At 38.2% G+C, this 129,817-nt stretch overlaps 2 protein-coding genes across 3 annotated transcripts in view; both read right to left on the bottom strand.

The window, feature by feature from the left end:
* rai1 (retinoic acid induced 1) overlaps positions 1-6,359 on the bottom strand; it is a 36,056-nt gene extending 29,697 nt beyond the window's left edge. For both annotated transcript variants that reach the window (XR_014537591.1, XM_083566614.1), the window contains exon 1: positions 5,872-6,359. The gene's annotated coding sequence lies outside the window, so the exon portion shown is untranslated. The remainder of the gene's footprint in view (positions 1-5,871) is intronic.
* A 9,013-nt stretch (positions 6,360-15,372) lies between these two features.
* Positions 15,373-68,600, bottom strand: fam20ca (FAM20C golgi associated secretory pathway kinase a). The gene is made up of 10 exons (XM_083566137.1): positions 66,918-68,600; positions 64,491-64,669; positions 59,906-59,984; positions 27,434-27,526; positions 23,414-23,529; positions 22,758-22,938; positions 22,034-22,143; positions 21,776-21,857; positions 18,981-19,040; positions 15,373-18,800 (listed from the first exon to the last, which is right to left on the bottom strand). Exons 1-10 carry the CDS (start codon positions 67,502-67,504, stop codon positions 18,554-18,556), a joined length of 1,734 nt encoding a protein of 577 aa, XP_083422263.1. The 5' UTR covers positions 67,505-68,600; the 3' UTR covers positions 15,373-18,553.
* Between the last annotated feature and the right edge of the window lie 61,217 nt (positions 68,601-129,817).

Below are 129,817 nucleotides of genomic sequence, written 5' to 3'. Positions count from 1 at the left end.
CACTCACACACTTCTACATATAAAGAGCACTACTTCACTTTTAGTAGCCTTCTGATGGGTTGCCATGGAGGATAATGCACTACGCAGCCCTATTTATTCCTTCTCTTACTATCGTTATGTTTTTGTGTTGTGCTCGCTTTCTCACTCTGTTCTGTGTTTTCCGTTGTGTACTGACTCTTTGACATTTTGTTTTGAATGGTAAAATTGTAATCCGTACACGAGATAGATGCTGGCCCTGCTGAAGCAGAAACCTAGAGGAATCAAATCACCTAAGTTAAAGGAATACTCATTTTACATGCGAGGTGATATCCACCTGGAACTGGAGCTTATGCATGTGTGTCCATACCATGGACAAGACTTTTGGTGTAAACAAAAACAAAATTAGTTAGTACTCACTTTTAATAGACGTCTGTGGTTATTTTTGAAGAGTGGTTTATTATTTTGGCTGAATAAAAGCATAATTAATAGTAATATTATTTACTAAAGCTTACAAGTTTTATTTAGTCATGCACCAGCTCTTACCTACCACAAAGGTTATCAGCTCAAAAAACATGTTGGCTAACACATGCTCCCTCAGAGACAGGGGAAATCATCCAGGTGCTACAACACAGGTCCATGCAATATGCTCAGAGGAAAATGCTCTCACATATGCGAGCTCACCGATCCCCGTGATCGGATAATGTTCCTGTGATGGACAGGTAAGCAATAGTTTGGCACTCTTCTCACCCAGGCAACACGGCCAATTTCGCTCTCTGGGACGGTTTGGCTGTCAGAATTCGAATTTACAATCTTGACGGTGAATCCTTTTCTGTCAAGTCAGTTTGGAGTAAACGGGTTTTCCCTTCACTGTCAAAGTTGTTGTCTTTTGTAATCACACGTATGCTAAATTTATGGCGGGTTTAGGGGGATTTGGCTAAAAACTGTGGGTGTATTGCTTCACTGGGACTTGGCACTGATAGAGCATGGCAGCAATAAACGCATGAGAAGTGATGTAGAGTGTTGTGTCCTTTCTGAGGCAGCGAAGGGCTCATCTGGACACAGCCAGAGGGCTGTTGTCATGGCCCACTTTAGTGCGCTGTGGAAGCTAGCAGCTACGTGCGGTCCCCAGAGAGAATGCTTCTGTCCTCCCCCTCACAAAGCCCAGTAACCCCATCAAATGCTTGCACACCACACACACACCACACACACACATGCCCACTTGCAAACTCAACCTAATCTCTCGATCATACTTGGAGAAATGCAGACGGAATACAGACGCAAAAAATACGGATGCACACATATGCACTCGCACGCCCTGCCCCCACCAAAAGGCTATTTGATGCAGCGCTTCTTAGAGTCAACCAATCATGGCCGGACTGCAGAGAGAGCCAGAGCTCCATCATTCTCACTGAGACAAGACACCCAGGCTTACCTAATCTCTCCCTCTCTTTCTCACCCTCGCTCTCACTCTATCTTTCTCTCACACACAGACACACATGTTTAGTCACAATGCACCCAGATCCACACTGCATGCCGGGGATGTCTTAGTCAGTGGCGCTCTTTATAGTGTCAGCTCATATTAGTCTCAGAGTCTCTCCGCTTTGGGGTGTTTAAAGGGTTAATGACCTGCTCCTTTTTTTAAAGCTCATCTTGAAAATCTCTACAGCACCTGTTAAGTGAGAGCGGGTCTCATTACGGAGGTGGGTTTGATGCTTTTCACAGGGCAAGCGCCCACTCCCCTTCTTGTCGTTCATGGCGTAATTCAAACAGGCGTTTGAAGCTGGAAGAAAACTTTTCTACTCTGATCAGAAGGCAGGAGAAAGAATCAGCGAGAACTCGCGAAAGGATGAGAAAGAGAGAGAGCGATAGAGAGAGAGAGAGAGAGAGAGAGAAAGAGAGAGAGAGCGAGAGAGAACGAAAGGGAGAGAGGCTTGCCACACACATTTACAGTCAAGTTCTCTTCTCATCTACTGTCTGTCTGTGCTCTGATGAAGGCTGCATGCCCCCGCACTGCCTCATCTCTCCTCCTTTCAACTAAACAAGGGGTTTTCAACTACTATGCCCTCAAAAGTAGTGCGCTCTAGTGGGACCTGCCGGGTGTTTGCTAAATAGGGCTGTGCTGCTGTGCGCTCTCTGGGGAGGTTATATGGATAATATAGGGCTGAGTAACTGCTGCTAGAAATGGGACACAAATAAATCATGCCTATATGGAGCCTCCGAGCAGCACTACAAACACCCTATCCTGTAACTTAAAGCAATGTTACACATAAAAGTGAGTTCCTCTAGCTTGGAAGCAGTATCAAAGGCTAAGGTCCTTAGGACCTTAATGTGAGTCATTGGTGAATTTGCAGTGATGGGACTGATTGATGGTGTATGCTAGACAACAGCTTAAGCAAATCTCTTTAAAAAAAAAAGTTTGACAGACCCATACTGACACTGGCGTCTTTAAATGTTTTTTGAAAAAAACAGAAGGAAAAGGATTTGAAGAGGCTGCGGTCTCTCTCTCTCTCACGCGCGCGTGTGTGTGTGTGCTCACGTGCGTGTGCCTGTGCGTGTGGTTTTGCAGGGCAGCAGGCGTTCTGGGCCAATGAGCCGGTAAATACAGCAGGCTACAGAGAGGAAATGAAGGCTGGATCTATTTGGAGGAGCTGCCGATGACCTTCCACTGAGCTGGATGACATCCAAGTGATTTCACCGTGCTCTGCGCCACCACTGACGGCATGCACCAGCATGCTAAACATGCACTCACACACACACACACACACACACACACACACACACACACACACACACACACACACACACACACACACACACACACAGCACCAGCATACAGACATGCAATCTCTGATGCACACATGGAAAAGGTGATATATAGCACAGGTGTTAAAGGGATATAAATACACAGAAGATGGAGAAAATGAAATGAAGCATCAGGTAGAGAAACTAATAACAAATGATTTAAATTTATTTGGTTTTTAAAATTTCAGAATCATGTTTTATATGCATTTTTATATAGAGGATTGGAGAATTTTCTATCTTGTTTACGTGCCTGGCTTTGACATGACTGAGCAGAAACATAGTGTTTTTCTCCTTCATCCCTCGTGTAATGTTTCCAGGTTGCTTTGCCCTTGCTTTGTTGAGAGCGGATCTGTTTTCTGTTCTCAGCATTTGCGTTATGGACGTGGAGTCTCGGTTAGTTCCATACAGATTTTTTTTTTGTACAAATGAAATGTGAACTGCATATGCAGTGTGTGATTGGGTTCATACGGAGGCTAATGTGTTCTTTTTGAAGCTCTGTGTTCCTGTATTAGTACTTAAAAACTACAAGTGGTTAAAGTTAAATTGTTTCATTGACCAACCCTTTAAAAGAATTCATCTCAGTCCATTTGTCGAGTGAAATTCCTGTCCGTTTGGCAGTGTGAATAAGCAGCGACCATTAATGAAGGCAGTCAGTACAAACCCCCCTGCTGTGCTGCTTTGCCTCTCTTCGTTCCCTTGTTTCTGTGTTCCACAGCGTGATTAGTGAGCGTTGAGGGAGCAGCATCTGGACAAAAATCATCCCTCTGGCCCTTCCTCCTCTTTTCTGCTCTCCCATCATTTCCTTTCTTTCCTTTCCTTTCCTTTTCTTTCCTTTCCTTTCCTTTCCTTTCCTTTCCTTTCCTTTCCTTTCCTTTAATTTCCTCTGGTTTTCTCTTCTCTCCACTGCTTTCTCTGCCTTATTTTCTCTGCGTTTTTCTCATCTCCTTTGTTTCCTTTCTTTTCCTTTCCTTTCCTTTCCTTTCCTTTCCTTTCCTTTCCTTTCCTTTCCTTTCCTTTCCTTTCCTTTCCTTTCCTTTCCTCTGGTTTCCCTTTCTCTTCTCTGTTTTCCTCTCCTCTCCTTTGCTCTCATTTCCTCTCCTCTGCTTTTCTGTACTCCACTCTCCTGTCTTTTATGTTTCTCCGCTTTCCTCTCTTCTCCTTTTTCTCATTTTCTCTTCGCTCCTATTTTCTTATGTCCTTTCCTTTCCTCTCTGCTTTGCCCTGTCCTGACCTTATGGATCTGTTTAAAGCAGTGCGTCACCATGCGTGTGCTCACCGGACACAGAGATAAACAACATCCTCTCTCTCTCTCTCTCTCTCTCTCTCTCTCTCTCTCTCTCTCTCTCTCTCTCTCTTTCCTGTCATCTTATGTTACCGCTCTCCATCCATTCCTCTCACCTTGCCTTGTGTTCTAATCTTGACTCTTTTTCCTGTCATTCTGCAATGTCCTCTAAACTCTTCATCCACCTCTCTCGAGTTCTCCATTCTCTTTCTGCCCCGATACTGACCCTCAGGTGGCAGTTTCATTTTGTTGCATCAGCCCTCATCCCCACCACTACTTAGATGTATAAACTGTATAAGCAGTCACTAAACATTCAGGGGTTTTTGTGTGCATGAGGTGTTGTGTGTTCTATGTGTTATGTATAGCGTGGACCTGTTTAAGATGGAAACTTTGTCTTTTTGGTGCCTATAATTTTTATTGTTGACATATTCAGCGTGGTTGTGGCCGCTGCAAATATCAGCCTCTGCACTGGCTCTAATTCACTCATGCATCGATTCTGCCGTTCCTCCCTCCCTTCCTACTTCTCTCTCTTTTGCTCTTTCTCTCCCACTCACCCGCCTCCTTCTGCCTCACACCTCTCTGTTCTCCCACCTCCAGATCCCTCTATTTCACACACAAACATACACAAACACACACACCACACGCATACACACACACACACACACACACACACACACACACACACACACACACACACACACACACACACACATGCACGCATGTACATGAAATTGCTTCCCTTTCTCCTGAAACGCAGTCTTGCGAAGCAGGAGGCTGTCAGGAGCATCAATATCACTCAGCTGTGACACTGCAGTCTCAGTGCAGCGTTTTATAGGTTAGGGCTGTCGTAGTCTCGCACGTCTCCCCCATCAAGGGCACAGTATGTGCATGTGCCACACACACACACACACACACACACACACACACACACACACACACACACACACATATACACACATACACACACACCTACTTATATTACAATCTAAATGGCTCGCAGTGAGGTGGATTATAACTTTAATCTCAGTTAATATAATCTTTCTGCTATCTAGTCTCTCCTCAAAGATCAGCCAAAGGTCTTCATTACATCATTATTGCATGTCAGTATGTGATCATTATCTATTTCCAATGAGGAAAAAAAATACACACTATTAAAACCTTTCACAACAATATTCTCCACAAACACCTAAACATAATGCCAGAATGCAACCTTGCAATAACACATCACACACTACATCCTAGGTTGATGTTTACGCTTCTATGAATCACACCCCTCGCACCCTACAGGTTATGTATGGTCTATGTAAACAAAAGTCTTGAACTCGAGATGCAAGTTATGTGTCAGCCTTATATCACAAGAACGCTGGCTGTTCTCTAGAAAAAAATAAACTTAAATATAGCTCTTGTCACATTGTGCATTTTTCTATGTCAAGCCAGCAGCCTCCCGGGACAGCAAGGCTGATACAAAAACAGATACCAGAGATCGTCATCAAAACAGACACACATCCAGCATGCTGCTTTTGGCTTGAACCTTAAGTCTGCACATGAAAGACATTGAAAAGAGAAAAATAAATACGATTCTCTGTGCACAGGCGAGCGGGTGTGGATATGATGCTTTCTTTAACATTGAACAACATAGTAATGAAAAAAAAAAGCTGATCGTGGACCAGCCTCCAGACGAATGCATGCTCTGTCCTCCAACACGCCCCCCTGTATCAAGCGCATTTTGCCCATCGTCCCTGAATTCCCAGCATTCATTTTGCTCATGAGGCTCAGACTGGAATGATGAGGAAGTAAAGGGTGCCTACCTGCTATAGTACTCTGCCCAGATCCTGCTCCTGCAAGCGCCTCCTGCAAGGCGAAAAATGGCAGCAGATATTCCCTGTCAACGGCAGACTCCTCTCTCTCTCCTTCTCTCTATCTCTCTCTTTCCCTCGTTCACCCTCTCTCTCTCTCTCTCTCTCTCTCTCTCTCTCTCTCTCTCTCTCTCTCTCTCACACACATACACACACTTTCGCTCTATCTATCTCGCTTTCCTGCTTGCTGTCACTGCCATGTTCAGAGCGGGGCGGGTGGAGGGGGTGTGTAGGATGGGGGACTGGGGGTGCTGTTGTGGGGAGTGAAGAGGGCAGAGAGGGATAGATGAGAGAGAGAGAGAGGAGATGGAGAGAAAGAGGTGGGGGGCTCTGGGGATAAGAAAGCAATTAGAAAGCAGCCCTTACTTCCACACCGAATGTATAATGGAATTAGCTTGGAGGGGGGGGCTGCCTCTGCTAGTAAGTCTCTCAGGCTGTGCAACCAATGTGAAGAGAAGCAGAGAACGAGAGAGAGAGAGAGAGACATAGATGAGCATGAATGTGTATGGTTGTGATAGCGAGAAGAGGAAGGGGCGTCAGTCAACACAGACGGCCACCCACTCCAACTCTGTCAAGTAGGGAGAGAGAGAGAGAGAGAGAGAGAGAGAGAGAGAGAGAGAGAGAGAGAGAGAAAGAGATGGATGGATGCCTGTTTCAAGCTGCTCAGGTTAGGTTCAGCGAGAGGGTGCTATAAGTTTTTTATGTGTACGTGAGGGTGCATGTGGGAACTTGCATTTACTGATGATCCAGCCTCTGTTGCTTTAAGGATTACAACATTTTTAGCAGGCTGCCAGTAAGGAAAAGTGTGAAAAAACCGCAAGAGCAATCACAGTATAGTGTGTTTGCGTGTGTCCTTGATTGTGCCATGAATGAAAATAAGGAGGCGGAGAACAGAATCCTTTAATCTGTCCTTCCCTTACCTCAACAGCAAGCCTATATGATCAGCAGTGCTTTTTCCCATCACTCCAGCTGCAAAAAAAACCTCTGCGCATTTTTCCCCTGCAGAAGAAAGAGAAAGCTTTATTTCTCCTGTGAAAGGTGTATATCTTGTGATAGCACATTCTACATACGGCACATAATAGCTGCGTTATATCAGCTTTTGTGTGTGTGTGTGGTGTGTGCAATACTTGCTCTATTCAATAGTTATTTTCACAGCTATTCTGACACAAAGCCCTATTTTGCATCAAAGGCTCTGGCCAGCAGGTCATGGGAACTCATTTGGGATTTCTCCCGTCTCCATGCTCTTTTTTTTTATGCAAGACGACATGTAATCATCCAACCTTGACAGACGCAATCGCACACCAGGGGACCAGAGATTGGCTGCTTGGATGTACCCAGCTAGCCCCAGCGGTCAAACAGTATAAAATACAATATATCAGCAAAAAGCTTGTTTCTCCCTAGATGTCTATCTACAAGACAGATACAACATTTATTTATTACAGTAATTCTTTTGCCTTTGTTTTTGTGCTTTTCAGTCACGTGGCTTTTAGTTACGTCGTAAGGTATGTGAAGCAGGATGTATATATATAGTACCATTTACTCCATGTTTACATGACTAAGCTGAGATTCATTCGTGTTACTTGTAGTTCTCCCTTGTAGCAACTGTGTATATATGTATATGAATTCGAGTTTGAAACTAATGTGAGTGGAAAACCAGGGAAACCTTGAACCACATCTGATCTGATAATTGGTGCATATCAAATAAAAATTTTTTTATGATAATGCTGTAAACACAATTGGTGTCATTTCTAGTGCTTACTATTATCCTAGTTTCCCTAAATATCAATAAGCCTACCTTGATGAATGCAAAAAATATTTTCTAAATCTATCAACATCTACTCTATATCTAAGTTTTTTTTATAGCTGTTTCAGAATTGTTAAGCATTTTGTTTACACAGTGAAATCCCCTGTGCTGAATCAACACCCAGTCAGAACCAAAATTAAGAATATCATAAGTTCATACAGTATTATAGATGTTAATTTAGTGCTGGGCTCAGTGTTTATAATAATTAACACTAGCCATCACAACCTAAACTCAATTAAAGCACAATTCTCAAGGTGCAAACGTGTTCGCACATCAATCAAACCCTTAGAATGAATAAAAAGAATCACAGGTAAGTTTCTATGCATTAGGAAAAACGAATAAGGCCTGTAGACAGCACAGAACGGTAGAAAAAAGGGAATGGATACTTGCTTTAGTTTTCTTAGCATTTCCTTTGGGTCGAATATTTGATTAATGATATATGTAAAGTGTTTAATCGTAGGAGTTTAATACTGATATAATACCACCTAGTTCTAAAGCATTCCTACATTTGAAAATGAAAGAATTTGGACCAATATTTCAGAGAGAAATATGACTTTGATATATGATAATGATGATCTTGTTCATATTTGTGCATAATTTTATCACACAAACAAGAGTGTAAGAGCGTTAAATGTCTACACTGACTTAAAATAAAATATGGACAAAAGTATTTGCACACTTGACATCTCCATATGTGGTTCTTCTGTCATAGGATGCACAAACAGAATTTTCCCCTCACGTCAACTAGGAGACGCAAATCTGTTCTGCACACTTGAGTGGCCTGCTATAGATCTCTGACCTCAACCCTATTGTTCACTTTTGGGATGAATTGGAATGCTGACTGCACCCCAGGCCTCCTCACCCTACATTAGTATCCAATGCTCTTGTGGCTGAATGAGCACACGTTTACACATGCACACTCCAAAAACTAGTGAAACATTTACCCAGAATATTGAAAGTTTTTATAAAAGCAGATGGGGAAAACATTTGGAATGTGATGTTTAAAAATGTTATAGTTAGGAGTCCACACACTTTAGTCTGTTTAGAGTATCATGTTATGTATCCTGTAAATTCAGGTAAATTGAAGTATGTTTTCTGCAGAGCTCATAGTCAGTAAGCATGTGCATTCTCATCCAGGCATACCAGGCTAGAGATTGCAATCTGGACCTGTGGTGGTGAAAAAAACCTAAGCCTGAAAAATAGATCTGTCTGGCCAAGTAAATATATGAAAAGATTGTAAAGACCCCAGCGTCACATTTTTAATGGTGGTTTATGAGAAATTATTTAACAATGCCTGATGCTGCAGTTCCACAAGTCACCAGCAGGCATTGGCTTCAATTAACCAGCCAAGTTCTGGCCTCCTGTGGCTGTGACGTGATCATGAGCAACAGAAAGCAAAAATGTGTGTATATGCTCATGCAGGATGCTCAGTGTTGCTATAGAGATGAGCATGGACATTGGTCAGCATACAGACAACCAGCTAATAAAGTGCTGGCAAAGGTTACAGGCATTAGTGGTGTTCACAAGCAAATAAGTCAGCCAATGTCATTCATACTAATTGCAAATGCCTGAGAATTATTCATGTAAAATTTTTAAACTGGATCTGATGGTGCATGGTTTTAATTGCTGTCTAATTAGTACCAGATATTACCAGAGGTTTTATTTTTTGGATGAACAAAAACATAGCTTTCAATAACCTGTCGCTTAAATAAGCCATGCCCCAGTGATGTCATAGCCCATGACCTGGACAAAGTCACAGTTTTTACATTTTAATAATTTACATTTTAATAATTTTTGTGCTAACAGCAAATACACAATATGAACAAGTTTGTGGACACCTGGCCGTAAGATATGTACGTGCTTGCTGAACATCCCATTTCACATTTAGTCCTCATTTGCTGAAATAATAACCTCCACTCTTCTGATAAATTGTTTCATTAGATTTCGGAGTATGCTTGTGGAGATTTGTGCTGATTCGGCCATGATGGCATTTGTAAAGCAAGGGTACTGATGTAGGGTGAGGAGGCCTGGGGTGCAGTCAGTGTTCTAATTCAATCCAGATGCATTGAGTAGGGTTGAGGTCAGAGCTCTATAGCAGGCCACTCAAAATCTTCTATGTAAAACATGTAAAACAATGTAAAAAAACTTCATAGAGCTCGCTTTGTGCACATTGTCATTCTGGAACAGGTTTGGTTCTTTGATTTAATTGACAAGAAAATGTAATGCGAGTGTATCCAAAAACAAGCAATAAAATTGTGTACCTCCAACAGTGTATTTACAATACATTTTACTTCAGCTCATTACTAGTTAAGCTAAAAGGCTATGTGGACTTGAAGATAAGTGACAGAATCATAATAATGAAGTACAACCACTGTAATTCTAGGTAAAATGTAACCAGTGTGACAGCACAAATGCTGTACAGTATATGGGAAATACAATTCTGGGTTGAGCTGATCCATCACAACCCTGACCAGGTTACTGAAGACGATGAAAGAATACATCACAACGTTTTCATTACAAGCTTGACAAGCCGATTGCTGCTGAGTCATTGCTGCTGCTTCCTGACTCCATTTTGTGTTCGTAGGTTCTCAGGTGGTATAATGGGTAATGAGAAAGGGTGATCTGAGAAAAAAAGCTCGCTTTTTTGCATGATTTTGTTTGTGAATAGGCCTACAGGCTGATCAGATATTTAATGCCTCACTAAGCACACTTAAATAACACAGTAACTACGCCATCTAGTGTATGAAATGGGTGGTGCTGACTCGAGAGTCTTACATCTCGCATATTCATTCTGTTTAATTTCTGCCTTATTCACACATAACTGACTGCAACCTGGGGACATCTATTATCCAACATATATTCTATATGCTGTATCTTCATCCACAATACTAAGTATTACCCCTTCTTATAGTACACTAGTGTTCTATTCCAACAACAAATGGAAATCGACATATCAACTTTTTCGATCTGTATTAACCAAACATTATTGTATCACCTTCCATAAGTCTGTTATAAGATTAGCTTGGACACTGTTTTCTGTATGTAGAGTATCATGACTGTGTGTAGCTGCTGGTGAGAGAAAAATAGAGGGGTGTGAGCCTCCTACTGTGCAAACAAGTCACACCTCTTCACAATAACAAAACAACACAAAATGTTTACTTTTTTTAATGAGGCATTTAACCCCCACCGTGGAGTGTGTCAAATACAAAGACATTTAATGTATTTTTTATTTTTTATTTTGTTGAAAAGAGTTCTGCAACATCCAGCCTTCAGCCTAGAGTGCTCATCTTGCTAATGGGACAGCCATTTAAATTTCACATTTTGTTTAGATATTTTCTTGCTATTTCTGTAGGTCTTTTTATTCCTTTTTTCATTCCTTCCCCCATAGACCAGCTCTATACCTACTTCATACTTATCACTACTCTGTCTGTTTAGTTTATTACTGTTTATTTTCTATACCTGAAGCTCCTACAGGATTTTAGTTTGTTTGCTGTTCCTCTAGTCTATTCCTTGCAGAAGATTCTGTATACAATCCCTGCCATGATTCTTTTCTCTTTCCTATCCCTCCAATTTCTAAACGTCTGGCTGTTGTTGGGACATTTCGTGGAGGACATTTCATGTCTCCTGGTTACCATGGGCTATAATTTTATATCAGCATCGTTTAATAAGAACATATTCAGATTCCATTAGTTTATATTTCTGGGTGCATTATTCGTCAAATGTGATTTCACAGAATCCCAATGAGTTTGCAGTGCCATCTTGTGGAAAAATATTCTCCTCTCATTCACCAAAATGTAAATCCTATGCTGCCCCCTAGCCGAAATTATGGGACACAGTTCTAAAAATTTTGGCACTGGAGCATACAGTTTCCATTCATCCCATTTTTAAAATCATTCCTACTCATTATCTGTAATGTTAGAACAAAAATGACAACTTTATTAATGGATATATTATAAATCTCATAAATGTAATCATAAACCTTTAGAATTAGTTGATAGATTGGTTTATAGATATCCTGACGGCTACAGTTGATAGTGAACTAGTAGTGTATGGTTTGAATGTGTCTTTATTAATTCTAGTTTCTCATATTTTCCGCATCTATTAACAGATTTTACAGTTAGTTAAAACACACAACATAGACTTACAACCGGAAGCTTGGCTTTTGGAGTGCTGACTCAACATTTCTAATCCAAAACTAATTTTCACCACTGTCAGTGACAAACCATACCATACCATACCATACCATACCATACCATACCATACCATACCATACCATACCATTCTATACCATATCATACTATTTTATACAATACCATACCATACCATACCATACCATACCATACCATTCTATACCATATCATACTATTTTATACAATACCATACCATACCATACCATACCATACCATACCACACCATGCCATACCATACCATACCATACCATACCATACCATACCATACCATACCATACCATACTAATCTATACCATATCATACTATTTTATACAATACCATACCACACCATGCCATACCATACCATACCATACCATACCATACCATACCATACCATACCATACCATACCATACCATATAATATCATACCATACCATACCATACTATTCCATACCATACCATACCATACCATACCATACCATACCATACCATACCATACCATACTATTCTATACCATATCATACTATTTTATACAATACCATACCACACCATGCCATACCATGCCATACCATACCATACCATACCATACCATACCATACCATACCATACTATTCCATACCATACCATACCATACCATACCATACCATACCATACCATACCATACCATACTATTCTATACCATACTATTTTATACAATACCATACCACACCACACCATGCCATACCATACCATACCATACCATACCATACCATACTATAATATCATACCATATCAAATGCCCAACACATGCTGTACATATGCAAAAGTGTCTGGAGTTTTTGGCTATTTCTGCAAACTGTACATGCTGTACAAATTACAGCAGTCTTCCAGGCTGCTTATACCCTTTCACCATCTGTAGGTGCTGGTGTTCATGAGCGCACAGCTTGTTCACATGTAAATAGTCCTCATAAATAGTATTAATCAGAAACTACTGAATCACGCCGCATGTTTCCCTTCATTAATATTCATAACATATTTATGACTTCATTTAGCATTGTTGCAGCACACACTTCCTCATAGAGAGAAAAAAGCTGTAAAATTAAAGCAGCTGATGTGACAGCTTACATAGGTGTTGATCATGTATTGCAGTTCAGCCCTTTTGCTTAATAATTAACAGTGAATGGCAAAGTGAATGCATATATAATGAGGAAATGGGGAGAAAAAAAATCAGCGCACTTGTGAGGTATCTCGAGTTCTTAGTGTTGTATTTTAAGTTGCTGTTGTTTCACAGGGGGACACCAATAGCACAGTTTTGATAGAATATTGACACAGATATACATATAGAGGGGAATTTAGCAATCTAGGATGGTGTTGATGATGGTATTAAGTTGGTGATTTGTAACCTAAACTGTGTTAACAGAATGCACAGGTGATGAGCAGAAAGAGAAGATTGAAACGCTGCTGCGTTATTCTTTTTAGGTAGAGCTTAAACAAGGGTGAATGCTGCATATGACTTACACTGAAAGTACAAAGGTGGCAAATTATAGTCAAGAGGCTTTTATTGTATTTATATATACACTACATGGACAAAAGTATTGGGACACCTGACTTTTCCAGTCACATATGATTCTTCCTCGAACTGTTTTCACATATTCGGAGGCAATCATTTATAGAATGCCTTTGGATGTGGTAGCATTTCATTTTACTTCACTAGAACTAGGAGACCCAAACCTCTTCCAGCATGACAATGCCTCTGTGCTTAAATCAACCTCAATGAAGATTTTAAATAAAGAACTTTACAGGTTTTGGAGTGGAAGATCTTGAATAGCCTACTATAGAACGCTGACTTCATCCATAACATAAAAAACTTTTGTTTTGAATTAGACTGCACCCCATGCATCTTTACCCTACATCAGTTCCTGACTTTACTACTGCCCTTGTGGTGGAATGAGCACAAAATACTACAAGCACATGCCAACATCTGGTGGAACATTTTCCAAGAAGAGTGGAGGTATTATAACAGAAAATGCGGACTATATTTGGAATGGGATGTTCAGAAAGCACATATAAATCTAACCTAATAAGTCTATAGGTTGACTGCTCTAAAGAACATACTTGTCTATACAGCAAATGATAAAGAATTGCTACTATGTTAACTGTTGGTGCAATAAGCAGCCATGTTGATTTGATGTCACTTGCTATGTTCTGGCTTATGGGGACCAAGTTTACAAGAAGAAATTAATTTATTAAAGGAATGCTTTCTTTGGTTTTATTTGTAGTCTTTAGGTAAAAGTATCAGATTTTTAGTCAAATGCTGCATACCTCCAACTGGAATCACAGGGAGCAGAATAGCATTGTGGGTGAAGTCAGGATTGTTAATGGAAGTGAAAAAACTCAAAAATGTTACAGTACACATTTGATTCAATAAAAATGTTAATGGTGATTTTAAGGTTTAATATACAAATCATTTAGACACCCTTAGTGAAAAAAACTACAAAATACAAGCCTGCAGCTTATTTAGGAACTAAATACCTCACCTGTCACTGCTTTGTTTACAGCCAGCCCTGGCTTCCCCCAGCCAGGTGTCTGTTGCCAGGAGACTGTTGATAATAATCTTTATAGTCTGTTTTTGAATAAGCTAGGACTTGTATGATGCAGAGCTTTCACTTACAGGAAAGTCTCTCTTCAATTCAGCTTGAAACATGAAACATGAAACACCTAAGGAACTATATGCTTTTATGTGCCTTACACATGAACAATGCATAGAGCAAGTTGCCACATATTGCACACAACTGTCGAGAACAGTATTTAGCCACCTGGTGGTCAAAATGAAGTATTGCATGTATTCATGAATATTTATTATTTACTTTAGAATGCAGCCAGTGTAAGTACTTTTGAGTACTTCATAAACACACTGTCCTACTTTGGACATCAGTCATATATTTTTCCAGTCACTCAATGGAAGACAAATTCGGTTCTGAGTACAACATTTTAGAGAGTTTAGAGAACTGACCTCTTGCCGATTTTATATATACACTAAAAGTCTTGAGTTCAGCCTTGAGGCAGTGATAATCTTGAATGAGTTAATGGAATATTCAAATATTTTCTAACCTAATCTTGATCTACTAGCGGTGTAGTGTATTTGGTATTTCCATGGACAAGAATTTCAACACATTTCATTGTACAGAGAAAGAGACAGAGAGTAACTCCATCAATAAACAACAGCAAGTGTTACTGCGCATTACATTTAGATACACTTAATGATACACTTTAATTAAAAAAAGTAATCAAACACACTTTCTTGTCTACATGCCTGTTATGTTTCAGTACACAAGTAACCCCCAATAAGGTTTGAATTTCAGAGATTAAGAGGCACAATTCATGTTTGAATGAAGGTTTCATTAAAGCATGGTTTTGCATAAATGTTTAATGATAGTCCACAAACCTGCATTATAATGGGGGCCTGAGTAAGCAAGTTTTTTGTCGATGCACAGCACAGCACAGGGTAAAGCACAATTTATTGTATTATTTTAAAGAGCACAAACAGTACAATTAAGCCAAACAGAAATATTATGGCCGCATTCATTTGGCCATGTACATATTTTTAAAGTGATAGCTCAGCGGTCAAGATGTAGGATTCCTTTTTGTAAGGTTGTGAGTTCAAATCCCAGCTTCACCAAGCTTCAGTGCAGGGCCCTTGAGCAAGGCCCTTACTTCTAATGTGCTCGCTCTAGATAAGGGTGTCTGCCAAACACTTTCATTGAGGTGGTTTTTAAGACATTGGCCAAAGAGACATGATTTATTTTGATTTCTAACTGCATTTAGTATCGCACCCCACACAACCATTCAACATCTTAATTTTTTATTGCACACCATTATCTTTTGCAAACAAGTCTTCACAGTAACAATGCGTTAAGAGAGAAGGAAAAAATAACCCAGAAGCATTTTGGCTGTTGAATGCAGCCTTGGGTTCAGTGTAGAGTATTAATAGATATTTACACATACACAATGAAATCATAGGGAGTTATTCCAGCTTACTCAGCTCATCTGAAATCTCACCTCCTCCCTTATGAGAAATGCACAATCCCCTCAGGTTGCCAGTCTGAGTCCAGAGCTCAGGGTTTGTAGGTCCAGTTGTGATGAATCCCGACACATTCAAGTAACTCTATCATTGCACAGGCACTGAGTTTACATGGAAACACACAAATGCATTGATTTTTCATTCATATTTTTGTAGGTTGGTGTTTAAATTATAGCATTTTTTCATACTGTCTCAATGTTAATTTCAAATGAGAAACAAAATCATTTTTAGATATGAAAATAAAAAAACACAAGTGCACCTAAGGCCATATTTAGAGTCGCCAAATTAAATCCAAGTGGGGAAATTTAAGCTTATGCTTATATAAAATTTTTTGCTGTCCAATTCAGTTAAGGCAAATTACCTGCATGTAGTCAATGCCTTGGAGGTTGCCAGATTTTTCTTGAATAAAAGTGTCTGAGACTGGATCTGCAATATTTTCAACACCACCACCAATAGTAAACAAAAGCACTAGCCTAGTAATAGAATTGTGGAATGAAAACATTTCTTTAGTTAAAAGAATTACAAATGAAAACTAAATAAAAAAAATACTATTGTGATATCAAATAAAAAAACTGTAATTTTGCCTTAATTTAACAAAATGCTTCCAGTAGCTTATAAAATAGCACTTGATTTAGCACATCCTAATTTATATTCTGTCCTTTCTTCGTCTCTCCTTGGCAAGTGTATGAGATGCCACACCTAATTCATTATGAATAATACTTTGATACAAAATTGAGTTCAGGTTATCACACATAAAATGTATTGGATCAATGATATAATCTATAACACCAAGCTCTTTCTAGTTTGTGTTCAATAATAAATAAATATTGCCAATGTTTTGCCAAATTCTTTGCACCCGCTGATAAGAAAGAACACACCCAAGTTCAATCTTAAATTAATTTTAAACTCTGAATATGGCCGACAGTGTCATAGTTTTAAAATAAAATGAACAAGAAATCTTACTTTTCTTACTTTCAGTATGAGGAATGATAAAGGCACTCTCTTGCCTTTTGGCCATAGTTTCAGAAACAATTCAGAACTGGTGATTTCAGTCAAAATGAAAAGCCGTACTGTATATCTGGTGACACTTAACTGTCAAAAAGAAATAAAAAGTGACTGAAACATTTGCAGTGACTATGATATAGCCATAAGTCAGAGAAATGTCTAGTAACAAACTTAGCATACAGATAATTTGTTTTATTATACAAAAACATGAATGCATTATATACACTGATGCAGAGCTGTTAATTCTGCTTACTAATTCATTTGTGGCAAAAAACAACAACAAAAAACCCCAAAAGTGCAGCCAGTAAGAAAGGATCTCTTTGCACATGTGGAGCAGAGAAAAAGGACACAGAATTAACAAGCAGTGGCAGCGTTGCATCTGTAGTAGCAGAACTCCCCATGCCAGGGGGAACCAGGTGCATTCAGCATGGTGTCGCTGACTGGAGTCAATGCCAACACAAAAAACCCCAATTAGAGTCATTCTGCACTCTTCCACAAAGTTCCTACCAAGAGTGCACTTTTGAATAACCCATAATGTCACACTCACTCCAGCGCTGAATAACTCTAATGAGAGAGGAAGGGAGTTCACAACATGGAGGAAAAAAACAAAAACAAAAAAAAAACATAACACTGGATTGCACTGGATTTAGTCCGATTTACAGATGTGTCCGTGTAAGCTTTGGAAAATGATTAGGAAAACCAAATCAGGTCACACACAGAGAGGAGACAAGTTGTATATGGGCCCTCACGGGAGGAGCGCTGCACTGCAGCACTACTCTTAAAGCTTAAAAGGATCTTTAGGCAAAATATCTCACACACCGTTGGCTGCGTAGAAAAGAATTCGGCAACCATAAATATATCTATAATCCTATGCTAACTGTAGTAAATAAAGTTCACCTCCTCTACCAGTCTCATGTTGCCTAATACGGTAATCATCAGCCCTGCTCCTTGAACAAAATTCAGTCTGAAACCTTATCTAACACACCTGCTCCGGAAACCAGGCCATTTTCACCGGATCAAGGAACAGGCTTTTAAAGGCAGGTAAATCTCAAGCAACAAAGCAGGTGATCACTGTATTCCTGGTCAACAGTCTCTATGTGCTTCTACTTTACATCTTTGTACAGCTCTCATTTCATTAATATTCTGAACTGATGAAAATATTCTGCAATAATTAATAAATTAGTTTTGCACAACCAACAGTGTAATAAAAAGAAGGGTGTAACAAAACAACATGTGCTGCAGCTTTCACCACTGGCTACAATGCAAGCCTTGGACTTCAAAAGTAAAAAGAACGAAATGTAATGAACATAAAATACAATCCCCTGTGCTTGTGGGTAGCATCAAAAGGAAAGAAAATGGACCTCTTTTCCGTAATGCCTCTGGTCTAAAGTACGTGGGGAGCATGTCTACACATAACGAGCAAAAGTTCTGTATCTGTAACTTCTGCAGACATCTGTAGACATACCAAACATATATTTTCCATATGCAGAATGGCAATTCAGAGGCATTGGTGGTGAGTCTCTTGGAATTCACTGAATTCAAACACGCGTCTCAAGCACGACATGCACGAGGCTCATGGTGTAGGTCCTGTCTCCACTACCTTGTCCGAGAGGTCTGACGGTGCTCCATGTCATCCTCAACTACAGCGCTGTAGCCCTCCTTTTCCACACATTCGGTCAGCACATTTAGCGCTAGGCGCAGGCGCCGGTCTAGAGCCTGCAGGTGCGGTCTAATGAGGATAGGAGAAAGGCGGTCACGCAAAAGAGACTCCTCCATCAGCAAACTTAGCTGGTATTCCTCCTTAGCCAGCAGCTGAAGCCGTAGATAGGTGGACCTCCTTACCCTAGGTCAAATCAAGCAGCATGAAAGAGGGAGAGAAATTCAGAGGTAGAGAAGACCAAAAAGGGGTTGAAGGTTAATGCAAGAAAAACAAAGCAAAAACCCCACAAGAAAACAAAGGGATTTAAAAAAAGATTAATGATTCTTATTCAATACCCTGTGACATGCAAACAAATACGCTTACCTGCAGCACTGACTTAAGGGCACCAAGATTGACATTTCATCATGTGAGTGTTTTCCGAATCTGTTGACATTTTTGCAAAAACATTTTTTAATTAAATTAATTAAATCAATAAGTAAATTTCAATATTCCCTACAATTCTTAAACAGACTAAACTCAGACCACTTTATTTCCCTTTAAACAGCTTTTAAAAACAGCAACAACTTCAAGCGAATGATTAAGCATGCTTCTGCCTAGGTTTGAAACAGCACAAGAGTACAAAACTGATAAAAAAAAAGGCATTTGCTTATATTGACATGCAAAATGTCGCTTACTTTGTTGTGAAAGCTTTTAACAATTGAAAAACTATTCCTAACAAAGTGCTTTTGAATTTGTGTTCTGATGGTACTCAAAATCTATACAAATGTGTTAGTTCTAAAAAATATAGTTTCTATAGTAACAACTTGCATTATGGGTAATACATAAACTTCATAAACATAAACTACAAAAACATATTAAAAAAAAAAAAGGTTTGAAATGTAGAGGTTTTTTATAAAGAGACTCCAGTATCAGTGCATTGTAACAGTCAGGGGTAAAGAGTTTCTCTTTATGGGCTTTGTGGTTTCTTGGTAACAATACATTATGCCTTTTCATGTGTGTTATTATGTTCAAGAGAAAAAAAGTGGCTGCTAAAGGGAAGCTGCTGTAATGTGAGTGATAACACTATAATGTTAAATGTTAACCACATATAGGCAAAACATACCACATTCCATTCTTGAATTAAAAAAAAAGATTGGTTACTGTCAGATTGCTCTGTTAAGGGGAATAAAAAAGTTCAGGATGTGCTGAGTGTCTTCTTCTTCTTCTTCTTCTTCTTCTTCTTCTTCTTCTTCTTCTTCTTCTTTTTTTGGCTGCTCACATTAGGGGTCACCAAAGCAAATCATCCATCTCCATACCCCTCTGTCCTCTACATCTGCCTCTTTCAAACCAACTACCTGCATGTCTTCCCTCACCACATCTATAAACCTCCTCCTTTGTCTTCCTATTTTTCTCCTTCCTGGCGGCTCCATCCTCATCATTCTCCACCCTGCCTGCACTCTTTTCTTCACTTCTCTAACACACTCTCTATTACTTTGCACTGTTGACCCCAGGTACCTGAACTCCTCCACCTTCACCACCTCTTCTCCCTGCAACTACACCACTCCACTGCCCTCTCTCTCATTTACACACATGTACTCTGTCTTACTCCTACTGACTTTCATTCCCCTTCTCTCCAGCGCATACCTCTACCACTACATGCTCTTCTCAACCTGCTCCCTACTCTCACCACAAATCACAATATCACCCGCAAACATTATAGTCCACGGAGACTCCTGTCTGACCTCTTCTGTCAATCTGTCCATTAACACTGCAAACAAGAAAGGGCTCGAGGCTGATCCTTGAGGCAGTCCAACTTCCACCTTGAACCAGTCTGTTGCTTCTACTGCACACTTCACTGCTGTCACACTGTCCTCATACGTGTCCTGCACCACCCTCACATACCTCTCTGGCACACCTGACTTCCTCATACAATACTATAATTCCTCTCTTGGCACCCTGTCGTATGCTTTTTCTAAATCCACAAACACACAATGAAACTCCTTCTGACCTTCCCTATACTTCTCCATCAACATTTTCAAAGAAAATAATGCGTCTGTGGTGCTCTTCCTCGGCATGAAACCTCGGCATGTTGCTCACAGATGGTCACCCCTTCTCTCAGCCTGGCTTCCACTACTCTTTCCCATAACTTCATGGTGTGACTGATCAACTTTATTTATATTATATTTATTTATATAGTTTATATATTTCAACTATATTTGACTTAGCACATGTTTTACGCTGGATGCCCTTCCTAACGCAACCCTCCCCATTTATCCGGGCTTGGGACCGGCACTAAGAGTGCACTGGCTTGTGCAACCCTAATGGCTGGGTTGACAGGATGTGCTGAGTGTACTTAAAGTTAAAATATACTAAAATATACTTTGGCTGCTAACCGCAACCCACCTCCAACTGCACATCTTGTGCTTTATTACTTATTTAAGGAACACTCTATTGTAGGTCTGCATAATTAATATAAATTATTAGTGGATGGTGTCAGGGTAAAATGCCTTATAGTTAGATTAGCAGCCATATATATTATCATTTCAGAATAAAATTTAACTAAACTGTATTTTTTAAATGAAATGCCTAAACAAATTATTTCTACACTACTGACTCCTTATATCTGGTGTTAGGCAATAAACTGTATTGTAGAAACTCAGAGGTAACATTGTTATCTTCTTTCTTTTCAGTAATACTGTTTTGAGAAACCCCAAGATGCTCTAGGAGCATGATAAAGTGGTCTATTCTTATCCATACCAAATGTTCTTAAAAAGCAGCAGCATCAGCAAAAAATGAATTCAATGAATAAACACAGAACTATTTATTGCCATAAGGTATTCAGCTACATAATACACAAGAAAAGTTTCACACTCACTCAGTAGAGCCTTACAGCATTTTCATTAACACTGTACATTTACACACTACTTATTTTACCTTTATCTTTTTTTGCAAATAGCTTTCAGCAGTACATATATTACTGACTCTGATAGACCTGATACTTGAGCTTGATCTCACTTTTAATTAAGTACGTTTTCAATTATATCCCCAGTTTCCATGGTGTCAAATGACTGATAGAGTGATGCTGAGTGGAAGAATGTGTGGTATTTGCTTTCTTGCTTGCCTGCTTTGAGAAGCCTAATCACATATAACGGTGTGAAAGGGTGCTGAAGGTGACTCACCCTCTGCCGTTGTCCAGATGGATGATGAATGTCTCATTGCCAAACTTCTCAAAAGTCTCATAATGGTGACGATCCATGTTTCCTGACAAAAACAAAATGTCACATACTTAAGTTTTTGCTTCTTTAAAGACTAAATTGTGCCTGTCAGAATTGATAAGAAAATAAAAGTAAGGCAGATCAAGCAAAACATTTTAATGTAATGCTCGTGCATAATAATGAGAATGTTTTGTTTGCATTAGTTTTTGGATAGAAATTCACCCATTAGGAAGTCAAAGATGGTCATGTCCATGATATCCAGCAGACGAGTGCCATGGTGGTAGGGTGGAGTCTGCTTTACTTCATCACAGTAATCTGGATCCACTTCCCACCTGAAGAAAATGAACAGAACGGTGACTTTTATTCACTGCATCGTTTTTACTTATTGTAGGTTGCAACAACTGACTGCAAGTGTTCATAAATATAACTAATGAAAAGAATATGCAACACTATGACACATTACTTTCTCTGTACTTTATATACTGAATGCACAATATACTGATAATCCAAGAGGCACTTATGATGCATGGTGCAACCCCAGGCTGGCTGCTCTGGATTAATGCAGAGGCTATGAAAGAACCGAGAGAGTGAACAGAGCCTGTCTCATTTACACTGAATTGTGGAAGAAGGTTGTGCATATAACAAGAAAAAGATGTCTTAGGCTTCCTTGCTTTTGTCTCACAGTATGAACAGTAAAAGCAGATGGAATGGTGGGACCTGTTCTGTTGATTCAGGCAGTAGATTTGCATTATGTTGAGTTTAAAAATGCTGTGGACCATCTGACTAAAATTGTCTTTCCAGAATGGACAGCCTATTGTCCTGGGGCAGCTGTGCAAGGCGACGATTTTTTGCTGATAAAGGCAGTTTGTGAGTTTAATGAACTTGCAGGGTGGTATATGGTGACCTGAGATAAAGTGAATGAAAAAGTAAAGAGAAGAAGCCTTACTCAGCTTTCTTGCGCTTATGGTATGAGCGGCGCCAGGGGTTCCTCCAGGTCTTGCGCTTGGCAAGGGCTAGATCAGGCAGAAAGGCAGCCAATGAGCCCTCAATCTGGTCAGGTTTGCCACATAGGGCATGTTCAGTCGAGCAATAGTATGAGCATTCACCATAAAAACAAATGTTGTTGGCTGCGGGAAAGAAAAGGAGAAAGAATGTGTTACTATACATGGTAAGTTATATCCTGATTCTACGTGGGGTGAATGTTGGAGTTTATAACATCATGAAATCTCAAACTTATAATTTCAAAATATAGAAATTAGAGTTAATCAGGGGTGTAGCACAATTACTGTAGTATATATCTGTATACAGCATACATTCAGATATAAACCCAAAGTGGGTCTGCAAGCCCCCCCCCCCACACCCTTTTATTTTATTTTATTTTACTTTTTTACTAGTCACAATTGATACCATGTGAACATATGAACATTTGTGCTTCAGGGAAACAAATTCCATATATGTTGGACAATATCTAAGATATTAACAGTGAAACAGAAAATTAGTTTTTACATGCTAGAATGTAAAACAACAAGATCCACTATACACTAAAAGTCATGTAAGTAATGCATCACTGTAAATAAAGGTGGGTATGCTGCATGCTGGTACCTGGAGAGATAAAGAATGTCCGCCAGAGCTTCTTGTCCCGGGTCACGTCTCGAATCTCCCGCGTCATATTTACTAGTCTGCCAGCCACTGGTGGAACCCGTCGAAAATCCAGAATTCTAAACGTTCAAAACAAATAATAATCAATCTAACAAACTGATCAAAATGACTAAGTCCATATCATATTGCATATTCATAAAATGTTGGAAGAGTAACTACATTTGCATAAATTACATTGCTATTTGCCACATAATATTTGTTGATTGTCCTATTAATGCTGTATTCCCACTTTATTGGACTTGTTTCAGAACCATTCAATACTGACCAGGATATTGCGGTAACTTAAAAAGATTTCAAGCATAATAATGCAACTGTACAAACTCTTTGGAGTGCTGCAGGTTTATGAAAAGAATGAGCAATTTCTCAAAGTGACTCTATGATGATTTCATCATTCTTCTTTCTCTGACAGCAGCTGACTCTGCCCTGTCTTAGCCTGGGAGGCCCTTCATTACTCATCCGCTTTATGATGTGTCTTTGACTGCTACTTATTGGCCTTTTAAAGGTTGACTTTTTCTTTTTTACTTCTACATCCGGGCCACACTCCACTACCATCTACTGAGACTGTATGTATGTAAGGTGGGGTGTCTCTCTGAGTGCTTCTTGTAGCCATTGTAAACTCACTTTCCAGAGGTGCCTGGATCCCAGAGCCCAGGGGGACAGAAACCCAAGCTTGGTATACAAAGCCTCTCAAAGACTACAAAAGTGCAAAGTCACTCTAGATGTGAGTGACAAAGAACCCAGTGTGGAGTCATGGTTCCTTGTGAGCAGAAGTCTGTCAGCCATATGGGATTAGTGGTGCAATTAGAACATATAGAAGAGGAAAGGTGCATGGCAAAAGAAAGAGAAAAAAGTAGACCAGCTCTTGGGATACAGTGCTCCATTCCATATTAAGGCAACAATCTTTCCATGGGTTACATGGTACCATGCAGAGATAGTATATCCTTAAACTTAAACACAGGTAATTTTTTCAATTTGTTTTGCAATTGCGACACCTTACAAAAACCAATAAATGTCCTAATAATAAAATCTGATTTCATCTTTGGGTATCAAATATTCCACTGGCTGTGTGGTCAGCTATATATGAAATTCAAGTATAATTTCTTAGTTATGTAGCCTACCGCAGCGTATATCAAAGGAGTAAAGTATCAACAGGTTTACAGGTGCCAAAGTGCAAGACAAAGCCTGCTGGTGTTATGCTCACTGTTCAAAAGAAAAAAAAATCAGAGTGGATAAAATAAAGTGGGTCTCAACAAGCTGAATCAACAATCACCCAGCACAAAGACTCTTTCTCTATGAGCTTCCTTGTTAAAGTCAGCGGGGAGCATCTCCCAACTTTTGATTGCTCTCATATGCACCTTGTTATCCGCACAGCCCACTTCATGGGGAGTTGGATCGAATCAATCCTGCTAAGTGCTTTTCAGGCTGCTGGCCAGGGGCGAGTGACGGGGTCTGAGAAATGTATGTAGAATCAGAGCTGGTTGGATTTGAGATGTGAAAAAGGGGTCCAAGCTGCTTTTTGGGTTTTGTGAAGCCTAATTCTACGTAAAACTGATACTTGTGTAAGCATCAATGCACCTGGTTTTCCTACACCTATACACATGAACTTATGGCCAGAGGGTGGAAGAGAGCAGTGTACCATTTTGTCTAATAATGAGAGTGATTCGTATGGTATTGCTGGTTATAGACTTAAAGAAAGACTTTGGGAGCTAATAGGGAGCTAAAGTGTTTTTTTTTTTTTTTAAAGTGAAAATAGCATGTTTTCCTGATGAAAACAAACATTTGGGTCTAAAACCAGCATAATCTGAAATACAAAGATAAGGATTTTGGTTCAGATTGAGTTGAGTCATCTACTTTCATGCTTCAGATCAAAGCCCAGATCTTCTATGGAAGGAGCAGAAAGGGCAGAAAGTGAAACTACAAAAACAGTCTTTATTATAGCTTCCAGCTACCTGCTATTACCATGAGAACATTTCAACGAGCACTCACTGAATGTGGGATTTTAATGGCACATAAATTCAGAATACATAATTATTATTTTTATCCCATGAGTCAATAAATTTTTATTGCTTACTTATTGAAATATGGTTAATATTCTATGGTTACTATACTGGATTGTACAGAAATTGTGGTGGTAGGGCCATATGGACATTATGCATACGTTCAAATTTAAATTGGTGATTAGGAGAATTTCATTTAAGTCTTATAGTTTCCTCTCATATATATATATATATATATATATATATATATATATATATATATATATATATATATATATATATATATATATATATATATATATATATATAAAATATTATATTATATTTTTTTATATTTAACAAATATTTTTTCTTATCTTTTTGTGGCTCAGGGTATATATTTGGAAGGTATACTGGTGTGTAGGTTAATTCTGCTCTAATGCAGTGCAAGCAAAAACAGCATAAACACCACAGCAAACTTACTAACACTTGCTTTCCATAAATAAGTGTTAGAAAATGGTACCAACAGTCGAGGACTTTATTTTTGGCTTAGTCTGGTTCGTGCCTTGCATTTTGTACAATGACTCCATTGAAGTAAAGTCCAATTTATACTCAAAGCATCAACTCATGCACACTAGGTTTGGAGCACACATTTCTGTTTTTATATGCACTGGTTTCATAAATATAATTTTTAAACATTTGTATGTAAAGATAGGTCTTGTTAAACATACATCTCTATTGTATATAAATACACAAAGCTCATTAATTTAATGTGATTTTCACTTATTCACCCAGTTTGGGTCTCAACTAACACCTGCGTGCATTTGTTACAGGACGCTAAACAGCTACCCATGTGATGTATAGAATACAAACTGCAAGATATAATATAAAAAATATTGTGCTGATTTTTAGCTAGAAAAATAAGCCCAATTTAAAGTTAATTATATAACACATTAAATACTACATTACTACTATATACTACTATACCTATATTATTAATTAATATAATTATGTGTAATTATTACAATTTTGTAACATTTTAAAACTTTTTATATTGTTGTTGGAACATCAGGATAATAAAAACAAATTGCGATATAAATTTAAGACCAAATTAACAAACTACAATATCTAAAATTAAACCTTGGATGACACCAATATGTGGCTTATCGCTTATTCCAAACTCTCGGAAAATTCCTAACTGCACCGATGTTAAATTGCACCATTTGACTTATTCTTTCTGATATTCTGATAATTAATTCTAAATAAGTTTTCCGTTTGCTTACAAATGGCTTTAGTATCATACATTATGCATTACAGCTTTACATTCATCTGAGCTTTTCCTCATGGAATAGCACAATAATTTGGGCTAATGTTGTGGATTTGAAAAGGTAATCCATGGTTGGTCTGGGAAATGTGCATTACATTCAATATAATAGGTGTAATTCCATTTCAAGTCACTAATGGTTCCTCAAACTGCATCACTTTTATTTTTTTTGGAGTTTTGTTTGTTTCAGACAAAGCTTACTTGGAATAAGTATGAGAATGGCTTTTGATTAGAAAGACTGTTTGGAATATTACACTTACTTATGCGCCTACTGATTCATTAGCTAAAAGCCACATAATATATGATACATGATATATTCATCTTTAGTATATCACTAAAAGTGGATAGATAGTATTTTAACAAGGCAGTTCTTTGAGATAGTCTTGTTTCAGATTAAATTAATAGATGCTTGCAACATTTATTTGATGAGAGTACCAGAGCCTGGGTTGGGTGTGACATTCCCATGGTGACTCATGGCCTCCCATTCAGCACTAATAGGTGTCAGTAGGAGTGCCATGTGCACAATATTACACAAATGGCATGGACATGCACTGTCAGATCTCGTTTGATTGAGAATAAGGATGTGTGAGCATACATCGCCAGTAGAATTTCAGTAGGATTCTATTTTCCTCTAAGAAGGTGTTATCAAGCAGCCAGGCCTACCTGTCAAGATGAAATGCTGCAATCTCAGCGTTGTGCCTCTCAAAGTCAGAGAAGTAGAAAAAGTCTGGGGGAGTCTCTTGCTCTCTGGTTTGCCTGGAGAACAAACAGAAAGAGGAAGACCGGTACAGTGAGGAGTTAAGATCAGCATCCGATCGTTAGGTGAAGTGTTGCCGGTGGTAATAAAGGCAATGAAGAGATTTTGCAGAGATTTGTGTGCCTAAACATCAACTTAATATGTGCTTGCAAAACAAGTCTTAAGCACAAACAAAATTTGCTCTGGAGTTCATGATATAATTTGAAAAGATTGGGCAGATGTGTTGACGCAGAAAACGCAGCATTGTAAAAAATATTACTTGTCATCAACCCTGCGATGTTAAAATAGTCCATGTTCCAGATCTCAGCAGGAGGAATGGGAGAAAGAGAGAAAAAGAGAGCGAGAGAGAGAGAGAGAGAAAGAGAGAGAGAGAGAGAGAGAGAGAGAGAGAGAGAGAGAGAGAGAGAATATAAAGAGAGAGCAAGAGAGATGCCACTATGGAGAGAGGGATAAAGAGAAAATAAAAAAAGGGACTTCCCTTTTTTAGGATGCTATGGAGTTACAGACTTGAGCTTGTATAGTCAGACAGCTGAGTTGGATGAATAGGATAAGAAATTTGGCAGTGGTCTATATTGTCTGACTCCTTTCAAGGTGGAGACAGACCGAGACAGATGCACCATGATTGTGTACTCTTGCCTAGCAAGTCACATAGCGTATTCAATGATGGGTATGGTATTTTACCTTGGAGAAAAATACCACAGGTGATTTTACAGTAGACTGCACCACTCATAAATTCAGCAGAGAAAGAGAGGGGAAAAGAAAGACAGACAGACGTGCACAAGGATAGCTAAGTGTATCTTGGCTGTCTGGTATTTTATCTGCAGAATGTGCACAGGAGGTGTTTCGCACAACTTGATCTAAACCGAGGGTTGTTTTTCTGGAACTACTGTTGCATGATGGGCCGATCTATCCAAGGCTGTCACAGCTGAGGCAGATCGGGGAGATTTTAGTGAGACCCAGGTGTGCGCTACGGCTTCCCAACAGCCTGCCTCAAACATTATTACAGTCATCGCTCTCTCTCCTTTCCTGTGCAGCTCTACCTGCAGATGAAACCTGTCATATAATCCCATTTAAGTGAGTGCCTGCTCTTTTTCTGAACATACCCTTTTCACACGTGCCATTAAACCTTACTGACCACCCTTCCTTTCTACCACTGCTAATAAACTGCAAATGAATTAAAGACTTTTTATTTTTTTGATAAGATCATCCTTTTCCTCTTCAAACACCTGTTATGATATGCCAAATTTTTATATATATATATTTTTATACATACAGTGAACTAATAGCTTTTTACTTGCAAGGTGAGAGCTGAGATTTAACAATGATTTAGGAATGAAAAGCCTGAGCAGCTCCCCGGAGAGGAAAGTCTGTCTACCTTTTGACCCAGAATTCAATGAGATACTCAGGGGTGGAGTAGGTAGAGTCTAATTCGACACCGTTGGTACACATTGTAGCTCTTAAACTGTGACCACTAGGGAGGTGTTCTCCTGAAAATAGTCTTTATTCGTATAAAAAAATAAAAGAACAGTATATTACAATGTAAGTATCTTTGCTGTATCCAATAAATTATAATAACGCTAAAAAGCTACTGAATCTATTGAGATGTTTTAGCACGGATAATGTCCAAGCACTTTCTCTCTCTCGCACACTTCTCTGCTCATCACTGTGTTCCAGATCTCGCTAATTTGCACCACGATCTCCTGCTGGGTTGTGACTGACAGTCCTGTTGCACCGATCACCATGTTCCTGTCTGTTATTTCCTGTAGGGGAGGAAGCCCTGGTCAGCCACTGTATTTTAGACAACTTGTAATGTGACAGTCCAGCGCACATGAAAGAACCTTGGTCACAGAGATATGAGCCGGTGTAATTACCTCTGTATGAATCAGAATCAAAAAGCAATAGAAATGTCACATGGAATGTTTATTGGCCGTAGAAAGACAAGTATCAGGATGAATCCTCGTCCAACAGGGTAAAGAAAGGTGACTTGTACTTGGACTAACTATTGGCTGTAACTATTGGCACCCTTTATAAAAAAAAAGCAAAAATGGCACATCAAAATTTTTAATAAAATTACCTTACCTTTATATTTTTCAACCATGATATATGCAGTTACAGTATTTTTTTTTTTGTAATACATTTGATTAGGTAGGTAGCTCTCTTGAAATTCTGCACTACTAAATGTAAGGAATAAACATGATGAACCATGCTGTTTTAGGAAAATTAACCCACTCAGAGGTGGTGTGATACAGCCTGGCATGAAGCTCCTTTTGTCTATAACAGCATGTCCTGAAATGCGTTTTTTTTTTAAATAATCAATTTATTAATAACATATCAAAATTCTTTTTAAAACCATTTATAGATATCATTATTTATCACTTACATTATAGAAGCTATAAACACATATCTTCAGCAGGCTTTTTTTTTCTTTCTCTTGACATTTGTAAGACAAAACAAAGAAGTAAACAATAAAGCAGCTTGTCATGTAGACACCCAGCTCCCCGTCCTGGAGATGCTCCCATTTTGCAACTTTATAAAACACTGACATGGCTCCTCTGATCCACATCTTTATTTACTATTAGTCTTAAGTTATATGGAGCAAGATACAAGTCCCCGTGGACAGCTATGAGTAAGAGCTGATATAGAATTCAAACGTTTAAAAACAAGCCTAATGTAAACCAGTTATATTACGTCAGCTATATTACAACCATACAATTTTGTTTGAGCCACAAATTTATTTCACAAAACATTTGTATAATATATTATGAAATATGACGTATAAGGAACTTTTGCATTTGGAAGCACAAGTTTGTCTAGAAAGTCATTGTATGTTATAGAATTAGATTTCATTTAACTGAAGCTAAAAGTCTTAAAACTCTTCCTGGATGACAATGCTTCTGTGCACAAAACCAAGTTTATAAATACATAAAAGATCTATCTATTCACACAATTTGAGTAGGTCATTTAAAGAGTTGTTAAATGTGAATGTTATATGTACAGTAATTAGTTTTAGAAAAAAAAATTGCCATTAACTTGCCATAAACTCTAAATTGTGCATTGTAATGGCATGTCACATAAAATAGATGCACTACTTGTGATAGAAACTCTGCATTACTGTGGACTCTCTTGTCAGATTTTCAAAGCACTGTATCATCTAAACAGCAATCACATGAAGAGCTTAGCAAGCACACTTCAGCAAGCACGAGTATTTGTCATGTCCTCCAGCGACTGGACTAGAAATGATTGACACATTCCTGGGAAATGTTTCCCTATTGGGTTTACTAGAAGACAAGACTGCTTTCTGAAACTATTTTAAAGGGTGCCACAGAGATATGGTGACAGAGATCCAGCAACACTATCAGTCTGGTTCAAATGCCCTATAATGCATGTTCAAAGGGAGAAAGAGGGAAAGTGCAAGAATATTCTGTGTGCTAAATGCTCAAATAAAAAATGCTCAGGTCAATAAAGGCATGTATAATACCATACTCTACGTAAATTTGTTCTAACAAATAGAGAATATTTCTTGTTTTTAGATTTTTATGAACAATATTCATCACAGCATTGACCATTTTAATATTGCTGCTTTAATATCCAAGAGTTAAATGGACTTAATTTTGAATCATTTGCCTTCTCGAGTAAAAAAAACCAAAAACTTCTGCCAGCTATGATCAATCCACATCAATATGACTCTCACACACACACATATACACACACACATCCCGTGCAGCACATTTAGCTTGTCGATAACTAGATTATATAGATAGATAATATTACTACTAACATTACTCTTGGTAGAGCTCTTGTGGCATGATGATGTATGATAACAGCAGTGACTGTGGCAACCCTGCCAGAATTACTCAAGCAGCTCCAAACACCATATTTTGTGCTGGTTTGTCCTATTTTTCCCCTCCATTTCCCTTCCCTTCATTGACTCCATGACTCAGTCATGATGTTTTTTCATCTTTTAAACAGATTTGTTTTCTCGTGTAATAAACCTAAGACCTGAAATCAATGATTACACTTAAAACTAGAAAGCAAAACAACAAGGAATGCTACAACATATTAACCACATTTCAGACACATGACAAAGTAACATACACAATAAAAGTGTATTGCATAAATTTAAATGTCATTTAACAACAATTCCCTATTGTAAGAATTTTATCTCACTGTCCTATTGGCATGCAAAAACTACTGGATATGCATATCAGTGTTCAATTCAGTTAAATTTTTAGTTGTAGAGAGCTTTTAACAGCTTTAAATAAATACAAAATTTAAGTATAAAATAGATCTCTACTGAGCAAGACAGAGGCAATGGTTCCAATGAAAAACTCAAGCTGACATGAGAACATATCCTCATCTGGATGACACTGGATTTTGCCATTGTTTGCCATTCTTTTAACAACTGTGTCAACAGTCACAAAGAGCAACTGTGTAACCAGGAAATTCATTATAATCTTGACATGATGTCTATTGTGTTCAACGATCAATTGTTTGCTGTTGTCCTGTACTTTTATGTTATTTACTATTGTTCTGCTTTTTGTTTAACCACTGTGTGAAAAGAGATGATTTGTATCTTACTTAGGTATTTAATAAAACTGACGATTGGCTGTCTGTGGATTATTAATAAGTAGTAATGGCTGCATGTATGTTGATGTTATTTAGCAAGTCAAGTTTGATGCATTTAACTTTTAATGTCCTTTTTATGGTATATAATCTCTCCACTTACTAATATGGTTTTCTGCGCATGGGGAGAAATCAGTGACTGAAACTGCTTTGATTAAATTTTTACCACCATAGTTAAAAGTTTTTTTTATTTTTTATGTGTGGTTCCAGACTGTTGCATTGTATTATGGCTGAAATGAACTTGGTAAGACATAATTAAAACTCAGGTCAAAACCAAAACAATTTTTTGGCATGGTTACTGCTGGTCTGAGGAAGGAGTGAGATAAGGGACTTCTGGTCAGTGAGGTGTTCAAAAATTCCATCGGCAGAAGCAAACATTGTCAGGCAGTTATTACTTGCAAGCCTAGACTTCTAAAATCCTTCCACCTCAAGCAAGTCACTCTGCACTTTACCACACCACAGCTGTCTCCAACATAATCTTTGTATGTAACGCTGTCCCTCTTGTCATTCTCTCTCCTACTCAACTTGCTTACTTTTTTTCTTACTTTGACCCGTGGCTGTTTCCACAGGCTTTTTTATGTAGGATGAACCCAGTGACCTATAGAGTGATTGAGACGCCAGACGAGACTGCAGACCTGAATTCACCCCTGTTACCAACACCTGAAACCTTTATTCACAAATTCTCCAGGAGCACTTAAATATACAGAGTGGCACTAGGCAACCTTGAAACCGCATCCCTCTGTATTTCTGCAGACAGAGTTTGGAGAGACAGAATGAGCTCTATAATCTTTGTGTAATCCTGGTTGGGTTTATGGTCCTGACAACAGGGCCGTTCATCTGTGCTCTCATATACACAGATCTTCGAGAGGACAAAGTTACAGGAGGGAGAGAGGGAGAGAGGGAGGAGAAAGGTGTGAGTGTGTGTGTGTGTGTGTGTGTGTGTGTGTGTGTGTGGGGGGGGGGGGGGTGCATAAACCTGTGTTAAGAATATTTTACACTTTTAGATGTTTATACAATTCCCAATTCCCAAACTGATTTCGCTTACCAAATCTTTCTTAAATTGCGTTCCAGTGCTTATTTTCTGTTCTCATTTGGTCTCAGCAAAGCTCTTTAATAGCTACTATATGTCAACCCCTTTGTGTTCCTAATGGATCCAATTAAATAAATAAATGAACTACTTATGTCATGCCTTGTCATTGTTACTAAAATTAAAGTGTAATGCTAAAGGTAAGAAAGGTTTAAGATACAATAGTTTTTTAAAACCTGGTTTTCAGAAGCCCTCTGGTATACAGTAGCTGAGCAAATCATGTTAATTTTGTCAGTGCTGTATTCTCTACATTTACTGTAATAATACGTTCCTCCATTGGAGAGAAGAAGAGAAGGTAGACATCCTATTCACCATTAAATAAATTGAATGAAGCCTTAAATGTCAGGCCACCAAACACTGACTGGTGATTCATATTTCAGAATAATGAATTACACAGTAGCATACAATGACTTAGACTGTTATTTGAACAGATTTAAAAGCAACATACACAAAACAGACAAGGTTTTATTTATGGGTGGTGAGGTTATTACTGAGTGTAAGTGTTCAGTCTAAATAACTTAATGGTTCATCCAGACAAAATGTTTTAATTAGTTTTAGTTTAGTTGCTTAATAATTCTGCTATGGTCATAAGCTACACCAGCTATGCCAGGTTTTTATTATACATTTAATTTATCTTTCTTTATTTTGAATAGCAATTTAAAAATTTTACTGAAGTTACTGTTCATACGTGTGCAGAACAAGCTGAGCGATAGTGGGTTTTTTTTATTATAATTTTTTAAATGATAATAATAATAATAATAATAATAATAATAATAATAATAATAATAATAATAATAAACAAAAATAGGGTATTTTTTCAACATATGTTTGACATGGTTTTGTAACTCTCACATATATTAAGACATCAGATAATTGTTACCGGTGCAATTTACTGCATAATTATATTCCAGAGTAAAGAGAATTACAGGTCATTGTGATTTTTAATTAGAAGTACCCTAGGGTGCCAAGGGGAAGATTACAGTGCATTGATTCAGTCCCTCTTCCTTGCTGTGCCACACCTTTTTTTTCTCTGACTATAATTGACATCGTCCTCAGGCTGTGGTTTTCTGTCTACTATACAGAAGCAAGAGTTTGCTGTACACTGCAAGTGCTACCCAGTAACTCGGATGACACTTCTCTCTGTTATCACTTGTCTTTAAGTCTAGTCTGACGATGAATAGCACTACCTGGGAGCTGTCCTTCCAGCTCTATCAAGAGCAGCCTATTGAAACCTATTGAAAAAAGCACCTGCCTAAGATCAGTCTAAAACGTCAGCAAAAGACTCAGCAGTAATGACTATTAGCTGGTTACACATTTACATGACGCCTTTTTGCCCACAGTGACAAGTAGGCTGCTGATTACAAATCTCTTTGTCAGCTTGCTGATCTCAGATCTGACTGGAGGATACGATTGGGGAAGATGCCAGAGCTTTTACAGGGTAAAATGCTGTGAAAGAACAAATGGAAGAAGTGCCTCTCAGTGGCTGCATTTATTAATAAAGACATGATATACACTAAGTTACAAATCAACGGGAAAACTCCTGTGCTGTTCAGACAGCATCAGACCTCAGTGTTCAGCAACTGACATCCCTGACTCAAAACTCTCATTAATATGGAACTCAAATACCAAAAGACATGGTAAATTCATAATACAGCTGTCTCCCTTGTATTGATGACACTATTGTTCCTCCTAATTAGGTTTTTCTGTAATGTAAAAAAAAAACCCAATAAAGCCAACACAATCTAGTTTTAAATTTCCTCATTAAGGCTCCCCAATAGCCTCAGGAACCTCTAAATATATGAAGTTTTCTGAATGCTAAACTGAATTGTATTTACCAGCTTTAAGAAGTGTGCTGCTCAGTAAATCTTTACTATGCAGCTTACATAATTCATACAATCCTTATGGATAAATGGATTTCCTGATCTAGAAATCCATGTGGGAGAAGGGTGGAACGGAGTCCAAACAACATTCAGTTTCACAGTGAAAATTAAACCTGCTTTAATCAAATTCCTATTAAAATTAAGTGCAGAATTTCAGCAGACCTTTTGTCTTTAAAAGTGCTATAAATAAATGTGACTTGACTTATGAAACTAACCAGCAAACACAAGACACAACAAATTATTTCAAATGTCAGAAGTGATTTAAAACCACTTGCAGACTCCCGAGTGCTGCAGCAGTAAAGTGTCTGGCCTGTGGTGGTGAGATTGTGTGTTTGAATTGTGATGATGCCAAAGATGGCTTTCCTCTCTCGCTTGTCATTCAAAGCATTCAGGTGTGCTATGAAGTTACATGAACAGCAGCCATGTGTAAAGATTCAGTGGCTTTAAATCCATCAGAGTGTCCTTCTAACTGCTCCTTAAGTCAAATAAACTAAAAATATGTCGATTCTGATTGGTCAGAAGGTGTGGTTTAAGTTTCAGCAGCTTTGATGGTAGATCATATATATTATATTAATGCAGTTTTCTATTATTTCTTTAGAGATGATTTATGCAGGGGCATGGCAAACAGAATTATTGCCTTATTCACTTTAAGCTTTACCAAACGAGAGAGGATAGTTAGTGAATAACTATTTATAGCTGTGATAACATAAGGAATAGCATCCTAGATATAGCTAGGGCACTTAGTCCATGATACTTTTACACTCTGGACTGACTTGTGTGTATCCATCTTTGTGGCAACAGTTTTGGAAAGACCACATTTGGGTTTGATGTTCAAATGTTTGCATAGGTTTAGCTTTATAGCATATCAACCAGAAGCAGGTTGTTGAAATGTACATTATTATTCCAAGGAACTGAACACTCTGATAAGCTTTATATCTTGTTTTATTTCCTGCATGTCTGAGGGACATTGTCAGGTTATTAAGAAGAAAATAAAATAGGAAAAGAACCACAAAGACCTGATCAAAGTGTACCTTTTAAGCATTGGGTTTATCAATAAGCCGATTAACTGCCAACTCCAAAAGATTACTGAAATTCTTTCTGTGTCTCAGAGGCTGCATTTGAATTAGATAAATTTTTTTTTTAAAACATTCCTTTACGTCACACTCCAGTCAAAATATAAGGTGTACAAAAACAATTATTTGCATGTTCCTCTGGCTGTTATCATTGCATAGTGCTTTCTTTTAAAGAAGTCTGTTATCTCTCCTCACTTCAACAACTGCGTCAGACTGTGCGGTGCAGCAGAGAAATCACAGCCTATATAGGAAAGTAAATGGATAAGCTTTGCTGCCTGGCCTGCGAATGGCTTTCCATTCAAGAGACACATGACCAGAACATTACAAAAGCCCAGATAATGAAGCCACAGTTGGGACTTTAGAGTGCTTTTGGCTAGTAATTCTTCCTCTTCTCAGAGATTCCTCCTCTCATAGCACAGATTTACTAGAGGAATGAATAGCAATTCATTTGAACTCAAAACCAGTCACAAGCTCCAGCCCTTCAGCATCTGAGTGTAAACCGGATAGAATACTGACAGATGGATGGATGGCTGAAAAACCGAATCATATAGCATCAGTGTTTTCACCTTTTAGGACACCATGATATGATTTATACCAAAAATGATTTATGTGTTTTTTTTTGCACAGGATATATCACATCAGGAAAGCTTTGGCTTTGCAATGTATATAAAAAGATTCATTATTTACATTTAAAAAAATGCTACAATACATTAGACAAATACAAATATTTTGAAACATCACCGAACATCTGTTCAAAGTGATGATGCGGCGTCATAGTAATAATTGGCAGGATTAATTTTACTGGCATTGTCATAACCTTTTATATAAATCATTCTAGTGTAGAGATTTACATATAATTAAATCTACTTTATTTTTTATAAAGCCTTGGAGTGATTTTTAAAAGGTTTGTAATTAAAATTCACAGCTTTTTGTACAATTAAGGAAAACAACTAAATTGTTCAAAGTGAAAAGTGTGTGTGCACATAAGCATAAATATTTACCCCTTCAACATTTTTGTAGTTACATGCTGGAATGCCTTGTGAATTGACCTAAATAGGATATATTATTGAAAGATGGGACAAAATGAACATTAGTTGGCAAATGTATTTAAATTATATGAAGAAACAGATACACCATCACATATTTTGCTAATGAGGAAAAAACATCATTAACACACTCAGTAGCTTAGGGCATGGAGCCGAGTTTTTTCTTTAGTTTTTTCCTAGTGGAGTGCTTCTAATGTTAAGATAAAAAAAAAAAAAAGAAAATTTCTAAACATAATTATTTCAAAATTAATGTTGTATATTTTAAGTATATATCACATTAAATATATTTTTTTTCCAATAACAACTGTACCTTACAATTACTAGAGCATAAAACCTCCACATAACCTGTTTCATTGCCTACACTAAGCATATGTTGAACATTACTTCGGAAATATTAGCTATTTGAACAAAACCTTTATAATTTTTTTTTTATTTGTGTGACCACTCTGAAGCATCTACTGTTTAAAATAAATAATATAATATTTATAAAACTTGTATAATTTTACTTGGGTACTAATTAATATAAAATCTATATTTTTCAAATATCACTTTGGTAATATATGCATATATGATTACAATATTATATTAAAATAAATGATCCCACAATTTCAAGTTAAATACATTTTTGATGATGGCACACACCATTATATACCTATCTATACATATGATAAGGATTAAAGCAAGACATTAATACTACTACTAATTATCATTATCATGATAATCATTACTATTTTATTTAATTCTAAAAAAATATATAATTTACTTACTAACCAACTTACTTACATACAGTACTATGTACATGTTAAACTAGTAAAATGTACCAAAACATGTTTTATGAAATGTTTTTTTTTCTGAAGTAGTGTCTTGACTTGGCCAGTTCAAATGCTGGAAAAATAGAGTGAAGTGAACAGGAGTAAGAATGGAGACCGGTCCAGGCATTCGCAGCTGCTTAACTCTGATAGGGATCTAAAGCACTTTTCCTGTGTCTTCTTCAGCACACAAAATCAATTTGTATTTATCAGGCTCTCATCCCTCAATACTCCTGTGTATTGAGCAGTGGCCTTTTAGCATGTGCTGCAAGCTGAGCCAGCCATCAATGCAAAAGCGATCCACTGCGCTCTGTACAACAACACAGCTTGCAATATGACTCCGAAATAACGATAAAAGAGTAGAAATATGACAGGACTGTAGTTTTTCTTGGATGCTTTTATGCTGTGATCTAATTTGCATCTTTTTCAAGGGGCAGTACATTCTTTAGCAAAGAAAACACTGTTTCATTTCAGTACAAATCTGTCTCCATTGTTTGGATCATGTGTCTCTTTCAGTTGGCAGAATGGCAAAAGGACATGTGGGGTTTGAGGTCATTCTTCAGATTTGTGCTGTTTCGCGCTCAAAACTTTCTCAACACTTTGGCTCTCATATAGATGTGTAATCGCCTCTTAAATAGGCTTATTATGCTGTCATGGACGAGTAGCTGAAAGCAAAACGTTGACCTTTTCTAAAACACTAATGTAGAAACAGCCAGCTAATAGTGTAGATTTGAAGAAGCATGTTATTCGCATATTTTTTGTGCAACCTGATTTTAACATTAAGCATTTTTTTTTAATAATGATCCTACTATACAAGGATCTACATGGACTTACCACCTGATTAGTCACATACCCTGTTACTTTGCTCTTACTTCAACAAATTCTCATAACATACACTTCTGTGCAATTACTGACTGAATAAAATACAGCACCTTGGGCCAATGGCAATTATCACTCCTAAATGATTCCTAGTGTTGTAACTAAGACTTTATTTCTGACTTCCTGACCCTGTTTGTTAAGTTGATCAAGCTTGCCTTTCATCATATTGTCTTAAGTGTTTGCCTGTTTATACATTTGACTCTCTTTGCCTATTGTATTTGTCTGTGTTTATATTTATGGCATTTGGCAGATACCCTTATCCAGAGCAAGTTACAACTAAGCAGTTAAGGGTTAAGGTCCTTAGAGGGTCAATGAATGAGACCGTTTCACATTAAATTAAAATTTTTATAATGTTGATTCAGTAGACAAGGCAAAAGTATTCCAGCCGAATTTAATTAGTGAAAAATAAGATAAATAACAAATATAATGGCCATGATAGTGTACACATTAGTTTCTGCTGAGAATTACTGAACTTATTGTACGCGCTAATCCTATTTAAACGACTAATATGTAAAGTCACTTGTAGAGTCCATTTGTAGATTACCAGTTATATTGATTTGCAGTAAACCTGGCCTGAAATGCATATAATAAGGGGTAAATAAATCATATTAGTGCAAATACCAGTGAAGTAAAAAAGCAGATTTTTTCCTCATTCTCAAAAGTGTTGTAAAATAAGGCCTTTTTTCTGTCTAATGTATACTTTACCATAATGATGGTTTATGTTGAGAGGTTTATTGTAAGGTTAATTTAGCTTGTTTCTTCATCCATGAACAGAAAAGTAATGCAACGTTATGTGCTATGCTGCACAGCATGTGTTAAATGATGCACTGAATGAAATTACACAAGAGCTGATGTTGATCCAAAAACATTATGGACTTTGCAGGTAACAAAAATAAAAAGCATGTGTGATTTAAGGATGCAAAAAAAAAAAAGAATTGAATAAACATTTCTGTTCTGAAACAGCTAAGGGTGACTTTTCAGGTGTTTTTATTGCTAGAAAAATATAGATAAATTACTGTTAAAATAATTTTACAATTCTTAAGCTATTATTTTGTGCTCTACTGAAGGTTAATTAATTTGCATATGGTAGACTGAATAAGTATTTTTTTAGCAATTTATTGAAAATTAAACATTTAAAACCTTGAGTTTACAACCACTGCATAACATTTGTATTTATGTTATTTGGTAGACACCCTTATCCAGAGTGATTTCCAATGATCTCATTCATACAACTAAGCAGTTGAGGGATAATGGCCCAGGAGTGACAGCTTAATAGTGCTGGGATTTGAAATCCTGATCAGTGCATGAGCACTGTTTGCTTGTGAAGTTTATTCAGTACTCCCGTTCTAAAAGAAAGTGGCCATTTTAAAACATGCTGTCATGGAGTCTGATGCAAGTGCAGGTAATTTATTAAAGCATACAGAAATTAACTGATCATAAGCAAGAGCTAGGAAACACACAAAAATACTACACATATTAATAAGCTAGAAAAACATAGAATTTTTTGATATACATGAGGAAGACACAGAACAGATGAGAGTAATCAGTGAGACATGTGACCAGAAAATGTAATTTGTAGAGCTGCTAGGATATGGAGTACTTGTCAGCTATTTTGTGGCCAAATCCAACTCAAGCCTCCTTGGTGACACAAGCCTCCTTTATACACTTTCTATGTTAATGTCCAATAGAGAGATGGTAAGTGCTAAAGAGAGACACTCCATACATAGACTGGTCGAGTTACTAAAACACACACTACAGCAGCAAAGTCTTTTCCAGATTATTATAATTTTTTTGTCAAACAACAAACCAAAAACATTCTGCTGTTTTTCGTGCAACTGCCTCGCTCCTAATTAATACAATGTGAAGCTCATTAAAATGCCATTTACTAGTAGTGCATGAGTGCTAATAGAATTGTAGTTGATTTAACAGCAATGTCTTTAATTTGGGCAGTTAATGAATGTGTTTCCTATGTATTAATTACTTCGAAAGGCCTCCTTCTTGTTGTTCCACAAGAGCTGAAAGCTAAAGCCCTAAAGTCCTAATTGTAATTAATGGTAATTGAGGATAAAGCTGAAATTGAGTATACAGCATAAAGCTCCTGCAACTCCAGTGAATGGTGAATGTCGGGTACAAGTAGTAATCATTTTGCATACTTTCAGTTTTGAAATCTACAGACAAAACCCCAGTAAACTACAGTGAACTCAAATTAGGTCAAAGTCTTAGGCCATGAACCCTTCAGGTTTGGAGTTTGTCAAGTCAAAAAGCTTTTGTATATAGCAGTGCAATGTTTTTCCTTTTTCAAACCTATTATCTTTGCTTAAACCAGCAGAACCCTTTAAGTATCTGCTTCTTAAATAGAACAAATGCATAAACAGCACTCGGTAAGTTGTAAATTGCTGAAATGCGGGCAGACGGTGGCTATAGGGATTTGTTTCTGTTCCCTCAGCTTGTGCAATTGGAACCGCAGTCAGAGGAAATATCCAAAAGTTCAAGGCTGTTCTCAACCGATCTAGGCACTTTGCTCTTGACCTAAGGGCTACTGGCAGGAGATGTGTCTGAAAGCTTAACACAAACGTCTCAGTGGGGCTGCTCTCTCTTTCCTCCTAACGGTGGCGTCTCACCGAGTTCTGTCTCTAGTGCTTGAAGGCTGCATAATGCTTGGTGATTATGGGGGGGAAAAAATGCACCGAGTCCGAGGAACCTGCTGGTAATCCTGTCTGAGTGGAAAAATAGCTCACAAATAAAGGCATTTCTGGCATGATTGTAGAAGATAGGCAGTGCCATTATAACACATCACGGTGAACGATTTTTGAGTTTCAAACTGAGAAGCAGGTGTATTGTATTGTTATAAGGAAGTGGAGAAAGAGGAAAGAGGAAGGTTAAGGAATAGATAGAGAAAAAACGAGTGAGCACCCCTTCCATTTCCCCCCTTTTCTCCGACGGCAGTTGAGGTGTGCCTTGAAGCATAGCCGGTCACAGCACAGACAATAGCTAAATGTTGTGCAGAAGTGAAGCACAGAGCCTCTTCTGTTTGAACTCCTACTGGAGTCAAGGTACGCATGCTGGAGGGAAAAAAGTGGTTGGTGGGATCAGATTGCTGTAGACAGAACCTACTGATACATGACCTGATAATCAAAATCCCACCTACATCCTGCATCTGTGGTCTCCATGGACTGGAAAGAGGTTTGTGGAGAGGAGAGAGCTCATGATACCTTTTCCCTGAGAAATATAAAGCATTTAGCTAATGAGCAGGTTAAACTGTCATTCTACATGCTGATGACTTTGCAAGGTCTTTTGAATTTTAAGATTTATTTATTTTTTTTAATAAAAGCTATAAATCTTTTTTTTTTTTGCTTGTTTGTTTAAATGGAAACAATTACATTTATATCTGGCTAGCTTAAATTTTGTGAAATAACCCTTTTACACCTGTACCCATAATTATCCAATCATATGAGAGAAGTTGTAATTCATAAAAATTTAGATTTGAGTCATTTAGAAACCATTGATGCACTTTATCACACAACAGCCTCAGAAAATGGTGTGAAAAGCAAAAACATCCACTGAACACCAATTATGTGAGCAGAAACACCTTGTTGATAAAAGAGTTTAGAAAAGAATGGTCAGACTAGTTTGAGCTGACAGTAAGCCTCTGGTAACCCAAATAAAGACTCTTTACAAACACAGTGAGCAGAAAAGCACATATAAATGCACAATATGTCAAACCTTCGGCTACAATTTGACCCTATGTAAGGTTCTACTTTTACCATTAGAGAACAAAACATTTGATGCTTTGTGGTTATAGGCTCATATATTTTTGGTTGAAGATTGGACAACATTGCCTGTTTTTTTTTCCACACAAAGTTGTTACTAATCCCACACACTCCCACAGTAATTATTCATTAGCACCTGCCCGCGGTATTAACCTGAGTTAAATTTTTTCTTTTGTTTGGTTGGGTCCTATGTAATTTTTGTCACCATGCACAGTGGAATGTCAAAATTAACTGCTCTCTAATTATAATTAGTTTCATTATGTGATTATGAACTAATTACTAACTAATTACTAGTGCGGTATATCCAGTTAGGTAATTAAGGGTTTAACACAAGTTTGACAATGTAAGTAAAAAAGGTTTAAAATCGTGTCTCAAAATATAAAAATGTATGCTGAGCATACTGCATACTTAAAAGCACTAATAAGATTAATAAAGCTAATATTACCATTGACATATTAAAACCACTACAAGTACATGTCTTTACACACACTATACAAACTAAAGTTTGTCGACACCTGACCGTAAGTTTTGTATTTGCTTTTAGAACGTCCTCACTTCCACATTTAGTCCACATTTACTGTTATAATAACCTCCACTCTTCTGGGAAGATGTTCCACGAGATTCTGGAGTGTGCTTGTGGAGATCAGCTACAGGGGTGTTAGTAAAATCAGGAACTGATGTTGGGTAAGAAGGCCTGGGGTGCAGTCAGCGCTCCAATTTATTTCAAAGGTGTTCAGTAGGGTTGAGGACAGAGCTCTACAGCAGGGCACAAGAACTTCTACTCTCACACATGTAAAGCATATCTTCATGGAGCTTGGCTTGTGCACAGTGGTACTGCCATGCTCTGACATGAACAGTTTTGGGTCTCCTAGTTCAAGTGAAAGCAAAATGTAATGCTACCATGTCCAAAGACATCCTATACAATTGTGTGCACCTGCAACAGTTTGTAAAAAAAAACAACATATGGCTGGAAATGTCAGATGTCCCAATACTTATCCATATTGTGTATAGTTAGATATGCTAGCTTAACAAGTAAACTTCATGCACACTTACTAAACTATTTTGTTTTTTACTTTCTACAATAAACCAGGCTAAGGCTGAGATATTTGACATGCCAGCACCTTGATATTCATTTAATGATTAAACTAAGTGTGGGAGAGACAGTCCTTCACTCTGATATTCAATGCTTCATTTGAATGTATTCATCCACAGCATCAGGTTGATTAAAAAGCTACTGTTAAATGGCATGTCTTAAAAAGGGAAACATATTAGATTGATCAGACCTGCATGTCTTACACTGTTTTACAACAATCCATGATTAATTGCAAAAACAACACATTATTACTGTAGGTATTGAATCTCCTAGCTCAGTGAGATGACAATGAAGGTCTGCAATTTTCTCAGTTAAATATAATGCAGAAAATGGTGAGGTGTTTCTTCTGAACCTAAATAACTTGCAATTACACAGAACGTCAAAGTTACTTGTACAAGTAGCATAAAATCGCTATTTGCACACAGAGACATGCACCTGTTAGTAATTAGGTTTAAACATGCAAAAGACAACCACAAAATATCCAGCTCAAGACAAAGCACAAAGTGTCAAGAGAGCCAAATGGGTCAAACCAAGCAAGGGCACAGTGTGGGCAGCTCAGTAAATAATTCTGGACGAAAGGCAGGGATAAAAAGAAAAGCTACGATAAAATATTTATGATTGATTTTAAACTTGGAACCATAAAGAAAAGATAAAAAAAGGATTACATTTAGAAAGCTGCTTGAAGTGATGGGAGATGACACAGAGGGGCCATATATTTCAACTGCTGTGTCCAGAATGGAACTGCATGAGTGGAGCATGGAATTAGAGACGAGTCTTGTTGTGGAGAGAAAATGATTCTGTATATTTTTGTGGCGGCCTAGAAAACCCTCAGATGGACAAATGTTTAGACAAATTTCTAGTATATACAGTTCACTGCAGACTTTCCTGAAATGCTTGCTTTTTCAACCACAAATATGATTTTTAAAATCTGTTTGTACCAAATATGCAAAAAAAAAAAAAAAAAAAAAGAACGCATTGCAGAGTTCCAAGATGCTGCATTAATAGCTTGATCTATTTATGGAGAAATAACCTTACTGCAAAATATTAAATGGTTATATATTTAATAAGATGGGAATACTCACACTAATCATAAGAATTATTTTATTATTTACAATCAGAATTATTCTATTATTCATGTATATTAATTACATGAGGTCTATGAGGCAAAAGTTACTCTTGGCACCTCAAAGCTTTCTATGTTATAGCAAAAGCCAATCTTCAAGCCAGAATACAGTCACAGTGATATCTGACTGTTTTTCAGACCACAGAATTTAGCTGAATTTGCATGCCTGAATATCCATTAAATTGTATTTCAAACTTAAAAGATGCGATGAATAAAATCTTTTTCAGATTATTTTATCTTGATGTGAAATTCTTGTGTATTCCAAAATCCCATCAATTCATCAGCTTGTCAAAATGTATGTAGAACTTTTGACCATCACACCCAAATGTGGACCTAGTTACAAAGTCAGAAACACATGACTATGTAAGATGTTTTTATGTAGCATTACAATTTTCCTTGGTTGGAACTGAGGGGCCCAAATATGGGCTGTCATGACAATACACAAAGCATGCTGTGCACAAAGAATGCTCCAGAAAGACATTGTAATTTTTGGTGTAGAAGACCCAAATTCTAAATTCTTTAAACAAATCACATTAACAAAAAAAAAAATAACTTTAAGTACCACCTAATGGCAGGGGTGTGAAGAAAAGTTTTCTTGAACTACATATTGCATTATGGATTAATTAATGGCAGAAACACATTGTTTTCATTATTTGTTTCACTTTCTTTTTATAGAATTTAGATACAGTGAGATCTGACAGGTTTACAAAAACCTGTCTTGAAAAGTAACTAAAAAGATAAAGATAATTGACAGGACCATCTGCAAAATGATACAAAAATGATAAAATATTTAACTTTAAAACGATATGGAAAGTCAATCCAGCAATCTCATTTTGGTCTCCATTAATCCGCATTGCCAGATTGCCTTCAGCAGTGAGACAGGATTCTGGTCAAACTCTGCTGATTGCTTGGACACACATTTCCCCTTGTTACATACAGCTCAACGGTTTTGGAGTGCAAGAAGCAGACAAGCAAGAGGAAGAGGGAGGAGTGAGACAAAGTAGTCATGCTGAGAATGAGAGAGGATTCCAACCAGTGATACAGAGAGAAAGCTGTTATCGGAACGTGTTTTGACTGCTTGCCATCTTGCAGACACAACCACTGCCAAAGAATGCAGAGTGAGAGGAGACAAGGGGAAGCATGAAGACCTTTAAGACGAATAATCAGATCAACTCAACTGGATGGAGTGCAAAACAAAAAAAGAAGTGGCGACATCCAGGAAGCATAGCCATGTTAGTTTCAGCCTAAGCTATGGACCAGATGTCTTCAGCGTATTATACAGTGCCTTATTGCTCTGAGAAGCAAGTTATCATCTGTCCATTTGTCTTTTTCTAGTTCATCCAAGCTTCTGCTCCAGCCAGTGTAATGCAGAGTGGCTGAAGGAAAATTATTTGCAACCTCCATGCTAACATAACACGAGTATGCTTAAGTTAGCAAATGCTAATTAATCCTCTCTTTCAAGGACCTAATATTTTATCTTAACATGAATAATTTATCTGTCCACGTATAGCAGCCAAGAGTAAAAAAAAAAATTTTCACACAGGCTCCAAGCAAGTTGATGAAATTTCATTACATTTTATTGCTTCTCCGGCAGCATGTGTTTGGAAGAACCTCGCCATTCCACAGAGAACTGCCAGTACAGCCCAATCTAACAAATTGACGCCTGATTCACCAAGACAATCTATCGTATGCGCCCTAGTTTCCTGGCAGCGAGGGATGCTGCATGTCTCACACATGGAGGAGAGTGCTGTGAATTCGAACCATGCGATGTACGATGGCGAGCTCTCTTTGGCTTGCTGCCGTGCCGTTGGCCACTGCCTCTATGAGGGCTATCTGATTAAGAAAATATGGAGTGGAGCAAGTGGAGCATGAGAGAGCGAATGGAGGGAATGCACTGAGAACAGCTTGGAGAGCTGATCTAGAGTCAGATCAGTGTTGGCTTCAGAGATGAACGTTCTCAAAGACAGCCATTCTGGTCTTACGGGATTACAATAATAGAGTTTGTCACTTTGTCGACTAGAAGTAGCTCAGATGTAGTTTTGGCATTGTGTCTCATAGACACTCTTGAAATATTGTTCAGCCACATCCTCAGGGGATCCAGACAGATAAGAAATGGAAGAAGAAGAAAAGAGAACAGAAGCATGTCAAGACATGACAAGGCCAAAAAGTTCTACTATAAGACAATAGGCAGGTTTATAAATAAAGGGGACTTATGGGAAAGATACTGAAGCTCTTGTTATCATGATTGAGCGCTAACCAACATTTCTGCTCTTCTTCATAAAATGCTCTGTTCTCTCTAATAAAATTTAATTACAAATATAATAAAATAAATACACTGCCCAGGCATAACATTGTGACATTAGAAAATTATGACTGGTGAAATGAATAACACTGATTATCTCTTCATCAATGCACCTGTTAGTGGTTGGGATACATTAAGCTGCAAGTGAACATTTTGTCCTCAAAGTTGATGTGATGGAAGCAGGAAAAATGGGCAAGCATAATTTGAGCAAGTTTGACGAGGGCTGTGATGGCTAGACCACTGGGTCAGAGCATCTCCAAAACTGCAGCTCTTGTGGGGTTTTCTATTCTGCAGTGGTCAGTCAGTATCTATAAAAGTGGTCCAAAGAAAGAACAGTGGTGAAACAGTGACAGGGTCATGGGCGGCCAAGGCTTGTTGATGCACATGGGGAGCAAAGGCTGACCCATGTGGCTCCTGCAGCTCAAACTGCTGAAGTTACTGCTGTTAATGTGCGACAGACAAAAGAACAATGATATAATATTTCAATGTTAAGGGAGCATTTGTTAAATACACTAAATGGCTAAAAGTATTGGGGCACCCCACTCTTCCAATCATAAGTGATTCTTCCATGACCCACTCAAAAATTCTAGTGAAACATCTTCCCAGAAGAGTGGAGGTTATTATTAACAGCAAATGAAGACTAAATGTGGATTGACATTGACAATAAAAACTAAACAAAAAAAACACCTTACCAAACTTATCAGGTGTCCACAAACATTTGTCCATACAGTATAGTGCACCTGTGCAGTTTCAGCTGACTCACCCTGTACATAAGTGTAACCGCTAGTATGCCTAAAGATTTTATAGGCATCACATTAATTTAGAACAACAATTAAACTGGCTGTGCATAATAACATAAATGCAATTGTTTCCAGATTGCTGTATAATAACTACATTATTGAAAAATAATACATTTCAGGATTTTACCTTCTGATTTAAATCATACAACCCCATCATTATTTCTTTTTTATCATACAAATGGTTAATTCCTTATAAAAAAATGTAATAGAGGACTTATACCCACATTCTGTTTAAGGTCAGAATGTGACCTTATGTGTTTAAGGACACATTTAATGGTTTTTCATGTTGATATATGTAATGGTATCTTGGCTAATAAAGTTGGCTGAATAAAATGTTAACTTGAATAACAGCAGAAACACAAATTCAGGAACAGCCTGTCTTTCCAGAGGTTCAAAACTGCTTTAAAAGGCAGTACATTTTTCCCTCAGTGTTTTGCCAGGCTTGTAAGCAGAATGGATTTGGTGAGTTCATCCTAAATCTCTGCAACTGGATTTGATTGCGTGCTCAGCCAAGGCTATAATCCCTTCGCAGAGTGGTTTGAAATCAGACGCCTGTTTAACGGCTGGGATCGTCCTTTCAGCAAAAGACACCCAAGCGCTCTCTGTGCACAACACATTTACCACTCATCTTAAATGGATGTTCAGGTCACATAAGCATATATACATCCAGGTCCAAAAGATCTGGACAGTGACACACATGGGTTATCAGGAAGTGAACAATGTGTAGACTTTAAGCTTAAAATAAAAAAATATTGCATCAACCTTTTACCAGTCACACTGTTTTTTTCGTAGCCGTTTTGAGTGCTCAAAAGTAACTGAACAGTACTTGAAAGCAAATCCTTTGTAGTCAATGACTAAATTCTGAAACTCAAGAAAATCTGCAAATGCAGAGTTCCTTCTCATTATATGCTTTACCCAGCCTTTACTGTAGCCTCTTGTGTGTGGGCAAATCTGCTTCCAGATTTGTCTTCAGTAAATGAAAAGCATACTCAGATGACTGGCCATTTAAGAATATTCCATTTCTTTGCCTTAAGAAGCACTTGGGTTTCTTTTACGGAATGTTTGAGGTCATTATACCTCTGTACTGTGAAGCACTATAACAGTCATCAGTTTTGCAGCATTTGAGTGATCATACACTAAGTATACACTTATCAGCATTAACATCATCAATAAGCACCTAGTTTTTGTATAAGTCAATCTTGATTACATCTATTCAAAGTACCTTGTTCCAGCTTTCTGACATTTTATTTAATGTCTTTTAAAAGTCTATGCTGGACTTTTCTGTTATTGAGTGTTGAAAGTAGTTTGCATGTTGAGGTTAACCCCTTTGTATTAACAGTGCTTTCATAAATGTGTCTCTTGATTATAGACATTGACAATGGTACACCTACCTCTACAAGAGTGTTCTTACTTGGATAGTCATTGTGAAGGGGTTTTTATTCATGAAGAAAACAATTTCTGTGATCATCTACTTTAGTCTTGAGTGGTCTTCCAGGCCTTTTGGTGTTGCTGAGCTTGCCAGTGCAATTTTCTGCCAGTTCCTGCTGTCTGTCTAATAGGCCTGTTTTTTTTTTTTGCACCCTAATGATGGCCTTCTTCAATTCACCTCTTTAGAGCACATAGTGACAGTTCTCAGAAACAACTCCTAAATACATATTTAAACATTGGAATCCACATCCAGAGGTTTCAGTTCTTTAATTTGTCATGAAAGAAGCAGATAACTGGACATACCTGGCATTTAAACTGCGTATTAATCGAGTGTCCGATTACTTTTGAGATTGTGACAATTCAGAAACTGTATAAAAAAACAACTATTTCAATATTTGTGTTAAACCTCCATCCTGTTGTGTTAAACAATACCAATCATATTTTTTCATTCAGACCTATTTTTATGTTATACAAAGGCAGAATTAAGATAATTACACAGGGGACATATACAAGTTGGGGCACATAAGCAAAAAAGGCTGAATTGCATATGTCGCTTGGTGGTTGCATTCCACAACAGCACAATTAAAAAGATTTTGAAGCCTGAAAACACGCACAGGTTTTGACAGGTTGACAGCAAAAAACTGGATGCTTGCATTTCATAAGCACTTCACATGCATTAACAATGCAATGCCTAATTCGTTTAGCATTTCATGAAGTCTTTTCCACTTCTTAAATGTACAGATGCTTCAGCATTTAACAGAGACAGCATGACATTTTGGTGAAGCAGACACAGTTAAGCTTCCTGGTCCTCTAGTGAGCACTGACTCATGGGCGAATGAATATATTTGTGCTCATGGAGGAAGTGGGAATGTTACATGGAGCTGATGCAATCCCACAACAATTTTAGGTTTCAGATGGTTTTCTGAAAGTTACCATTGGGGGAAACTTCAGTTCCCAAAAGTGTTTTTTTGTGGGTGGAGTGTTTTTACAAAAAGAGATTTTTACGTTCACAATGAGATCATATGTGTCTCAAAACACTGATTGTGGTTTTGTGTGATTAAAATACAATGCACCTTCCAAACACATTGGACCCCTGTCCACTGTCAGATGCAGAGTTTTGTTTCCCCTCCAGTAATTTGATTGGTTAAGCGGCATTCCACAAGAGCTGATATTTGGTATAACAGAACTTCAGTAGTATAGCTCATCATTTGTAGCTACTTGTCTGTGTTGTCTGTGTGCTAAATAAAAAAAAAATCTAATTACAGCAAAAGCTCATTACATTAAAACTGTTACTACACATACTATATGACTGCAACTTGCAACACTCTATCCAGCTGTGGCTAAAATGCTATTTACTCAATATTAATGTAGTTTATAGAACTGCTGCATGAAAGCAATATCATTCTCGCATCATGTTGTTTTACTGCTGTGGCTGTGATTTTAACTCATAACCTTTGAATACAGGCTGCCACTGCTGGATCCTGGAGCAAGGCCCTAACTTTATAGCTGCTCAGTTGAATGAATGAGATAAATGTAAGTCACTCTGGATAAGTGCGTCTGCCAAATGCCATAAATGTAAATGCAAATGAATGTACTTGATCAGCAAATATTAAGTTAAAAGATACAGACACAAGGTTTTTCTGAATACTCAATTCTGATTTTGCACTGCCTATTAACAATTGCATCAAAATATACTGTTACAGTTGCGTATGAAGTAAGACAGCAGATATAGATGCACCTCTTTATCTATCTCTGTCTAATAACTGTTTATGAAAACAAATGTAACCTAATTGCACTACTTTATCCCTATGTATCATTTAGAGTGGGCAGAAATATCTGCTGCAATAACTAACAAAAACTAGCCATTATTTTTATTCTTTCTGTCAAAATTGTGCACAAAGAATACCAATGATTGATTTAACTTCTCCTTTAACTTCCTCTCCTTGAACTGCCACCTTAACGTGGTGGAGGGGTTTGAGTACTCGAATGACCCTAGGAGCTATGTTGTCCGGGGCTATATGCCCCTGGTAGGGTCTCCCAAGGCAAACAGGTCCTGGGCGACGGGTCAGACTAAGAGCGGTTCAAAACCCCTTATGAGAGATACTACATCAGGGACCGTGACGTCGCCCGGTATGGCGCAGCCGGGGCCCCACCCTGGAGCCAGGCCCGGGGTTGGGGCTCGTATGCGAGCGCCTGGTGGCCGGGCCTTCCCCCACAGGGTCCGGCCGGGCTCAGCCCGAAGGAGCGACGTGGGGCCGCCTTCCAGTGGGCTCACCACCTGCAGGAGGGACCGTAAGGGGCCGGTGCTAAGAGGATCGGGCAGCAGTCGAAGGTGGAGGCCTCGACAACCCGATCCCTGGACACGGAAGCTAGCTCTAGGGACGTGGAATGTCACCTCGCTGGCGGGGAAGGAGCCTGAGATTGTGCGTGAGGTTGAGAGGTTCCGACTAGAGATAGTCGGGATCACCTCTACGCACGGCCTGGGCTCTGGAACCACACTCCTCGAGAGAGGATGGACTCTTTACAACTCTGGAGCTGCCCATGGTGAAAGGCGTCGGGCTGGTGTGGGTTTGCTTATAGCCCCCCAGCTCAGCCGCCATGTGTTGGAGTTTACCCCGGTGAACGAGAGGGTCGTTTCCCTGCGCCTACGGGTCGGGGATAGGTCTCTCACTGTCGTGTGTGCCTACGGGCCAAACGGCAGTATAGAGTACCCGGCCTTCTTGGGGTCTCTGGGAGGGGTGCTGGACAGTGCTCCGACTGGGGACTCCGTCGTTCTACTAGGAGACTTCAATGCACACGTGGGCAGCGACAGTGACACCTGGAGGGGCGTGATTGGGAGGAACGGCCCCCCTGATCTGAACCCGAGCGGTGTTCAGTTATTGGACTTCTGTGCTAGTTACAGTTTGTCCATAACGAACACCATGTTCAAGCATAAGGGTGTCCATCAGTACACGTGGCACCAGGACACCCTAGGCCGCAGGTCGATGATCGACTTTGTGGTCGTTTCATCTGACCTGCGGCCGTATGTCTTGGACACTCGGGTAAAGAGAGGGGCGGAGCTGTCAACTGATCACCACCTGGTGGTGAGTTGGATCCGATGGCGGGGGAGGAAGCTGGACAGACTCGGCAGACCCAAGCGTACTGTGAGGGTCTGCTGGGAACGTTTGGCCGAGCCTCCTGTCAGAGAGATCTTCAACTCCCACCTCCGGCAGAGCTTTGACCAGATCCCGAGGGAGGCCGGAGATATTGAGTCCGAGTGGACCATGTTCTCCACCTCCATTGTCGAAGCGGCCGCTCGGAGCTGTGGCAGTAAGGTCTCCGGTGCCTGTCGAGGCGGCAATCCCCGAACCCGGTGGTGGAAACCGGAAGTAAGGGATGCCGTCAAGCTGAAGAAGGAGTCCTACCTGGCCTGGTTGGCTTGTGGGACTCCTGAGGCAGCTGACGGGTACCGGCAGGCCAAGCGAACTGCAGCCCGGGTGGTTATCGAGGCAAAAACTCGGGCCTGGGAGGAGCTCGGTGAGGCCATGGAGAAGGACTATCGGCTGGCCTCGAAGAGATTCTGGCAAACCGTCCGGCGCCTCAGGAGGGGAAAGCAGTGCCCCACCAATGCTGTTTACAGTAGAGGTGGGGAGCTGTTGACCTCAACTGGGGATGTCGTTGGACGGTGGAAGGAATACTTCGAGGATCTCCTCAATCCCGCCGTCACGTCTTCCATTGAGGAAGCAGAGGCTGAGGGCTCAGAGGCGGACTCGTCCATCACCCAAGCTGAAGTCACCGAGGTAGTAAAGAAACTCCTCGGTGGCAGGGCACCGGGGGTGGATGAGATCCGCCCTGAGTACCTCAAGTCTCTGGATGTTGTGGGGCTGTCTTGGCTGACACGCCTCTGCAGCATCGCGTGGCGGTCGGGGACAGTGCCTCTGGAATGGCAGACCGGGGTGGTGGTCCCTCTTTTTAAGAAGGGGGACCGGAGGGTGTGTTCCAACTATAGGGGGATCACACTTCTCAGCCTACCTGGGAAAGTCTATGCCAGGGTACTGGAGAGGAGAATACGGCCGATAGTAGAACCTCGGATTCAGGAGGAACAATGTGGTTTTCGTCCAGGCCGTGGAACACTGGACCAGCTCTATACCCTCTACAGGGTGCTGGAGGGTTCATGGGAGTTTGCCCAACCAGTCCACATGTGCTTTGTGGATTTGGAAAAGGCATTCGACTGTGTCCCTCGCGGCGGCCTGTGGAGGGTGCTCCGGGAGTATGGGGTCGGGGGCCCTTTACTAAGGGCTGTCCGGTCCCTGTATGACCGAAGCAGGAGCTTGGTTCGCATTGCCGGCAGTAAGTCAGACTTGTTCCCGGTGCATGTTGGACTCCGGCAGGGCTGCCCTTTGTCACCGGTTCTGTTCATAATTTTTATGGACAGAATTTCTAGGCGCAGCCAGGGGTCGGAGGGTGTCCGGTTTGGTGACGACACGATTTCGTCTTTGCTCTTTGCAGATGATGTTGTCGTGTTGGCTTCATCAGACCAGGACCTTCAGCATGCACTGGGACGGTTTGCAGCCGAGTGTGAAGCGGCTGGGATGAGAATCAGCACCTCCAAATCCGAGGCCATGGTCCTCAGTCGGAAAAGGGTGGCTTGCCCACTTCAGGTTGGTGGGGAGTTCCTGCCGCAAGTGGAGGAGTTTAAGTATCTTGGGGTTTTGTTCACGAGTGAGGGAAGGGTGGAACGGGAGATTGACAGACGGATCAGTGCAGCTTCTGCAGTAATGCGGTCGATGTACCGGTCTGTCGTGGTGAAGAAGGAGCTGAGCCGCAAGGCGAAACTTTCGATTTACCGGTCAATCTACGTTCCTACTCTCACCTATGGTCATGAGCTCTGGGTCATGACCGAAAGGACAAGATCCCGGATACAGGCGGCCGAAATGTGCTTCCTCCGCAGGGTGGCTGGGCGATCCCTTAGAGATAGGGTGAGAAGCTTAGTCACTCGGGAGGAGCTCGGAGTAGATCCGCTGCTCCTCCACATCGAGAGGGGTCAGCTGAGGTGGCTCGGGCATCTGTTCCGGATGCCTCCTGGACGCCTTCCTGGGAAGGTGTTCCGGGCGCGTCCCACTGGGAGGAGACCCCGGGGAAGACCTAGGACACGCTGGAGAGACTATGTCTCCCGGCTGGCCTGGGAACGCCTTGGTGTCCCCCCGGAAGAGCTGGAAGAAGTGTCTAGGGAGAGGGAAGTCTGGGCATCTTTGCTTAGACTGCTGCCCCCGCGACCCGGCATCGGATAAGCGGGAGAAGATGGATGGATGGAAGTGCAGGCAGATGACAATAATATAAGTAGGATATCCACAGCTAGGTGTGCATTACATGATTTTAACATACTCCAAAGAGGCATTCACATCAGGTGGTCCTTTACTGCTAGGTGGTTCTTTGGTACATCATGCATTGTAAAAAAGAAAAAAAATTATAAACCAATTATATTTTTTGAATGATACACCTTATACTTCTCAGGACCTGTTGAATGTATACTGTTAATATTTAAAACCACTTTATTTTGGTTGTGGATCAATGGAACACTAGGCATAATATGGGATTACTATGCTGGATGCGCTACAGTCAATCACGTGGTGTTACTCGGGCACAATCACAGAAAAATAAAACTTAGCATAGCCAATCTGCCTACCAGCATATTTTTGGGTGATACAAAGAAACCCACACAGGCATAAAAAAAAAAATCCAGAAAGTCATCAGAAAAGAACTGGAGCTGTGCAGATGCAATACTACCTGCTCTACTGTCATACTGCCTGAGATACTTACTGAACTTACTACTAATGTAGTCTCTGTTGTTTTTGTAACAGTACCTAAAATGAGAAGCCAGTAGAACTTTTGCTTTATGTAGAAAAGGGAATTCAGCAGCAGATTCAATTCATACTTAAATCATCAGCCTAAATTCTTTTAGAAGCACTGTTAATTAATTCTGAGAAATATATCATCATGCAATTATTGAAGCGCAAATTAGTTCTTTAATTTTTTTTGGGACTTTTTATAGACAAATGCTTTCTCACACATGATTCTAACATAGAGGTGTAAACGTGCAACTGAACCATTATGTGCTAGTTTATCTCTTCCGCTTCTCATGGTGAGGGGTTCCCTGCAGCAGTGGGCATTATTTCCCTCTCTACATCCCTGCAGGCAGATTTGCATCCAGCTCAAAGCAATGAAACATCAAAAGAGGCTTTGATGCGCTGTGCTGCTAGACTGGAGCAGACAGAGAGAAAGAGAGTGAGGCTTCAATGCTATCAGCCTAGATTCCGACAGTTATTTGGCTCTTTTAAAGACCTACCAAAATCTATAGCTTGCACAGAGCACCGGAAAGAAAGATGAGAGGAAAGCTTGGACAGGGGAAATACCTGTGGACCTCGTTCATTCATACCAACAAAGCAATGTGGGTAGTGTGAAAAGCTTGAAAGTGTGAACATGCAGAATGGAACAAAGCCCAAAAGACTTAACTGCTCAAACCATGTTTCTTTTTTGATGGAAGCAAAAGCACTGGATTATGCCAGATTTTGCTGGCTGACAGAATTTGTTTACTTCTTAAACACTGTTTATTTCACATTTGAGGTGTAATGACTCTACTACGCAAAATATGCCACAACAAGTATCTTGATCATGTTTAATTGCTATTTTCATTACAGATGCACTAGCAAAAAGAAAAGAAAATAGATAGTATTTCAAATAAAAACATGTCTGGGTTTGGTTAATCTTTTTGTATTTTTTTTTTTAATATTACCTAATCCATTCAGGTCACATCTGTTTTGCCATTTCTGCTTCGGTGTATTTTTGCATGGTTGAAATTCTCTGAGTCGATAATAAGCTCACCTTTTGAATCAGTTTACAGCTTGTACTATAAACTGTGCACTACCAGCCTATGTTTTCATTAACCCACTTTTCAAAAAATATTCCACAATTCCAATTAGCACTAGCAGCTTTAGTTTTCTGTAATTTATAAATGCAAGCAAACATGTGATATAGACCATCTTAACTGCTTTGTACAAAAGAAGAGTTTTCCTCATGTCTAATCTCTCCTGTTCTATCATGCATTTAGATCACACATGGATTTGATCTAAAATGGATTGGTAGGTTTTGCACAAACTTGTAGAGGTCATGCCAGCTCGGGTTTGAGCACACTGTAATTGAAGTAAAAAGAGGACTTGTGCTCTCAGGCTTTTTTTAACCGACCCAGTGTCTGTTGATCCCTGTGAATTTGGTCAAACTACTGAAACAGTAGGCTCTTTAATTAAAATATGTAGAATATAGTAGTATTTTGGCTCCTGTAGCAATAGAGCTATAATTTTTAGTTTCAATTATCATTATTTCTAAGATACTAGATTTTGGATTATTGAGGATTGTTTTAAATCCAGTCAAAAGAGGGTTCAGGAGGGGAATCAGAAGGTCAGTAATAGAATTCAATTATCACCAAGCTACCTCTGCTGGGACCTTGATCAAGGTCCTTAATCCTCATTTGCTCAGTTGTATAGCTGTAATTTATGTAAAAGTCTGCAATCTGGATAAGGGTGTCTGCCAAATATTCTGAATATAAATGCCAGTAGAAAAGACCAGTCAAAGAGATTAATAAGTAAAAGAACTCAATAATGAATATAATAACTTTGATAATGATGAGATTTATTTATACCCCTGTAACACAATCATTTGGGGTCTTCGAGCTACACTGGTCTAACCTTATTAAGTTTCCCACCAAACTTCCACGGAAAATTTTTATCAGTCATTTGAACCAAATATCCCAGGTATTAAGGTACGTACAGAAATGCAACAATATAAAGTTGCCAGTAGTAGTTCCTACTCCTAGTTGGCATGGTAACTTCTATCAGTGGGTAGAATTCCACTAGCATTCCACTTTTATCAGCAGGTTCATGTGCGCTCTACTGTCTTCACTCGCATTGGAAGTCACTGCAGCAAGTTGATCCTTATTTGTATAACGTTAAACGTTAGTCAATGTTGTCACATCACTGGGCATGCCCACATCTAGTCATTAATGGCTGCTTCACTCATGTTGCAGGAAGACCTGAGATCTGGTTGAAAATATAGTCACTGCCCATCACTTCATTATTGCTACTACTACTCTCATTATTGTAATCTAATTATTGTAGTGTAATTATTGTTATTATAGTAATAATTGCATGACCAGATTTGCTTGTTTGTAATTGCTTTGTGTTTGTCCATCACTTATTAATTAGTAAAAGTTTTACATCTCCTTACCAACCTCATCATTCTTTATTTATTGTTACAGCACCGTTTTTAGAATTTGAACCCACCATTTAAGTTTGAAACAAAATCTCCTACTCATTTCAGGGTTAAATTTGTGAAAGTGCTTTTGTGGACAATTTCATGTAAAGAAAAAAAACGTAAGAGACATCTGGATACAACACTAACACTGTTAGATAATCATTAAATGTTTTTTGAGATTGGCACTTTGGAACCTGGAATGTAATTTAATTAAATTGTTAAAGTAATTGGGAAAGGAAAAAAACATCAGCTCTTCTACACTGCCGAATGTTAGAAAACACAATACATTGATGGTCCAATTCCTCTGATGAGGTACAATCAAATAAAATTGGCTTGACAGTCTCTGGAAAAACGAAATCAAGCATCCGTGAGCAATTATTTGATCACGAGAGAGAAAGGTGGCAGCTCGTTCTCAGCTGTGGGAGTCTTGAATCATTCAGCATGGTTTTATTTGCTGCTACTGCTTCTGCTGGCAAACATCCCCAAGAGTTCCTGATGGCTCCTCTGTGGTTTTAATTAACATGTAAGCCTGGCAATGTTAATTAAAAACAAACTGATCATTACCCACCAGGAAATATTATACGGACACTTCAGCAGATCTAAACATTGGGAGCTGATATGGCTTTGCAAAAGACATGAAGAGAACTTTTATTTTTTATTACTGTGCTTAGCACTATTCAGATGCACGTTTTATTAGTTATGGAGGAACAATTGACTACTTTACTTGATTTAGTTCTGTTTAAAACTTTTAGGGAACAGAGTGTATATCTGGATTCCAAGAACAGTGTTACATAATTGTGGAGAAAATGGACAGAGGCTTCTTTAGAGGTTTCACTCACCATGGAAGTTGGGCAAAACCACTGGATAAACACACTAAGATACAAAACCTGTGATTGAAGCATTCATACGCAGCTGCCAAAATTGCAGGCTTTTATCATCTTTCAAACCATGCACACAACATTATAAGTATCCTATATCCTTAACAGACACCCATCCAGAGTAACTGACAACTGGGCAGTTAGGGGTTAAGGGCCTTGCTCAAGGGCCCTGCAGTGGCAGCTTGGTGGAGCTGGTATTTGAAATTGTAAACTTTTTATCAAGAGTCAAATACCTTAACCACTAAGCTTCCCCCTCCCAATATCTTACATTTGCATTTATTTCATTTTGACAGAACAAATTACAATTACAGTTATACAGCTGAGTTGAGGGTTAAGGGCTGTATTCAATGACCCAGCAGAGGCAGCTAAGTTGTGCTGGGATTTGAACCCATGACCTTCCGATCAGTAGTGCAACATCTTATCAACCCAGTAGCATAATTGTCCAGTTGTATGTTTTCTTTACATTTGCTTGAGACCTTATTGTTTATTTGTGAGCATTGGAGGTTTTGATGAATTTTTTGGGGGATAATGACTATACATACAGTAAAGCAGTAATCTATATAAATACATAGCCTGTCTGATCAGGGCTGTAAGACTTTATGATATAATGTTAATAGTGTAATAAATAGTGGTACAATATTTTTTTTGATGCATCACAAATATCATCAATATCCTAATTTGAATTTGTACTGTATTTTATTATACCTTCTTTTCAGTAAAAATAAGTGGTTCTTCCCCACACTGTTAACACAAAGAGCCACATAATTGTGTAGGAAGTCTCAGGATGCATTAGTATTCAATTTTCCCTTCAATTGAACTAGAAGACGCAAACCTGTTTCAGCATGACAATACACCTGTGTACAACGCAAGCACCATAATGATGGGTTGGAGTGAAAGATCTTGTGTGGTCTGCTCTAGAGCACTGACCTCAACTCTATTGGACACCTTTGAGATCATTTGTAATGCTGACTGCACCCCAGGCCTCCTCACCTACATCACTACCCGACTTCTAGTGGAACATCTTCCCAGAACAGTGGCAATTATACATATGAATATTGGGCTAAGCTGTCCACAAATGTTTGTCTATTATATATAACAGTTTGATTTGACAGAAGCAGAGGTTTGAACCTTATAAACAAATTGAGAAAATAACAGCATATTTTTAGCTTAAGGTTAAAGTTTTTCCTCTACATAAAACAGCGGGCTTATGAAATATGTCTGCTGCCTCGGCTAAGAAATCTGAGGTTCTCCTAATCACATTGTATTATGGATGATAAATCTGAAATTCTTGTGCCACTTACTTCATCGGCTTGAAGAGAGCTTGGCCATAATTCTGAAATGTCATGATGAGTTTTAGCTGAGTGCCACCAGACTTCATAGCTGTGGGAAGAGAGAACCACTTTTTATCTTGGGTCTTTAGAGGCGAGACAAGAAAATTCATCACAGTTTATTAAGCACACACACACACACACACACACACACACACACACACACACACACACACACACACACACACACACACACACACACACACACACACAAGAAAATGCCTAATGCAGTGTTTTCCCACACATACTGTAAGAAATATTTTGACGATGTGCCCAGGTATACTGACAAGCTCTCAGATATAGGTCCTACCATTAAAACAAATTATTTATTAATCAATGCTGAGAAATGACACCGTGGCACAGTTGGTATATATTCAAGCGCGTTTCCTTTTTTTACTATGAGGCCATAACAATGCATATGACCCTTACAACAATTACAAACAAAAACAACATTGCACAACAGAATGCAGTTATGTTGAGTATAAAACGGTATCATGGATTTAATAATGCAGTAAATTAAATAGTGTACAATTATATTCTTTACAAGGCATAATGCATCTTGCATTACATTCAACTACTCGTATTAAACTGCTTTATTGTAGACATGCAACATATTTTCAAATCGCTGAACTAGATGTCGATTTCTAGTTGACAAAAATATACAGCAACAACGCTAACTCTTCGTCTTTAAAGGCGGAACTGAAGACATTTCCAAAGTTAATGATACATTTCCAAATGTATGTTTATCAGTGGTTTGCATGTGAGCCATGATTTGATTTTGAGTGTAATACGTGAATATTTAGAATTTTGCCCATACAGTATAAGAAAGTTGTACTAAACATACAATAAGCATAAACAAATCCTTCATCTTTGTTCAGCCATATGTCCAGGAATGAAAACTGAAGCTAGAAAATTAAAGAAATAGTAATTATAATGTAAAAGTTTAAATGTAAAAGTTAAAAGTAAAAAAAAAGAGAAAATAATGATTAAACTATTTAAGTGGTACCTGTCAGTTACAACAGCCCGATTTAGAGGTAAGAGGGAGAGAAAATAAATCTGAACCTGGAGATGCTATTACACCACTGCTGCTGGTGATGAGGTTACTATGATTATGGAAGAAATAGTCTTTTAACAAGTAATATGTCATACTGTATTGATTTGTCATATCTTTCATAATGCATCTATAAAAAACATACTTCCCATCCTCCCCCTGCCTTCCCATTTTTCCCTGCCATACGTCCTCCTCCTGCATCACGTCCTTTCTTGCCTTCCCATGCCTGCCTTATGCCCACCCCCCTGCCTTACATCCTGCTCCTGGGAAACAATGTTAACTTTTCTTACTGAGTTTCTTCTATATCTTCGATTCATCTATAAATCTTTTTCACTGTATATTTACACAATCTGATGATCACAAATTGTTCTGTATTGTTGAAAGATTTATGACCAAACTTTTGATGTCACCCATATGAGGATGGGTTCCCCTTTGAGTCTGGTTCCTCTCAAGGTTTCTTCCTCATATCATCTAAGGGAGTTTTTCCTTGCCACTGTCGCCACGGCTGCTCATCAGGGACAAATGCACACCATTCACCTTCACTGTTGTTTTCTGTAAAGCTGCTTTGAGACAATGTCTGTTGTGAAAAGCGCTATACAAATAAACTTGACTTGACTTGACTTGAATCTCCAAGAGTGACACTTTATGGCTTGGCAAACAACCATATAATATATAATACCAGACATAGAAACAAACATATAATACCAGACACAGATAAGCAATGATCTTTTTTACATCATCTCAAGTTCTTTAATTAAAAAAATATATATATTTTGTGGGCGAAACACTAATGATAACACCTATAAGTTTTCAACAGTGTGAAAAAATAATGTTATAAGCATCTGATAAATCCAGCTATGTTCCTGTGGTGTGATGGAAAAGGTGTCAAAGATCTTGTTAAAATCCAGGTGGTATGTATAGTGATACACAAAAACTGCAATCTCTATGACAGACAGAACAGATACAGAACGCTCAGCTAAAGAACTATATACTTGTGCAACTAGAAGGAAAAAAACCACATACATAGATACCAGTCCTATCAGGTACAGTAGAAACAAAATCACAAAAGCCCTAAAGTATGTAGGGACTACAAAATTAATGAAACAAAGATATTTCATTGTGAATTATTTTTTGTGTGCTTTTTTATTACTGACATGAAGAGAAAGATTTTTCCAAACCAAACAACTTATCAGCCAAAATAGGAACAAAAAATACTTACTAATTAAACAAAAGTAAAAAATAAAGTAAAATGATGAACAACTACATAATAAAATGAAATGACCCTACATTGCTGAATTCACTATGGGTGACCTGTCTGCATTTCTTTAGCATTCTAAACCAGCTACTGTACTTTCTGGTAGCACATAGAAAAAATGTCGACAGTGATTAAAAAACAGTCCAGTGTACACCTCTAATTTCATGTTCTTGTTAACCCTCTTTTTGTCTTGAATATAGTTTCAAACTGCTCTTTGTCTTTGTTTGGCTTTTGTATTTAAGTAGTTTTTTATATTGCCTTTAGTTTATCCATCCAGCAACAGTTAGCTGTAATGGTCTCTTGTTTTAGCTCAAGTACCCAAAGCCTTATTATTTGCTGCTAGCCTGTCATTTCGGCTTGTTATCGTTGACCTGCATGCATTCACCTTGGCCTGCATTTTGACCCCTGCAATAAATGCTGACAATGATCCTGGCAACCCATTAATAAATCTCTGTGCATACACACACGCCTCTCATGTGTGTCTTCTGTGTTAGACAAAGCTTTTATGGCACAAACCATTCTGATTATCTGTCAGAATTCACAGACAAAAGTTTTTTCTTTTCTAAATGCATTTTATGGCAGCTTTAATGGCCTGGCTTTCACTAGCTTTGCTTATCTTTCATTGTGTGCTTTATATAAAGCAAGCAATCAATTTTTTAATATTGTACACAGCTGTAAAATGTGGCATCCTTTAGCAGTAGGTGCTCACAAAGAATTTAGACTTACTGCAATAGTCCTGTTTCCTTTCAATAGATCTTAGACTAAATCACTTCTGTGAGTAGAATTTGAGCTTTCCAGCATCAAGGATTTTCACACTAAAGGCTGTGCATTGAAATAAAAAAAATACAGAAATGAGTGAAATATATAAAAAAAATTTTTTACTGCAGTTGGCCTTGAGTATTATCTATATTGATCCTTGAGATTTAAAATAATTATATATAAAAATTTTTTTTTTTTAAATCTCAATTCTAATCTTTCAATATATTTTTGGTAATATCTGTCTTGGTTATTGGATTGGTGCCATTGGTGCCATACCCTGTATGCTGTTTACACATGGTAGATGTTACTGAATGTTTACCATCACTTGTATGCAGTTACGTCGTAACGCCATAAATGACATATTTATATTATGCTTATGCATTAACAGAACTGAGTGGTGTCATGGACTGGCGTGCCGTTCAAGATGAGATCTTGAGATAAGCTTCGGATCGACTTCAACCCTCACCAGGACACCAAAGATGAAAAAATGGATAAGTTAATATCTTTTATCTGACTACATCTATGCTGTAACAGAGACCATGTGTTTTATCCACACCACTGCCAATTCAGCTACCCCCCAGACACAAGCTTATGAAGTAGTACAGAGTAAGGTTTAAAATCCATGAGCCTGGGACAGTTTTACTGGGCTGTCAAAGTGTTGACGACCCTGACTGATTCATGCTGGACTGTAAACAACAAGCCACATCAGCATCCACTGTGCAGCAGGGCTTAGAGGGAGTAGCGATAGATGAACAGAGATTAGGCTGCCTTTCAACTAAGTACATTGCTTTTATGTTGAAACTGTGCTCGCTGACTGCTGCAAACACACCCATATTTCCATCCATCCTTGTGTGTAAATGACTGGTGTAACGCAATGCCACGTTCTGATTATCTGATAACTGTTTAGTGCTGCAAATATCTCTTTTTGTATCTTATAGCTAGTGTGGCTTAAATATAAACCTTTTTTTTTTTTTGTGTGTTTCCAATTCATATATTTATTTGTATCTTTACTAGACATGTTACTTGTTTATTCCAAATAATGTATTTATATTTGGCTACATTCATAGTACACATGTGTGCCTGCACATAGACAAATTGCTCTGAATTTCCATAAATGTTCTCTGTCAAAGGACACATTACATATCTCTTACTGATATCACAGACACTAGTGGTGGCCTGTATGACAATATAACAAGTAAAAAGTCATAATTACTGTATTTGATGCCATTTCTAAAGCAAAACAAGTGTGTTCTTAAAATATATAATACCCATGATATCTCAGAAAAGGTGTGCTGAGATAATATATCACAATATAAGTATTATTATATTACATTGTTACAATATATACACATAAAAATATGTATATGTTTGTGTTTGTGTGTGTGTGTGTGTGTGTGTGTGTGTGTGTGTGTGTGTGTGTGTGTGTGTGTGTGTATATATGTATATATGAATTAATGAAAAAAAATTGATCATTTACGTTGATCTTAGCTCACCTACGCTTGTGATCTTCTGGGCCTGCAGGTCTTTGAGCAGAGCCTCCATTACAGGGTTGTGCCTGGAGTAAAGCTCATAACGATTAATCCCAATGTGGAAACGAAGCCAGTTGGGATATGACTCAGCAGCGGCCTCCCCGGTCGGGTTGTACTCCTCTTCCTCATTTCCCTCATGGTGCCTAAAAAGTTAAGGACAGTGCAGACCATCAGACTCCATACAATAATGCAATGACTAACATTAGACCATAAAAAAAAAAAAAAAAAAAGTTAAATAATATCCAAATCTTTAATACAAGCATCAAGAAACAGTAAGAAAGCAGGGCATATATGAGCACCATCAATGTTTTATAGGCCACATTATTTATGCTCAAATTAAAATCTATGTTTAATCAAGATTTTCACTCTTACTATTAGTAACCATTACAACCAAAGTACCTAAAATGCCAGCCGAGACAAAATCAAAAGTCAACATTGATCCAAGTGTGGTGGACAAGCCTATATTACTAAACTGCAAAACAGAACTTTGAGTAACGTAATTTCTTTTAAAAAATCAATCATTTACAAAAGCAACACAACATTAAAGCTAATTCTTAAAGTAATTTTCTTGAAAGTTCGTCTTTAAATTAGGCACCTGCCAAAACAGTAAATGTAGTTATTCTTAAACACTTTGTTAAACTTTTTATTTATTATGTATAAATCAGACCATGAGTAAATAAATATATGTTTGTTAAATAGGTCTAAATTTAAAACCAAGCCTTATATGCTCAAATTGTACATGAGATTACAACAAGACATCACTAGCTAAAACTATCTTACATTAAATCTAAGATGGGGCGAAGCATAATGATCCAATGGTCAGTCTGTTGGGTCACTACCGTGTTATAATAATCTAATAATAGTAATAAATAGATTTGATTGTAATTTTTTAGCCTTCCGCTGTAATATTAAAGAATGTGGAAAAAAATATATGTCCCATATGAGAATTTAGTTCATATTGCAGAGAAATGAACAATAATTTTAAGACATGAGTTACAGATTAACTTTTTTGTCATGGTGACCATAATGTTACACTTTCTCAGATGGCAAATCGTTTAAGGTCAGAGCTTTTTGGCAGAGAAAAATACTAGAATAATTTCTGATGCATGTAATATATTGCACCTGAGACCAGAGATGTTATAACATGATTTTAAAAATAATACAGGTTATAGAGTTATGGCCTCATTTATGCTGTCATAAGAAAAGTGGGTCATATGATCAGTAAAGCAGTGACTAAGTAGATAATATTGCTTCAGGTGTGTTCGGCATTCATCATTCTGTCCTTGCAACATCCCCTAATGACACTGACAGCTAGTGTTTTAAAGAATCAAAGGGAACGTGATGAAATATATATATATATATATATATATATATATATATATATATATATATATATATATATATATATATATATATATATATTTATATAAAATTGATTATGTTGATTATTGTAAACTAGTAGACCATCATACACACACACACACACACATATATATATTTTTTTTCCTTCCACTCTTAAAATGGGTAATTAATTAGCACTATAAAATGTGTCAATCTGTATCCTTTACCTAGGAATGTGTATCTGGTGTACTTTTAAAAATTGAGTAAGGGTCTAAACTATTTATTTATTTATTTATTTATTTATTTATTTATTTATTTATTTATTTATTTATTATTTATTCTGCAAAACGTACATTCGAAATGTACTAATGATGAGGGTTAGTACCTCATGTTTTTTTTTTTTTATTGTACAAGAAGGAAAATGTTAAACTTTTATGTAGTTTACATGTAGTTCAATGTTGATTAATGATGTTAATCGACAAATACGTAACAATACAGCAGATTATTGTACACATCATCCCAGGGAGAAGAGTCTGTACCAAAAAATATGTTTAATATCTGTTCTTTATGAGTGCATACACTAGTTTAGGCTCTTAAGGTTAAAAAAATAAAATAATTAATAAAAAAAAAAAAAAAAAAAACAGCAACAAAAAACTTGAACATGTGGTTTTGATGTACCTTTAAATAATTTTATGGTACATTCTTGGAGGATTTATGGTAAAGCTTTAAAACTAGACTACACTCCATACACCTCCATGAAGGTGGAAAAGGTGTGCCAGAGCAGCGACTTGGAATGGTGCAGTTCAGTATCTTATTTCTGAGAGTGTACTGTATGTAGGGAATGTCGGTTATACTATAATCATTTCCTAAAGAAAGTGGAATGTTAAAGTATATTTGACGAGACAGCCAGGAATTCTAGTGTTTCCCCTCCACCTTAATTTCGATGCCAGTTTTCTTAAGGTGTCGCGAGAAGACGACCTTCAGAACTTGTGTTTTAAACTCCATCACTTGAAAATAGATCAGGTCCCGAGCTTGGTGTTAATACTTTACCATTCTTGATTTCCGGTGGCTTTGGAATAAAAGCGTATGTCCGTGTTGACGTTAAACAGCGTGTCGTCGTCGGTGAGCGGCGGCAGCTCGGTGTTATAAAGCGGGTGTTGGTAGAGGGCAGCGAGTCTGGAGGCGCCCCCGTGCGCCTGCTTGCCTCCATTCGGCGCCTCCTTCATCAGACTCCTCTGGCTCTCGAAGTCCGCCGCGCGCTGCTTCGCTCCTCGGATCGTGTCCGTCTTGTCTCCGGTGGCCGCCGCCTTCTCCAGAGACTGCGAGCTCAGGTTCGAGTTGGGCTCTTGGCTGAAATCTTGTAAGATTCTGAGGGTGTGCTTGTTGGGCCAGCTCGCTTCCGCTGGTGCTCCGGACCTCGGGCGCTGCTGTTGCGGTGACTGCGGCGGCTGCTGCTGCTTGCTGCGGCCGCGGGGCGCCTCGCTCGCCTCGTGCGCGCAAGAACATCCCGAGTTGGTAGAGTCCGCTCCTGCTGCTCTTTTCTCCAGCTTGGGCAGCAAGTCGATCATGATGTGCATGGTGCATGCTACTAGAAAAACCATGAGAAGCAGCACGCGAAATTTGCGGAAAAGGATCATCTTGGTCGTTACACACGGCGGCTAGTTGAATCAATCCGAGTGCCACATTAGCGGGGTTTTTAAGGATGCTGAAACGAAAACACGCCTCGCGGTGCTTCTTGGATGTGCATCGGCTTTCATTTCAAAGTGTAATCCGCGCTGGTCGATATTTTTACCTCGGATTTTTCATTTGCGTCCAGGTCATGTTATTATATAAAAAAAAAAAACATGTGTTTTCCCCCTTTTAATTAGCTTTATAGATCGTGCATCCTCCTGGTACACCTACAGTTTTTGAAGGTGACGAGCTATAAATCCGGAACTGCCCTCCATCCCAGTGAAGAAAAAGAAAAAAAGCGCATTAAGAAACCGTATCAGTGCAGTCCTCAGTGACCGTTAAAGCACCGGTGCATCCTTTTTATCACCAACACATCGCCCTAATGCATTAAATCAAGCCCGTGCAATGCAAAAAAAAGAAAAATACAAAAGTCGTGTAGGAGCAAGGAAACGAAACAGTTCGAATGGGGAAAATGAATGAAAAGCCGGCTGTGTCGTGGCAGGTGTCTGCATCCGCGCGCTCGCGTCCCGGGTACTGTCGCTTATTCTCGCGCACTACTGTGTTAAATATGAGCACGGAGCCGTGCTGCCTCGCGCGCGCGTCACCGGGCCCAGATTGGCTGCCGGGGACTACGCGCGAGCTGCCGCCGATCCTCGAAGTAAACATTTCAATGGCGACACAGACACTTCACATGCGAGCGACAAGAGGGCGCTCGTGCACAGAGAGGAGGGCCCTTACTGCTCACCCCCGTGTGCACGCACACCCTAACCCACTCCGTTTTCTTCCAGGAATAATAGGCTCGTTTGCTTCATGTTTCATGTCAGCGCAGTGGGCAAGGTGTAAATATCATTAATTGGGCCGGATGAATAAAGGGTAGTTCCCTCATACCTGAGCCACTGTGCAAAAGACTTGCTGTAAAGCAAAGATGCCTTCAAATAAGGCAATATAAAACCACTATAAAATGCAGTAAACAGTAGTAAACCAGACAAAGTCAATACTGGTCTGACAACCGTTTGCTTCAAATAATAGTAATCTCAGCGACACAATGCAGAAGAAAATTAGCTGGTATATTTTTTATAATTTTTAATTTTTTTACTAAGCATCTTTGACAGTAAGCCATAGTTCTCCTGGACATGTATGTCTCAACATATTTTTTGTTTGCATGGATTGAAATATGGTCTGTTATGTACAGTAATATATTTCTATACTAAATTATTATGTACTGAATAACTGAGAGGTCTTAAGCATCAATACAACAATTGGTAAAAACCACTTTTACACTAAATATCAGCAATTTATTGCAGAATAATAGATGCCTTTACATGTTTGCATACTTTCATTCATTCATCCTTATAATATGCTTTATCACCATAAGATCATGATGAATTTAGAGCATATTTGGAAACACTATGGATGGAACACATGGTATCATGCATCATGAACATATTCACACCTAGGAGCAATTTATCATAATGCACATACTGGCTTGTTTTTGGTTTTATGGTGGAAACCAGAGAACCGTGAGGAAACCTAATTGAACACGGGGCGAATATGCACAGAACCTTCACACAGACAGTAATCTGATCTCAGGATCAAACTTGTGACAGTACCCGCTCTGTTGCCGTAGATTGCACTAATGCAGTCTGTCTCTGTCGCCATGCCATTCTTGCATTAAATACTTGCAGATCCAAAACAGACATTAACCAATCATCTCTCAGGAATTTGTGGACAAAACCATTTTGTTTATCATGCTGTAATGACTTAAATTTTCAGTTCTATATACAGTACCTTTATCTGTCTGACAGTCAAAAAATCATCACTCACCAAGATTACATCAGGTCTACCAATAGCTAGTGGCACAGATAGTGTTTGAACATGAGAGCAGACAAAAAGGTTTCAGTACCAGTCTCTTTTTCTATTCAAACTGTTTTGAGAAAATGATAGAATCCCAACTTCCCACTTTGTGTGCAAAGTCTGCATGCATTCCCTGTGCGTTTTTGTGGTTTCCCATGGGTATTAAGGTTTTTACTCCAGTACAAAGACATGCGTTGTAGGCTGATTGGCATTTTCAAATGATGTGTCCTGCATGTTGTGCCTCAAGGTTCCTTGGATAGGCTTCCAAGGGCACTAAATTGAATTGCTATAAAGTCTATATATTTAATATTAATTTGTGAATAGATGTGCACATTTATTAATCATATAAATTTTCCATCACTGTACTAGGCATGAAATGTAATTTAGCTGTTTAACTTCCAGGACCTGTTAATGGGGTCAGATATAATATTTTATATAAAACATTATAACACTAACCTCTTTATAACACTAACTACATATCTTTTTAGTTTTACTAAAACATTTATATTAGCTTCTGAATAATACACTATAAGAATAAAGAGTATTTAATAAACTGAGGGTTAAACTAGATTTCATGTCTTACTGCAGGCTAAAAAGATAACTTATGCCAAGTGTGTCATGTGGGCATTAATGTTAATGGAATTGTTGCATTTGTACAGAACTGTTTCAATGTTTAAAGCACTGAAACTTTGTGTGCGTGCATCAATCATACACTATACAAACAACATACATTATATATGTTTTTTTTTTAACATCCCATTTCACATTTACTCGTCTTTAGTTCTTATAATTGCCGCTGTTGAGGTAGATGTTCCAGTAGATTTTGGAGTGTGGTTGTGGAGATTTGTGCTCATTCAACCACAAAGTCTGGTACTAGTGAAGGGTGAGGAGGTCTGGAATGCAGTCATTGTTGAAATTCATCCCAAAGGTGTTCACGAGGGTCTAGGTCAGAGCTTTATAGCATGCAACTCAAGATCATTCAATGCTGATGCATCCAGAGACATCCTATACAATTGTGTGCATCCACATTTTTCGGAAACAGTGTGTAGGAAAAATGATATATGGCCATAAATGAAAATCATAAATGAAAAATTTAACAGCTAATTATTTATATCCGTAAAAATTTTACTTTGATTATATTGTGGGAGCCATATGTCAGGATTATGGGTAGAGATACGGGACTCCCATCAGCCACTGCACTTCACTGACGTGTCATGTGATTATTTTAGCACCTGCCTCACATTGACTGGTAATGAGCACTTGTATATCAGTCTCACCTTACACTGTTCTTATTGTCCTATGCTTGTCTTGCATACTTGTTGTTGTCCATCGCTTTCTATGATTCAATCCATGTCTATCTATCCATCCATCCATCCATCCATCCATCCATCCATCCATCCATCCATCCATCCATCTATCTATCTAAGCCAGCATCTCTGATGTGCGTCAGTTCCAATAATAAAAAAAAGCAGCTCTAACATCTGAAAAGGTGCCATAAATGCTAGAGTATATATACAGGTTTTAAAACAACAAATGCTTTCCTTCAGGTGACATCATTTCAATGGAAGTTCTTGTATATTTCAGCAAGATGATGCTAAATCGCACACTGCAACTATTACAACAGAAAGGCTTCTTAGTAGAAGAGTCCAGGTACTGAGCTGGCCTGCCTGCAGTCCAGAACTTTCACCAACTAAAATCATTTTGTGCATGAAATATAATAATGAAGACACAGGACTGTTAATCAGCTAGACACGTGAAATGTGACATTTCTCTCCCAAATCTCTAGCAAATGGTCTTCTCACTTCCCAGACATATACAAAGTATTGGTAAAAGTTGAGCTAATGCAGTGGTAAACATGGCACAGTCACAACTTTTTTCAGATGTATTGTGGGCATGAAATTCAACATTACTTTTATTTTCCTCAGATTAAACATTTGATATGTTTTATGTTCTTTTGTGAACAACACAAATTGGGGCTGTAAATTAGTGCTTACACGTTTATCCCTAATAAGCAAACCAGTGGCAGTGGTGGCTGCAATTTTATTTGATTTGAAGAAGTGGATTTTCTGTAGAAAACAGATTTTCAAAAGACAGTTCAAATAACCTTGTGCCATTATCTTGGACATAAGTTACAAATGGAAACAAGATTCTCAGATCTCTTTGCATGCCTTTGTCCTTCCATTGTACACTATATTTGCATGTCACTTTTTGCTGGGCCAAGCATTTTCTGGTAAAGTCTTAACCAGCAAAGTGATTTATTCTTTTTATTTAAAGGCCAGGAATATACTATAGTATAGCCACCATGTTGAGTTTTACTCAATACCTCTTTCATATTTTAAGCAGTGGGCTATCTGCACTCAAAGCATCTCTGGAATGACTGATACCTACCAGCAAGTAGGGAGTTGAAGATGTTGAAGATGAATATGTTATGTTATAATTACTCCTTATAAGGCCAGAAATGACTGTTTTGGTATGAACTGGTGCTTGCATAGTGCAATTATGTGGTCATGTGGGTACAAGTTTTTGGAAACAAAAGTTCTCTTTGTACAAGAGTTCTCTTTTAGTAAAACAGGGTTCAAGATTTCTCACTATGTAGCCCTGCTGTAGGTTCTCTATGGCTAATACATCTGGATCATACTCTGTGGCTATTGTTGATGGTTTATGACCTTTGGCCTTTGAGCAAAGCCCAGAATTGAGTTGCATTATTTCTGGCATTGATCCACACTGCTGGACCCACAGACCCCACCAAAACCAGGAGGCATTTCATGAAATGTTTCTTTCAATGAAATATAACTCTAAGGAGACTTGAGCTTTGTCAGAAAAATCAATGCATCTACCAGAAAAAGACTACCGGTCTGTAGATTCTGTGTGGCAGCACAATGACTATGGGAAATAAATAAGCAGCTTGTGACTCATCACATAAATTAGCCAAATCTCCTGATAAATAAACACAGATCCACAGTAATATGCTTTATGTTGCAAAAAGGATTAGTTTAATACACCAGATACATCAAATATTCTGTTTCAAATCAACTTTACTCCAAAAAGAAATGAAATCCCTAACAAATCATCTAAAATAATGCATACAGAATAAGCATACTGACCAACCCCTGATGTTCCTGGCGAGAATTCTGTTAGTGTGCTGATGAATCACAGGCATTCATGCTGCTTGAAAAATGGGCAAACTATGTCAAAATCGTGCAGCTGTGTCACACCAAATGTTTACTTCTGCACTGTGTCAGCTTGAAAAGCAATACAATTGCTATATGCAGCATTATAAGCAAAGTATATGTCCATGCAATTCTAAAAACAAGGTCTGTTTTGTGCAATCGTAATTGAATTTGTTCTTGTTTTGCCGTGTACACCTTCTGTCACCCAAATCAGAAGCCTCTAACCTCAGAGAGTTTTGTGGGGCAGACCCAAACTGGAGGTATTTCAAGGCATTTAAGTTAGCAGCTTGACACAAGCTTGACACAGAGTGTGGCTAATTTTTGGACAGTACGAAAAGGTTGTCTTTGTCACGTTTATTGTCGGCAAATAATGAGTGCTTGATGTGGGGTGGCAGCTGTGGAAGCAGACACTCTAAAACTTGTTCTTTTGGCTGCTCCATGGGCTGCAGGTCTAAGGTAGTGATCGCTCGACCTAATGTAAGGAAGAAATAGACAGAGAGGAGTCGGCGGCATGGCAGAAAGTGATGTAGTTGCAGTCAGAACAAAGACACAAATCTGTGTCCAGTGCTTCAACTTAGATGTGTAAAGAAAAAAACCTCACTCCTGTCAGTGTGTAAAAACAAACTCATAGCTGCAAAGCTGACTTACCTTTAGATGAATGTCAGAATTTGATAATGTTGCTACAGTATTTGCATGAAACAAAAACCCTCCTAATTCCAAGTGTCTCTCCTTCATTTTGCCCTTACAAAAAGCCATTTCAGTTGAAATTTATTTTTCTCTCTGTAAACGACAACCTGAACTTGCAATTCTGCCTCAGGCAGAGGAGTTTGTTTCATTATTGATGCCAGAGCAGTGTCTGACCTTTTACATGCTTATAGACACCATCCACTGAACTTTAATTATTAATATCAACCCAAATGCAGTCTGGACTATCTGGAATTGTGAGCGGTCAGGCATTCATTTTGGTTATAAATGCCATCTGAGATTTGCAATTGAGGAATATCAGTGACGTGGTTTCCAATGTACATTCAGATATTGCAGCAGCTGGACTGTCAGAGTTCTAGAAAACAACCCCCCAACAATTCACTCAGGACACTGTTAGGAGTAGCCACATTTGATGACAAAGGAAGGCTTTAAGCTGGTATCCATAATGTATATGCCTTTTCCCAGGTGGTAGCCGCAAGATTTAATCTCAAGCATATAGAGTGTGTGACTCAAGGCTTATTTTTGCCATAACGTTACCGCACTTGTTCATCCATCACATTAGATGTCTTCAGTCTTCAACCTCACTTCATCTCTTTTTCACTCTTTTTAATAATAGGGGCTGGTTGTCATACAGTAGTAAAGCACCACTGACATGACATGTTACCAGATCCCTAACAGTCTCTGAGTGCCTAGCCTGGGTGTCATATTTTCCCAGTAACCTACACAGGGAATCTGACAGAAACTAGTTGTCATTGATATGAAGCTCACAGGATAAACAAATACAAAGAACATCTGGTGGGTGGAGTAGTTGGGTTCATAATGGTAGGGATAATTTCAAATAAAAGTTACAAGTATTTTAGGTTTCAATCAAAATTTGTCTGCTACTATTGGCACTGCGTTAATCCCTATACAAGAGGAGTATTTTGAATAGCCAATTGCAAACGGTGCAGTGTAATCTGCCACTTTCTTGGCATGTTTGGCATCCTGTGTGATTACAAAGAGAACACCTCTGTCCTGTGAGATTCCTTTTTTGTATTAGCCTCACTGAGCTATCAACACCCCAAGTGTTATGGTTGTACCAACATCAGACCAGCATCCAGACACTTTAAGCAGATCTTGTCAAGATGTTAAACAAGGACCTTCTGACAGGGGACAATTTGTTCTTTTCCAATATAAGGTGATAGCAATTCATGAGATAAGTGTGTAAAGATCAGGGACTAGAGAGATGAGGTGGATGCAAGGAGAATTAGAAGAGGAGGAGTCAGGGCAGATTATATCATTCTCCTTGACATATATGTCAGTGGATAACATAAGCTTGAGATAGCAGTTGAAGGACAAGTTGTATACAGACTTATAAATGATTTGCAAGGATTGTACAGCGATTGCCTAAATTACTGCAGAAAGTATTGCTTTTGATGGTTTAAAATACAAAGATTGCATTTGATCATATGCTTATAATAGACAAAAACCGTCACAAATGAAATTCAAAATATCTAAATTATTATTATTATTATTATTATTATTATTATTATTATTATTATTATTATTATTATTATTATTCAAATCAAGATTTTTAAGACTCACATCCTCTAGATAATAATAAATGTATTATATCATTTAACCAGGGGGAGTGGTGGCTCCAGCGGTTAAGGCGCTGGGTTGCCAATCGGAAGGTCTGGGGTTCTAGCCCCGGTATCGCCTAGCTGCCACTCTTGGGCCCTTGAGCAAGGCCCTTAACACTCTGTGCTCGGGGGTCCCTTACGAGGGAACTATCAAGGTCTGTGACATGGGGCGGCCTTCCCGTCGGCTCACCACCTGCAGGAGGGACCGTAAGGGACGGTGCTGTGAGGATTGGGCGGCAGTCGAAGGCGGCTTAGACTGCTGCCCCCGCGACCCGAATTACGAATAAGTGGGAGAAAATGAATGAATGAATTGTTCATGAATATTGCAAAAATGAGCCAGAGTTGAAATAGAGACATTACAAGAACATAGAGAATGCCTTCAAATATCAACCCTGTCATCCTGATTTACCAGAAACACAAACCTGCTGTACTAAACTAAAATCCTAGAGATCCAGCAATTAAAAAAGGAAAGAAAAACAAGAAGGTTCAAATAAAAATTTTATTGTTCACATACACATTATTCAGAGTATGACATGTAGTGGAATGCTTTTTTTTTTTTTTTTTTACATCTGTCCAACACGTAAACATGAAAAAACAGAAATAGAATATAAGGATATAAAAAGAGTAAATTAATACAAAGTATAAAGTATAAGCATATTAAAAGTATAGTATAACTAAAAAGTATGATAAAAATAAGGTTAAGAATATTATAATAATAAATAATTACGAGGCAATGCCTAGGTGCCTTAGATGCTTGGAGAGCTCCCGGGTTCCTATTTCAAGGCCCCGGTCGTCGCATAGTGCTAACAAACGGATGCGTCCCTCAAGCGGCCACTCCTCCCCAGCCCGTTAGAGACGCATCCGTCCATAGCACTAACCCGGGATCTCTCCAAGCATTTAAGGCACATAGGCATCGCCGCGTGACCTTGATTGTACGGAGGGGATTGCTCTTCCGTAAGAACCCATGGGTCCTGACCCACTACTGAAGGGGGTCTCATGTACTAGAGGCAAAGTGGAATGACATTCCTCTCCACTGCTTCTCTTTCTCTCCCCATCCCGAGGCATCCTGAGGTTTGGCCAGCTCCAGTCACGTCCCACCTCGTGAAGATTATGGACCTATGGATGATCATGGAGAAGTAGATGCCGAGTGTTTAAAGGCCCTGGCATGGAGAAGCTGATGCTGGATCTATGATGATCACAAATTGTTCTGTATTGTTGAAAGATTTATGACCAAACTCTTGATGTCACCCATATGAGGATGGGTTCCCCTTTGAGTCTGGTTCCTCTCAAGGTTTCTTCCTCATATCATCTAAGGGAGTTTTTCCTTGCCACTGTCGCCACGGCTTGCTCATCAGGGACAAACGCACACCATTCACCTTCACTGTTGTTTTCTGTAAAGCTGCTTTGAGACAATGTCTGTTGTGAAAAGCGCTATACAAATAAACTTGACTTGACTTGACTTGACATTGGACGCTGCTGCCATGAACCCAAGCAGTCTCCAAAACTGCCTAATAGTGAGTGACTGTCCTTTTCCGACCTTCCTGACCGAAGTATGGATGGACGCAATGCGGGCAGAAGATAGCTTTGCGCACATAGTTATTTATATACTGAGATAGGTGGTTCTCTGTGATGGAGAAAGCACACTCCTCCCGCCGTTTAGCTGAAACCCCAGTTTCTTCATGTGAGCGAGAGCGACATCTCGATGCCAGACAGCTAACTGCTTTGATCAAGCTAATATCAACCAATCGTTGATATAGTTGAGGATACGGATGCCCTGACATCTCAGGGGAGCCAGAGCTGCATCAACACATTTCATTAAGGTGCGGGGTGATAAGGCAAGGCCGAAGGGGAGGACCCGATATTGGTACGCTTTGATCCCAAACTTCCTGTGAGAAGGGAGGATGGATACATGAAAGTAGGCATCCTTTATATCTACAGTAACAAACAAAGTCCTCGTATGTGACAACCTGCTTGAGGGTCAGCATTTTGAACTGGAGCCTCATCAAAGAGCGGATCAGCTGACGTAGATCTAGGATAGGACACAACCCACCGTCATTTTTTGGGAACTATGAAGTACCGGCTGTATAACCCGGACCCTCTGTCTGACGGAGGGACCACCTTGATGGCCTCCTTCCTCGGGAAACTGTTTACTTCTCATTCCATGACCAGAGCCTGCTCGCTTCCAACCAGAGTGGGACAGAGCCCGTTAAACCAGGGCAAATGAGACCCGAACCGAATTGTATAGCCTTCCTCTACAGTGTGCAGGACCCTTCAGGACACGTCTGGCAGAGCTATCCAGGCTGCCAGGTGCTTCCTTTAAGGGTATCAGTCTCTTGAGACTGACCTCTGGTCCGCCCAGTGCCCTGACACGGCTCTAGTGATGAGGCCTCCTGGTCCACAATGATGCTGGGCGTTTCGTGGCAGTGTTAATAAGCCAGGTCCCTGAAAGAAAAAAGAGAAAAGCAGTGCTACACACACTCCAGTCCACCCCCCCGCAGGTCCAGTCAGGATCTTTTGGTCAAAGCCCTCTTGTTGGAGATGACAATCCTCAGATCTGTCACTTCACAAGGCTTTGACCCAGGGTGCTGCGCACTTGCCGGTGGGAAGTGCTGGGTTGAGGTTGGGGCTGTGTCCACCGAGCAGCCCCATGAGAGCAGTGTGGGAGGTACCGCTGTAACGCTGCCTATTGTCTCTTGGCTTCCTGAAACCTTTAGACTACCGAACTAACGGCGTTGCCGAAAAGGCCTGAGGGCGAAAGTGGGGCATCCAGCAGCACAGCCCTGCCCTGTCAGAAATTTCAGAGATGTCTCTCTGTGGTTGGAAGAGCAGCCATAGACCGGCCAATGGTTTTATTGGTGTCCTTAGTGGCCCATAGTGCCAAGTCCCCTGTATGGAGAAGCTCTAGTATCTGGCCGCCTATGATGTCTCCCACATCCAGCTCCCGTAGCAGATCGGGTTGGTATGCCTGTAACACCGACATGGTGTGCAGACATCCAGCGGCCTGACCTGCTAAAGCGTAAGCCTTGCCCACTTGCTGACGTAGTACACAGGGGCTTGGTGGGTAGTGTCGGGGGGCTTAAAGAGAAGATGCCACACCTAAGGAGGGATAGCCTGCTAGCGTCTCTTCAACCCGTGGCATGACACCATAGCCATAATCCCTAAGCCCCAAGATGTTGAAATACACCGTGGTCCTGGGGCTAAAGGGGCGGGCAGAGAAAGGCCACCCCCAGGACCTGGACACCTTGGTAAAAAAAATGGCGGACCCCGATGCGGAGGCTGTGACTCAAGGAGCAAAAAGTGCTCGCCGAGCTTACTGGACAGATGGGCTTGATGCTTTTCGGCCAGCCAAGCTATGTCCAGCTTCTCCAGGCAACCTCCAGCAGCTCCTTGCTATTGGGTTCACAAGAGTGCCCACTGGAAGCGGAGCGTTCACATGGGCATGTGAGCGCAGTGCTGGCAATCAGCTCACTCGAGAGCCAATATACCGTGCTCCGCTCCCAAACAAGTCACACAAAGGCTGTGTGTATCCCTCCCCATGATGTGTACATTGGGCAATTAACTCTCTGGGTTCGACAAGCACTGGTGCACTTTGTGGCACTTTTTCTTCATAATGCGAAAACTAACTTAAATTACATTGTCTTTTTAATAGCACAGAATCGGTAAATGGTCTACTTTATTTGTATACACTCATAATAACAACAAAACTTGTACTTTAAAATAAAGTAAACAGACAGGTGGCGTTCTCTGCCATATCTGTCATCTCTCTTCACAGACACATCAATAAAACCACCTGAATCTCAGTAAATACTTGCCTCAAAGACTTAATAAACATATGAATAGAAAGCTTGAAATATCTTCTTTTAAATAAACATTTAAATATTCGTATGGAAGTTAGAAGTGATACACTTTCTCTGGTATCACCCCATTAACAGTCCATGTGGAAACATAGCAAAAAGTTCCATTTAATGTCCTGATGATTTACGTAATTAAAAACACCATAATTACATTTACAATAATGTTTTGTTTTCATGCTCTATGATGAGTTTGGTTTCACTAATAATAATAACCTCTCCTTGAACTGCCACCTTAACGTGGTGGAGGGGTTTGAGTACTCGAATGACCCTAGGAGCTATGTTGTCCGGGGCTATATGCCCCTGGTAGGGTCTCCCAAGGCAAACAGGTCCTGGGCGACGGGTCAGACTAAGAGCGGTTCAAAACCCCTTATGAGAGATACTACATCAGGGACCGTGACGTCGCCCGGTATGGCGCAGCCGGGGCCCCACCCTGGAGCCAGGCCCGGGGTTGGGGCTCGTATGCGAGCGCCTGGTGGCCGGGCCTTCCCCCACAGGGTCCGGCCGGGCTCAGCCCGAAGGAGCGACGTGGGGCCGCCTTCCAGTGGGCTCACCACCTGCAGGAGGGACCGTAAGGGGCCGGTGCTAAGAGGATCGGGCAGCAGTCGAAGGTGGAGGCCTCGACAACCCGATCCCTGGACACGGAAGCTAGCTCTAGGGACGTGGAATGTCACCTCGCTGGCGGGGAAGGAGCCTGAGATTGTGCGTGAGGTTGAGAGGTTCCGACTAGAGATAGTCGGGATCACCTCTACGCACGGCCTGGGCTCTGGAACCACACTCCTCGAGAGAGGATGGACTCTTTACAACTCTGGAGCTGCCCATGGTGAAAGGCGTCGGGCTGGTGTGGGTTTGCTTATAGCCCCCCAGCTCAGCCGCCATGTGTTGGAGTTTACCCCGGTGAACGAGAGGGTCGTTTCCCTGCGCCTACGGGTCGGGGATAGGTCTCTCACTGTCGTGTGTGCCTACGGGCCAAACGGCAGTATAGAGTACCCGGCCTTCTTGGGGTCTCTGGGAGGGGTGCTGGACAGTGCTCCGACTGGGGACTCCGTCGTTCTACTAGGAGACTTCAATGCACACGTGGGCAGCGACAGTGACACCTGGAGGGGCGTGATTGGGAGGAACGGCCCCCCTGATCTGAACCCGAGCGGTGTTCAGTTATTGGACTTCTGTGCTAGTTACAGTTTGTCCATAACGAACACCACGTTCAAGCATAAGGGTGTCCATCAGTACACGTGGCACCAGGACACCCTAGGCCGCAGGTCGATGATCGACTTTGTGGTCGTTTCATCTGACCTGCGGCCGTATGTCTTGGACACTCGGGTAAAGAGAGGGGCGGAGCTGTCAACTGATCACCACCTGGTGGTGAGTTGGATCCGATGGCGGGGGAGGAAGCTGGACAGACTCGGCAGACCCAAGCGTACTGTGAGGGTCTGCTGGGAACGTTTGGCCGAGCCTCCTGTCAGAGAGATCTTCAACTCCCACCTCCGGCAGAGCTTTGACCAGATCCCGAGGGAGGCCGGAGATATTGAGTCCGAGTGGACCATGTTCTCCACCTCCATTGTCGAAGCGGCCGCTCGGAGCTGTGGCAGTAAGGTCTCCGGTGCCTGTCGAGGCGGCAATCCCCGAACCCGGTGGTGGAAACCGGAAGTAAGGGATGCCGTCAAGCTGAAGAAGGAGTCCTACCTGGCCTGGTTGGCTTGTGGGACTCCTGAGGCAGCTGACGGGTACCGGCAGGCCAAGCGAACTGCAGCCCGGGTGGTTATCGAGGCAAAAACTCGGGCCTGGGAGGAGCTCGGTGAGGCCATGGAGAAGGACTATCGGCTGGCCTCGAAGAGATTCTGGCAAACCGTCCGGCGCCTCAGGAGGGGAAAGCAGTGCCCCACCAATGCTGTTTACAGTAGAGGTGGGGAGCTGTTGACCTCAACTGGGGATGTCGTTGGACGGTGGAAGGAATACTTCGAGGATCTCCTCAATCCCGCCGTCACGTCTTCCATTGAGGAAGCAGAGGCTGAGGGCTCAGAGGCGGACTCGTCCATCACCCAAGCTGAAGTCACCGAGGTAGTAAAGAAACTCCTCGGTGGCAGGGCACCGGGGGTGGATGAGATCCGCCCTGAGTACCTCAAGTCTCTGGATGTTGTGGGGCTGTCTTGGCTGACACGCCTCTGCAGCATCGCGTGGCGGTCGGGGACAGTGCCTCTGGAATGGCAGACCGGGGTGGTGGTCCCTCTTTTTAAGAAGGGGGACCGGAGGGTGTGTTCCAACTATAGGGGGATCACACTTCTCAGCCTACCTGGGAAAGTCTATGCCAGGGTACTGGAGAGGAGAATACGGCCGATAGTAGAACCTCGGATTCAGGAGGAACAATGTGGTTTTCGTCCAGGCCGTGGAACACTGGACCAGCTCTATACCCTCTACAGGGTGCTGGAGGGTTCATGGGAGTTTGCCCAACCAGTCCACATGTGCTTTGTGGATTTGGAAAAGGCATTCGACTGTGTCCCTCGCGGCGGCCTGTGGAGGGTGCTCCGGGAGTATGGGGTCGGGGGCCCTTTACTAAGGGCTGTCCGGTCCCTGTATGACCGAAGCAGGAGCTTGGTTCGCATTGCCGGCAGTAAGTCAGACTTGTTCCCGGTGCATGTTGGACTCCGGCAGGGCTGCCCTTTGTCACCGGTTCTGTTCATAATTTTTATGGACAGAATTTCTAGGCGCAGCCAGGGGTCGGAGGGTGTCCGGTTTGGTGACGACACGATTTCGTCTTTGCTCTTTGCAGATGATGTTGTCGTGTTGGCTTCATCAGACCAGGACCTTCAGCATGCACTGGGACGGTTTGCAGCCGAGTGTGAAGCGGCTGGGATGAGAATCAGCACCTCCAAATCCGAGGCCATGGTCCTCAGTCGGAAAAGGGTGGCTTGCCCACTTCAGGTTGGTGGGGAGTTCCTGCCGCAAGTGGAGGAGTTTAAGTATCTTGGGGTTTTGTTCACGAGTGAGGGAAGGGTGGAACGGGAGATTGACAGACGGATCGGTGCAGCTTCTGCAGTAATGCGGTCGATGTACCGGTCTGTCGTGGTGAAGAAGGAGCTGAGCCGCAAGGCGAAACTTTCGATTTACCGGTCAATCTACGTTCCTACTCTCACCTATGGTCATGAGCTCTGGGTCATGACCGAAAGGACAAGATCCCGGATACAGGCGGCCGAAATGTGCTTCCTCCGCAGGGTGGCTGGGCGATCCCTTAGAGATAGGGTGAGAAGCTTAGTCACTCGGGAGGAGCTCGGAGTAGATCCGCTGCTCCTCCACATCGAGAGGGGTCAGCTGAGGTGGCTCGGGCATCTGTTCCGGATGCCTCCTGGACGCCTTCCTGGGAAGGTGTTCCGGGCGCGTCCCACTGGGAGGAGACCCCGGGGAAGACCTAGGACACGCTGGAGAGACTATGTCTCCCGGCTGGCCTGGGAACGCCTTGGTGTCCCCCCGGAAGAGCTGGAAGAAGTGTCTAGGGAGAGGGAAGTCTGGGCATCTTTGCTTAGACTGCTGCCCCCGCGACCCGGCATCGGATAAGCGGGAGAAGATGGATGGATGGATGGATAATAATAATCATACTTTTACATAAAGCATCCATATTTCTCCATGCCCATGTTGATTAGAGTAATAAAAACATAAAGTATTTATTAATGGTGCATTTAAAACAGATTAAAATGTTTGATTAAGTTGTGATTAAATATTTTAATCGATTGACAGCCCTGATATTAATATGATGTGAGGTCCAGTTACCAGCGTGACACTAAAACGGGTGGTAGTATGAGAGATGTCAGAGCCTTCTTTTTTTTTACTTAACTTGAGTAAAAAAGTAGTCAGTACTTCAACTTTTACCTGAGTATTTTAAAACATTATCTGTACTTTCTACTTAAGTAAAGGATGTGTGTACTTTTGCCACCTCTGGTCTGTCAGGAATTTGAAGATCCATTGGCACAGGGGTGGTCTGAGTCCCAGAACCTCCAACTTAGAGGTGAGCATCATCAGTAGAGCAGTTCTGACGATACGCAAACTGTATCCAGTATCCAGTCCCGGATCCAGTGTGTCTGGTAGTGATGCAGTGATGAAGTCTCTGACCAGTCTTTCAAAGCACTTCATCACTACTGAGGTCAGGGCTATAAGGTGGTAGTGGTTGAGGCAGGTGGGCTGGGGTGTCTTTGGGACAGGAACAATGGTGGACTGTTTGAAGCATGAGGGGACTACAGACTGTTCCATGGAGAGGTTAAACACCAGTGCTAGATGATAGCCGGTGCAGGCTTTTAGAAGTAGTGACATGAGAAATTAAAGCAATTTAACAGTGTGGCACAGTTTATTCGTTTGTACAGTCAATTTCACTCTTATTGCGGAATTTCAGCAGTACAAAAAGACTGAAATGTGTGAGTGTTAGAGTGTCAGATTTAAAGAATTTGTACATTTAGCGGTTTTTAAATAGGTGTTTGTAAACATGTCTATTTGTGCAGAATTCTGCAGAGAGTATAAAGTGTCTTATGCACAATGAAGAAGTGTGGGGTGAGCTGTAGATTTCTTAGAGTTCAGGAGTAGGTGGGAGAGGGGGGAGGTATGGGACAGAGTTCAGCATACTGACAGCCTGATGGATAAAGCTGTTTGAAAGTCTTCTGGAGCGAGCCTGGAGCCTCCGGTACGCTATACTGATGCTTATGGCTCTGCTATTGAGGCTATGTGTAACACTATGAACAGCTTTGATCCTTAATGCAAACTAATACCTCAGTAACTCTCCTTTTTCTGTGCTCCAGAAGTTAAATCCTTCAACTGAGTAATTCTTCTAGTCATATGATGTTCAGAGAAGTTTTAATTCTCTTAATGCTTGCCTAAACAGTAAAAAAAACAATAGTAATTGCTGCAGATTCCTCCCTAAAAGACACTAATCCCTGAATGCTTGCATAATCCCTAAGGTTTCTGTAGCACAAGTGGCAACACTGAACCCTGAACAGTTAAGCTTTCAAAATGTAGATATTTCAGTTGAATATTATTGAGAAAGAAAATCATTTCACAGAGGAGGATTATAATAAAACAAGATACACAGGGGAAAATAAACTAATAAAAAAAAATAATATTAATAAAACAAGATACACATATGTTACAGAATACTATCCCTATGATTGCAATCTCCAATCTCCACACCTGGGTATAAGAAGAGATTTTCAGATTCCCTCTTCTTAACTGGCATCAGCAGATCAGAGACTGTAATCTCTTTCCTGCTTGCTTTAAGCTTTCACTGCCACATTCAGTGGTCATAGATGAGAAGTTTCAGTTTTGTAATGTTTTACATTTACCAAATTTACATTCTTTATTTGTCTTAACCTACTTCATTTCAAATGTATTCACAATGATCTGAAATAAATATAAGCAAAAGTCAATTACCTATCCTTTACTTTAAATTAAACTATGTCTTTCTTACATATTTGCTAAAAGTTGGTTGGTTGGGTAATACTGTGAAGCTGAAATATCAGAATTTTAAAAGCTCTAAGAATGCTTTTATTCTTTTATTTATAACATTTTCTACTCCATCTTCACTAAAAGGTCTATAAGTCCTAATAATGGCCTTTCTTTTGAAAATAAGTCCAGTTAATGGAGGGGAAGGAATGACAGAAAATGCCACAGTAAAAAAGGTTGATTTTGAAGTATTATGCGGAACCAGCATGGATTGGTGTCATAACCACTGGCCTATTCTGTTGTAAAGGACATAACAGGCGCTTAGTGTTAAAGAAAAGAGCTTTGCTTGGTCCCATCGTGGGCTGCTTCCTGTCTGTCTCCTCTGGTGTTTATATATGGGTTAGCGTGGGCACACACTCTGCATCACGCCTTAATTTGCAGGAAGGACAGGATACGGGGCAGATCGATGGCTGGCAGAATAGGAAAAAATAAAAACCTTGGTGTGTCTTAATTCAAGGCCACATGTTGATGTGTTGGCTTGAGTTTCCTCTCCTGGTTCAAAGGTACCTTAATTAGACAGAAAGAGTTAAATCCAAATTTGGTAAAAGTAATGCTGTTGATCTGTTTGTTTTGCTTTATGGTTGTGTGGCTAAACCATAGTCATCTAACTGGGAGTTACCATTTTTCAATCACGCAAGCAGGCCACAGGAAATAAACTATTTACTCGACCTCAAAGTGGGAGTCGAATGAGGCATCAGCAGATCTGTGGACAGCTTACCACTTCCTAAATAGGTCTGGCATACTTTCTATTTCCAAAGAAAAGCAATCAATGGGATCTTAGGTGTTATTTTTTTTTTTTGTTTATTGTCAGCAGATGACAGTCAGCCCCTTTGTAAACTCTGGTGTATTTTTGTTGCTGTTTGTTAGAGAGGACTAATTTGTAGTTTTTTGTTTGGAGCATCCGAATGTTTATAACATATTCCTCGAGTTACTTATATTCACAAATAGTACACAACCAATATTTTTTTCTAGCACATTTTCACCCAAAACCCATTTGTTCTTTTCAGTATTAGCGTCTCAGCAGAGAAAAGTAAAAAGCAAGTGAGATAACCAAAAACTTTGGAATTTTGTCAGGTTTGCCAAGATACCAACAACAACCTACTACTTGCAGGACAGTATACAGTACCTAAGAGGGTGCAATTTCAGAGGAAGAGCACAAGCACACTTAATAATTAATGTTTCTTATCGTAGTTCACTGCTTATTAACACATATATATTTTTTTACATTTTTCATTATTTTCTAAAAGATGTTTGTTTCTCAAAACCTTTTTACACATTTACACAACTTTTGCACAGTGCTGTATATTTAATAAAGCCTTACCCCTAATGTTGGCTAGAAATGAGTAGATAGAAGGGCTAAAATGTGATATTTATAAATAACATAATGGCAAAACTATTAGCAGTGCCTTATAATTCAAAATTATTACACGCACACACACACACACACACACACACACACACACACACACACACACACACACACACACACACACACACACACTCACACACACACACTGCTACATTTGTTATTTAAGGCTTTTATGCTTTTGGTTTCTTGTTTTAAATGATCTAATAGATTCATGCCATGTTTACTTAGAATACCAAACCTTTTGCAAACCAGAAAAGTTGAAAACCTTTTTAAAAAACCTTTAAACTTGTTCTCATCATCCATCCATCCATCCATCCATCCATCCATCCATCCATCCATCCATCCATCCATCCATCCATCCATCCATCCATCCATCCATCCATTTATTTTCTATCAACTATTTGATTATAAGATTTTATTTCAATAAACATTTATTTTTTATTACAGGACTATTGCACAAACTGTAGTATATGCCAAACCAGGTGTCATCATTAAGGAAATGTGTGCTGGGTTATAAGAACAATTCCAACATTTTGACGTTATGTGCATGTGTCATAACATTGTCATAAACACAATGAAAATGTTCTTATTAAATTAGAAAGAACTGTGACATTTCACACTGAACAACATAACATGGTGCCCTGTAGGTAACGGAACAGCTGCGGTCAAGTGTAACTTATTAACTATAAACTCACACAGAGGTTCAAAGGTTTGAGTCATACACATTAGTCTGCGTTAATAATGCAAGACTGAATCATCCCTGAGCCCTCTGCCGGAACTGGTTCAGACATCAGCTTCCTTTTTTGCACACTGCGAAAACATAGAAAAAAAATTGAATATATTAAAGTTTTTTTTTTTTTGTATATACTGTAATAAGATTTTTTATAAACCAAATATACAATTATTAAATTTTAAGTTTGAAATGACTATAACTATGTTTAATAATCTTAATAATCTTACTGTAATCTTACAATAGGAAATCTTAGACACATTTATATACATATTTTAGTTATATATTAAATTATTAAAATTAGCCTCTATTTTTTTTATTTTTAATTTTTTTTTACCTTTTTTGGCAGTGGAGTGCTTTGTATATTAAAACCCATTTCAGTTTGTAGCTTAACACAGAAACCCAGAACAGCTCAGCAAAGATTAACTAAACACACATCAATAATATGTTAAACATAATGTTGATACCTGTGATATTAAAACAAGAATGCATTTGAAAGAGAAATTAATTTAGTTCCCAAAGTAGGAACAATATATTCCCTGTAGCTGCTTTGACTGGCTTTGTTGCTGCATGACATGATTAATAACAACAGTGGGCTGCAATCGGCAAACAAAATTAATAAAAACTTAATGTGAGCATGCTACAGAAAGTGAACCTACATTATGCAGTCCAGTCGCTGTGTGTAGATAAAGAAAAATAAAGGATATTATTTTGAATAGAATCATTCAGGTAAATGTTTTCCTACTTAAAAAAAAGTGGCACATTTTTCAATCGGAAATCTGATTAAGCCTTGGCCGAACATTTAAAAATAAAATGAGGAATCAAACACGTATTTAAGTTGAAAACAGCTGGAACAAAAATGTCAATGACAGATTCTAAGTTTCAAGTTTTAGAAAAGATTATTTCAACACTTTTTAACAGACTGTCTGTGTCCAAAGAATGCACTGTATTTTTTTTTCTCAAAGACCCATTTCAGCATAAGCATGATATAATTTTCGACATAATTCACAACATTAGTCATGCACAGGTGAATCAAAAAGTCAGAAAGCAGACAGCTGTAAAAAAAAATTTGCGTGACTACTTACCTCCTTTTGTAATTACTTTTACAAGTTTTGCTATAAGAACATTTTCTTGGTTTTCGTGTATATTTTCTTTATTGCTTGTTTCTGAAATGATTTGATTCACTGTCAATATAGTACTTTGAAGTAGTGATTTGTTTCTTTCTCTTTTTCTTTTACCTCAGGCTAAGTAGGTAAACTCTGTTTGATTACTGAAACACTAATGCTTTTTTGGACTGCAAAATAGAGCCTGCACTTTAAGGATAAAAAAAAAAACCCAACACTCTTAAAAATAAAGCCATAACAGCTCTTTTGAGTAAATAAACTTTCTAAAAAAACCTTTTGATTGATGCTTCTTTAACTATTTATGATGGAGCCACACAATAGAGACAAAAAACAAATCCACTGTAATTCGTACTATTACGTGAAAAAGGATCCTTATGGTAGAAAATGGAATAAATACTCAGTTTATTATAGCAACCGTAGAAAATAATGGACGAATCACGACAAAGTGTGTTTTCATAGTGTTTGAAGTGGCCAGACTTACTGTATATATGCATCCAATAAACTTAGTCATAATCCACAAAGTAATGAAGAACTAATACAAATATATATATATATATATATATATATATATATATATATATATATATATATATATATATATATATATATATATATATATATATATATATATATACTAAGACAGGAACTGAGAAAAGACAGGGTGGAGACAGGAACATACAGTACAATGCCCTTCACTTATATTGGCACCTTTGTTAAATATAATCTAAAAGGGATGTATTATATTGCCTATACGCTTTATTGTTTTGTTCAAAAATTCACAAAAATAATCTCATTGATATCAAAATATTGCAAACATTATTGCTTTATAACAAAGAAATCACAAAAAACCCACAAAAAAATCTTTGTTAAATATATATATTTGCCACAAGAATTGGCACCCCACAGTATGAATTTGCATATACAATTAAAGTATATTTCTATTAATATTTGATATTTGATATTTAGTATTTCACTGGGGTATACATCTCAGGTAATACAAAGGCAAAGTTCAAGAATCATTGATCACAATGGGAACTACTAAAGAATATAGCTGTAATGTGCAGTAAAAGGTTGTTGAGCTTCCCAAAATAGGAGGTGGCTATAAGAAATTAGAAAGATAAGTTAGGTAAATAGGCACAAGATGGAGTTTACAAACTGAAGAAGATAATGTTAAAATAAGAAATATAACAATGTCTATTACATTTATCTGAATGATTTTTAAACATACAAACATATAACAGACTTTATTATATTTCTTATTTAAATATTATCTTTTCCAGTTTGTTAACTTCATCTTGTGCCTCAGCCCATTTATCAAACTTGCCATATTTTGCATGTAAGTTAGATGACATGCAACAATCATCTGCTGAGCATTTATTAATGTCATCAGGAAGCTTTGTCCCAAAGTTTTCTCACTCTGGATATGACTGTAACTGCCATGTTGCTATGGCTATAATTATTTATTTAACAGTGCATTCATTAAGAACACTTATTCCACAGTTTTAGCATAAACTTAATTGCATTTATGCCTTTGATTTATGAGTTTATAACTTCAGCCAAACAGAATTGAGTATTAAGACAGACCATGTTATAATAATGAATAGGACTTGATAAAGGGGGGATGTGATTTCCAGAAGCAAGTAAAATAAAAAGTAAATCATGAATACCAAACTGGACTCTTTTGTGTCTTTTGTGTTATTGCTCTTTTCAGTGTTTAAAAAATACATTTACATTGCATGTATGCATAATGTATCGAGTTACTACCTTAATTCTGTCCATTTCTCTTTTCTTTCTTTATTCCCTCCTCTACATCTATTAGCTGTACTGTTTCAGTTCCTTATCTATTATTACTATGTCCAGTCGCTTTGCTTCTGCCTGTTTATCAAACCATCTTCCAGATTTTAGCTTTCACCTTTTCTTATACTCTTTGGAGTTCCTTCCACTGAAGCACTTGCACTTGGATCCATATTCCTCACAGATCTCATAGTATATATGGCACTGGGTTGTGGCCAGTTGTGGATGCTGTTCCTGCCTATATTTTGCACCCTGCTGCTTTGTGCTGGATTGTCCCGAGGGCTTTATTTAATATTTTTTTTGCACAGTTTGCACCTTTGGTCTTGGCTGATATAAAACAAGGCCATGTTGATTAATCTACTGCCGAGTGCTTGGTTCTTGTGCTTGCATGATGTGCTACCTTTCAGTCCTGCCTTTTTTACAGCTACCATCTCTACAGAGACAGTGTAGGTCTTATATAAAAAAAAAAGATCCTGTACATGTATATTTCTATTAAGAAAACCAAACAGTGTAAATGTGTTCTCAAAAACAGTTGTTTATAAGGTACCACTATGTGCCTTAATCACACTAATCGTGGGGAAAAAAGAGACCCTGGGTAGTGCAGAAAAGTGTTTGCTTGATCATAATAAGATCTCCAAGGTGATCAAGGTCTCTAAGGTGATACAGGCACACAGTGTTTTTTTGTCTTACAGAAACAAGACAAAACATTACTAGTAATCTGTTATTTTTATTCTGATGAATTCAAAATTTACCTAAATACACTCCGCATCCTACTTTAAAAAATCCATTTACATAAAGAGTACATTCAGTTTCTCGGTGTTAACATGTTTGGAATGCCTGAGAATGTGACAGATGAGCCAGAAACATAGAAATTGGGTAACTGTTGTGTTCTTAAAAAACTGTTAATTGTGCTGCAGGCACAAATGAGCACAGGTCCCAAGCACCAAGGGTTTTACTTATCATTTAAATAACTGTTTTGTCACAATCCACATTTATGAATTTCACTCAAGTTTACATGTACTAAATGAAATTTTAACCATTTAAAATAGCACCCAAGCCATGTAAAAAATATATCAGAAAACATTAAGAGACAAAACATACTGTAGTGCATCTATATAATTGTTTGGACATATTTCTCACTTAAACATAACTTTCTTTTTAGTATTTTTTATTTTACAGCCAAACACACATCATCATCATCATCATCATTTTCATCAGCATCATCATTATCAGCATCACTTAACATGTCAAACCCACTTGACACTGATTCTCATGTATTGTACAAGGTCCTAAAATCCATGTCATTGGTTCAATGTCTTTTTCGATTTTTATTATTTTGCATTTCACTGTTAAAATCTGAAAATGTGTAATAACAAATAAGAAAAAGAGAATGAAATGAAACAAAAATGAATAAAACATTAAATCTGTGTTTCTCTTTATAATTTTGCATTGACTATGAATCAAATGGATGATACATGTATTTACTAAATACTCAGTGTGGTGTTTCAGTACTGCGATGCGTGGGTGTCATCCGTAACCTGTACATATCCCTTGCCATGGCTGTAATATCTCTGAGGCTGTCTTTGTTCAGCCTGGCTAATGTTTGCCTTTGGAGCAGCAGGACATGGAAAATTACTTCGGCTAAAGGCCGCTTAGGACTATTATGGGCCTTCATAATATCTCTCTCCTAAACAATAATACAGAGCAAGACAGTAATGAGGGCTTAGCTGAATTACTCACCATCTGCTTGCTTTCCTCTATCCTACCATCCCGCCCCCTCTTGCTCTCTCATTCTTATCTCATTCCACATTTTCTCCTAAATGTCTCCTTTCCACTTTCTGCATCAACTCGCTCTGTACTCCTACTTCTCTTCATATTTCATACTGTATAAAGAAAGGATGACTGAATCTGTTAGTCCTATCATTTTTTTTTATCCTTGTGGAATTTAATCTTCCATACAGCCTGGGCTCACCATTATAATCTTTCTCGCATAAATAATAAACATATTGGACATCAGTATCGAAATCGTAAGTGCTATTGTGGACAGGGTTTCTGATTTAGGCTTTGCCTCTGGCAATTAAAATCTTTATTATCAGCTTCTCACATGAGATACTGTTTGTGTAATGAGGGGTAAAAATAAGGAGAGAAGGAAATTAACCTTCAGCAGCACTTGGGTCATTCTCATTTAAACTCCTTATCTGTGAGACATGTGTAAATAAGCAACAGATTGCTCCTAGCGCTGTTTCGGGTTATATCTTGTACTATAAAAATGTTCATTTGTTTTCAATGATTTCTGATAATTACATACAATTTTAAACAGCCTTTTACAGTCTGTTGTCACAAACTGGCTTCTCAACCAGTTGAGTCCACATGAGCATCATATCATATACTGGTGACAAAGTGCAGGTTATTTTATTTACAGTGCAAACATAAAAGACGATAACATTAAATTATACAAAAACAAAACAAACAAGAGACAAGGAAACAAGAACCATAACCTTAAACATGACAGGCAACAAAAACGAAGGGAAAACTAAATGCAAGACCAAGGGTGAAGTACATTGTGTGTACTAAATACATTGCCTATTAACAGGAAACAGGTGTGTGTGTGTGTGTGTGTGTGTGTGTGTGTGTGTGTGTGTGTGTGTGTGTGTGTGTGTGTGTGTGTGTGTGATTGGTGGCATGTGATCAAGACATGGAAGTGCAGAGAATACTAGAAAAACTTGATCCACAACCCTGAAAGTGAGATAGACATCATGGTTTCTATAGTTAACAAAAAACTATAACAAAAATGGTCAAAAAAGAAAAAAACTTTTTAGTTAAATTAAACATTAACTTTAACTATAATGTCCAACTGAAATTCAAACACAAAATAGGATTTTAGAGAATAAGACCTACATTATGTTGATTTGAATTTTTTATTTATTTCAATGTTTAATTCTTTCTGAGATTCAGCATTCAGTGATTTTTTTTGTTGCTTTATAGATGTTGGCTGACCTTGTCTTATGATCTATTTTCCATAACAATTCTAAAACTTAATACAAACTCAGTGTATTTAAAAAAAAAAGTTTTTAAATGAAAACAAATGTTTTATGCCCCTAAAATTAAAACTAAATTAACGTTTAAAACAAACAAACAAAAAACAAAAAAATCTAATCTATTAATATTTTTAAAACTACTATCCTACACTATAACTATACTGGACACTATTATTACATTTTAGACTGTCTGGTTGGATCAGAGCTGTGTCATGTTTAGTTTAGTGAAAACGGAGAGAATCCACCCTGCATATGGTCTCAGACCAGTCATTTCAGTGTACACTTGGGTGAAATTGCAGTGTTCACACCTGCCTAAATGAACAGCACCACAGTGGGTAAATAGAAGGGGGTTTTGATTCTAAACACAATTCAGGTCTGACAGTACCCCAGAGACTTGACTCAAGATAGGCAACTTGGTCTACTCAGTAATAATCCCTGAAGGCTATTATAGTGTATTAAGCATGTATGCTGTATAATAACTCATTTATTTATCTTGTCCATTGTTTTTGTGCCCCTCTGCCCTCTCTTGTTTTGAAACGCTCAGTTCTGTTGAAGCCCCATGAGAGGAGACCTGGGCTCTCAGCAAACCTACATACTGCGTCTGAAATTGCCAAGAGGACCCAAAAATAGCTTCCCTATGGGTTTGCTCTCAGAGGTCCAGTTTCACAGTGCTGCCTGCTACACACCCATGCCATGCCAGATGAGGAAACACATTGAAATTGCTCCCTTCTAATGTACCTATAAACTGATAATGACAGCCCTTTAAAAGTGTAAATGGAAAATGCAAAAGGATCTTGCCTTCGCCGGCTATGCTGATAGAGAACAAAGCCGTGGCTTTCAAAAGAGGCATTTGCATACAAAAATGAAAGGGGAAAAGTACAGGCTGTGCTGTGTCTAACTCTCTCCCCTCTTTCTCTCTCGTTCTCTCTCTCCTGCTCTCTCACATTGCATGTCTCTTTTTGTCAATATCTCTTTTGCACGTTCGTCTATTTTGACAGATTTGATTTGTCACAGCACCACCTGCACAGCTTTCATCAGGTCGACTAGGCATTAATGAACACACGTTTTTCCCTCACATACATCCATCTAACACATATTCAAACAGTGAATTTAGAAGTGGCATCTAAAAATATGCTGTATATTATAGGAAAGGGCCACAATGACTGTGTGTGTAAATACCGTTCATGTACTGGATGAGCAGATATTATTTATACAGTATTACATTTACATTTACATTTGCGGCATTTAGCGTATTTGCGTATTACTTTGAAATTCCGTAGTTACAATATTAATATTAAAATTAATTAAGAGTTTGCATTCACAAAAAAAACAATAGTTTTGAAAATTTGGAAATTACAATCAGACTGTCTACATAGCTGAAGGAAGACAACAATCATGGCTGGAATGAGACATCATGTCCTTCATGGCATCCTGAGCCTGTGCATGTTTCACATTTTACAAGTAACATCATAAAAACATCTACAGCATTTATTGTAATTGCATTTCACTTGCTGTAGCCCACTTTATATTTCAATGTAAAGTATAGAAAACCAGTAAAAAAAAATTATACAGTACAAATATATATATCTTTTTTTTATATAATCATCCAATATAAGTTATGAAAAACCTTTTTTGAAATTGGTCTTCCACAGCATTCACTTGTTTCATTTAACAGGAAGCTGCATCCTCTGATATTCCTTCATATCCTAAGAGGAAAAGTAAATACTGCCATTTTTGTCTGCTTTTTTTTTTTTATATTGATAGATAAGGCCGATTTGAATGTAATCCTGTTGCTCAAATTATATCCTTATGCAATTAGCACAAACAATTCTATGCTAAAAAAAAAAAAAAAAAAAAAAAAAAACTGTTGTTGCTCAGTTAAAAGCACAATGGAGCTATTTTCTGCACCAAACCTTGTAAAAACGAGACCGTTGCCTCAGCTGGGTTAACATTTTTTAATGTTAAAATGCACTAATGATACAAAAAAATCATTAAATATATTTCACATTATAGTACTTTCATGGCATCAACCAGACAGTATCAGATCTGTGCAAACATGCAAAATTAGATAGAAAAGAAAAAAGACAGATGAACAAGAAGTTAAGGATTTGCTGCATTAAAGAAGCATCTTAATCTCCAAAGAAGAAGCCCTTTTCACTGGCATGATTCCCATGGGCAAAAGAGAGAGAGAAGGGAAGAGAGAGAGAGAGAGTAAAGCAGTGAACTGTTCAGACAAGCATGATTGAAGATGCAATACTTTGAGGTGGCACTCGTTCAAAGTCAAAGCATAACACCAACAAACCAAACCAGACAGTATTCACTATGTGTCAGCAGTCAGAGAGATGTCGAGGCCTGCACAGAGCTTCTCCACAACAGTATTTCTCCTGGGAATTGCTAGAGGACACTTATTAACTCATCAGCTTGCATTTTTTTTTTTTGCACATTCAACACTTCAGGGTCCCATTGTCTTATAATCTCTCAAAACGATCCAGTATATCTTTCAAAATAACATAGGTCATATTTGGCCTGTGCTGCAACAAAAGTAGCTCTTTTCACGTTTCCTGGCATAACTAAAGTGCTCTCATGTGTGACAGGTTTTTTCACACACTCATATTGTGCACACAATTCACAACACATTGCGATTGTTTTTAATGATCAAGCTTGCTGATTGTGCTTTGTGTGCTCAGATCGGCTGCCTTGCACTGCACAGGTTTTGAAAACTGACACAGCTAAGTAGAGTTGTTTTTATTTGATTTTTTACATAAAAAAATGCTTGCATAACCTACTTTATGCCGTTTTTTTTTTTTTTTGTATAGTCTATACATAATAGCCACAATTGCGCACAGTGCTCCTGGCTACAAACAGATCAAGAGTTGCATTTGTAGAAGCATCTCCTTTATGCTAGGTACAATAAATGTGTTTAATTTTATTCAGTGTGTTCAAAAATTTAATTATGTGGGAATGCGTATTCATTTATTTGCATGGAATAATAATGTAACACATTACACTATGGTTTCTTAATATATAAGTACTTACCAGCTTAGCAGTAAGCAGCAGCCACCATGGTATCATAAAGTATAAAAAAATATGAACAAAATTGTTATACAATTTGAACCACTCTTATCTAAAAGTGTTTGTTATACATTAACCATACTTTTTGTAATTACTGAAGCAATAAATTAATAAATTAATCCGTGTTGGGCAGTAACGCCTTACTAGTAATGCACTACTGTAACGAAGTTACTTTTGACAGTAACTAATACTGTAACGCGTTACTTTTAAAAATGTACATTTTTAACACATAGCACATAAGTTAACACATAAGCTGTGTCTTTCTGGTTCGAAGGTCGTATCTACTGTGATAAACAGCAACTCCAATCTGTCGAAGCTCCTCCAGAAACTCCATGCCTCGACGAAGCTAGAAGCTAATCCGGTGTTCTGTTCTACATTGTTGATAGTTTTCATACGTAAGCTGTGAAAGGAACATTTTAAGAGCTCAACACAACAGCTTTTATGAAGCAGAAGTCACTTTAGCTTTTGATTCTGAATATATTATTCAGCTTGTTTTGTTATTTATTTAAAAAATCCTTGTGATATATTCAGTTTGTGCTGGTGTTACGTGTATGCTGTTTTTTTTCTTCCCTACTGCTCTCCCCCTCCCCAGCTCTTTACTGTCTATAGGTGGAGCCACCTGGTAATTGAAATGAAGGCCTGGAAAAAAGGACCAATGATGAGCAAGAGCCCTACCAGAGGAGGCGGAGCTTTCCATTTAAAAGTCCCCAGGGGGGGAGAGGAATGAAAGAAGAGAGAGTTGTTGCTAGTTGTTGCTAGTTGTTGCTAGTTGTCTAAGCTAAGCTGTGAAAGGAACATTTTAAGAGCTCAACACAACAGCTTTTATGAAGCAGAAGCCACTTTATTTTTTGATTCTGAATATATTATTTAGCTTGTTTTGTTATTTATTAAAAAAATCCTTGTGACATATTCAGTTTGTGCTGGTCTGACTTAAATAAAATAGTGTTTAAAAATTACTTTGTGTTTAAGTCAGTTTTGTGTTTTTGCATAGACCATAACGCATAAAAGGGCATTAATGGAAACATTAAAGAAGGTTCTAAAAACAAAAAAACCCTAAAAAAGTTACTTTTAACAGTAACGCATTACTTTTTGGTGTAAGTAATCAACTAAGTAATTATGTTACTTTTTGAATGAAGTAACTAGTAACTGTAACTAGTTACTATTTTTTAGTAACTAGCAAAACACTGATATTAATATCAGTGATAATATGATTCTTAATAATATGAAGTAATTATTAATTTCTTACAAACTTAGTAAAAAATAAAATGGCAGGTAATTACTCATGTTATTACATAGTCATTACTTGTAAATGTAATAAACAGCAATTGTATTTAAAGTGAAAAAAACACTTCATGTCACTAATCTAAATTAATTATGGTAAATGTAAAGGATACTCATCACTACCATGCTGACAAAACTGCAAAGACTGTTTGTTCAAATATTGGACAATAGTTACTAGTGATATAATAGTTAGGGTAAGGGGAGTTGTAAATTGTTAATTGTTCAGAGTTATGTTAGTGTACAATACCAATACATGTAGAAAACACAGTAACTCAAAATTACAGTCATTACAGTTTTGTCAGCACAGTAAATTAATATGAATTATACTAGTTTATTATAGTGATTGGTAATTAATGAACTACTATGCAACACCTAAGTTAGTAACAAAATATACAAAAACTTTACTTTTTACTATTACCAGGGCCTCCAGTCATCAAGCACATGTCTAGAATATATATATATATATATATATATATATATATATATATATATATATAGAAAGGAATTAAGCTATATGGTTGACAGGATGTGCACATATATATAAATACAGAATGTCAGTGTTTGTGTTTGGGTGTGTATTTTTCTGTGGATGTGGCTGCTTGTCCTGTTCCAGGAGGTTTGGAGGCACGGAATGCAGACAAGTGGGTGTATGTGGTCAGTGTGGTAAATTGTGGCTTTTCCGTGTTTTCGTTGTATGTTTTGTAGACTCACAAAAACATCACTTTTAATGTTCCACTGGCTGTAGTCGAAAGACTGCTTTCTAAAAGACATTTCAGGAAATGTGAAGAAAGAATTTACAAAAAGGGCAGTGGCCTGCCACTGAGCTATAACTGGATTTTTGATTTTTGCCTGGCAGCAGGCTAGGAGTGTGCTCATATTGCTACATAGGGTGGGAGGCTGGGGGGCAAGGTAATTCAAGGCTTAGTAATTCTGAGCTGGCATGTAGGCTGTAGCTTTTTCCCTTAATTACACAGGGGAGCGCCGATTGACATGCTTCACCTCTACATGCTGCTGTTTCTGCCCCACGCTTGGTGCGGCCTTGTGCTTCGTAGGGTCAGCTTTGGCTTAGTAGAGCCCAGCTGGAAAGTGCACAGTTCCACTCCATCCAAATGTCACAGCAGTAAGAGGCAAGGCAGCAGAGAACTACTAAATGCTTAAGACTAAGTGAAGTCATGGCTAACCTAACAAGGCCTATGGAAAGTGAGACTACTCTGTAAAAGCTGCAAAAACTGCAAATGTTGTTTTCTAAGAAATATTTAGTTTTATTAAAGTAGATAATTCATTGCAGTTCATTATTTACTGTGGCTGGAGAAATAAGGTTAATACAGTGTAGTAATTGTGCCCAATTTAGCAGAATGATAGGATGCTGAAGATACTGTCAGAGACAACTGATTTCTTTTCTGGGACACTGTCACTTATTCAGGCACTATGAAGCAGAACTGATTAAGTTTTATTCAATGTGGCAGAGCATGCTGATAAAGCACTTTGGACTAATCCAGAGCTTTCCCCTTACCTGAGACAGCCAACTTTAAATTGGCTGAATAAAGTTTAATTTAAATTCTTGCAGATGCAACTCAGGACAACAGAGGGCAGAGGGCAGTTGTGAGGAGTATTGGCTTTGGTAAGTGGCAAGGATTTTTCTAGGGTTACATCGAGCTCCTTGTCTGAAGCTGGCCATCACCACACACTGAACCATGGGTGATGAAGGGCTTAATGGGTCTATAACTCATTTAGCAAACCTAGCAAAGCACAGCAGAGATAGATCCAGTTTCCTCTTTGATAAATGGGTAAATCTCAGTTTTTATTAGAATATGTGGGGAAAGGAGGGTTTCAGTCAAAACTGCTGGACATTCATTTCATTCCAGAGCTAGTAGCATCATTAGACAGAGTCCTCTCTAAAAATTGACATCCCATTGGCTTGAATTACAGGAGAAAGATGAGCCTCATAAGTCGGGGTGATGGCAATAATGATTATATTTGATACAGTAATATTGTGGTCTCTTGGAAACATTTATGGTGCCCTGCATTTGAGGCACCCTGGATATTAAATTGCTGGGGAATTTTTTTTTCTTTAAAGAATTTACTTTATGTCTCAGAAAGGGCTGGGTTCTACCAATCTTTTAGCTGTTAGTTTTTGTACCTACATGCCAAATAAGGTCTAGATCTTTCTTACTGTTTTGAAATAATGGTTTCTCAGGGATTGAATGGGATTCCCTCTTCACTCCAAGTAATCTATTCTTTTCTTAAGTCTTACCTTTTTACCTTTTGCTACTACTTGTATTATTATTATTATTATTATTTATTATTATTTTATTTAGTCAAATGACTGAACATTGTCAAACTGCACTTTTTCATTTATTTTGAGGATGTGAATCTTTGCAGTTTAATATTTAACTAGGTTCTTTGTATCACTGTACCTTCAATGGTTTTGTTTGATGTTTTGATAAGTCTTTCTAGATAAGATCATTTCTTAATGCAGAATGACATCAGATCAGAGAAAACAATCACGGGCAACAAACTGCCTGTGAAAAATGATTTTGTTTGTAAATGAATATGGAGAGATTTGTCAACAAAATTCAAGTGTGTAACCAGGAACTTTACGATAGTCATTACTGCAATCATTATAATTTTTATTTGAAATCTGTCGTGTTGAAGTTAGTGCTGCAATATAACTGAATATAGCAACTTCTCTATTTGTAGTACAGGCACCTGTCTGTGATAAAGCTTCCCACTTTAAATATAGCTGCATACAGTCATGCTGTTCAACAGTGCTTTTCCATTCATTCTGTTTCTCCAAACATGCAAACAACCTCTTTTTTCTAGTACATCACATTTACATCAGCATTAAAAACTGTTGTCACAATAACATATTATTACTAAACCCTTACTTACTATTATTTGATTACTTCAGACTGTTTTACAGCAAAAAATATATTTGCTCCAACAATTAAGCAAATTAATGTACAATAGTAATATTGTAAATTAGAGAGTAATACTGAAGAGAGTAATACTCTATTCATGAAATAGATAGATAGATAGATAGATAGATAGATAGATAGATAGATAGATAGATAGATAGATAGATAGATAGATAGATAGATAGATAGATAGATAGATAGATAGATAGATAGATCTTTATTGTCATTGTATAGTACAGGTACACAGCAGTGAAATGCAGTTTAGCATCTACCAGAAGTGCAAATAGTAGCAATTGTGCAAATTAAATTGAAGTGCAGATAAATATGTAAGTATATGTACAGTAAATATATATATGTCAATATATGTAGAGTAAATAAATATAAAGGCTATAGGGGTAAAGAGATGTTTAGACTGTTGAAAAGTACAAGTAAATAGTTATAAGGCTATGGCAGTAAAAAATGTGCAGACACTGTTGTAAAGGTACAACAAGTAGAACATTATAAATCTATGCCATTGATTATGTGCGTTCTATAAACTGAATATTAAATGTACTGTAATATGGATCTCATTGTGTACAGTATATACGAATTAATAAGTAAATTTATTTTCTAAATAACCAGATTTAAGTGTTCAATGCAGTAAAATGTGTGTGAGATATGCATTTATTTGAATGCATACATGTGGTCCTTTGTTATATAATTTCCCTCACAATGATGATTCTCACTGAGGCTCTGTGCCAATGAGACTGGCAGCCTGGAGAATTAAATCTATGCACTTTGGGCTTCTGTCAGGTTTCATTGTGTTTTCTCCTTCACTAATGCATTCATACCCTTTTACTGGGGAAGTAATTGGACGTTAAAAATGCAAGCTATAGGCTATTGACCACTGCTGCTGTTATGCCCACGATTACGTGTTGTCAGATATCAGTGTCAGGACCATTTCTCAGAGTGTAGCAGCCTCTGAAGTGGTTTCTTTTCTCTGATCCCATTCGTTCACATTCGTTCATCTTGAGTAACTGCTTTATCCTGGTTGGGGCTGCAATTGATTCCAAGTCTATCCCCCAGATCATAAGACAATCCATTGCAGGGCATCCCACATAAACAGACAATATTCAATCTCAGCCCAGGGTAATTTAGTAAAACTACTCCAACAACTGCCATGTTTCTGGGTGGTGGGAGGAAAATAGGGAACTCAAAGGAAGCCCACACAGACATGGGATAACTTAAAAATCCACACAGACAGAAACCTGACCTCTGGACTTGGAGCCTGCAACACTATCTACTGTGATGTCATGGAGCCACATGTTTTTAAAATAATTATGTCAGGGAGTATTATCCATAATATGAAAGTGTCCTTGTCAAAATGTCTATCCACAAAGGGTTCTCAGTAAAAATTAATGTGTGAAACATGCTTTAAAAACATGGTACTGGGACTACACTGGTAGAATAATTACAGGTAATCATTACCGAGCATAGCACAAAACACTCTATTCTTGTTCTAGTGAAATTGAATCTGTGATATATGCAGTCCCAAAACTGACTTTTTAGAAGATCAAAGTGACATGGCCTTCCAAGGTTTGCCAGAGTGACACTATTTCCTGTTGAAAGCAACTGGAATAATATTGTCATGCATTTGGACGTGTTCATATTAAAATTTTTGTAATGCTAATACTACTGTATTTATCAAAATACAGGACAAATACACTGAGAAAAATTTATCATCTGGAACAACTTAATGATTTTTACATTTGTAAAATATACAACTGATTTAACAGAGCCTTTGCTGTCAGGATATCTCGGGCACACTTCCGGTCGGCGGCCATCTTGCCATTTTTCCTGCGCCTCCTGGTATTTAAGGACTAAGACTTTAGCTCGGGGCCAGATTATTTTACCGGCTCCCTAGCCCCTGAGATTACTCTTGCCACCCTGCCTGCCCTGGTTTCTGATCCTGTTTCTGATCCTGTTCCTGATCCCTGTTCTGCACTGCCTCCCTAGTTACCTGGTTTAGACTCTAGACTGTTTTTTGGGTTTATGTTTTGCTCTGCCCTGTATTAATCTGTTTGCTGGTTTATAAATTTTTGCACTGTTTTGATTTTTGGTTTTGGTTCTCTCCCTGCTTTACCCTGTTCGCCTGTGTTAAGACCCTGGACTGTTGTTGGAATGTTTTTTTTGCCTTTGCCTCTTTGCCCTAATTTTTATATTTAAGTCTGTTTTCTCCATAACCCTGTGTGCATCCTGCATTTGGGTCCTCCCATCCAGTCACCTAGCCCTGCACTTGTGCTCTCTGCATTGATAACCGTAAAATAATTCACATTCAGCTTGCTTAGTTGTCATAGAAATCAGGTAGTAGGTTTTATGAAAGTCTGTTTTCAAAAGGACTTCACTGTAAATATGTTAAAAGGACAGATCAAATAAACCTACAAAAACATGATAATGTAATCTGATTAAATTAGTGATTATAATAATAGTTACTATATAGAATAATAATAAATGTACGCATTTTTAAGATAATTATTAAGTCAGCAATCATGACTTAAACATCATCCACTGTAAGGGAAACTTGAAACCTGTGCCAGATTTATAGGAGAGCCATTTTGCTACAGACATCACCCCAAGTAAACTAACAACATTAATAGTGGAAAATTTTTATTTTTAGAAAGTGTAGATCAGGTTCTGCTGTGAAACTACACTTTCAAAAAGTGCTGGGGCCATGTCTCTTGCATCTGTGGCGCATATGTAAGCATCACGGAGAACTTGCCAGAGGGCTTCTGCCAAGTGCTTCTTGAGGTCGCACTTCATTCACAGGCTGTTATCATGGAATATTTTGAGGAAAAGCTGATGGCAGGATAAACAGAGCACTAATAAAAGGCTTGATAAAGGTAATGATAATCTACATAGCATTATCTACATTTAATGCTAAGCTGAGGAAACATAGAATTTTTTTATATTAATGCCAAACCTATCTCAGCAAAATAAACTACCAAAGTGTATCGACAGATTTATTGATGGGTACTGTAAGCATGCTCCAGGAGATAGCTGGTGTAATCATCAAAATAACAACTCAACATATATTAATCTTGATGTAGTATTTCAGTAATACTTGAAGTGCAATATGTAGAAAAATTTTAAAGTGGTATTGATAAACTCTAAAACAATTTTCCTCAGCTTATTTTCTACAACTTTGATAAACACTGTTCTTGTGAAAAAAAAAAACAAAAAAAAAACAAAGAGTTGGTGTATTGATAATAGCAGTAATGGCCAAAACTTCCAGTAAGTGTTTAAATGAATTGATAACAGGTGACTGTGAAGGCCATTGCATATAACTTTCATCCTCATAAAAATATTCAGTGTGACCTCATGCCCTGTGTATAAGGTGGGGGCATCATGGAAAACTCTACTAACATTCAGACAAAATTACATTTACTGCATTTGGCAGACACCCTTATAAAGAACGATTTATATAAGTGCTTTAAAGTCGATAAATACATCTTGATACAGGTTTACTAGGCCAAGACTAAGAACACTATCAGCCTATAAACTTTGTTGGCGAGGAAATATAGCTAGAAAAGCATTTTTTACTGCTATTTTAAGTACATGTAAAAAGGTTTAGCTGTTTGAAGATGTAGAGGAATTTCATTCCACCACCCAGAATATAAAAAAAAAAAATCATAAGTAGACAAGTAGAGCAATGCTAGAGTATGAGAGGCATTGTATAAAAGTGTGATTATTGTTTTACTCCATTTTTGGCTTTGTAGGAAACAATCAGTATTTCGATCAGTCGGAAGAACTATGGATCGATGTGCAGAGATGCTGACCTCTGAGGGGACAAGTGGAACCAAATCATGCACATCACAACATTCTAGTCAGATAGATACTGGATATTCTTCATGTGTATCTTTAAGAGCATTATACACCCAAAAAAACTACTATTCCATCATTCCTAACCCTGATCGTTGGGGTGTGAAGCATTTACTTTGCTAATCCCAGCTCCATTAGAGAGATATTCTTTCCCAAAACTGCCTTCAGCCATGGGGCAACAATTGCTTAGCCTGCTAAATGAGGTATAAAATGAAATGGCATGCGATTTTCAACTTTTCAGAAGTAACAGACGGCCATGTCTGGTAAATGAATCAACATTAACTTGGCTCCAAGTTCAGGGATGACTATTAACAAAATCACAATTAATTCAAATTAATTAGGTACTTTAGGACAAAGAGAAAGATTCAATGAGTGCTACTTCCTTTCTGCTTTGTATGTGACTAAATACTGTAAGTACATATACTAATCAAAACTTTAGATACACTTTCTCCTTCCCTGGTTTTTCTTTATTTTTACGATTTCTCAACATTGTACATTAGTACTAAATACATCCCAACTATGAAACAACACATATGGATTATTTAGTAAACTAAAAAGTGACAACCTAGAATGCATTTTATATTTTAAATTGTCCAAAGAAGCTACATTTAGCTTTGATAAAAGCTTGACAAATTTATAGCATGCTCTCATCAGATTTACAGGGTAGTCACCTGGAATGGTTTTCAATTCACATGTGTGACTTGTCAAAAGTTAATTTGTGTTCATTTGTAAATTTTTTGTTTTAGAATATCAATTGTCTTGTGAAGAGCAAAGGGTGAGTACAGAGTCAATAGCTCTTATTAGTGTAACTACAACTGTAGTTGTACTGTACAAATCTTAGTTAAGTAAAGAGAAAAGAAAGTCTATCATTACTTTAAGAAATCAGTCAGTCAGTCTAAAAATAAATTCTCCAGAACATCAAATGTATTCTTATGTGCAGTCTCCAAAACCATCAAACACTATGATCAATCAGGCTCTCATGAGGATGATCACAGGAAAGACCAAGAGCTACCTCTGCTACAGAGAATACGTTTATTAAAATTACCAGCTGCAGAAACCACCAATTTAAATAAATGCTTATTGGAGATTAAGTGAAAGATGTTTCAACATCCACTGTTTAGAGGAGACTGCGTGAGTCAGGCCTTTATGGTTGAATTGCAGTAAAGAAACTATTATTTCGGAAAAACAGCAAGCAGAAGAGATTTGCTTGGGTCAAAAGATACAAAGAACTAGTGGAAAGTGTGTGTGTGTGTGTGTGTGTGTGTGTGTGTGTGTGTGTGTGTGTGTGTGTGTGTGTGTGTGTGTGTGTGTGTGTATGAGAGTATAGTATAGTAAAATTATACTAAAACTAGATATTCTGTATTATAGTCCTTGTAATATCAATTAAGGAAGATTTTGGATGTGATTCTGTGAAAGAGTTGCATAACTTACAACTATTTTCTAGAGCATATTAAACATATTTTGATAGATGCTTTACAGGCTTATTACAGTAAGGTTTCTTTTTAAAAAACATTGCTGGTTTTGAGATCTTAAGGACACATCTATTTCAACTTGGGAACATGTAACTCCGTCACCTGAATTTTTTTTTTTATCTATTTTTCAGGATTTAATCAGTTTCAGATCTCAAACCTCTCATAGCAGGGACTTTTAACCAGCAACAAGACAATCAATACAGCAAATGGCGGGGGAACAATGCAAGGTGTAAAGTGCACTAATTTAAAAGCAATCGTTCCACAAAGCTATTTTCTGAGGGCCTTTTTTCTTTTTTGCCTTGTGTTTGCCATGATTTGTTTAACACAGATGTCAAGTACAGAATGAGAATGTCAGTGCTAGAGACTGATGAAGGTTTGATCCCAGCATTCATCCTTGTCAGAGATATTTTAAGATGGCTGGAAAACAGAATTAAATCCCCTTTTGGGTTTACTGTAATTTAAAGGTATATATTTAAGGTGTGTGTATATATAATTCTTTTTTTTTTTTTTTTTTTTTTTTTTCATTTCTGCTTGTACATATTACCTGAAAACATAAAAACTAAAAGAAAATATATAAATATGCTAGAAACATTTTTTCGTTTAAGTAATGGCATCAGCAAGTATTATGTTCAAATTCATTTGGAAAACTGCAACCTGCATACAGTACATCATCTCTAGCAGAAGCATCAGTAATAACCTCATAAAATGACTGCAGGTTTCCTGTGCATTTTTTCCCATGCATTACAGTTTTCCTGGGGATTTGAAATGAAGGCGAATTGTGTGTCTATATAAAACAGGATATATTATTATAATGTTTAAACTTTTCTTTTTTTTTGCCAAAGATCACTTGTTTTTGTGCATTCTTTATTTCCAGCATTGAATTTATTTGTAATGTAACACTTTTTTAATTTACTGAGTCTATTAAGTATAAATAATATAATACTACTGTATTGTGGTAGTTGTATACAATGATTTACTCTCACAAAATCTTTAGCTGTGTTGTTGTCACGGATAGATAAGGTGTAAGAAACTGGGAGTAAAACGCAATGTCTTTATTTGGTTTAAACATAAACACACAGGGGAGCTTAAGGAGTGACTGGAGCAAATGGTACACTTAACTGAGTGCTTCCAGTGAAGTGTAGCCAGGAGCATGGCAGCTCAGGGAACAAGAGAGGTAGGAAATGCGGGTGATCTATGGTCGAAACTGGTAGATCAGACTGTGAATGAGGGGGAATGAGGACCTTATAAAGAGGATAGGTAAATGGGGAACAGGTGTAGGTGATTAGTAGGAGTAGGACAGGTGTAGGTGATTAGTAGCAGGAAGAGGCTGAGTGAGAGTGTAAGCCTTGGAGGGAGGCGTGGCTGGTGGTTCTCTGACATTACCCCTTCCTTCAGGGGCGGCTCCTGATGCTCCAATCCCACCTTTGCCAAGGGAAGCCAGGGCACTCCGAGGAGGGCCTCGCAACCCATCCAGGGTGGGTAAAGGGGGTCTGGAGAAGGGAAGTCTTGAACAGGCACGCAAAACCTGGGGCATGAGAAAGGTAGGGTGCCAGCGGCTGGGCTCTGACGCGGAGTGGCGCCCTCATTGGTGGGCAGTGCGGCAGTGTGATGCCCTTGTCGTTGCCCGGGGGCCGAGCGACCGCCTCCTCAGGGCTTGGGGGCAGAGCGACTGCCTCATCGGGGGTTGGGGGCAGAGCGATGGCCTCATCGGGTCTCGGGCGGAGCGACGACCTCGTCGGGGCTCGGGGGCGGAGCGGCACCCCCAGAAAAAAAAACAGTCGAACTCAAGAACTGAGCGGAACCCCAGCGAGTAACAATGGCTGGGCGATGCCCCCAGTGGGGCATGGAGACTGGTTGATGTACTCAGTGGGGCTTGGAGACTGGGGATTTGGTAGGCTGCAGGGACAGCCAAACTGGAACTCAGGCTTCTGGCGAAAACCAGGATAGCCTGAGCATAAGGTACTCTGGCACCACCAGACGTCTGCAGTCCAGTCCAGTGTTGGTTGGCCGTTGCAGCACAAAACACCTCAGCGAAGTGCCTGGTGAAAAGGGAGTATGCAGTGATAATGTCCTGATTGGCATTCCCGCTTTGGCCCATGATGGAGCCTTCCCGGTTAGTAGTGAGATTAGGAACGCAACCTTGGAGCATTTGGTGGGGAATCTGGAAGGTTGCTTCTCGACATTGAGGCCGACTTGTCGCAGGAAGCCGCTTTGCCGGGTAGGAAGCCCGAAGTGCCATTGGGATGTAGGAGGCAAGCCGTGCCGCCGCAGTAGCGTGTGCCAGTGCGAATGCCTCCCGGAGAGCGGCGACGAGTACCTTGAATGGATCCGTGATTGAAGCTGTTTGGGGATCCATTAAGGTAGATTTTTCATGGTCCGATCTTCTGTCACGGATGGATCAGGCGTCAGAAACCAGGAGTAAAACGGAATGTCCTTATTTGGTTTAAACATACACACACCGGAGAGCTTGAGAAGTGACTGGAGCAAATGGTTACACTTAATTGGAGGGAGGCGTGGCTGGTGGTTCTCTGACAGCTGTGTGTTTATTCTGTGTGTTTAAGCTGTGTGTTTGCTTGTTAATTTCTTGTATATTCTATAATGATATATTTGATTTAATAGAGAAAACTCTTTTGTGTTAATTTAAGCAGCTATGTCTCAGATGTGTTTGAATCCAGTTTATCTCTTCTGGGATTGAAAAGTAGTTTTGTGAAGAGCTAAACTGACTGCTAAGCAGTTAGTTATGAGAAAAATATTGTGCTAGATATAAAATATTCAGCTAGAATTTGACTTGTATCTTAGCTGGAGTTAAAAAATCTTGTTGGAATGTCTAGCCACATTAGCATTGAAAACAAATTAAAAATTTACAAATTCAGAAATTTTAAAAACATATAGTTAAATTGATATCCTTGTTTCAATTTAATGATGAAATTTCCTAAAATGAAATTTTAGTTTCTATCCCTATGTGTTTTTGGTTTTATGTCCATCCATCCATCCATCCATCCATCCATCCATCCATCCATCCATCCATCCATCCATCCATCCATCCATCCATCCGTGTACTCTGTCTTTCTTGTTAGCTCAATATCCCAAAAATGAATGAGTGGAGGTTTGTATGGGATTATTTATGTAACCAGTTGATGAACTGATTCGATTTTGGAATTAATCCAAACAGGGTCAATCTCGCAACAAGGTCTGATGTCTGAAATAGTTGCTCTTCAACTGTGTTCTAGGTGTGTGAAACATACTTTATAGGTGTTTCAGGACACACATTTGTAACAAGATTTATTAATCTATCTATCTATCTATCTATCTATCTATCTATCTATCTATCTATCTATCTATCTATCTATCTATCTATCTATCTATCTATCTATCTATCTATCTATCTATCTATCTATCTATCTATCTATCTATCTATCTATCTATCTATCTATCTATTGAGACAATTTGCATAAAATAGAAATCTTGCAAGATAGAACTTCAAGATTGTATTTTCCACCATTGATTGCTTTCTATGACATAATATAAATAGGCTTAAATTTTACAGCATGTCCCATGATTGTGATATTTTTTTTAATTTACCATATCTACAATATAGTATTTAACAATATAAGTATATCCATACTGTTTGGTTTGAGGACCAATCGTGAGGGTTAAATATTGCAAGCCTTCTTTCTCATAGACTGTGTAATGCAGTGTATTTGCCATAGGGTTGGGGTGTGTATTTACTTTATTCCTGTTATCATAGGAAATTCAGTGGAAGAGGTGATAGCAGGTTGAACATGGCAACAAAAGCCTTTACAGATATATTGATACATGGCCTTGGCTTGAATTTTGGTGCTAACCCAAATTAACTAGTTCCACAAACTAAATTTAAACTAAACTAAGCTAACTAATGGTAGCTAGTAGTGACAGCTCTGTTGACTGGAGAGGTGTTGGCTGGCTCGTCATTAATTACACGAGTGTTAAAATGCAATTCACTAATAATCATTTTTATTAAAATCTAAATAAAAATGGTAATACCCGCTACTCATTAATTGAATACTAGTCAATCGAGCAAATATTCTATAAAACATGGTGTTCATCAGCTGCTATAAATTCCCCTTGGATATCTTTAATCTACACCTGTTGGCCAAAGGTGAAAAGTCATTAGAGACATGAATAACTGTATTAGACAACTCTATTATACAATAAATTGGATTGTTTCACATTGTACTATAAGTTTCACTGAACTAGCACTTAAAAAAAAATTTCATTAGTTAGGCAGATTGATGAGTCATGATTTTTATTTCTATTATTTATTTCAAATATTCACAATAAATCACAAATGAGAAAAACAATGGTAAGGACTTACATTTTATTATAATGTTTGGAACAATGTAATATTCATTTTCGGCCCACAGATCTCAATCAAGTTTGGTTTTTTAACCATTCATAGGAAAATGTTTGGGCACCTCTGACCTCCACCATTGGAAAGATGCCATTTTGGCTGTGGTGGCTCAATGGGTAAGGCTTTGAGTTAATGATCCAAAAATCAGTGGTTCAAGCCCCAGAACTGCCAAGTTGACACTGTTGGGCCCTTTAGCAGGGCTCTTAACTTTATATACTCCTGGGTTACTATATATTAGTTGACCCTGCGCTGGCTTCCTGACAAGCCCAGTCATGAAAACATTTCCTGGTGCTGTAATGAATATGTGACAAATAAAGGCTTCAAATGATATATGTACTCAAAACACAGAATGGAAGTGACCAGATGTGCAAGTTTTTTTTTTATTCACAATTATTAATTAATCTTGAAAGTTAGTCCACTAGCTTTCTAGCATTATCCACAAAGATGCATAAACCATTAGAACTTGAGACGAGACCAACTTGCATGAGGTCTTGCTCTTTAAATAGTATTTTGTAAACTGCATTGTGATCACACTGATGTGCACAATAAAATGTTTATTTTCCTATTGCTTTGGTTTAAGCAGAGAATGGTACACAGTATATGCCATCTTAAAAGTGTTTTTTAATTCAATATTGCTTATTTATTTCACCGGATTCAAATACCTTGTTGGCCTGCAGCACCCTCCTAGCATACAGTATGTGTGGATGCTGTAGTTCATCTAATGGCTATAATATGGGGCTGAGTGTTTACAAACTGTCTGTGAGTATCTCTTGGGTACAGATTTCTAGAATTTATTTTTTCTTCTTGTTGTTTCTATGTGTCTTTTTGTCACATGGAAGTGTACAAAAGTGCAAATAATTATTAAGTTTCAAAACCAGTAGGAATAAAATTTATTTCCAAGGCATGAATCCTTATTCATGAACCCCGGCCCACATCTTTGAGAAATCGTGCTTTTATTACTTCAACTGCATGGCTACACCTGTAGAAAATTAAATCTCTCTCTCTCTCTCTCTCTCTCTCTCTCTCTCTCTCTCTCTCTCTCTCTCTCTCTCTCTCTCTCTCTCTCTCTCTCTCTCTCTCTCTCTGCATATGCATATGCAGTTGCAGACACACACACACACACACACACACACACACACACACACACACACACACACACACACACACACACACACACACACACACATACACAGCAAATTGGAGAAATAAATAAACAAATACATACACATGCACACCTGCTGCAGTCTGTTTATTTATAGCTTAGGAGATATGTCAGAGAAAGACATACAACAAAGCTCTCAAAAATCCCAGAAGCTGGCAAAATGTTAAACATAAACATTTTATATATGTACTGTATATAGGAGCCAAGTCAATTGTTTATTTTTTGAAAATTGTGCAAATATAGTGATTTTTGCATTAATATGGCACACAATCATCAACTCTGTGGCATTTGCATGCTATTTACAATAGAAAATGCTATTAAAAAATATACAAAGATCCTCTCATGGCCTTTATGGATCAATCAATTGTGAAAAAAATAGTCCAGATAATTATGCAATTCTTCCTACAATCTAGAGAAATCATCATAAAACGTTTTGATCAAACAGAAACAAAAGCCAAGGCTCTCTGGTGATTCGTTCTCTTGTTTGCTATTAAAAATAAGGGAGAGGGAGAAGAAGAGAGAGAAAGAGAGAGAGAGAGAGAGAGAGAGAGAGAGAGAGAGAGAGAGAGAGAGAGAGAGAGAGAGAGAGAGAGAGAGAGAGAGAGAGAGAGAGATGGTCTGTTGTCTGACTTGACGTGCATGCTCTTATTTGAGAATCAGTTTGCGAGTCAGATGGTGTTAGATGCAGTCATGAATGATGCATGGAATGAATCACACTGCTGGCCTCCAGATGAGAGACATAAAACATATGAATATGAATAAGGAAGCTGTTTTTCCAAGCCCTGTTGCAAAAAATCTTGCATTTCATGACCTCTGTTTGGTTCACAGTATAAAAAAATAATGGCATACATGTGCACGGATACATAGTTAAATTTGCATAATATTATTATGCGATATTACATTTTATAACCCATTTAGCTTGAGAACACCTTAAATACACAATCACTCCTGGAAAAATAAACTTAACTCACAATTTAATGGGTCCCTTTACATGTTAAGTTAAGGAGGAAATGTTATTATCTATTTATTGATTAATTTATTTGCTAGCTTGTTTCCCTGTTTTATGCATTACAGTTTACATTTCATGAGGTTCACTAGCTTGCTTGGTGAAGTGAGACTTAAGATTAAATACATAGTAGCTAAGGAAAAAAAAAATCCTGACACAGAGATGACAAGCCTGAAGCCCATTTAGTATTTATCTATAAAGTTTTATTATGCAGCAAGAAGCAAGAGCGTCAATATACTGTAAAGGCAGGTAGGTTATTACATTTGCTGAAGAGCCATGGAAGTAGTTAGTGGCCCTTAAAAGTATTATACTGTGTTGCTCTTCTTGGACAAAAAAGTCTAAAAGTTTGCTAAAGCTAATCCTTAATACTGCCAATGAATGTTTTGTTAATAGCTTTAGTTAACAGCTATTCACTCTGTACTGTATTTGTACAATCACAGGCAAAATAAATTGCCATATTAAAATGAGCAAAAATGAAAATAAAAATCCAATAAACAAATACAATGCTGAGAGCTCCTGTGCTACTATTTGCTTGTTTATTTTTGCTGCAATTACCTGTTTGAGGAAAAAAAAAACACGGAAAATTCACTGATAGTTAAATGTCTGGGCATATAACATTGTTAAAAAATGTCTTCTTATAGGTTTTGTTTCTCATGTTTTATAATAAGACAGTATATTTATATAATTGTATAATAACATAAATCATTATTTGTCTAATCATTATTTGTCTAATATATTCATTGTCTTCCATACCTGATGCAGCCGAACAAGGACCTGATAACAAGCTCATAAATTAAAGTAGAAATAATAGAGCAAAGACAGATCTACAGTATTTGTTTAATTCTTGTAATTTTTCAAACTAATGATTTGCTGTTTTGAATATTATTAGCTTAATTTTTTTTTTTATCTGGAATTTGGGAGAAATGTTTTCACACAAATAGATTATTAAGAAAAGCTTTCCTGAAATGTGAACACAGCTACAGCAGGAAAAGGAAAACAACTCTATATTAATGCCTGTGAGTTTGGAATTGCCTGTTCAATTATGAGTTGTTAACTACTGGCTATATAATATGCATGCAAAATAGAAAATCTATATATAATATAAAAAATTTTGCGCAGGGCTATCAAATAGAAAATTTTAAGCAACAATAAACAACCAGCATTAGTTCTGGCATTAATAAGGCTCCTGTTTCCATTACAAACTGCCAATTGTGTACACTATAGGGAGTTCAGTTTCTCCTCATCATCTCATCTCGCTCCATTATAGACTTTCTCTTATCCTCTGGGAATCTTGCCTGGTTTCACACACTGCCCCGGGGCAGCACAAGCCTCTGCCTCTCACTGATATTTCTGCTCCAGTGGACGGTTAAATAAACGTCCTGCTGTCCCCTGGACTGACGCTCGACCCGGCTCTGCATTTCCAGACTTTACAGCGATTCCAACAGCCTTTTAATTTGGGTCAGATCGATTTAAAAGCAAAGCCGAACATAAAATTTTTGACAGCCTTTGGGAAAGCGCATGCCGTTACTGTTGGTTGGCCACAGTGAGCCTATCAAAGCACACAAAAGGCTGCGGGCATTGCGGCTCAGCGTGGCAACAAACAACGATGAATCGCTGTGTGATTTTGGATAGGCTATAAATGTTTACACTAGTAACATGGCCTATTCTTATAACAACTCCCAGAGCAGGGCTTGTCACATTTTGTAAGGTTTCGATGACATCTTGTTTTGCAATCACAAAACCTCTTTAGTAGGTGTAAGATCAAACAACAAATATGGTTGTGTGAAAGCCTAGAGCAGTAGAAACATAATACTTCTCCTGCCATCCGCTGCAGTGTATGCCCTCCTTACTCTGTGCCCTTGTAGAAGTCTATCTATCTTGATTAGATGTGTCTGCAAGCTGATGAGCTGTATATATACTATGGAAGATAATGTGGCCAACCTGAACGACCCCATACTGTGACTGGACTGCACCCGCTATGTCAAGGCTGACTAGGAACCTTTAGCATACTGTCTTCTTGAATGTACTTGATTGTTACATTGTGATTGTGATACAAATTCCGAGATGCCAGATTGCAGTCATTCAAGAATAAATTGATTTACTTATTGAGAAAAGAATTGCTTAACTTCCCCCCCTTTCTTGGGGAAATAAATGTTACATAACAGTCTGCTTGAAATCTTTTTGGTCCCTGGAATAGTTTATGTTCGGTGTGTCTATTGTGTGTTTGTGTCTCTGGATGCTTTGAAAAAGTCTTCATTCTTTCAAACAAATGAAAGGTTTCTTTTTACCCCTCAGATATATCCTTAAAATCAGAATCAGTTCCTGTTTATTCATCCAAAAAGAGATTGGCCATTTTATTTTCAAAAGGAATTGCTTCTGTATGTCATGTTCCTTCATAGAATGAATCTTTAATGATTACAATGTGACTTCAGAGAAATAGCTCATTTTTTGCAAACATGTTTGTTTGATAAGTGCTTTTGTTGGTTTTGTTTACCTTAACCTGCATGCCTTTTCTTTATTTTTTACTAAATAAGATGAGAGTGAGGTTGAAATATCACTTACTGAATGAAATATAAAAAGAATGCACCCTCAAATAGGCAATTCTATTTAATTATATTATTGCATGGGTCTTTTGATGTGCACTGTTAACGCCTGGGTCTTGAATCATATCCTCTATGAATAACAAACACCAGCGCAGTGGCTTTCTTGTCTAAGGGCCGCTATTACAACTTTTATTGTTTTTACCATTCAATGTGTCACCTTGTATCAGCCTTTATCTCAGTGATCGAAAGAATTCTAAGTGTCACTTGGGCAATTTGTCAGTGAATGCATGTAAAGTGAATTGTGGGTGGGTGTGTGCAAGATTGGAAGCATGGATGCAACGATGCCTCTTTTACCAGCTGTATTGATGTGATAGACATAAGAGTGATGAGGTCTCGCCTCTGTATTGTGGAGATAAGTCTCACCCGAGTTCTGAATGTGCACAGCCCTGTGCTCAGGCACTGATAGAGTTTCTCTGATGAACCTATTCAATTCCTTAAAGGATGCCTCAGTCCACCCTCTCCAAAGGCAGGGTAGATCACTATGAGATACTTATACAATTGTGTTGTGAGCAGCGATTCTGTGTTTTAGATGTGCAATGTCCCATTATTCCTGGGTGCTGATAGGAACTTAATTAGAAACATAATGGATTTGCTCCACATCAGACAAGGCTAATTAAGGCTGTCTGGAACACTGGGATAATTGGGTTTTCACCATAGGCCCTGTACTTGATGAGCCCCCTTTAGAAGCCCTAACACTGGAGGTCTGCAGAGTTGACCAGTGAGCATGTCTTTAGGTGTGTGGCATTAATGAGTCTCCTTCCTGACTTCCTGTGAAATTTACAGAAGCAGCTAATTTGCACTGCAACTCCTGAAGCATCTGCAAAGCTCTATCTTGCTCTCATTCAGCAAAAAATAAAAAAACTATTATGTTGTGTAATCCCATTGAAAGAGATAAGAAGGATGCAATGTCTCATGTTTGGTGTTGTGTTCATTAATTGTAATCCTAGATTTTTGTGTATTGGGCCTGTGCATAATATACAAATCACAAATCTTGAAATACTAGCAAGTGAATGCTGGGTAATAGGAATGTTGTGTGCCTATCTATGAGCTGCCTATTTTACAGGAGTTGGCATTTTCTTTTTTTTTTTTTTTGCTGTAGTGATCCTAAATTCAGTTTCATTACTGTTTGCATCATTAACAAGAAAAAAAATTAAGGTATTGTTGCTTCTATTTGACAATATAGAGCATTGAATTAGGAGCCTGTGGTATTGTATGAAGCCTGTATTAGTATTTTGAACTTTTGCAGGTGATTTTCATTTTAAATGGTTAACCATTTAACACACTCTTTCACCTGCTACATTTGATAAAAAAAAAAAACAATTTGACTTTTGTGGTTAATTAAGTAGGCATTTGGATAACCCAATATACTGATAATTATAAAAGATACAGCAAGGACACAACAATGAAAATTTCGTCAAACTATCGCTTCTTCATTAGTAGCCTCACTTACCAACCAGATAGTTGGTGTACCCGCAAATGATTCGTATAATAAAAATAATGAAATGTTTGAAATCTTGTAAGAAGCCTGTATTAGTATTTCACATTTTTGCAGGTGATTGTTTTAATTTTAAATAGTTAACCATTTAACACATTCTTTCACACTGTAATTGTAAAACTGCTAAATTTCATTAAAAGAGAAATTTGTCCTTTTTTCTGTTATTTAATTATTTTGTCATCCTACATGATTATCATGTAGTGGACAGAAAACTTTCATTTGCACAGTGAATTGGCCTGGCTCACAAGACTGCTTTTGTTTTTTTGGGTAGCAGGAGCTTACTTATTCATCCAAAGTTAGCTCTCTTTTTTAGATAAAACGGCACACACCACTCTCTCTTACTCATATATTAGAATTATTTTGGAATAAATTTTAGAGATTAGGGATTGAATTTACAAAACTGCCAAAAATATTTTAAAAGCAGTCTATCTATTTCAATTTAACTGTTCCTTAAGACATATATTCTGCATTTATTGTCTTATTTTTTAAGTTGTTTAAAAGTTTTTGTATTTGTTTTTCTATACTTTTCTGTAAAAAAAAAAAAAATTATATCTGGATGTATTGCTTATTTTATTTAGGTTATTTTTTATTTCTTTATTACTATTATATTTATTAATTTGTATGCTTGCTTGTTTGTAGGTTTGTTAGTTTTTTCCCTCACCATTCATGCATAGTTATTACTCTTCAGTTTGAGTAGCACTTTTATGATATTTGTATCACTATCTTTATGTGGTGCAACACAGAGCTGGTGTGTGTGTGTGTGTGTGTGTGTGTGTGTGTGTGTGTGTGTGTGTGTGTGTGTGTGTGTGTGTGTGTGTGTGTGTGTGTGTGTGTGCGCGTGCGCGTAAAAAAAGAAAGAAAGCAAGCGAATGAGCAGAAACCTTGACGTGTGTATCCATCTTTTTAAGCTGAGGCAGCTATCGAACCAGAAAAGTTTAAAAAATATATATATTATTTTGAAAAGAGTGGACAGAACTCACAATGAAGTTTAGGTTATTTGATTATTTTTGAGGGAAATCAGTTTTTTTCTTGAATATTAAAGTTTGATTAATAAACTTTCATAAAGCTTGCATCATTCTGACAATAGCACAATCGGTATCCATACCAAATTGTTTATGTTGAAGAACGATATTCTTTACACTATATTGTCAGTTTTGAAAAAATATACATATTTGACTTTTTCAAATACACAATTATATTCAGGATATAAACATTGTTGCGGTGATCCGCCTAGAAACCAAAACCCCATACATTATTATTATGTGCACCAGTATTTGTGAACAGATTAAAATATTATATTATAATTATAATATTATCTTGTCTTATTATGCTGTGTCATTAGTATTCTGAACAGTGCATTTGTCTGCACAGTTGGCATGGTGTTAAATGAAATTGCATTTTAATTTTTCTTTTTATATCTAAAATATTTTTTAACTGGGTTTATAAAACCTATTATATTTTTATACATTTCCTTATATTTGAAGTGTATGCCTAAATGAATGCTTAAATTGCTAAGACTAGAAAAGTTTTCCCTACCACACATTAGTGTGATCTGAACTTCTTGCAAGCAACAATGGCAGCAGGCTGATAATATTCAAGTGCCTAATCAACCAACACGAACAGAGCAGGACCTTGAGGGCCATGTCCAAGAAAAGTCATTATTTTCCTCTATAACAATGATCAATGTTTGTCAGTGAACATGCTGAGAGCCGGTCTTACCTAAACAGATCTTGCTACTATGATCCATGGTGAGAATCGACCAGTCAGACCTGATCAATATGTGCTGAGATAGGAGTTGAGAAATTGTATTTTGGGAGAATCAGTGAGTGAGCTTGTGAGTAAATGTGTGTGAGTGAATGTGTGTGAGAGTGTGTGTGTGTGTGTGTGTGTGTGTGTGTGTGTGTGTGTGTGTGTGTGTGTGTGCACCTTGGAGTGAAATCAAGGGTATAAGATTTGGGAACAGGAACAGTGGAGCTGTTATAATAGCTGAAATATTAGTAGGGTGAGAGAAAAAAAAAATTGCAGTGTTCAGATGACAGAACAGGCTAATTAGCTCTAATGAGTATGGCTTTATGGGAGAGTATAATTCAATCATTGTGCTGTGGAAGCAAGGGCGAGAATGTTTGTGTCCATCTACCTGATCAGCCTTTTTGTTTCACAAAGCTGCATTGATTTCTGGGCCCTTATAAAAGATAACCTGTGTAACTTGAATAAGAATAGAAAAGCCTTCATTTGTCACATACATGTTACAGAGCAATGACATTTTTGTCACATATACCAGCTTGTTGAGTAACTAGGGCCAGAGTTCAGGGTAATTTATAATACAGAGCCAAAGGGGTGTAATTGTCTGGCCCTACAGATTGCGGTGCTGGGGCTTGAACCCCTAGACCTTTTGACCTGCAACACACTTAACAACGAGTCTAGTCTCTTTAACTACAATATATGGATGAATGTATTAGACACCTAACTTTTTCAGCCATATGTGGCTCTTCTTTAATGTTGGAGGCAGACAATTGTATGAAATGATATTGGATTTGGTAGCCTTGAATTTTCACTTTACTTGAGCTACTATATATTGTATTTAACATCTAACGGTCTTGTACTATGCTTGTACTATGCAACCATCCTTTGCATATAATGATAACTTTAAAACTTAAGTAAGTTTGGAAACAATGTTGTTCTTTTTTGTTTCATTTAAACAGAAGCCTGAATGTTGATTTTTTTTTCCCTTAAAGTTTGTATGGTTCTACTTATTGTTTCATTCCTTGTTGTCTTAAAGGTTCCTAAGGGCAGATAGACCAACTAAATCAGAGGACTAATGTCACTGCATGTCAGAGATAGCACTGGTGCCTCTCCATTTCGAGTCAGATTGGTTGGCCAGTGAAAAATCTGTCACTGTTGTTTTGTACTTGACCAACCACCAAAATAAATGCTGCACTATTCGTATTTGTGAAATATATGTATGAAAACTATTATAGTAAACAATAAATTGATGCTTGATCATTTTAACCTAGGGATTACATCCTCCTTTTAAAGTTGCTTCGGTTGCAGGGATATGTACTGTATATAGCCTTATAATGTATTATTAAGGCTAGTAGAAATAATTCCTAAGTTGTTTTGATTAGTGAGTGAACCTCTCCCAACAAGACGCTACCTGGTGCATTCTATGACATGTTTCTGACAGTTGATGTTCCTATAGGTGGCAGATACCGGGGTTCTGACAACAGATCTCAGCAACAGGAACTGCTGGAAGAAAGGAAACTAGAAAAGTAATGCCAGTGGATTACAGCCAGCCATCACAATCTGACAAAGGCCTAAAATAAGATTGGCTCTGTGGCTTGCTCCAGTGTTCTGATTTTGCCATGACATGCTAATGCCAGGAAGCTGCCAAGCAAGACCAGAGAATGTAGCCGACTTTCAACTAGAGCTAAGACCCTGTGCATTAGCATATAATCAATCGATCTTCGTGCCAATTTCAAATTATGAATTTATTTTTGTTCCAAACAATAGTTCCCCAAAAATAACCATAGCAAGAAGTTATAAATTGCTACAGTTAAAAGCCAAACATCACAAAAAGATTTCTGAAAACATTCTCACTTCCAAACGTCCTCTAAAAATGCCCTCAAATGTTAATGAATTCAATCACGACTCCCTTTCTTTCATAAAGCAATCATTCTCCAATGCTAACATTATCTTTTAAGGGTGGAAAATGTGATCCTTTTTCTGTTGATGTTCTTTGATTTGCATAAACTGTGCTGAAGTTTTCATTGAAGGAGAGTGAGTGACTCCATGAGGCCTGCATTCCCACTGAGATCTTTAATAAGTCATGCTATGCTAGTAAAAAGAGCATATTAACTGATAGCGGACTCAGCAGGGCCTCACACAAATGGACATGAAGTCAAACAAGAACAGCTCAGTGATAGTGTTATTTATTCGAAATGCTTTCGTTCTTAATTGTGGCACATGGGGTCCAGTCACACAAATTTGACTTGAAAGCATGTTGTCCTGTGATCACATAACGTTGGATGTGTTTGTGAATTGTGTCATTAACAGGACCCCTTTTAAAACTTTAATTAACAAATTGCGGTATTGGTAATTGGCTGTTTTTAAGTGCATTCTTTTGTACTTATGTTTTTCCTCATTCAAACAGAGAAATAGACACACAGAATAAATATACATAATTCATGTTGTTATGATCCATTTTTGTGTTTTGTAGTGACAGCTCTAGAGTAATTTAACTATTGACCTAGGTTCAGGCTGTCAGGTGGCAGGAAGCACTTTATTTTGTTATTCCAAAAAAATTTTAAAATAGGCAAACAAATGTAAATCATGCGCTAATTTTGTCAAAAAGTCAGAGGATCAGAAAATGGGGTAGAAGGAGGAAAAAAGAAGAAAAAGATAGGAAAAAATAGATAAGCATGCCAAAAAAGAGCTTGGTACGGCAGGTGAGTAACACTTTGCAGTGAATAAATGATTAGAGTTTTGTCGAGTTTTAAAGCCAGTTGACTTGAGTTAACAATCAGAAGACCTTCTGCACTTAATACAAGCAAGAAACAAGTGTCATACATACATATATATAAAAGGTTTCCCTAGAATAAAATATTTATACATTTTTACACTGCAAAACATAATGTTACAGCTTTTTTAGCAGGTAAAGATGACATTGTATCTGTACTCAAAGTGAACACCATGAAATTGTTTTTTGCATGGGATAGAATTATAAATTTAAGATTAGATTAGATTAGATTCAACTTTATTGTCATTACACATGTACAAGTACAAGGCAACGGAATGCAGTTTAGGTCTAACCAGAGTGCAATAGAAGCAACTGCAGGATATACAGTGTTTACATGAGTTAAATACATAAAATAAAATGGTAATATAGGAGTAATTTACAGATGTGTATGAACTATTAACATAATATACAGATGGCTATTACTATAAACTGACATTTACAAAAGGATATGTACTGTAACAAAATAAATGACATAATATACAGATGAATATATATGTACTATAAACATAATATACAGATAAATATATATGTACTATGAACATAATATATTGCTGTTACTATAAACAGAATGCATTTAAGCATTTAAGTGGCCTGGTGTAGAGTTCTGGCCTCAACCGTACTGAACATTGTTGGGATGAATTTGAACACTGCAATCCAGGCCTTCCTTCTCACCCTACATCAGTACCTGACATCCCTTGTGGCTGAATGAACAGAAATCTCTACAACCACACTACAAGATTTAGTGGAACAACTTCCCAGAAGAGTTGAGGTTATTATATAAGCAAATGGGGACTACATGTGCAATGGGATGTTCATAAATCACATAGAATTGTTTGGTCCGGTATCTACAAACTTTAGTTTATAACGTATAAGTGAATGTGTTTGTTCAGGGTTGTAGCCTGTGGAGTCTGGCCAGCTGGTTGACTCATATTCAAATAGAGGATAATGTTACTATAACTATAAAATAAATTGTAACTATTTTTAAATATAAAAAAACAAAAAGTGGAAAAGTGTGCTTACCGATATAATATAATATAATATAATATAATATAATATAATATAATATAATATAATATAATATAATAATATAATATAATTCAATGGGAATAAAATCGCTCATAAACTTCTGTCTCTGTTCCACAATGAGCTTAACTTCCATAACTCTTAGATGTATCATATGTTCCACATCATATACCAGTTCCAGAATTTAATTAATATAACTGCTTTTTCAAAGGCAATTGGGAGATCCAAGCATCTTGACAAAAAGGGAAATTACCCCACTTAGAACTGACGCTCAATATATCAATTTTTTTTTTGTATTTGTGTCTAATTTATTTAATGCATAAAAGTTTAGAATTTTAGAAAATTAGTTTGATTTTTGCCATGTTGAATACTACCTTCAAGTTTAGCCTTGGACAATAATATGTAGTGTGAGCATTTTGGTGCTGTATAAGAATGATATCTGTTGTAAATGAATTTGAAGTTAGAATGAATAGTAATGAGAAGATACGCTCATGTTAAAACAGAGCGATTTTTTGGTTGCAGTTTAATTTGCAGTTATTTTTGAAGATGTAACAGTGCTTTGTGATGTTATAATTCATGAACTGATCTGCAGTGGAATCTGATATTTTTTTTTTTTTGTTCAATATGCGTTATTATACAGGTCAAGGGCAGAGAATCTTGATTTTCTAAGATTAAATTCCAGCAGTGGAAGTGAGAATTAGAATGGACTAAGGATGTAGATGCTCTCAAGGCTCTTTTTGACCTTTTGAGTATTTATTCATTTTAGAGTAGAGTCTCTACTTCTTAGGTTTTCCACAGGGGACCTGGCTATCGTTTTCAAGCCTAAGAAAAAAAAGACACTTTTAGCTTTTTCATTAGATGGGGCTTAGAAAAAGCAAAATACATATTCAGTTGTTTTTACACTCATAATTTAGACTTGAGCTCCCAGGAATCCACTTATAAACTCACTGTGGTGATATCCTTCACTGTCAATTAACAAACCCTTTGTGTGTGCATATTTGTGTACCTTAGGCAACTTAAATCCTCATTAGAATTTAGTAGTTTGCTCAAATGTTATTAACTAGGTATTGAGGCTGCCAAATTATGCTTCCCAATGGTGTGATTTTCTGCCATAATCAACCACCCATGAAGTTTATAGGAGATAGTTTTTCCCTGTCTTTTATTCCCACTCGTAAATCCTCCACCCAAAAATGGGCCTATATTTGCCCGTCTGTGACATATGTTACTCTTTTCCTCATTATCATTCTTTATGGGGCATTGCAATGACTCCTTTATGACCTCCTTCTCTTATTCTTTAATGAATAAAAAAAAGAATGGTTGGAAGTCTGCTTTTTTTTCAAGGTTCCCCATATCACTATGAAACAGTGAAGCAAAGAAAAGATCCATAAACATGTTTTTGAGCACACTCTTATTTGAGGCTTCCTAGTTAGGAGTTAAATTAATTTTTACTTTCCTCCAAATGTGTGTCAGAGATAAATGACTGCTGCGATATAATGGTAAGCTCAGTGGAATAGTCCAGTGTCTGTTTATTTCATTAGGCTATTTAGCAAACAGAGAGCACAGGGAGTTTACAGTGTGAGGAATAAGAATATCTTTCACTTTGGGATTGATTTGCCTGCAGGCAAGGTTTTTATTATGCACTAAACTAGGTAGCAAAAAAATGGAAAAGAAAAAGAAGGTTGACATTGCTAGTGGATGTTATAGACTGGAGTGCACAAAAGCAGATTTGTGTGCCAAGAACATGCAAAACGAAGTCCCACAAGAAGAGACCCCACAGATGAAACTGGGGAAGCTATCAGAACATATTTCAGTGAAGGACGCCAGGGGAGACAGCTCTACAAAACAAACAGCTGTGTCTCGCTGGAGAGAAAACATACTGTGTCTTCCAGAAATCTGCCCCATATGCAAATGTGATATTGACCAAATGACCTGCGCTTTCTCACTTTACCGAGCCGTCTTCTAATGCAGTAATTCTTTGTTGCGGAAAAAAAGACTTATCAGGAAAGCAAAAGAAATTTACTTGTTAAATGTGAGCTTGCTTGCTTTGCTTCAGCAATGCCATAGGTTTGACAGGTATTGATCCGAGCACATTAAGTGGTATCTGCTAGAAGATTACAAGCACACTTTTCAGTCAGGCATTGGCATTTGGATAAAAGAACTTGACTCTCTCTATCCAGTTCTGGTTATCTGGCTAATTTTATTGACAGAGAATCTGTGAGCACTCCTGTCAAGTAATTACTGGTATTGTGTTCTTAGTTCCACTTTTGTTTTCGTATAAAATCCTCATGTATATTATAAAACTAGCCAAATGAAAAGCCTTAGATTACAAATAAGCACAGCATACAGAGCAACTCAGTGAAAATGATTTCATTCCACAACAAGATTTAGGTAATCTTATTATAAAGCAAGACCCAGTTGTTAAAAGCACATAGTTCAAATCGTCAGCATGATAGGATGGCAAAGCAGTAAATCCCAACATTTTTACTGTGAAATTTGTGAATCCATATTAAAGACATTTAAAGTAGAACATCTTGGGATAGCTCATTATTAACAACTGATGGACTTTTGTCTCTAATTATCCAACTCATTTTCCAAGAACATGGACTTTGAGTTACTTTCTTTATCGTTCCTAAAAATGGCACATTGATGATCAACCCCATTAGTTTCACTCATTAGTCAGGTTCAGTTTTTCAATTGCATTTTATAGTTCATCGAATGGTATCGACATGAGCATGGAATCAGAAGCTAAAGAAGCTTTAGTAAAAAAATTTTTTTTTTAAAGTTGCAATTAAATTTCAGACTGATACAAATATAAAAAAAATGTTAATAACATTTTTATTTACACAGAAAACCTTTAAACAAATCTAAAATATGGTTTGATACATAAGTTTTTTTTTATGCCATTAGTAGACCATTATATGATTATATTACAGTCACATAACAAAAGGGGATACAAGAAACCTTGTAATGATAATCACAAGCACAGATTTATTATCATAGACAAAGTGCACATGAATCCCTTCCATAGCACTTTAGACACTGTTGCCCCCATCCGGTTAAAAAAGGTTCGAGAACAAGCACCTGCACCTTGGTATAATAGTCATACGCATGCCCTAAAGAGAACAACACGTAATCTGGAGAGAAAATGGAGGAAAACTAAATTGGAGGTATTTAGAATTGCGTATAAAGACAGTATGCTTAGCTACAGACAGGCGCTAAAAGCTGCTAGAGCTAAACACCTGAGCAAACTCATAGAAAATAACAAAAACAACCCCAGGTTCCTTTTTAGTACAGTCGCCAAATTAATAACAAATCAGGGATCTGAAAAATGTGTTCCATCACAGTTTAGTAGTGAAGACTTTATGAATTTCTTCACTGAAAAAATAGATAACATTAGAAAAACAATTGTGGCCGTTCAACCTCTGACAGCATCTCCCGACACAATCGTACTTACAACCCCACAACTACACTGTTTTACATGTATAGGACAGGAAGAGCTGTATGATGCTATTATGAAAGCTAAATCAACAACATGTCAGTTAGATCCAATTCCCACTAAACTACTGAAGGAAGTGTTATATACAGCTGGTGAGCCTCTTCTCAATATTATTAACTCCTCACTATCGTTAGGTCATGTCCCTAAATCCCTCAAGTTAGCAGTTATTAAGCCCCTCATTAAAAAACCTAATCTGGATCCAAGCACGCTATCGAATTACAGACCAATTTCAAATCTCCCATTTATGTCTAAGATTTTAGAAAAGATTGTCGCTGCCCAGTTATGTAACCACTTGCAGGAGAACAATATCTTTGAAGAGTTTCAGTCAGGTTTTAGGCCCCATCCTAGCACAGAAACTGCTCTAGTTAAAATCACTAACGACCTGTTGTTAGCTTCAGACCAAGGCTACATCTCCCTATTAGTTTTACTAGATCTTAGTGCTGCGTTCGACACTATAGATCATGATCTTCTCCTCGATCGCTTACAGAATTACATCGGTATTCAGGGACAGGCATTAAGCTGGTTTAAATCCTACCTGTCCAATCGTTACCATTTCGTAGATTTAAATGGAGAGCTATCCAGGATAATGCTAGTAAATTATGGCGTGCCACAAGGGTCAGTTCTAGGACCCCTGCTTTTTACAATATACATGCTTCCATTAGGAAATATTATTAGAAGGCATGGAATTAGCTTCCATTGTTATGCTGATGATACCCAGCTATATATTTCATCCAAACCAGGCGATACAGCTCAATTAGCTCGCATAACTGAGTGTGTTGAAGAAATAAGAGATTGGATGACCCATAACTTTCTGCAATTAAATTCTGATAAAACGGAGATTTTGCTCATCGGCCCAAAAAATAGTACACAGAAGCTCCAGCATCTCAGCCTGCATTTAGACGGTTGTTCTGTAACTACTAGTTCAACGGTAAAAGACCTGGGAGTTATTTTAGACAGCAACTTATCTTTCAAAAATCACATCAATCAAGTTACAAAAACAGCCTTCTTTCACCTTAGAAATATTTCTAAGCTAAGAAATATGTTATCTATATCTGATGCAGAGAAGCTCGTCCATGCGTTTATGACCTCTAGAATAGACTACTGTAATGCATTACTAGGTGGATGTCCTGCATCATTAATAAACAAGCTTCAGTTAGTTCAGAATGCCGCAGCAAGAGTTCTTACTAGGTCAAGAAAATACGATCATATAACCCCAATCTTATCGTCCCTACATTGGCTTCCTATTAAGTTTCGAATAGACTACAAACTACTGCTACTCACTTATAAAGCACTAAATGGTTTGGCTCCCATGCATCTATCCAGTCTTTTAACACGCTACAATCCGTCACGCTCCCTGAGATCTTAAAACTCTGGGCTTCTAGTAGTTCCTAGAATAGCAAAGTCCACTAAAGGCGGTAGAGCATTTTCACATTTAGCTCCTAAACTCTGGAATAGTCTTCCTGACAGTGTTCGGGGTTCAGATACACTCTCCCAGTTTAAGTGTAGATTAAAAACATATCTTTTTAGCAAAGCCTACACATAACACACATCACACACATCACATCACAACCTTGTGCTCCAGAATATATGATTACATGCACATTATCAACTTGTGCTGTTAATATCATGAACAGCAGCTACGCTAATTCCTCTCCACTGCTTCTCTTTCTCTCCCCATCCCGAGGCATCCTGAGGTTTGGCCAGCTCCAGTCACGTCCCACCTCGTGAAGATTATGGACCTATGGATGATCATGGAGAAGTAGATGCCGAGTGTTTAAAGGCCCTGGCATGGAGAAGCTGATGCTGGATCTATGATGATCACAAATTGTTCTGTATTGTTGAAAGATTTATGACCAAACTCTTGATGTCACCCATATGAGGATGGGTTCCCCTTTGAGTCTGGTTCCTGCCAAGGTTTCTTCCTCATATCATCTAAGGGAGTTTTTCCTTGCCACTGGCTTGCTCATCAGGGACAAACGCACACCATTCACCTTCACTGTTGTTTTCTGTAAAGCTGCTTTGAGACAATGTCTGTTGTGAAAAGCGCTATACAAATAAACTTGACTTGACTTGACTTGACATATTGTCCAAAAAAAAACAGATTGGTTACATATCTAATAGCTGGTACATGCTGGCATGCATCCTGAGTGATGTTCCTGGGCTTGGCAGGTGTTTCCGGTCATTTAACATAATACAGTCAGGTGACTCCGGCAACATTTTTAACAGCTATTTAAATCAAATTCTAACATTTAATTAATATTCAACAGTAAGGCAATCCATACATTGCCTTCACAAATCACAAGCAGTAAATGGTTTTGTTTATTAACCTTTCCTACAAACTATTTATGAAGCAATTAAGTGCAATGACCTTGTTTTGCAGAGGAATATTCATCCTTGTTAATGACTGGGCTAAAATTTTCTTACATGAAAAATGTTCTGAAGAAGAAGGTCAAGAGACTATTTTCTTCACTACTGCAGGCCACAGAATACCACAGCCCATGCACCTTAACCCTGACTTGTAAATCAGCATTCTACACACCTTCAAAAATTTAGGAAAGTAATGTTTAAAATAGGTTAATCTGACTTTCACACTAGGGCTACAGTAGTGTGATATAAATGGTAATAAAAAAGACAATAAAAACAGAATGCAAGTCCATATTTTAATGCTCTCATAAACATATATGTTTCATTCACCTCTTATTATTCACATTCAGTATCCCAAATGCAACCTGACACTAGTTTTTTGCTTGCATTGAGTGTTTGAAACAAAAGTAGACCAAATGGCAAAAGCTATTTGATCATCGTATTGAACACTTTTTCACTTTATTAGCTCCTTTCAGCCTTGAGAGAAAACTGAAATGGCTTGGATTCTATAGTTTCTCCTTCTTTAGAAATTGAATTCAGGAGGCACAGGTGCTCATATTGATTTTTTTCCATGATATTCCACAAGACACAAGCTTTTTTTTTCTTCAGGCTTGGCTGAAAAAAAGCACAGATGAGACTCTCCGCAATTGGACTAACACGCACGTTCTTGATATTGATGTTCAAAGATATGCAGCACATCTAAAATAACCGTAAATAAAGATTGACATGAAAATGTGTAGAACTTGATTTCGTGCAGCAAACCCACTAGCTGTCATATCTACTCTGTTTTATTATTTCAGTCAGTTTTATTTTTGGTTCATACATTGCTTGTGGCACTGATGTTTTTTTTTTTTCCTGACATGGTGGGTTTGTCAAATACACCAGGCCTCCTAACAGAATGTTGTATTCTCCCAATTTAACTGCATTATTTGGCTAGTATTTTCACTGGAAAATTTGAGCCTCTGCTGACCTGTCATTTTAATAGTAAAAATGAATTCTGTACACTTGCTGATGGTTTGCTGAACTTAAAACTTTTGCCTTTCTTCATGAGTCTGGCTTTTATAAAGCAGTGGTCTTCAACATGGTACCCATAGAAGTTTTCAGTCGCCCCTTGAGCACATATCACAGTCTTAATATCTTTATTTCATAATGCTGTATAAATGTAATACACATACATATTTTTAAGTAAAAATGCTTGTGAGAAATCATTCGTATTTCTTTAGCCAGGAATATTTAATAGTTTACTAGAAGACAAAAAATAGTCCAGATCTGAAGCCAGATTTAAAAGGTATAAACACAACATTTTACGATTGTCCCTTCAAATTAAAAGAATATTAAAAGCAGTATTTGATATCTGTAGTGATAATAATTCTTTTTTATTTTATTGAGCTTCTGAAAGTTTAATAGCAGCCAAATCATTGCGAGCCTCAAGCTTGCAAAGAAAACCACAACTCTAATAAAAAATTATTTATGATACTATTGCATTTTGTAACAGGATATTCAGAAAAATACAGTCAGAAATAAGGGAATTTTGGAAAGGTAAACACCAGGCTTTGTCCACAACCAGACAAAGTAAATACTTCTTAATATAAAAGTCATCTTCACATCTATCAAAAATATTTCCATTAAAATCCCAGCTTCAGTTTAATTTATTTTTTGCTTTTCATTCTTATCATGCGTTGGACAGAAATACAAATGTGTTTATTGTAATTCTAAGTATTTGACAAAATCAATAGTCTTTTTTATGTATGTTGTCTATAACAATTCCAGATGGTTATAAAGGGAGGACCGCAGCCTTTTTGGTAAATTTTACAGCAGCATTGTGTGCAACCTTTTGATTTAATCCTGGAGCTCATTAAATATGTTTACATGCTACATTATATTGGAGCGTTTAGTTAGGATATGATTTGGATATAATTTATTATCAAATCCAGCATTTATCTTCTTTAAAATCTAGCTACATGATGCATGGCTATAGACATGAACAATGTGTCAGGATTATGGACAGTGCCTACATTACCTCTATGCACTATGTAATGTGTTCATTTGCGCAGATTCCTTTTCCATATTCCTTGTTCCTCATATTACATGACAAAGTGGATGAATTGCGAGAATTAATAAACAAGTTAAAGTTCGTTTAATGAACTCCTTTAACACAGATTTATTGAAAAACTTCCTAAACAGACTAATAACTATTAAAAATGATATATGTAATATGGTTTTCAATAGCTGCATTGCTGGTATTTAAAAAAAAAAAAAAAAAAAAAAAAAAAGGATAAATATATAAATAAATAAATAAATAAATAAATAAATAAATAAATAAATAAATAAATAAATAAATAAATATTTTTTTCAAATTATAATAATAAATGTGATTCAACCAGAATTGCCAGGATATGTTTTACAAGTTGGAAAATCATTATATCATTGTGCTAAAACCCAAGAAACTTATACTTATAAGAATTTAATTAGAAGTTATTTGGCTGCAGGTTGAGAAGGTTTAGTGTTAATTGCAAAGATTCTGAAGGATGACACACCTTGCAGTTATCCTCAGATATTTTCTCTACATCTAAGGGTTTTCTCTAGTTTCTTCAGCATTCTTCCATGTCACAAAAAGGTGGATGGACTCCACACAATGTAAATTTATTGTATGTGTTTGCATGGAGACTGATATTCAGGGTGAGTTAAAGATGTATAATCTTTTAAAATATCAATTCTAAGGGCTTCACTTTTTTTTTTACCACAAGTTCAATCACACAAATTTTTGAAATTCAATGTTATTTATATAGTGCTTTTAACAATGATTATCCCAAAGTAGCTTTACAGAGATGAAGAGGTTATGAAGTTGGAGTGTATAAGTTTAGTGCCTATAAGTTTGTTCCCAATAG

The sequence above is a fragment of the Silurus aristotelis genome (genome assembly GCF_946808225.1).
Source record: "Silurus aristotelis genome assembly, chromosome: 17".
Classification (NCBI taxonomy): domain Eukaryota; kingdom Metazoa; phylum Chordata; class Actinopteri; order Siluriformes; family Siluridae; genus Silurus; species Silurus aristotelis.
This window is presented reverse-complemented; position numbering and strand designations above follow the sequence as displayed.

Excerpts from the sequence above, each read along its gene's own strand:
- fam20ca (XM_083566137.1), bottom strand. The coding sequence starts at position 67,504 with ATGATCCTTTTCCGCAAATTTCGCGTGCTGCTTCTCATGGTTTTTCTA. Across the intron at positions 23,530-27,433 it reads GCAGCATTTCATCTTGACAG|AATTCTGGATTTTCGACGGG; the intron begins GTAGGCCTGGCT and ends TTGAACGTTTAG. Across the intron at positions 19,041-21,775 it reads CATCTGGACAACGGCAGAGG|ATTCGGAAAACACTCACATG; the intron begins GTGAGTCACCTT and ends AAATGTCAACAG.